Consider the following 144,179-nt stretch of genomic DNA (forward strand, 5'->3'; position numbering starts at 1 on the left):
ATAATATTGATTATGTTATTTAAATGTTGATGGACAAAGGAGAGAGGGTAAGTGAGTGTGTCAACCTGTGACACACACTTACTATCTCACTTTCCGAAAAATCACACTAACAGTCGCAAAAAATGTATTTCCGAAACATTTGTACTTCTTGTTATGTGGGAAACTGGCTGATGTTAGCTAGTTAATTAACCATGTTATCTGCCTTGGTAGCAAGCCTATAGTATTTATTTCACCAATGCTAGACATGCTAACTCTTCTAGATGTAGCAGGCGTTACCTTCGCAAGCATTTCTTGCATGTCGATACCCTCGTCCTCCAAGCCATGGCCTTTTTATCGGTACCTGAAACGTTCCATGGAGCCAACCTTCTCTTCTGCGATGGGGGAACAAGTTTTTGGGGTTCACCTCCTTCAGACATTATTATACAAGTTGCACAGAATGTGTTCACACCAACCGGAGGAGGAGGGGTCACGTTATTCCCAGGTTACTCTACACTGCGCAGGACCTGAGGGATTCCTGAACTTTCTTACCGCAGGAACGGTATGCCCGGAAGTATAGTCGGTTAGTAATTTATCGCCCATCACTTGGACTTGAATATAAAATGTGTGACAATGAACGTGTGTGTAGGCCTATAGTTGGGGGCTAGTAGAAGAGGGAGAGAGATGAAAAAGGTGAGAGCAGCACAAAGCAAAGCAAAAAGGTTTTCTTGACCGCTGCCTCTAGGCCTGCAGTGTTAATTCTCTTTCCTCAGCCGTTTTTAAAATGTTATAATGCTGCCTTTACGCGTGGCGATGGAGACAAACCTAAAACAACACACAGCAGTACTCGGCAAACAAATATAAAATATAGCCAAAGGGGAGGACTGTGCAGATAAACACACACCGCCACAAATTCTAGTGGGGCAGAAATTATCATTGAGAGGGATTATTTTTGTGTGACTCTATAATTACATTTTTCATTAAAATTTTGCAAAGTATGCCTTTAACGGACTGGTAATTGTCTAGAAAAAAAACAGGGCTCCTAAAGCGTTTACATTGTGCTTTGTTTTCTCACATTTCTTTTTAATAGACTAGTCGACTAGTCTTAATTAAAACTTCCGTTTAAACATTGGAAAATGAGTCGCTACGTGCCTCCCCAGTTTTGATACCTTGATTTTTTCAAACCATAGTGTACCATGAAACCAGAAAATGGCCATGACTAGGAGTGGAACATGTTAAAAGTATTTCAATATGTAGAAGGTACATATAATACAAATTCATTATTTAACTTTTTAAGAAGCTAACAGTCTTAACTTCTATAACTTCGATTACAAATTAAGCTTGTCTCACATTTGTCCATTGTACAATTAAAATGTAGGCTGAAGGTAGAAATGAATGCCTCATGACAAGATTCTCACATCTAGATTAACCCCTGCATCTAACTGGCAAACTAGATACACCTTTACTGTCTAATAAAATTGTCGGAGTTATATTAAGTATAACTGCCTTAACACAACATTGTGTTTACATTCCACCACTGTGCCACAGCATTCTCTGAACATGAAAAGACAACAATCCAGAGTTTGTTTCCTTGTCTTCATCATGTGAATCATGAACATTACGAGTATTGTGAGCAAAAGCAGATTTCTCAGTCAGCTGCTCTGCATGTAATCGGCTAATAAACACCGGTCTCACTCATGGTCTCACTGCCGGTGCACGCCAGAGCGACAGATGGGTGAATGTTTATGCGCCTACAATGGCGGAGCAGGTACAAATCCTTCATAATGTCTGTTTTGATGGTTTTTATCATGTTTTTATCACACTTGTGGATCTGAGATGATGCTAGATAACTCGCTGCTTGAAGACCGCAGTGCATTAATGTAATGTGGTGACGTAGGGACGAGCGAGGGGACCGCTAACTGCAGTAACTGACAGGAAGTTGGCTAAAAGAACAATTCCGCTTACAGCACCCTTAAGTCCCTATTCCACACCCTTCTTCGGAAACATCACTGATGATGTCAGAGAAGTTGTTTTTTTTTGGCTCTGAAGTTTTGGCTCCGTCCACCCCCTTTGTTTAAATAGTGGCACACAGCAAACAGGTGTCACATCTTTACCTGGGATCCTGTTAACAACATCAGAGGTGCCAGCAGTCCACCTGAGATAAAACTACTCTACAAGATCTTCTTTTCAAGGACCTGCACATCTTTTTGCATTTTAACCCAATTTTACCCATCACTAGAACTGAACACAAGATCTGCAGGTAGGCTAAACAATGTCCATGCAAGACATTAATATCTATTCATAAATTAATGCAGTGGAATAATAAATGGTGTTATGTTGTTCAAATGTTATATCTAACAGTTATCCATGGAATATATGTTTCTCTATTTGGTTAAGTATAGTCTGTTTTGTAATCAACTATTACATAAACTATGGTATAGTACAAGTAGTTATTTAATGAATTAATCCCTTACATAAATATCAAGAACAATTCATAATTATATGCATTTAATCCATATTATGAGCATTTTTGTAATTTTATGAACAGTATATATAATAAATAATTTTATATCTATATAAAAGTTATATAGATATAAGTCAAGAGCATTTACCATTTATATCCTAAATTATAATTTGAATTGTTCAACAGCATTCACAAAATAAGCACTTCAAGCTTAATTACACATATGTAAGGCATGTGCAATATTGGTAAATTAAAGGTAACATTACATTACAACTAGGGCTGTCAAGCGATTAAAAAAAATTATCTAATTAATTACAGGCTCTGTGATTAATTAATCTAAATTAATCGCATACTTATGACACTTTTATGCCTGTTTATAAACAACTGTAGACCTATAGGCTACCGTTCGTCTCTCTCTCTCTCTCTCGCCGTCTCTCGTAACTTCTGTCTCTTTCCCTCAGCCAGGCTTCTACATTAAATACATTTAGGAACTAGGCTACTAGCGCCGAAAAAAAAACACAAAAAAACAAGCAGGCTAAATGACGCGCGCGCGCACACACACACACACCCACAAAGGAGGAAAAAAGACAGGCATATGCTAGGAAGAGTGAGAGGGGGCTGGTGTCCGTTTAGAATAACATAAGACGTATTCCTACCTTCATGCTTATTTTCCCGGAGCAGCCCATAACACATCCATAGAGCCCTCTCTGCTTCTTTCTTTACTCTTTAATCCCGTGCGGGTCGTGTCCGCAAAATACAGGTGCAGCTCCACTATTGTCTCACCTCTTTTGCACCGGGTCAAAGGGCAATATAGAAGTGCGATTAATCTGCGTTAATTTTTTTAATCGCGTTAATTTTTCTGTGATTAATTAATCGAAATTAACGCGTTAATTTGACAGCCCTAATTACAAAACAACATTTTAAATCTGTATGGCAATGAATATTTAACAAATTATGTAAATTAATCACACTTTTGAAAAATTTGGTCTTGGTTTTCTAATGGTATAGCCTATGTTGGTCCGTCTCAGTTACATCTGTTAAATGTTCTTCTGCACAATACCCAAACAGAGTAACTTACCACAGGATGTTTGTAGAATGTTTGTGGATGCAGTTTGTTGAAAAACCTTCACATTAGGCTTATGGCTATTGAGTATTATGTTCAGCAAAACACTTTGCCTTGAAATATTTTTTCCTGAGCACACCTGTGACACTCTCTGTTACAACAAAACAAACTTTAAGTGAACTGTCCCACTGTATTAATTACATGAATAATGTTACTATCTAGGTATGGACAACAGACTGGTTCTCACCGTCGTTTTTGTGACGCTGTCCTTGATATCCCCCGGCTCCTATGCTCAAAACGCCCGCAACACCACAACATTAACCGCAGCACCAACTGCAACCACAGCACCAAATGCAACTGCAGCACCAACCGCAGCACCAACTGTAACAGCAGCACCAACTGCAACTGCAGCACCAAATGCAACTGCAGCACCAACCGCAGCACCAACTGCAACAGCAGCACCAACTGCAACTGCAGCACCAAATGCAACTGCAGCACCAACCGCAGCACCAACTGCAACAGCAGCACCAACTGCAACTGCAGCACCAAATGCAACTGCAGCACCAACCGCAGCACCAACTGCAGCGCCAACTGCAACCGCAGCACCAAATGCAACTGCAGCACCAACCGCAACCGCAGCACCAAATGCAACCGCAGCACCAACGGCAGTCGCAACTGCAGCTCCCGCCCTTGTGACCAACATCACAGTGGTAACTCTTCCGGTGAGTGATGGCAAAAAACTAACAAATAAGTTAATAAAATGAGCTCAGTGGGATACAATACAAAAGAATAGGAACAAGTCAAGTCACATTAATCGATGGTGTTGAACAAAGAGCACATTTCCCATCCACTTAATTGTGTATTATTTCCCCTACAGGCAGCCATTAATAACACAGGATGCGGGTCCCAGCAGCTCTGTGCGTCGGAGCCCTCTGAGTGCAATCCCTCTGTGGCAGGCTCATGTTTCTTCCTTTCTGCTAAGCAGCAGAGTGGTAACAACTTTGACTTTGGGCTCTCAGGAGAGTCAGACGGATACATCTCTGCCACCCTGTCAACTGACAACACACTGGTATGTCAGGTTCTGTCACTCACTCCTCAAGTACCACCGATTCTACCCCTGAGCCGATCACACTGTTTGTTGGAAGTCTACTGTGTAAACAAGTTATATTTACCGTTTATTTTCTTGCACCACAGGGAAGAAACGACCCAACATACGTGTGTGCAAACAACAATGGTGTTGTAAGATTCTTTAGTACTGTCCTCGGCGACAACGGCCAACTGACTATGGCAAATGTGAGTTTGTGTTTCCTCTGACTAGTGGTGGGTGTAGAGTGTGGCACTATACATAAACCTGTTTGAGCTCACTTTCCTCTGCAGTTGGGGATGCTCTTTTTGTTGGACTTCACCTCCCCAAAAATATGAACTGCAGCAACAACCTTTTTTTGTCTACACGTAACACATTAAATACTTGAAAGTCACTGAGCAGTAAATGGTCAAAACATTATACTTAATATGCATGGTCTTTTAATATCAGTTGGATGAATTCATTATTAACACTCATTGCCTTCCCTTTCTAGCTGAGTGTGAACTCTGTGAGAGGCAGAGTCAGTGGAAGAACAATCCAATGTACATTTGCTGCCACCATACCGACCGCAAATACCAGAACATCTCCTCTCACACTCTTAGTCGGCACTGGAGCTTTCAACAGCAGTAAGCTTATACATCAGTTACATATTAACACACCATTGTATGCATGTTCAACAGTCAACTAAGACCCACTGTCTTTTGCTTGCGCTCACAGCCAGCGGTGCCCTAGGAGCCCCTTCTGCCCAACTACGAAGCGACGTTGCAAACCTGGCAAATCCTATGACCAACGTCACCAATCAGATTGCCTCCAACACGACCACTGCTTCCCCTATGACCACTGCAAATGCAACCGCAGCACCAACCGCAACGGCGGCACCAACGGCAGTCGCAACTGCTGCTCCCCCCCTCGTGACCAACATCACAGTGGTAACTCTTCCGGTGAGTGATGGCAAAAAACTAACAAATAAATAAATACAATGAGCTTAGTGGGATACAATACAAAAGAATAGGAACAAGTCAAGTCACCTTAATCGATGGTGTTGAACAAAGAGCACATTTCCCATCCACTTAATTGTGTATTATTTCCCCTACAGGCAGCCATTAATAACACAGGATGCGGGTCCCAGCAGCTCTGTGCGGCGGAGCCCTCTGAGTGCAATCCCTCTGTGGCAGGCTCATGTTTCTTCCTTTCTGCTAAGCAGCAGAGTGGTAACAACTTTGACTTTGGGCTCTCAGGAGAGTCAGACGGATACATCTCTGCCACCCTGTCAACTGACAACACACTGGTATGTCAGGTTCTGTCACTCACTCCTCAAGTACCACAGATTCTACCCCTGAGCCGATCACACTGTTTGTTGGAAGTATACTGTGTAACCAAGTTATATATACCGTTTATTTTCTCGCACCACAGGGAGGAAACGACCCAACATACGTGTGTGCAAACAACAATGGTGTTGTAAGATTCTTTAGTACTTTCCTCGGCGACAACGGCCAACTGACTATGGCAAATGTGAGTTTGTGTTTCCTCTGACTAGTGGTGGGTGTAGAGTGTGGCACTATACATAAACCTGTTTGAGCTCACTTTCCCCTGCAGTTGGGGATGCTCTTTTTGTTGGACTTCCCCTCCCCAAAAATATGAACAGCAGCAAAAACCTTTTTTTGTCTACACGTAACACATTCAATACTGAAAAGTCACTGAGCAGTAAATGGTCAAAACATTATACTTAATATGCATGGTCTTTTAATATCAGTTGGATGAATTCATTATTAACACTCATTGCCTTCCCTTTCTAGCTGCCTGTGAACTCTGTGAGAGGCAGAGTCAGTGGAAGAACAATCCAATGTACCTTTGCTGCCACCATACCGACCGCAAATACCAGAGCAACACCTGTCACACTCTCAGTCGGCACTGGAACTTTCGACAGCAGTAAGCTTATATATCAGTTACATATTAACACACCATTGTATGCATGTTCAACAGTCAACTAAGACCCACTGTCTTTTGCTTGCGCTCACAGACACCGGTGCCCTAGGAGCCCCCACTGCCCAACTACGAAGCGACATTGAAGACCTGGCAAATCCTATGAGCAACGTCACCAATCTGATTACCTCCAACACCATTACACTCCAGCAATCACTGACACAAGGTAAGCAATGCATAAGAGAAACGGTTGTTTTCCTTGAGAGAGCAAAGTCATCCAAAACAATTGCTGGGAACTATATGTGTTTCTACAATGCCTATATTGCCTAACACTGTATTTTTGCTTCCCCATTATCCCCTAGTTCTGCTGATAACTATGGGTCTGCTGGGACTGGCTGCGCTTTAAGGAAACTGAAAACCTCCAGTGGTCAAGACATGAAATCCTTAACTTCCCTTGTCATGTACACCACTTGCTACTGAATATTTAACAGGAGATTTAACAGATTTACTATACACAGTCAATCACAGATTATTATATGCTTAATTTTGTATCAACTCACTGCAGGTGAAAGGTGGTCGCTGTTCCAAAGACGTCTGGCTGCTTTCACATCTGTTATGGGCTCTGAAACAAAAAGAACAATTATTTTTGAAGTTTTTCTTTTAATTTAATGTTGTGTGTAATCCATTTTGTTTGTTTTGTTAACATAGGACTGCTGGATTTCTGTCCTACGAGTTACTTATTTGCAAGAAAACACATTGACTCTTTGCCCCCTCAAACATCAAATCTAAATGTATCAGTACCTGGATTTCACTGGGTGACATCATGCCTTATACAAAGTTTGGGTTTGGGGTCTGGTTACCTTTTAAGCCCACTTCACTATTGTAAGACAAAAAGTCCATGGTAGCCAATGGCGTGGAGCCATCAAGTTAATAAACTGTAATACCTGTAAAACAATCCGTCAATATTGCATGGATATCAAAACCATTTTTCAAAAATCTGAGAAACTTATACATCACTTTTTGTTAACCATGATACTCTTTTGTTTACCATCAGAGTAGGTAGATGTGGCCCTGTATTTTACTTTGTGTGTGTGTGTGTGTGTGTGTGTGTGTGACTACACATTCATGTATGTGTTTTAGGTCTATTGTGGTACATCATATGTCACATGTCACTCATAACAATACCAGCAAATACCAGACATGTGTTTACATACATCATGTTGAAATTATTATTACGTTATTCTCTTTTGTGTGAATGTACATATTGTTAATGCTTCAACTATGTTTTTACAATGAAGCCTTCGTTGGCTGATATTTTCATGTGTATGTGCAAACTTACACATGCAAATGAGCCGTTGCTCATGAAGAATGCTATATATGATACCAAATATTGGTTAACAGATTTTGCACATTGCATTTGTAACAGCAGAGTTTATAACATGTTTATGAAATAAATATTTTATTCTAAATTATCTATGTTCCTGGCGTTAATGGGTTTTCCCTTATTATTGACAGACAGAAAACACTACACTGTTTCACAAACAAGCAGATCCAAAGATCAGAATCTGAACATTTAGCAAAGTTTAGGTGACAGAAATAGCAGATTTAGCTAATGCAAGAAATGTAATTACATAGAATAGTAGTATTAGTATCAAGTTGCAGCAATTTTTCTAAAATAGATCTATACAGACCAAACATGTATTCATGCGACACTTACAGCTATTTTTAAGATATTTTACTGATACCCAAATGACTATCCAACTGAAAACCAACATCTTCCGTGGGCTGCGCACAACGTAGACTTTTTTAATTATTTCTTCATTTTTTGCAGTCTTCCAAATTACACTCTTCATGGTCTGGTCAGCGAAACAAAGATGGTCGCCGGAAGTCAGCTATCATCTTGCTCATCTTTTATGGTAGGCTATCATGGATATTATGTTACTAAATATAAAGTGTATTAACTTTAATGTCAACCTTAATAAATATCGCAATATTTAACAACTTTTTCATCTAGTCCATTCTCTGCCATTTAACTAATATAACTTTGTCAGGGATACATTTAATCATTTGACAGTGCTGACTGAGTATAACCTACAAGTATGCTTTGTATTGTGCAAATATACAACTAACTTGTAAATAGCCTACAATTGTTTGGAGAGTAAATACATTGCCTAATTATGTAGGCTAAATAAAAGATGATCGTCATGGAAATTCAGTGGCAAGAGTTGTTTGCAACAATTTCCATCTGGGTGTACAATGTATGTTTTCATGTTCCAGAAAAAAAAATAAAAAAATAAATCAAGTACATTATTTGAATAGAAAACTCTGAGGAAAACTATGACCACTGTAAGGGTGTATTCACACATGGAAAGTCCGTTAGTTCACTTGCTTTGGTCCAGACCAAATAGAGTTTAGATTTTTTTTGTTTGGTGTGGTCCACTTTCATATTGCCCCTTTTGCAAGTGAACCAGCATTACGAAGCAAAACCACACGTGATCTGAGGTCATTCATTCATTGGACAGACATTCTGGGGGGAGAGAAGCAGGAAGAACGAAGTAACTGCGAAATATATCATTGATATACAGTCAAGTGCGAAAGTTTGTGAACCCCTTGAGCCTTTTGGAATTTTATTTATTTTAACCATTATTAATTCATTTTTATCAATACCAGTATTTTTTATATGAAATAACAGATGTTTGTTTATCAATTGAACATTTTTCTTTTCCAGAAATCAATTGTTAAAACAGATAAAACAAATTATTTGACGAATGTTGTATGTGCAAAAGTTTGTGAACCCTGAGCTGCATTGCTTAAATCGAGCAGGTTGACACAATCAGGTGGGCCAAATTGGTTGATGAAATAGACCAATGTAATGAGAGATCTTTAGGGAAGAAATTGGGTGGCACTAGATAAAACAGAGATAAAACCAGGTCAGTTTAGGCTCACCAAAGTGAACCCATACAGGTCAGACATGCTAAAAGGGAAACAAATCTCAGAGGATCTCAGGAATAGAGTTTTGATGTTGCACATTTGTCTGGGGACAGTTATAAATTCATAAAAAAAATTTGAGCTCAATCGGTCCACCGTGAGGCAAATCATCTACAAATGGAGAGCTTTAAGAGTGACTTAACATCTGCCTAGAAGTGGACTTCCTTCAAAAATATCCTCAAGCGCCACAAGAAAAGTGATTTTTCAGGTAAAAGCCAACCCAAACATTACATCTGGAGATTTGCAGACAATTTGAAACCACCATTATTCACTTGGGAGAAGGTTCTGTAGGTGGTAGGCAGAATTGCGTTTTTGCCCAAACATGGCGGTTTTGGTTATGACCAAACAGTTCAATTTTGGACTAATTTGTCCACAGAATAAGACTTCAGGTATCTCCAGGTGCTCTGTGGCAAAGTTGTGACAAACAGTTTTGTTCTTTTTTGAGAGCAGAGGCTTCTTCAGCAACCATCCCATGAAAGCCATGTTGACTGAGTTTTCTTCTTATTGTGGAACCATGCACATCTGTCCCAGATGCTGCACGAGAGGTCTGCAAATCACTAGATGTAATGTTTGGGTTGGCTTTTACCTGAAAAATCACTTATCTTGTGGCGCTTGTGGATATTTTTGAAGGAAGTCCACTTCTAGGCAGATGTTCAGTCACTCTTAAAGCTCTCCATTTGTAGATGATTTGCCTCACGGTGGACCGATGGAGCTCAAACTTTAAAAAAAATAATTTATAGCTGTCCCCAGACAAATGTGCAGCATCAAAACTCTATTCCTGAGATCCTCAGAGATTGGGTTCCCTTTTAGCATGTCTGACCTGTATGGGTTCACTTTGGTGAGCCTAAACTGACCTGGTGTTATCTCTGTTGTATCTAGTGCCACCCAATTTCTTCCCTAAAGATCTCTCACTACATTGGTCCATTTCATGACTCAATTTGGCCCATCTGATTGTGTTTACTTGCTCGATTTAAGCAATGCAGCTTAGGGTTCACAAACTTTTGATCATACAACATTTGTCAAATAATTTGTTTTATCTGTTTTAACAATTTATTTCTGGGAAAGAAAAATGTTGAATTGATAAACAAACACCTGCTATTTCATATAAAAAATACTGGTATTGATAAAAATGAATTATTAATGGTAAAAATAAATAAAATTCCAAAATGTTCAAGGGGTTCACAAACTTTCGCACTTGACTGTAATACGGGGTTAAAAATAATAAAAAGGCCTACATCTAGCCTAAAGAAGAAGAAAATCTAATTATTGTTGTTTCATATGGTTATAATATGTAGCCCTATGACAATGCCACGTTAAGTGGCTTGTAGCCTACGATGTGAAACATAATGTATAGCCTACTGTATTTTTGCTGTTGGACGCGCGGCTCGAGAGAAGAATAGGCTCAAGCTGACACTCAGCTGATTAAGCAGTGTATCAGCTGGGTGTAAGTTCGGCGCAGTTCAGTTCCAAACTGACACAGGGACAGTATTGACGGTCACGTTGGGAAGAAAAATAAAAACACACACTTCATGCAAAGCGCAGCGTGAACCTGTTGGCACTGTGCGGGAGACGCTCCCCTCTCCATCTGATCGCTGAACATATCAGCATGTGTACGCGTCATTATCAACTGTAATATTTTCGCTCGGGGCTCCCGGTCAAACCACAACTAATCTTCCTAACAACGGCGACAACAACACTTTCCCATAATGTGAAGCTGATGGCGATTAAAGAAAAAAAAGAAAAGAAAAGAAAGAAAAGGCGCAGTGCTTCCTGCAATTGGGTCGGATCGAGTCCGGCCAAATTCACACCACAAACGAACTGCAGCAGAGTTCGTTTTGAAGCGCATCGAGACCACCTCTTCAGCTGAGTCTCGGTCCGCTTGTTTGGTCCGCCCCCGAGTGCGATTGCTGTATTCACACCTGCCTGAAAGATGCGCACCGAAGGCAGAAGTGCACCTGAGTTCGTTTCAACCGAACTAAACACGGCATGTGTGAATACACCCTAAGTCTAATTTGTTGTTATATAATATGAGTGAAGGTGTTTTGTTTATAAGATTGTTATAATCTTGACACTGGCTTTGCCTCCAAAGCCATGCATGCAAGTCGGTACCTGAAACGTTCCATGGAGCCAACCTTCTCTTCTTCGATGGGGGAACAAGTTTTTGGGGTTCACCTCCTTCAGACATTATTACACAGGTTTCACAGAATGTGTTCACACCAACCGGAGGAGGAGGGGTCACGTTATTCCCAGGTTACTCTACACTGCGCAGGACCTGAGGGATTCCTGAACTTTCTCACACCGCAGGAACGGTATGACCGGAAATATAGTCGGTTAGTAATTTATCGCCCATCACTTGGACTTGAATATAAAATGTGTGACAATGAACGTGTGTGTAGGCCTATAGTTGTGGGCTAGTAGAAGAGGGAGAGGGATGGAAAAGGTGAGAACAGCACAAAGCAAAGCAAAGAGGTTTTCTTGACCGCTGCCTCTAGGCCTGCAGTGTTAATTCTCTTTTGTCAGTCGTTTTTAAAATGTTATAATGCTGCCTTTACACGCGGCAATAGAGACGAACCCAAAACAACACACACTGGGACACGTCAAAACCAGCAAATGTAAAATACAGCCAAAGGGGAGGACTGTGCAGATAAACACACCACCACAAATTCTAGTGGGGCAGAAGTGATCATTGAGAGGGATTATATTTGCGTGAAAAATGGCCATGACTAGGAGTGGAACATGTTAAAAGTATTTCAATATGTAGAAGTACAAATAATATCAATTAATTATTTAACTGGTTCAGAAGCTAAAAGTCTTAACTTCTATCACTTTACAAATTGAGCTTGTCTCACATTTGTCCATTGTACAATTAAAAAATGTAGACTTTTAATTGAAGGTAGAAATGAATGCCTCAGGACAAGATTCTCACATCTAGATTAACCCCTGCATCTAACTGGCAAACTAGATACATCTTTACTGTCTAATAAAATTGTCGGAGTTATATTAAGTATAACTGCCTTACCACAACATTGTGTTTACATTCCACCACTGTGCCACAGCATTCTCTGAACATGACAAGACAACAATCCAGAGTTTGTTTCCTTGTCTTCATCATGTGAATCATGAACATTACGAGCATTGCGAGCCCTCAAGGAAGTAATATTTATTTATTTATTTTATTTTATTTATTATTCTTTCGGACAATTCCACCAATACACAATTTTCTCTTTCATATCTTCATACATCTTACTTTTTGTTGTCCGAAGGGTGACGGAAGAAGCCAAAGGCTTATCAGGTCCCGCCCCGATTATAAATTTAGAAACTAAACTCTAGCACAGGCAAATGTGGTTAAATGTGCAGTGACATGGCACAATCCATCAATTGTTTCCATTACACACGCCCTTAAGTCCCTATTCCACACTCATCCTTGGAAACATCACTGATGTCAGAGAAGTTTCTTTTTTGGCTCTGAAGTTTTGGCTCCTTCCACCCCCTTAGTTTAAATAGTGGCACACAGCAAACAGGTGTCACATCTTTACCTGAGATCCTGTTAACAACATTAGAGGTGCCAGCAGTCCACCTGAGATAAAACTACTCTACAAGATCTTCTTTTCAAGGACCTGCACATCTTTTTGCATTTTAACCCAATTTTACCCATCACTAAAACTGAACACAAGATCTACAGGTAGGCTAAAACAATGTCCATGCAAGACAGTAATATCTATTCATAAATGAATGCAGTGGAATAATAAATGGTGTTATGTTGTTCAAATGTTATATCTAACAGTTATCCATGGAATATATCTTTCTCTATTTGGTTAAGTATAGTCTGTTTTGTAATCAACTATTACATAAACTATGGTATAGTACAAGTAGTTATTTAATGAATTAATCCCTTACATAAATCAAGAACAATTCATAATTATATTTGTATTTAATCTATATCGTGAGCATTTTTGTAATTTTATGCACAGTATATATAATAAATATACTTGTATATCTATATAAAAGTTATATAGATATAAGTCAAGACCATTTCCCATTCATATCCTAAATTATAATTTTAATTGTTCAACAGCATTCACAAAATAAGCACTTCAAGCTTAGTTACACATATGTAAGTCATGTGTAATTTTGGTAAATTAATAGTAACATTTGAATTAAAATATGTATGATAATGAACATTTTACATAATTATGTAAATTAATCACACTTTTCAAAAATGAGGTCTTGATTTTCAAATGGTATAGCCTGTTGGTCCGTCTCAGTTACATCTGTTGAATGTTCTCCCGCACAATACCCAAAGAGAGTAACTTACCACAGGATGTTTGTAGAATGTTTGTGGATGCAGAAAAACCTTCACATTGGGCTTATGGCTATTGAGTATTATGTTCAGCAAAACACTTTGCCTTGAAATAATTTTTCCTGAGCACACCTGTGACACTCTCTGCTACAACAATTCAAACTGTAAATTAACTGTCCCACTGTATTAATTACATGAATAATGTTACTATCTAGGTATGGACAACAGACTGGTTCTCACCGTCCTTTTTGTGACACTCTCCTGGATATCCTCGGGCACCTATGCTCAAACGACAGCACTGGTAACCACAGCAACAACGGCAGCACCGGTATCCACAGCAACACCCGCAGCAACAACCGCAGCACCGGTAACGGGAACAACAACCGCAGCACCGGTAACGGGAGCAACAACCGCAGCACCGGTAACGGGAGCAACAACCGCAGCACCAGTGACAACCGCAGCACCGGTAACAGGAGCAACAACCGCAGCACCGGTAACGGGAGCAACAACCGCAGCACCGGTAACAGGAGCAACAACCGCAGCACCGGTAACAGGAGCAACAACCGCAGCACCGGTAACAACCGCAGCACCGGTAACGGGAGCAACAACCGCAGCACCGGTAACAGGAGCAACAACCGCAGCACCGGTAACAACCGCAGCACCGGTAACGGGAGCAACAACCGCAGCACCGGTAACAGGAGCAACAACCGCAGCACCGGTAACAGGAGCAACAACCGCAGCACCGGTAACAGGAGAAACAACCGCAGCACCGGTAACAGGAGCAACAACCGCAGCACCGGTAACAACCGCAGCACCGGTAACCGGAGCAACAACCGCAGCACCGGTAACGGGAGCAACAACCGCAGCACCGGTAACGGGAGCAACAACCGCAGCACCGGTAACGGGAGCAACAACCACAGCACCGGTAACGGGAGCAACAACCGCAGCACCAGTAACGGGAGCAACAACCGCAGCACCAGTGACAACCGCAGCACCGGTAACAGGAGCAACAACCGCAGCACCGGTAACAGGAGCAACAACCGCAGCACCGGTAACGGGAGCAACAACCGCAGCACCGGTAACAGGAGCAACAACCGCAGCACCGGTAACGGGAGCAACAACCGCAGCACCGGTAACAGGAGCAACAACCGCAGCACCGGTAACAACCGCAGCACCGGTAACGGGAGCAACAACCGCAGCACCGGTAACAGGAGCAACAACCGCAGCACCGGTAACGGGAGCAACAACCGCAGCACCGGTAACGGGAGCAACAACCGCAGCACCGGTAACGGGAGCAACAACCGCAGCACCGGTAACGGGAGCGACAACCGCAGCACCGGTAACGGGAGCGACAACCGCAGCACCGGTAACGGGAGCGACAACCGCAGCACCGGTAACGGGAGCGACAACCGCAGCACCGGTAACAGGAGCAACAACCGCAGCACCGGTAACGGGAGCAACAACCGCAGCACCGGTAACGGGAGCAACAACCGCAGCACCGGTAACGGGAGCAACAACCGCAGCACCGGTAACGGGAGCAACAACCGCAGCACCGGTAACAACCGCAGCACCGGTAACCGGAGCAACAACCGCAGCACCGCTAACGGGAGCAACAACCGCAGCACCGGTAACAGGAGCAACAACCGCAGCACCGGTAACGGGAGCAACAACCGCAGCACCGGTAACGGGAGCAACAACCGCAGCACCGGTAACGGGAGCGACAACCGCAGCACCGGTAACGGGAGCGACAACCGCAGCACCGGTAACGGGAGCGACAACCGCAGCACCGGTAACGGGAGCGACAACCGCAGCACCGGTAACGGGAGCGACAACCGCAGCACCGGTAACAGGAGCGACAACCGCAGCACCGGTAACGGGAGCAACAACCGCAGCACCGGTAACGGGAGCAACAACCGCAGCACCGGTAACGGGAGCGACAACCGCAGCACCGGTAACAGGAGCGACAACCGCAGCACCGGTAACAGGAGCAACAACCGCAGCACCGGTAACAGGAGCAACAACCGCAGCACCGGTAACAACCGCAGCACCGGTAACGGGAGCAACAACCGCAGCACCGGTAACGGGAGCAACAACCGCAGCACCGGTAACAACCGCAGCACCGGTAACCGGAGCAACAACCGCAGCACCGGTAACGGGAGCAACAACCGCAGCACCGGTAACAGGAGCAACAACCGCAGCACCGGTAACGACAGCAGCAACCGCAGCAACAACGGCAGTCGCAACTGCTGCTCCCCCCCTCGTGACCAACATCACAGTGGTAACTCTTCCGGTGAGTGATGGCAAAAAAACTAAGAAATAAATAAATACAATGAGCTTAGTGGAATACAATACAATAGAATAGGAACAAGTCAAGTCACCTTAATCGATGGTGTTGAACAAAGAGCACATTTCCCATCCACTTAATTGTGTATTATTTCCCCTACAGGCAGCCATTGATAACACAGGATGCGGGTCCCAGCAGCTCTGTGCGTCGGAGCCCTCTGAGTGCAATCCCTCTTCGGGCTCATGTTTCTTCCTTTCTGCTAAGCAGCAGAGTGGTAACAACTTTGACTTTGGGCTCTCAGGAGAGTCAGACGGATACATCTCTGCCACCCTGTCAACTGACAGCACACTGGTATGTCAGGTTCTGTCACACACTCCTCAAGTACCACCGATTCTACCCCTGAGCCGATCACACTGTTTGTTGGAAGTATACTGTGTAACCAAGTTATATTTACCGTTTATTTTCTTGCACCACAGGGAGGAAACGACCCAACATACGTGTGTGCAAACAACAATGGTGTTGTAAGATTCTTTAGTACTTTCCTCGGCGACAACGGCCAGCTGACTATGGCAAATGTGAGTTTGTGTTTCCTCCGACTAGTGGTGGGTGTAGAGTGTGGCACTATACATAAGCCTGTTTGAGCTCACTTTCCTCTGCAGTTGGGGATGCTCTTTTTGTTCGACTTCCCCTCCCCAAAAATATGAACAGCAGTGTATTTTTTGTACAGTCATATGAAAAAGTTTGGGAACCCCTCTCAGCCGGCATTATAATTGACTCTGCTTTCACAAAAAAAATTTAAAAGTGGTATGTCTTTAATTTACCAGGAACAGCTAAGTACTGGGATGTTTTCCAAACAAAGATTTTTTGAAAAGCAGTATTTGGTTGTATGAAATAAAATAAAATGTGAAAAACTGGCTGTGCAAAAATATGGGTACCCTTGTGGTTTTGTTGATTTTAATGCCTGTAACAGCATGTAAAACTGATGAATTTAAACACAAAGTTGGTTGGATTATGTTGTTAAGCCTTGAACCTCATAAAAATGTCTGTTTAATCATGAGAAAATGTATTTTAGGTGCCTAAATGCAAGTTGCACTTCTCTTTGACTCTCTGCTGAAGTGAGACAGAATGGGATCATCAAAACAGCTCCCAAAAGATCTGAAAAACAAAGATTGTTCATTGTCATGGTTTAGGGGAAGGCTACAAGAAGCTTTCCCAAAGGTTTCAATTGTCAATTTCGACTGTAGGGAACGTTGTCAGGAAATGGAAGGACACAGGCACAGTGGCAGTTAAACCCAGGCATGGCAGACCAAGAAAAAAACAGGAGCGGCATAGGTGGAGGATTGTGAGAATGGTTGCACACAACCCACAGATCACCTCCAAAGACCTGCAAGAACATCTGGCTGCAGATTGTGTATATGTACATCGTTCAACAATTCAGCGCAATTTGCACCAAAACATCTGCTTTTTATAAAGACCAAATTTTTGTCTCATCAGTCCAAAGCATTTTCTTCCAATATGAATCTGGCTTGTCTAAATGAGCTTTTGCATACTCCATGCAACTGTATCTGTGGCGTGGGCGCAGAAAGGGCTTCCTTCTCATCACCTGGCCATACAGATGTTTTGGTGCAAATTGCACTGATTTGTTGAACCATGTACAGATACACAATCTGCAGCCAGATGTTCTTGCAGGTCTTTGGAGGTGATCTTTGGGTTGTGTGCAACCATTCTCACAATCCGCCGCATATGCCGCTCTTGTACTTTTCTTGGTCTGCTAGACCTGGGTTTAACTGCAACTGTGCCTGTGTCCTTCCATTCCCTGACAACGTTCCTTACAGTAGAAATTGACAATTGAAACCTTTGGGAAAGCTTCTTGTAGCCTTCCCCTAAACCATGATAATGAATAATCTTTGTTTTTAAGATCTTTTGGGAGCAGTTTTGATGATCCCATTCTGTCTCACTTCAGCAGAGAGTCAAAGAGAAGTGCAACTTGCATTTAGGCACCTAAAATACATTTTCTCATGATTAAACAGACATTTATATGAGGTTCAAGGCTTAACAACATAATCCAACCAACTTTGTGTTTAAATTCATCAGTTTTACATGCTGTTACAGGCATTAAAATCAACAAAACCACAAGGGTACCCATATTTTTGCACAGCCAATTTTTCACATTTTATTTTATTTCATACAACCAAATACTGCTTTTCAAAAAATCTTTGTTTGGAAAACATCCCAGTACTTAGCTGTTCCTGGTAAATTAAAGACATACCACTTTTATATTTTTTTTGTGAAAGCAGAGTCAATTATAATGCCGGCTGAGAGGGGTTCCCAAACTTTTTCATATGATTGTATACACGTTAAATACTTGAAAGTCACTGAGCAGTAAATGGTCAAAACATTATACTTAATATGCATGGTCTTTTAATATCAGTTGGATGAATTCATTATTAACACTCATCGTCTTCCCTTTCTAGCTGCCTGTGAACTCTGTGAGAGGCAGAGTCAGTGGAAGAACAATCCAATGTACCTTTGCTGCCACCATACCGACCGCAAGAACCAGAGCAACACCTGTCACACTCTCAGTCGGCACTGGAGCTTTCAACGGCAGTAAGCTAATACATCAGTTACATATTAACACACCATTGTATGCATGTTCAACAGTCAACTAAGACCCACTGTCTTTTGCTTGTGCTCACAGACACCGGTGCCCTAGGAGCCCCCACTGCCCAACTACGAAGCAACATTGAAGACCTGGCAAATCCTATGAGCAACGTCACCAATCTGATTACCTCCAACACCATTACACTCCAGCAATCACTGACACAAGGTAAGCAATGCATAAGAGAAAGGGTTGTTTTCCTTGAGAGAGCAAAGTCATCCAAAACAATTGCTGGGAACTATATGTGTTTCTACAATGCCTAACACTGTATTTTTGCTTCACCATTATCCCCTATAGTTCTGCTGATAACTATGGGTCTGCTGGGACTGGGTGCGCTTTAAGGAAACTGAAAACCTCCAGTGGTCAAGACATGAAATCCTTAACTTCCCTTGTCATGTACACCACTTGCTACTAAATATTTAACAGGAGATTTAACAGATTTACTATACACAGTCGATCACAGATTATCAGGATGATGCTTAATTTTGTATCAACTCACTGCAGGTGAAAGGTGGTCGCTGTTCCAAAGACGTCTGGCTGCTTTCACATCTGTTATGGGCTCTGAAACAAAAAGAACAATTATTTTTGAAGTTTTTCTTTTAATTTAATGTTGTGTGTAATCCATTTTGTTTGTTTTGTTAACATAGGACTGCTGGATTTCTGTCCTACGAGTTACTTATTTGCAAGAAAACACATTGACTCTTTGCCCCATCAAACATCAAATCTAAATGTATCAGTACCTGGATTTCACTGGGTGACATCATGCCTTATACAAAGTTTGGGTTTGGGGTCTGGTTACCTTTTAAGCCCACTTCACTATTGTAAGACAAAAAGCTCATGACTTTGTAAGTCCATGGTAGCCAATGGCGTGGAGCCATCAAGTTAATAAACTGCAAATGCCAGTAAAAAAATCTGTCAACATTGCATAGATATCAAAACCATTTTTCAAAAATCTGAGAAACTTATACATCACTTTTTGTTAACCATGATATACTCTTTTGTTTACCATCAGAGTAGGTAGATGTGGCCCTGTATTTTACTTTGTGTGTGTGTGTGTGTGACTACACATTCATGTATGTGTTTTAGGTCTATTGTGGTACATCATATGTTACATGTCACTCATAACAATTCTAGCAAATACCAGACATGTGTTTACATACATCATGTTATAATTATTATTACGTTATTCTCTTTTGTGTGAATGTACATATTGTTAATGCTTAAATTATGTTTTTACAATGATGCCTTCGTTGGCTGATATTTTCATGTGTATGTGCAAACTTACACATGCAAATGAGCCGTTGCTCATAAAGAATGCTATATATGATACCAAATATTGGTTAACAGATTTTGCACATTGCATTTGTAACAGCAGAGTTTATAACATGTTTATGAAATAAATATTGTATTCTAAATTATCTTTGTTCCTGGCGTTAATGGGTTTTCCCTTATTATTGACAGACAGAAAACACTACACTGTTTCACAAACAAGCAGATCCAAAGATCAGAATCTGAACATTTAGCAAAGTTTAGGTGACAGAAATAGCAGATTTAGCTAATGCAAGAAATGTAATTACATAGAATAGTAGTATTAGTATCAAGTTGCAGCAATTTTTCTAAAATAGATCTATACAGACCAAACATGTCTTCATGCGACACTTACAGCTATTTTTAAGATATTTTACTGATACCCAAATGACTATCCAACTGAAAACCAACATCTTCCGTGGGCTGCGCACAACGTAGACTTTTTAAATTATTTCTTTATTTTTTGCAGTCTTCCAAATTACACTCTTCATGGTCTGGTCAGCGAAACAAAGATGGTTGCCGGAAGTCAGCTATCATCTTGCTCATCTTTTATGGTAGGCTATCATGGATATTATGTTACTAAATATAAAGTGTATTAACTTTAATGTCAACCTTAATAAATATCGCAATATTTAACAACTTTTTCATCTAGTCCATTCTCTGCCATTTAACTAATATAACTTTGTCAGGGATACATTTAATCATTTGACAGTGCTGACTGAGTATAACCTACAAGTATGCTTTGTATTGTGCAAATATACAACTAACTTGTAAATAGCCTACAATTGTTTGGAGAGTAAATACATTGCCTAATTATGTAGGCTAAATAAAAGATGATCGTCATGGAAATTCAGTGGCAAGAGTTGTTTGCAACAATTTCCATCTGGGTGTACAATGTATGTTTTCATGTTCCAGAAAAAAAAAAAAAAAAAAAAATCAAGTACATTATTTGAATAGAAATGCTCCGAGGAAAACTATTGACCACTGTAAGTCTAATTTGTTGTTATATAATATGAGTGAAGGTGTTTTGTTTATAAGATTGTTATAATCTTGACACTGGCTTTGCCTCCAAAGCCATGCATGCAAGTCGGTACCTGAAACGTTCCATGGAGCCAACCTTCTCTTCTGCGATGGGGGAACAAGTTTTTGGGGTTCACCTCCTTCAGACATTATTACACAGGTTTCACAGAATGTGTTCACACCAACCGGAGGAGGAGGGGTTGCGTTATTCCCAGGTTACTCTACACTGCGCAGGACCTGAGGGATTCCTGAACTTTCTTACCGCAGGAACGGTATGACCGGAAATATAGTCGGTTAGTAATTTATCGCCCATCACTTGGACTTGAATATAAAATGTGTGAGAATGAACGTGTGTGTAGGCCTATAGTTGTGGGCTAGTAGAAGAGGGAGAGAGATGAAAAAGGTGAGAGCAGCACAAAGCAAAGAAAAAAGGTTTTCTTGACCGCTGCCTCTAGGCCTGCAGTGTTAATTCTCTTTTGTCAGTCGTTTTAAAAATGTTATAATGCTGCCTTTACACGCGGCAATAGAGACGAACCCAAAACAACACACACTGGGACACGTCAAAACCAGCAAATGTAAAATACAGCTAAAGGGGAGGACTGTGCAGATAAACACACCACCACAAATTCTTGTGGGGCAGAAGTGATCATTGAGAGGGATTATATTTGCGTGAAAAATGGCCATGACTAGTAGTGGAACATGTTAAAAGTATTTCAATATGTAGAAGTACAAATAATATCAATTAATTATTTAACTGGTTCAGAAGCTAAAAGTCTTAACTTCTATCACTTTACAAATTGAGCTTGTCTCACATTTGTCCATTGTACAATTAAAAAATGTAGACTTTTAATTGAAGGTAGAAATGAATGCCTCATGACAAGATTCTCACATCTAGATTAACCCCTGCATCTAATTGGCAAACTAGATACATCTTTACTGTCTAATAAAATTGTTGGAGTTATATTAAGTATAACTGCCTTAACACAACATTGTGTTTAAATTCCACCACTGTGCCACAGCATTCTCTGAACATGACAAGACAACAATCCAGAGTTTGTTTCCTTGTCTTCATCATGTGAATCATGCACATTACGAGCATTGTGAGCCCTCAAGGAAGTAATAAATTTAGAAACTAAACTCTAGCACAGGCAAATGTGGTTAAATGTGCAGTGACATGGCACAATCCATCAGTTGTTTCCATTACACACACCCTTAAGTCCCTATTCCACACCCATCTTTCGAAACATCACTGATGTCAGAGAAGTTTCTTTTTTGGCTCTGAAGTTTTGGCTCCGTCCACCCCCTTACTTTAAATAGTGGCACACAGCACACAGGTGTCACATCTTTACCTGGGATCCTGTTAACAACATTAGAGGTGCCAGCAGTCCACCTGAGATAAAACTACTCTACAAGATCTTCTTTTCAAGGACCTGCACATCTTTTTGCATTTTAACCCAATTTTACCCATCACTAGAACTGAACACAAGATCTACAGGTAGGCTAAACAATGTCCATGCAATACCTTAATATCTATTCATAAATGAATGCAGTGGAATAATAAATGGTGTTATGTTGTTCAAATGTTATATCTAACAGTTATCCATGGAATATATGTTTCTCTATTTGGTTAAGTATAGTCTGTTTTGTAATCAACTATTACATAAACTATGGTATAGTACAAGTAGTTATTTAATGAATTAATCCCTTACATAAATCAAGAACAATTCATAATTATATTGTATTTAATCTTTATCATGAGTATTTTTGTAATTTTATGCACAGTATATATAATAAATATACTTTTATATCTATATAAAAGTTATATAGATATAAGTCAAGACCATTTCCCATTCATATCCTAAATTATAATTTTAATTGTTCAACAGCATTCACAAAATAAGCACTTCAAGCTTAATTACACATATGTAAGGCATGTGCAATTTTGGTAAATTAATGGTAACATTTGAATTAAAATTTGTATGATAATGAAAATGTAACATAATTATGTAAATTAATCACACTTTTCAAAAATTTGGTCTTGGTTTTCTAATGGTATAGCTTATGTTGGTCCGTCTCAGTTACATCTGCTAAATGTTCTTCTGCACAATACCCAAAGAGAGTAACTTACCACAGGATGTTTGTAGAATGTGTGTGGATGCAGAAGAACCTTCACATTAGGCTTATGGCTATTGAGTATTATGTTCAGCAAAACACTTTGCCTTGAAATATTTTTCCTGAGCACACCTGTGACACTCTCTGCTACAACAAAACAAACTGTAAATGAACTGCCCCACTGTATTAATTACATGAATAATGTTACTATCTAGGTATGGACAACAGACTGGTTCTCACCGTCCTTTTTGTGACACTGTCCTGGATATCCTCGGGCACCTATGCTCAAACGACAGCACTGGTAACGGCAGTAACACCCGCAGCAACAACCGCAGCACCGGTAACGACAGCAACAACGGCAGCACCGGTAACCACAGCAACACCGGTAACAGGAGCAACAACCGCAGCAACAACCGCAGCACCGGTAACGACAGCAGCAACCGCAGCAACAACCGCAGCACCGGTAACGGGAGCAACAACCGCAGCAACAACCGCAGTCGCAACTGCTGCTCCCCCCCTCGTGACCAACATCACAGTGGTAACTCTTCCGGTGAGTGATGGCAAAAAAACGAAGAAATAAATAAATACAATGAGCTTAGTGGGATACAATACAAAAGAATAGGAACAAGTCAAGTCACATTAATCGATGGTGTTGAACAAAGAGCACATTTCCCATCCACTTAATTGTGTATTATTTCCCCTACAGGCAGCCATTAATAACACAGGATGCGGGTCCCAGCAGCTCTGTGCGTCGGAGCCCTCTGAGTGCAATCCCTCTGTGGCAGGCTCATGTTTCTTCCTTTCTGCTAAGCAGCAGAGTGGTAACAACTTTGACTTTGGGCTCTCAGGAGAGTCAGACGGATACATCTCTGCCACCCTGTCAACTGACAACACACTGGTATGTCAGGTTCTGTCACTCACTCCTCAAGTACCACAGATTCTACCCCTGAGCCGATCACACTGTTTGTTGGAAGTCTACTGTGTAAACAAGTTATATTTACCGTTTCTTTTCTTGCACCACAGGGAGGAAACGACCCAACATACGTGTGTGCAAACAACAATGGTGTTGTAAGATTCTTTAGTACTGTCCTCGGCGACAACGGCCAACTGACTATGGCAAATGTGAGTTTGTGTTTCCTCTGACTAGTGGTTGGTGTAGAGTGTGGCACTATACATAAGCCTGTTTGAGCTCACTTTCCTCTGCAGTTGGGGATGCTCTTTTTGTTCGACTTCCCCTCCCCAAAAATATGAACAGCAGTGTATTTTTTGTATACACGTTAAATACTTGAAAGTCACTGAGCAGTAAATGGTCAAAACATTATACTTAATATGCATGGTCTTTTAATATCAGTTGGATGAATTCATTATTAACACTCATTGCCTTCCCTTTCTAGCTGAGTGTGAACACTGTGAGAGGCAGAGTCAGTGGAAGAACAATCCAATGTACATTTGCTGCCACCATACCGACCGCAAGAACCAGAGCAACACCTGTCACACTCTCAGTCGGCACTGGAACTTTCAACAGCGGTAAGCTTATACATCAGTTACATATTAACACACCATTGTATGCATGTTCAACAGTCAACTAAGACCCACTGTCTTTTGCTTGCGCTCACAGCCAGCGGTGCCCTAGGAGCCCCCACTGCCCAACTACGAAGCAACATTGAAGACCTGGCAAATCCTATGAGCAACGTCACCAATCTGATTACCTCCAACACCATTACACTCCAGCAATCACTGACACAAGGTAAGCAATGCATAAGAGAAAGGGTTGTTTTCCTTGAGAGAGCAAAGTCATCCAAAACAATTGCTGGGAACTATATGTGTTTCTACAATGCCTAACACTGTATTTTTGCTTCCCCATTATCCCCTAGTTCTGCTGATAACTATGGGTCTGCTGGGACTGGCTGCGCTTTAAGGAAACTGAAAACCTGGTCAAGACATGAAATCCTTAACTTCCCTTGTCATGTACACCACTTGCTACTGAATATTTAACAGGAGATTTAACAGATTTACTAAACACAGTCAATCACAGATTATTATATGCTTAATTTTGTATCAACTCACTGCAGGTGAAAGGTGGTCGCTGTTCCAAAGACGTCTGGCTGCTTTCACATCTGTTATGGGCTCTGAAACAAAAAGAACAATTATTTTTGAAGTTTTTCTTTTAATTTAATGTTGTGTGTAATCCATTTTGTTTGTTTTGTTAACATAGGACTGCTGGATTTCTGTCCTACGAGTTACTTATTTGCAAGAAAACACATTGACTCTTTGCCCCCTCAAACATCAAATCTAAATGTATCAGTACCTGGATTTCACTGGGTGACATCATGCCTTATACAAAGTTTGGGTTTGGGGTCTGGTTACCTTTTAAGCCCACTTCACTATTGTAAGACAAAAAGTCCATGGTAGCCAATGGCGTGGAGCCATCAAGTTAATAAACTGTAATACCTGTAAAACAATCCGTCAATATTGCATGGATATCAAAACCATTTTTCAAAAATCTGAGAAACTTATACATCACTTTTTGTTAACCATGATACTCTTTTGTTTACCATCAGAGTAGGTAGATGTGGCCCTGTATTTTACTTTGTGTGTGTGTGTGTGTGTGTGACTACACATTCATGTATGTGTTTTAGGTCTATTGTGGTACATCATATGTCACATGTCACTCATAACAATACCAGCAAATACCAGACATGTGTTTACATACATCATGTTGAAATTATTATTACGTTATTCTCTTTTGTGTGAATGTACATATTGTTAATGCTTCAACTATGTTTTTACAATGAAGCCTTCGTTGGCTGATATTTTCATGTGTATGTGCAAACTTACACATGCAAATGAGTCGTTGCTCATAAAGAATGCTATATATGATACCAAATATTGGTTAACAGATTTTGCACATTGCATTTGTAACAGCAGAGTTTATTACATGTTTATGAAATAAATATTGTATTCTAAATTATCTATGTTCCTGGCGTTAATGGGTTTTCCCTTATTATTGACAGACAGAAAACACTACACTGTTTCACAAACAAGCAGATCCAAAGATCAGAATCTGAACATTTAGCAGAGTTTAGGTGACAGAAATAGCAGATTTAGCTAATGCAAGAAATGTAATTACATAGAATAGTATTAGTATCAAATTGCAGCTGATTTAAAATAGCTTCTCCTTTCCTCCATTTTCTTATAGTAGGCTACCCCCTAACTAGACCAATGTTAAATACATGTTATTGTTGTTTGATTGCTGGTGGCAAGTTAACAAATGCTTGTCTCTGAACAAATTTAAAAAGACATATCATAGCTTTAGCAGATATATAGCTAATGCTGCCTAATTAAAGAATATCACTGTTAAAAGCTACTCTAGACAACCTTGTTAACCTTTGTTGGTAATTTGACGATGAAAAGAAGCCTAGAGTAACACTGGGATGAATATTTAAAAAAAGAATATAAATTGTTTTCAAGTTACATATTTCAGCTAGCTTACTCTTATAGCTAGGCAAGGGGGTTACATTTAGCTAGCTTAATCGTTCGTGCCTGTCACGTGCACCTTCTCTTAATTGTCACACTGCAATTTTTCTAAAATAGATCCGTACAGACCAAACAAATTATGGAATGGCTTTTCCCATCTGGCAAAAAACTGTTCCTCTATAAAATGCTACAAAAGAAACTTAAAAGATCATTTAACTGTTGTTTTGTAATTGCTTTTTTTTTATTTATTTTTTTATTTTATTGTTTTTATTGTTGTCTATGTCCCCATGTTTTATTTTGATTTACATATGCTCTAGGAATTAATAAATTATGTGTATAAACCAATATTCCCTTCACGGACTTTCATACACACTCATACACTTACACACGCACATTTTCTGCTTTTATATTGATGTTATTATTATGTTGTTATTATATATAATTTGTTATTATTAGTTGTTTATCACTTTATGTAGTCATATGATTTTTTGTATGTTTATTTTGTGTTTCCTTATAACTTTGTGAAATTTTAACATTATTTAGGTGGAGGCTTCAAATAAGCCCATCGGGTTTTCTGCCTCTCCCTGCACTGTATGTTATTTGAATTCTTTGCCATTCTTTATGTATGTTTCTTTTTTAATTGTGCAAATAAATAAAACATAAAAAACATGTCTTCATGCGACACTTACCGCTGTTTTTAAGATATTTTCCTGATACCCAAATGACTATCCAACTGAAAACCAACATCTTCCGTGGGCTGCGCCCAACGTAAACTTTTTTAATTATATCTTTATTTTTTACCGTGTTCCAAATTACACTCTTCATGGTCTGTTCAGCGAAACAAAGATGGTCGCCGGATGTCAGCTATCATCTTAGTCATCTTTTATGGTAGGCTACCATGGATATGATGTTACTAAATATAAAGCGTATTAACTTTAAGAAGGCCACACTTAATAAATATCGCAATATTTAACAACTTTTTCATCTAGTCCATTCTCTGCCATTTAATTAATATAACTTTGTCAGGGATACATTTAATCATTTGACAGTGCTGACTGAGTAAGCTAACCTACAATTATGCTATGCATTGTATTGTGCAAAAATACAATACAATACACCAACAATACAAAACACAATGTTTGGAGAGTAAATAAATTGCCTAATTATGTAGGCTAAATAAAAGATTATCGTCATGGAAATTCAGTGGCAAGAGTTGTTTGCAACAATTTCCATCTGGGTGTACAATGTATGTTTTCATGCTCCAAAAAAAATCAAGTAGCCTACATGATTTGAATAGAAATGCTCTGATTAAAACTATGACCACTGTAAGTCTACTTTGTTGTTATATAATATGAGTCAAAAGTGTTTTTTTAAATAGGATTGTTATAATCTTGACACTGGCTTTGCCTCCAAAGCTATGCATGCAAGTGACGCGACAGAAACGAGTTCCAGACAGTTTAACCTAACATTGATCTCATCGCCCTCATGTTCCCCTTACGCTCCTTTGGTATTTGGGTGTGATCTACTGCTCCTTTAAAAATAAACTGAAGGATGTATTGCTGACCTAATTTCATAGGCCCCACTAAACATCATACAGATAATTAATAGCCCATAGTGAACTAGGCTAATGCCGCAACTTTTTATTTTATAAAAGGCTTCTGTTACAGTATTTGTTCGTTCGGTAAGTTTGCTAACCTGTTAATCTCAGTGCGTAGTACTGCCCTCAGATGAACCACACCTATTGGCAATTCTCACATACGATCACAAGATAGTATCAATAATATGCTATATAGAACTTTTCTCACAGCTACAGGTGCATAGGCCTAAAGTACAGCTCACAATTAATTCTGTTGCATTCATCATAATTATACATTTTACAATTCATTCCTATACGCTATCTATCTATGTATCTATCCATCTCTCTCTCTCTATATAATATATCTTTACATTTATCTATCAAAGATAGATATCAATTTTATTTTATCAAAGCAACCTGGCTGTGTCATGATCACCTCCATGCCACTCTGCATTGATGCAGTTCTTGTTTAATATTGCAATATTTTGATATACTAGATTTATGTTTATGTCTTAATGTTTTATAAATCTACAGTAGACTATAGGAAAGTTTCCCTTTTTTAATTAAATTACAGGGAAAAAAATAACCTTTAATAGATTGATTGCTGGATAAGATTTATTTCCACTCCAGTAACTCCTTTGCTACAAAGTCAGGTACTGACTTCTTGACAATCAAGGTTCACAGTTTATTAAATCCCTGGCAAATTAAGTTTCCAAATCAGCTTGTTTGGAAAATAATCTATCTAAAAAAAGATAAGGGCCAACAGAAACCTAACAACATTCTTTGTCCTCCTTTTACTCCTCCTCCCTCTGTGACCAAACTGTTGAGTTGAAGGAATGTGACGGTTGTGGGAAGAAGTCTTTGATGGCCTGATTCTCTGCTTTAGGTGTCACCACTGGTTCCTAGGCTAGCTTACACTATCTGGCTCGGATATTGCAGGTACTCTCTACTGACATTGACATTTTAGTTTATGCACTGATACAGAGCAGCAATGAGCAGGTATAGGTAGGCTACTGCTCAGTGTCTCACTAATGAGTTAGTTAAAAAAACAAAAAAGCCCAAAGCAGACTATTTTATTTCCCCAAAATGTCCTTGGGCACGGACATCATCTGTCATCATTTAGACTGGAAGAAGCTGGGTGTGGAGAATGCCTGAATCTTTGTCAAGATCAGGGAATGTCCAAGCTCCTGGAATAAACTGAGCAGACAGGTGCCCAAATTCCTAAGGATTTGAATTTTGCTCATTTAAAATGAAAATACACACATTTTGAAGTCAAATGTTGTGTGTCCTCATATTTGCATTGCTGCCACTGCGAGACTGCCATGCATGAATGCTGTCAAAACAACTCACACAAACAATTTTTCCAATGGCATGTAATACATTGTCAATGTTGTTTCATCCCAAACCAAGCGCTTTGAGCCGTCACCTCAATTATTTTCATCATTGCATTGACACACTGATTGATAAAAAGAATTGTGAATAGTTTATTTAGTTGCACCACTACATAACATCGTAAAGATAAGGCTTGATGTATCTTTACCAGGCTCATGGTTAACTCAATAAACAGCTTTTAAAATGTTTAAAAACTGTCCAAATACTTCAGCTTTTGAACCTGATACCTGTTGCTGTGTGGTCCTTCATGAATTTATGTCAACAATAGTGTCATATTTTGGATTTATTAACTCAATTCAAAATGACACATGATACAGACCTCACACACTTTAACACCTCAGTTAATTAATACACATTTTTATAAAATCATCACTAGTGACTATAAAAAAAACGTTGAATGTGCATTCCTCCGTTATATATTTAATGTAGTTGTAAACCAAACAAAGCAAAAAATCAACAAAATATTTAACCAATTTAGTTGTAGGAACCAATTCAGGAGTAGTGATGAGTATATACTTATTTAATTGTTCCCCTTCGCCACACACCATATAATAATTATTAATGTGGTATTGACTTTAATGTTTCAAGTTTTACAGAAACAAAGATGTATATGAAAAGCAAAGCCAGGGGACACGCCAACAAATTATCAGACACCTTGCTTTAGGTGTGGCACAATCCTGTGGTTTCAAAAGTGATTGACAGGTGCCTAGTACGAATAATGAGTGCGATTACAGCAGCTTTAGAGAGTGCATCATAAAAGTAGAGCAGCCTAGAGACACAGTTGGCACAGACACACCCGAAGGCCAGGGTTTTTACCTGGTTCTTCTTGTAGTTCTTGCAAGGTGTCTTTGTCAAGGTGTGTGCTAGGGTGAGAGTTTCACCCAACACTTGAACTCTACATTGTTGGGTGTCAGCCGATATATCCTAAATATTTTACACAAAAAAAGCTATCAACAGAAGAGAATATTGAGTAAATACTTTTGAAAAAAACAACCAACAGAAAACAATGTCACTGCATTTAAGGGACCACACTGTGTCATAAACCTCACCTAGATTTGTTTCACTCTCCTATAATCTAACAACTGACTAAAAATATCACACACACACACACACACACGCCCCTGAAAACCTCCAGTCAATGTGCCCCCCTTACCCATTACTCCTATCAACAATGAGTGTGAGTGCGCTCATCCCTCAATAAACACATACATGTATTTGTAGTGAGACTATCTATCTTATCAACCAGGGACTTGCAGGGACAGTTGGGGGAGCAAGGGTTCATTATTATTTTAATAGTAGCACATTTCTGACTTAGCCCAGCATACCTACCTACCAATGTATTTTGATTCCCTTACACTCACACAATTGTTTAACAGATCAACAGATCTCTACAAAATAATCAATTCACACAGAGACATTGTTCTTCTTTAGTATTCACTAAAGCAAACAGTTATTTCACAATTTGCACGTTTTCTATGCTACTAGTTTCTGGTAAGATACATTTACACTAATTGACTGCACCAAATATTGCACTTTTTTGTATTTCTGCACATGACATTAAATCATTTGAAATCTTTTGGTGGTATTGTTGAAACAAATAACACTTAAAAAACAACATCAACAACAAATTCTTCACACACAAATGAAAAAAGGCGGTTCTCTACATGAATAACCAAACCAACCTACCCTCAAAACTATAAAGTTGGCCTATGTTTGGTTGCAACATTTAGGCTTAGTTCATTCTGCTCTCATCACTGCAACAACACTGAAATAATTACAAAAAAAGTTATTATCTTATCTTTGAACTCAAATCTGTCCCTTCAATTATTTCCAACTTCTTTGTGCCTTGTGTCTTTCTTTGCATAAAGAACTTTTTAGGTCTATTTTTATTTTTTAGAAACAATACAGAAAGCAGGACCTTGGTGGTTACAGCAATAATTAAAACAGGATGATGCTGCTCGTCAGCTTCATTGTGGTATGACCCGGCTGGTTGGTCAATTGGCCAGGTTTGTGAAAAACTGGTCAGACCTGGCTGGTCGTGTCAACCTGAAGACTTACATCAAAGCCTTTAGAAGTTATAGTCCCCAAAGGGAAATTCTTTTTCACAAAAATGTACGTGATGGGGAGAGAAAATGTAAACCTGTTTGCTTTTCTACTGCTTTTTAAATGGCCGTAAGCGGAGCCGCGGCTCTGTGTAAACACCCAACTTTGAATAGATATTGACTAGTGGTGGGCCGATAACGGCGTTAACGTGCTGCGTTAACGCCAGACTCTTATCGGCGATAAAAAAAATATCGCCGTTAATCTCTTGTTCCTCTTATTTTAGCGCGGATATATACCTGGCCGAATTGCACTGTAGTGCACGAGTCAGAACGAGTCCGACTTCGCACCTGTGTAGCCTACCACATCAAACGTAACGTGCTGACATGGATGCAGCTAGGAAGCCGCCGGGTTTGCTTCAGGGAAAATGTATTTTTAAGAAGCTTCCCAATGGAAACCTCGACAAGACCAAGGTTGTTTGCACCTTGTGCAATGCGGAATTGGTTTACTGTAGGAGTTCTAACAGTCTGTGCTCTCGGAAGCGGCCGGGGCATGCATGTGTGCAATGGGAGAGCTTTGTGTGGAGAGAAAAAAAAGAGGCAAGGGAAATCGCCAAAGCCAATGCATAGCCTCGACTCATTAAAGGTTGAAAATCACTGAATTACACAACATGTAGGCTAGCCTATGGCTTAAGGCTATGGAAATCATTATGGAAACAATATTTTTTTTTATCAGTGATAGCTCAGCTGATCTCGTTGCTATAGAGACCACGTCCGTCCGCTTTGTTCGACAACTGACAGAGCTGCCAAGTCTCACCCTTTTGGCCGTGAGACACACTCATATCAACAAGCTCACACTCTCACACGCTAGCCTACAACTCAAATTTCTCACGCGGAGAAGGTAATCCCCAAAATAACGATTGTTTTGCGGGACTTTTATTTTGACAGTCTTATATTGAAAAGCTAACGGACATGAGTTCCGTGACATCCTCTTTCTGCACGCAAGTTAACTTGATGCATTAGGTGTGCACCTGCACAGGAGATGAGCCCCTGGTCTGATGCGCCACCTGGCTTGAGAAACACGTTCTCAAAGACTTACTTTGAGTCATTATTTAGGGAGCACACACATATTATGATTGAATTCAAATGAGCCATTTTAATCTAGATTAATCTAGATTAAAAAGATTAATCTAGATTAATTCCAAAATTAATCTAGATTAAAAAATTAATCTATGCCCACCTCTAATATTGACATAAATATCTAAAAACCTAAAAATAAAGTTTAGCTTAGTTAGGTTCTTGGCTTCCAAAGACCATGGGCCCCCCAAGTGGCTGGGCCCTAGAAAGCCTTCCCACTTTCTACCCCATATGAAGTGGAACATGTTAAAAGTATTTCAATATGTAGAAGGTACATATAATACAAATTAATTATTTAACTTGTTAAGAAGCTAAAAGTCTTAACCTCTATCACTTTCATTACAAATTAAGCTTGTCTCACAATTGTCCATTGTACAATTAAAAATGTAGGCTTTTAATTGAAGGTAGAAATGATTGCCTCATGACAAGATTCTCACATCTAGATTAACCCCTGCATCTAACTGTCACACTAGATACATCTTTACTGTCTAATAAAATTGTCGGAGTTATATTAAGTATAACTGCCTTAACACAACATTGTGTTTACATTCCACCACTGTGCCACAGCATTCTCTGAACATGAAAAGACAACAATCCAGAGTTTGTTTCCTTGTCTTCATCATGTGAATAATGCACATTTAGGCCTGTCGCGATAAGCAATAAATCAATTAATTGCGCGATAATTTAAAATGAGCGATAATTTTTTGCCGGATGCAATAAATTACATTTGCAGCTTGTTTGTTTTCCTCGTGTCTCTATATCAAAGAGACTGGACGTTTTCAATCCGGTGTATCGGCCCTCTCGCTTTGTGTGTGAGAAAGAGAGAGAGACAGACAGAGGAGAGAGAAGGGAGAGTCCGCGAGTGATTTGTCACATGATCAACTGCGCGGATAACGTCAGTTAGGCTACTTTCACCGCAGTGTCTCGCTGTAGTCACGTTGTTAAACATGTTGGCGACTTTGCCGCTATATTTGCCGAAGTGTCGCCATAGCGATAAGGTTGTTAAAGACCAGCGGCAAATCTAGCAACATTTCTTAACCACGCTCACGTGAGCAGAGTAGCAACGGCTGGTGTATCGTCCTCAGTGCTGACAGCCCTCACTCATACGGCCAGTCTATAGCTTCCCCCCGCCACCTGCAGCAGCAGACAGACAGCACCGTGCCGGTGACTTGTCATTTTCTGCTACCTATCAAATGTTGCTCGCTAGTGGTTCTGCGCATGCGCATTCCGAAAATAATAATCCTGCGTGAGCACCCATCAAATAGTGCTGCCTTTTTGGCTGATGGCGAGTATTTTCTTTAAAACATGTTTAAAAATGCGCCTTTTGACCTGTGAGCATGTACAAATGTGCATGTAGACACTGTGCTGCTGAATATAAAAATCAAATGATAGGCTAGGCTATGTGTTATCTTTACCGGACTCGGAGTGGAGAAAGTTTTCGCTGGTGGTGGGCAGTGATGCCGGTAACGCGTTACTAAGTAACGCGTTACCGGCATCGGACCTCTTTTTTCAGTAACGAGTAATCTAACGCGTTACTATCTCCAAACCAGTAATCAGATTAAAGTTACTCATCAAAGTCACTGTGCGTTACTTTTTCTGTCATTTTCCTTAGTGAAACATTTTACTTAACTGCACAAATGACTGCGATTGCGATTTAATGTAAGTAAATGTGCGCGCATGTGTCTAAAACGCTCCAACTGCTCCAACCGCTCCTCTCGTCTTTTTGGTAGCGCCCCTCGTCTCTGACATGCAGTGTGTCTGTGTGTGTGCAGCAGCATGACGGCCGAGTCTAAGCTGAACTGTGGCGCAAAACAAACGTTTTCCCCCCCATGAAATATAGCGTCTGCTATGGGGATATTTAGGATTCGGGTACGGTGACGTTGAGGAGATAGAAGTGTTTAAAACTTGGAAACTTATAGTCACGTGGCGACCGGTGGCCGCACACACCCAGTCTATCAACACATTGCAGAGAAAAGTCAAATGAATGCATGAGAGTGAAGGGCCAAGCACGTTAAGTTTAAAGACACTGCTACTGTCTTTGCACTTTGGAGGAATGCATTTATTTTCATGGGGGGAAAAACGTTTTTTTTTATTAAATTTGTTAAACTATAATTTGTATTATTTTGAAAACAGTATGCCTATAGGCTACTAGCCTACAAGCTTTATTTTATATATTTTCAATGATTCTTAATATGTGCATGTTTTAAATTGAGATATATGGGTTTCAAAACCTGTAAAGTAACGTTTAAAGTAACTTGTAATCTAACTTAGTTACTTTTAACATCAAGTAATCAGTAAAGTAACTAAGTTACTATTTTAAGGAGTAACTAGTAATCAGTAATCGGATTACTTTTTCAAAGTAACTGTGGCAACACTGGTGGTGGGGTAGGGGGGCTGTATGTAACCCAGGGTTACATAACACCTTTTAATTTAATCAGAATTTAATCAAAACCCATAGAATAGTTGTTACTTGTTAGAGGGAAATACATGGTTTGTGTATGTTGTCGCTTTAAATAGTGACACACAGTGATAGACATATAAGAGAAAAGTATTGCAAATAAGTGCATTTATTTTAAGATATCTGATTAATATGGTGTGATTTGTTTAATCACCTGTCAATTAAAAAGATCGCTTGGCAACTGTTCTGGCTCAGTAGCCAATAAGAAATTAGACCCGCCTCTTCTAACCGTCAGTAGACGGCAGCTACGGTGATTCTTCCTTTTCGGGACGAGCCACAGAAGAGAGAGACCGTTAGCGACTATTTTTAAACAGTTGGCTAAAGAAAAGAGATTCCCCCCCGTCACTAAAAGTCCCGAAAAGCCCGCACCGTGATATCGAAACCCTTGGCCGGGTTTTTTGTGTGGATCGGAACGTCTGTATCCTGCTCGCCCTCCCTGGAGTCCCGCAGTGGTGTGCAGACTGGCGAGCTACCCCATCAAAGCGATCCTTTTGGACCCAGAACAATAAGGCAACTTCTTTCTGCAGCATTGTAGTGACCAGAGACTTTGACTTATTTAGAATTGAAACTTTAGAATAGACTGATTGTATTTTTTACTGTGTTTTATTAGTGTAATTGAAATGTGTAATTGAGGGATGTTTTAATTAGTCAGAGTTTTTTGAAACAGTTTTTTTTACATTTTATTTTAAAGGGTTGACTCTTTTCCAGAGACTTTGCCTAAGAGCAAGGTGTTTTAAAAACTAAAAACTTCCTGGTTTCAGTGAGAGTATATAATAAATAAATAGCAACCTAAATATAGATAACACAAGTGGCCATAATATAATTAATAATAAGTAGATAATATAAATATAAACCTAAACATAGATATCTTGATAATAAATAAGAAAAGTGGCCATAAATAATAAAAACTAAATAGATAAAAAATTAATTAAAAGTAGTTAATACAGGAATAAATTAAAGTAAATGAAACCAGGAAAGGTGATATAAATTAAGGGTTTAAGAAAGGTATTTGTGATAATTTTATTTTTTTCCATCATTTTATTTTTAAATCATTTCATAATTGTTCAGGTAATAATTTTTCTACTTTTAAATAAAACCAAAAGGTAAGAGAGAAAAAAACAGCATTGAAAATAAGAAAAAGAAAAAACATTCTCTTACCTTTGAAATATATATCTATTGTTTCCGTGTGTCATTTCTTGTGCAGACAGTACCATATCTCTCCTTAACGAACCCTAGAATCTTCTGGTGATTAGCCCATATATTGATTTTTGATTGTATACTAGTAGTTGTGTTTATTAAAAGACACCAGGTACCGGTTACATGTACATGGGGAGATAATTGGTCTCACAAAGCCTACTGTAGCCTACCCCTGAAATCTTCAATAAACACGGCAAGAGCTGCCAGTTGACGTTTGTACACGCAAATAGTTGTATAGGTCCATATTCAATAGGCCACTGCATATCTACACTCAACAAAAATATAAACGCAACACTTTTGTTTTTGCTCCCATTTTTCATGAGATGGACTTAAATATCTAAAATTCATTCCAGATACACAATTGTACCATTTCTCTCAAACATTGTTCACAAATCTGTCTAAATGTGTGATAGTGAGCACTTCTGCTTTGCTGAGATAATCCATCCCACCTCACAGGTGTGCCACATCAAGATGCTGATCTGACATCATGATTAGTGCACAGGTGTGCCTTAGACTGTCCACAATAAAAGACCACTCAGAACCAGTCAGTATCTGGTGTGACCACCATTTGCCTCATGCAGTGCAACACATCTTCTTCGCATAGAGTTTATCAGATTGTCAATTGTGGCCTGTGGAATGTTGGTCCACTCCTCTTCAATGGCTGTGTGAAGTTGCTGGAGACGGCTTATGGTGGAGAAATGAACATTCAATGCACGAACAACAGATCTGGTTGACATTCCTGCTGTCAGCATGCCAATTGCACACTCCCTCAATGCTTGTGGCATCTGTGGCATTTTGCTGTGAGACAAAACTGCACATTTCAGGGTGGCCTTTTATTGTGGACAGTCTAAGGCACACCTGTGCACTAATCATGATGTCAGATCAGCATCTTGATGTGGCACACCTGTGAGGTGGGATGGATTATCTCAGTAAAGCAGAAGTGCTCACTATCACACATTTAGACAGATTTGTGAACAATGTTTGAGAGAAATGGTACAATTGTGTATCTGGAATTAATTTTAGATTCTTTAAATCCATCTCATTAAAAATGGGAGCAAAAACAAAAGTGTTGCGTTTATATTTTTGTTGAGTGTATAATAAAGTTAACCTTATAGTTATAGCAACAAAGAACATGTGTAAAGTGAGCTTGTATGTGAATAGGCCTAGTTAATTATAGTTAATTTAACTACCTGGTCAGCATTGCATTTTTTTTTTTTTTTTCCCTCTTTCAGAATAGCATATTATGCAAATTAGCTGAATATGTCATCTAAATACTATAGTTACTTTTGGGCCAATAACTTTTTTCCTTAGAGAGTCCGCAGAGATAGAGGAGGAAAAATCAGAGGAAGGGGTTGTGGTGAAAATTGGTTAAAAAAATACCTTTTCCTAAAGGAATGTCTGAAGGATTTCAAATGGTGATGCAGAATCAAAAACACAATGAACTGTATGATCTGTAAAATCTGTTGTCAGTGTGGTCCAAAACATGCTGGCAATACACTATCAGTAGGCCTAATATACTGTAGTTACAATTGGGAAAATGTGAATAGATGCATTCAAGGTCCATTTAATGTCCCCCTTAACATTTTGAGTTAGGGGCGCCAGTGCAACTAGTAAAACAAGTGTGTCTGGTGCCCTGGTATTGATCTTTGAAAGGGTGTACTTGCATTATTATGCCAGTATCATTATATTAGTTGAAAATGGTCTTAAAACGGCAATATTATCGCTTATTGCAATAATTTTTGAGGCAATTAATCGCCCAGCAAAAGCTGTTATCGTGACAGGCCTATGCACATTATGAGCATTGTGAGCCCTCAAGGAAGCAATACATTTAGGAACTAAACTCTAGCACAGAAAAATGTGGTTACATGTGCAGTGACATGGCACAATCCATGTGTTGTTTAAATTACACACGCCCTTTGGTCCCTATCCCACACCCATCTTCGGAAACATCACTGATGATGTCAGAGAAGTTTTCTTTTTGGCTCCTTAAACCCCCTTAGTTTAAATAGTGGCACACAGCAAACAGGTGTCACATCTTTACCTGGGATCCTGTTAACAACATCAGAGGTGCCAGCAGTCCACCTGAGATAAAACTACTCTACAAGATCTTCTTTTCAAGGACCTGCACATCTTTTTGCATTTTAACCCAATTTTACCCATCACTAGAACTGAACACAAGATCTACAGGTAGGCTAAAACAATGTCCATGCAATACCTTAATATCTATTCATGAATGAATGCAGTGGAATAATAAATGGTGTTATGTTGTTCAAATGTTATATGCTAACAGTTAACCATGGAATATATCTTTCTCTATTTGGTTAAGTATAGTCTGTTTTGTAATCAACTATTACATAAAATATGGTATGGTACAAGTAGTTTTTTAATTAATTAATCCCTTACATACATATCAAGAACACTCACACTCACACAATTGTTTAACAGATCAACAGATCTCTACAAAATAATCAGTTCACACAGAGACATTGTTCTTCTTTAGTATTCACTAAAGCAAACAGTTATTTCACAATTTGCACGTTTTCTATGCTACTAGTTTCTGGTAAGATACATTTACACTAATTGACTAATATTGCACTTTTTTGTATTTCTGCAGATGACATTAAATCATTTTAAATATTTTGGTGGTATTGTTGAAATAAATAACACTTAAAAAACAACAAATTCTTCCCACACAAATGAAAAAAGGCGGTTCTCTACATGAATAAACAAACCAACCTACCCTCAAAACTATAAAGTTGGCCTATGTTTGGTTGCAACATTTAGGCATAGTTCATTCTGCTCTCATCACTGCAGAAAAGCACTGAAATCATTACAAAAAAAAGTTCTTAATCTTTGAACTCAAATCTGTCCCTTCAATTATTTCCAACTTCTTTGTGCCTTGTGTCTTTCTTTGCATTAAGAACCTTTTTAGGTCTATTTTTATTTTGTATTTTTAGAAACAATACAGAAAGCAGGACCTTGGTGGTTACGGCAATAATTAAAACAGGATGATGCTGCTCGTCAGCTTCATTGTGGTATGACTCGTCTGGTTGGTCAATTGGCCAGGTTTGTGAAACCTGGCTGGTCGTGTCAACCTGAAGACTTATGTCAAAGCCTTTAGAAGTTATAGTCCCCAAAGGGAAATTCTTTTTCACAAAAATGTACGTTATGGGGAGAGATAATTTAAACCTGTTTGTAGACCATAGATAGTAAATAATAGTTGTAGACTCAGGAAAATTACAGAGTAACTATGGAATGTAGAAGAACTACAAAAGGTACCCAACCTGTTTTTTCATGGGGTCCAAATACTTTTCACAACGACACCCAGACACAAGTAGCAGGTAGGCCTACATGTGTTTTCCGTGAGCAGGAACGACTCAGGAAATATAATCCAAAACACCCAACTTTGAATAGATATTGACATAAATATCTAAAAATCTAAAAATAAAGTATAGCTTAGTTAGGTCCTTGGCTTCCAAAGACCATGGGCCCCCCAGGTGGCTGGGGCCTAGAATAAATAACACTTAAAAAACATCTGTTTGCATCTGATCGATATTATGAGCATTTTTGTAATTGTATGTACAGTATATATAGTAAATATATTTAGATATAAAAGTTATATAGATATAAGTCAAGAGCATTTACCATTTATATCCTAAATTATAATTTGAATTGTTCAACAGCATTCACAAAATAAGCACTTCAGGCTTAATTACAAATATGTAAGTCATGTGCAATATTGGTAAATTAATGGTAACATTACATTACAACACAACATTTAAAATTTGTATGGCAATGAATATTTAACATAATTATGTAAATTAATCACACTTTTTTTTTTTTTTTCTAAAGATATTTTTTGGGCATTTTTATGCTTTATTTGATAGTGCAGAGAGACAGAGGTGAAATGGGGCAGAGAGGGGAGCGACATGCCGGGAGGGGGACGCCCCACCAACTGAGCCAAAGGCGCCCCCCAATTAATCACACTTTTGAAAAATTTGGTCTTGGTTTTCTAATGGTATAGCCCAGGGCTATTCAATTAGTTTTGAATGAGGGCCGGTTGGTGGAAATGATCCAAAACGAGGGGCCAGAAAAAAATGCCTAAAATTGATGAGCATCACATCAATAGCTACATATACTGTAAAACACTACAACGACATAGGAGTGCATATATTGTCTTTATTTTATCAAATAGAGTTCACCAGCTTATCAAAAAAAAATCCCTATTTGATTAACATAGGTTGCCTGTTGCTTAAGTGTTTAACAATCTTATCAGTTCAGGAAAACACAATAGGTTAACTCTTCAAAAGTTTATCAAAATACACAGAAATAAATGTACTCTAAGTGCAACAGCTTATCAAAATACAGGTAGGCCTAGGTTTACTAAGAGTGCAACAGCTTATCAAAAAACATATAAATAAATGTAGGCTACTCTAAGTGCAACACCTTACAGTGGTTCCCCCCCAAAATGTGTTTGTCAAGGGCCGCGGCAAAATTTTTGGCTGTATTTTGCTCAAAGATGCCAATGCACAGTACAGAAATAAACAACTGCTTATTTGAATACAAAAAAACTACAGACACTGACTTTACAGTTGTGCAATTTTGTTTGCTATGTGAAGGTACAAATTTTGTGCAAACATGCAAAGTTCTACTGGTGCAATATTATGCAGACACACTAAATACAAATAATGGACCATACACTTACACTGCGGTACAATCGCGCCCGCAAAGCTGCATACACAGAGCAGCTGATAGAGAAAAGCTTGGAGACACATGTGCACATTTATTTACTGCAGATCGCGGCCTTTCGTGCAGTTATGACCATGCAAAAGCACACATCACACGAGCTAGTACATTGATTGTGCACCACTAAAAAAAAATAAAAAAAAAAAAAATTTTTTTTTTTTTTTTGGTTCGGTCGGTAGTCAAGGCGGGGGCCAGTAAATATTCCTTCGCGGGCCGCACCTGGCCCGCGGGCCGCCTATTGAATAGCCCTGGTATAGCCTATGTTGGTCCGTCTCAGTTACATCTGTTAAATGTTCTTCTGCACAATACCCGAACAGAGTAACTTACCACAGGATGTTTGTAGAATGTTTGTGGATGCAGTTTGTTGAAGAACCTTGATATTAAGCTTATGGCTATTGAGTATTATGTTCAGCAAAACACTTTGCCTTGAAATAATTTTTCCTGAGCACACCTGTGACACTCTCTGCTACAACAAAACAAACTGTAAATGAACTGCCCTACTGTATTAATTACATGAATAATGTTACTATCTAGGTATGGACAACAGACTGGTTCTCACCGTCCTTTTTGTGACACTGTCCTGGATATCCTCGGGCACCTATGCTCAAACGACAGCACTGGTAACGGCAGCACCGGTAACGGGAGCAGCAACCGCAGCACCGGTAACGGGAGCAGCAACCGCAGCACCGGTAACGGCAGCACCTGTAACGGCAGAACCTGTAACGGCAGCACCGGTAACGGCAGCAGCAACCGCAGCACCTGTAACGGCAGCACCGGTAACGGCAGCAGCAACCGCAGCACCGGTAACGGCAGCACCTGTAACGGCAGCACCGGTAACGGCAGCAGCAACCGCAGCACCGGTAACGGCAGCACCTGTAACGGCAGCACCGGTAACGGCAGCACCTGTAACGGCAGCACCGGTAACGGCAGCACCGGTAACGGCAGCACCAGTAACGGCAACAGCAACCGCAGCACCGGTAACGGCAGCACCTGTAACGGCAGCAGCAACCGCAGCACCGGTAACGGCAGCACCGGTAACGGCAGCACCTGTAACGGCAGCACCGGTAACGGCAACAGCAACCGCAGCACCGGTAACGGCAGCACCTGTAACGGCAGCAGCAACCGCAGCACCGGTAACGGCAGCACCTGTAACGGCAGCACCGGTAACGGCAGCACCTGTAACGGCAGCACCGGTAACGGCAGCACCTGTAACGGCAGCACCGGTAACGGCAGCACCGGTAACGGCAGCACCGGTAACAGGAGCAGCAACCGCAGCACCGGTAACGGGAGCAGCAACCGCAGCAACAGTCGCAACTGCTGCTCCCGCCCTTGTCACCAACATCACAGTGGTAACTCTTCCGGTGAGTGATGGCAAAAAACTAACAAATAAGTTAATAAAATGAGCTTAGTGGGATACAATACAAAAGAATAGGAACAAGCAGTGTTTCCCCTACCATTATACAGGCCTGGCGGGCCCGCCAGGCCAACGGGACCCCCCGCCAGGCCAACAGCTGCCAAAAAAAAAAAAAAAAAGTAAAAAAAAAAAAAAAAAAAAAATATATATTAATCTTTTTTTTTTTTTTTTTTTTTGTCTGCGCTACGCCGTGCGATGCACGTGTGCATTCGGAGCGCACATGTCAAACAGGGAAACTGACGAGAAAGAACCTTCCTTTATAGGTCCATGGCATAGGCTACACTGGAGATATTTAGGACTCAGTAACAGGGAGCTGAACAGGAAAAAGTGATGAGCAAAACTTAGAAAGTTAAAGTCGCTACGTCGCCATGGCAACCAATCTGTATCAACAGCTGAGACAGCGCAGCAAGTTATCTTGAACAGGTAGCCCTACAAGCTTTATTTTTTGGTATTTTCAATGCTACTTTATTTTTATGTTTTAAATTGAGAACTAGGCTACATGAAATATAATGGGTCAGAATACAAAATGTTGCTTATTTTGCACACATTTTGATTGATAGGCTAATCATGATGTGTAGCCTAGGTTAATTCATTTATTTTAAATTAATATTTGATAAATTAAAGAAAATGTTTCATGATCCAGATTATTCCAGAAATTAATACTAGACAGGATATACCTGTCTATATTAGGTCTTCGTGTTTATTGTATTTTATTTTCATATCTATGTGTTTTTCTTCAATAGTTTATATGGCTTGTGTCTCCAAATTATTCCATAAAATTGTTTTAGGCAGGACATATGACAGCTGTTTACAGAGCAAAAAAAATAAAATCAGATTTAGCTTCTCAAAGTGCACCAGTTTGATGCATTTAACTTTAAAAAGGTAAAGGTTTTCTTCCGCAGGGGCATGCCCCAAGACCCCACTAGAAGGTCCATTCTCCCCCAGCAGTCTCAAAAAATCCTGAGGGAAACACAAAATGTACAAACGTACCGAATGTGAAGGCATAACCCTATGCCCTGATTTGTAGCGGGCTGTCAAAAGAGGCTCATCCATAATACAGTTAGTTTTGGTCAATTTCTACTACAAATTTGGTACGCACGCCGCGCGCATACTCTTTATCAGCTTTTACCACCGGGCCTAAAAACAATTCTAGGGGAAACACTGGGAACAAGTCAAGTCACCTTAATCGATGGTGTTGAACAAAGAGCACATTTCCCATCCACTTAATTGTGTATTATTTCCCCTACAGGCAGCCATTAATAACACAGGATGCGGGTCCCAGCAGCTCTGTGCGTCGGAGCCCTCTGAGTGCAATCCCTCTTCGGGCTCATGTTTCTTCCTTTCTGCTAAGCAGCAGAGTGGTAACAACTTTGACTTTGGGCTCTCAGGAGAGTCAGACGGATACATCTCTGCCACCCTGTCAACTGACAGCACACTGGTATGTCAGGTTCTGTCACTCACTCCTCAAGTACCACAGATTCTACCCCTGAGCCGATCACACTGTTTGTTGGAAGTCTACTGTGTAACCAAGTTATATTTACCGTTTATTTTCTTGCACCACAGGGAGGAAACGACTCAACATACGTGTGTGCAAACAACAATGGTGTTGTAAACTTCTTTAGTACTGTCCTCAACAACGGTGTGCTGACTGTAACAGATGTGAGTTTGTGTTTCCTCTGACTAGTGGTGGGTGTAGAGTGTGGCACTATACATAAGCCTGTTTGAGCTCACTTTCCCCTGCAGTTGGGGATGCTCTTTTTGTTGGACTTCCCCTCCCCAAAAATATGAACAGCAGCAAAAACCTTTTTTTGTCTACACGTAACACATTCAATACTTGAAAGTCACTGAGCAGTAAATGGTCAAAACGTTATACTTAATATGCATGGTCTTTTAATATCAGTTGGATGAATTAATTATTAACACTCATTGCCTTCCCTTTCTAGCTGCCTGTGAACTCTGTGAGAGGCAGAGTCAGTGGAAGAACAATCCAATGTACATTTGCTGCCACCATACCGACCGCAAGAACCAGAGCAACACCTGTCACACTCTCAGTCGGCACTGGAGCTTTCAACAGCAGTAAGATTATACATCAGTTACATATTAACACACCATTAACTAGGGGTGTAAATCGCTGCTTTCATCACGATACGATATTAAATCGATTCATTAGACAACGATATGATATTTGCCGATATCTAAAATCTTCTGCGATACGATTTCGATTCGATTCGATTCAGGGGCCTGCGATCGATATGAGACGATATTATATGCCCATTTAACACAAGATGGCCTATCTCGTTATCTAACAATACATGTTGATAATAGAATAGCCTTCTTAATTATTTGTATAATTTTAATCCATTGTATGCATTCTGAACACTAAAGATCTTGAAATTAACAGGATAAACAACAAATTTAAGATGCTACCTCGGCTATTTCCCTCTTTTTGATGACATTTTATTTAATGTCAAGGGGACTTCCTTACAAAATACCTCTATCTATGTAAAATACAGCTAAAAAATATTAGCTTGAATTATTTGATTGAAAGATTAATATCTTTCATAAGCTTAATATCATTCATAAGATTAATATCTTTCATAAGATTAATATATTTCAATCTCTTACTATTATTCATATCTTAAGGTGTAGTGGCAGTAAACAATGCTTGGAGTGACATTTGAGTAGTTTTGGGCCGTGTAGGGTTTCAGGGCACAGGACTGAATTGGTGGATTCCTCGCTAGCTTAGCTCATTAGCCTAATAGAGCTACCCTCTTTGGCTTGTAAATTCACCCCGGGGAGAGGGTGACCGCCCCGGGGAGCGCAGGAGCTTCTCACCGCTGAGAGAGCCGAGCCGCGCATTCTTGGAACTTTACACTGCGAGCTGGGCAGCGCTGTGCTGGACAGCCCGCGGGGATAACAGCCGAATGCCCCGCTAGCTCAGCTGCTAACCCCGCGAGCCTGTCGAGCGGCGCGCTGCCCCGGTAAGCGCCGGCTCGACTGCTCTGTCAGCGGGGATATATGATCCTCTGCCCATGGTGCAAACACCGACAGGTCTGTTACCGATGGTCTCAGTGTCCGAAATGAACTTTGATAATCATAACAAGCGTGAAAAGCCTGCTGCGGTCGGGCGGAAATGGTGTCACAAACATCCGGGCAAGGACATTGTCAAAATAAAAGCATATACAACATCGATTTGTATCGATGTTTGGACGTTGTATCGATTCAGTTGGATCGTTCGCAAATCAATCGATGGATCGATCTACATCGATGGATCGTTACACCCCTAATATTAACACACCATTGTATGCATGTTCAACAGTCAACTAAGACCCACTGTCTTTTGCTTGCGCTCACAGCCACCGGTGCCCTAGGAGCCCCCTCTGCCCAACTACGAAGCGACGTTGCAGACCTGGCAAATCCTATGACCAACGTCACCAATCTGATTGCCTCCAACACGACCACTGCTTCCCCTATGACCACTGCCAACGCCATTACACTGCAGCAATCACTGACACAAGGTAAGCAATGCATAAGAGAAACGGTTGTTTTTCTTGAGAGAGCAAAGTCATCCAAAACAATTGCTGGGAACTACGTATATGTGTTTCTACAATGCCTAACACTGTAGTTTTGCTTCACCATTATCCCCTAGTTCTGCTGATAACTATGGGTCTGCTCGGACTGGCTGCGCTTTAAGGAAACTAAAAACCTCCAGTGGTCAAGACAAGAAAACCGTAACTTCCCTTGTCATGTACACCACTTTCTACTGAATATTTAACAGGATATTTAATATTTTAAGATTTACTATACACAGTCGATCACAGATTATCAGGATGATGATTAATTTTGTATCAACTCACTGCAGGTGAAAGGTGGTCGCTGTTCCAAAGACGTCTGGCTGCTTTCACATCTGTTATGGGCTCTGAAACAAAAGAACAATTATTTTTGAAGTTTTTTTTTTATTTAATGTTGTGTGTAATCCATTTTGTTTGTTTTGTTAACATAGAACTGCTAGATTTCTGTCCTACGAGTTACTTATTTAAAAGAAAACCCATTGACTCTCTACCCCAGATTATCTCTGAATGGCTAGACTGGAGTACACATGAGAAGCATTACAATTAGATAGAATTAAGAGTCATCAAACATCAAATCTAAATGTATCAGTACCTGGATTTCACTGGGTGACATCATGCCTTATACAAAGTGTGGTCTGGTTACCTTTTAAGCCCACTTCACTATTGTAAGACAAAAAGTCCATGGTAGCCAAACCATGAACCAAATGAAAACCATTTTAAAAAAATCTGAGAAACTTATATATCACTTTTTGTTAACCATGATATACTCTTTTGTTTACCATCAGAGTAGGTAGATGTGGCCCTGTACTTTACTTAGTGCGTGTGTGACTGCACATTCATGTATGTGTTTTAGGTCTATTGTGGTACATCATATGTCACATGTCACTCATAACAATTCTAGCAAATACCAGACATGTGTTTACATACATGTTATAATTATTATTACGTTATTCTCTTTTGTGTGAATGTACATATTGTTAATGCTTCAACTATGTTTTTACAATGAAGCCTTCGTTGGCTGATATTTTCATGTGTATGTGCAAACTTACACATGCAAATGAGTCGTTGCTCATAAAGAATGCTATATATGATACCAAATATTGGTTAACAGATTTTGCACATTGCATTTGTAACAGCAGAGTTTATTACATGTTTTTGAAATAAATATTGTATTCTAAATTATCTATGTTCCTGGCGTTAATGGGTTTTCCCTTATTATTGACAGACAGAAAACACTACACTGTTTCACAAACAAGCATATCCAAAGATCAGAATCTGAACATTTAGCAAAGTTTAGGTGACAGAAATAGCAGATTTAGCTAATGCAAGAAATGTAATTACATAGAATAGTAGTATTGGTATCAAATTGCAGCTGATTTAAAATAGCTTCTCCGTTCCTCCATTTTCTTATAGTAGGCTACCCCCTAACTAGACCAATGTTAAATACATGTTATTGTTGTTTGATTGCTGGTGGCAAGTTAACAAATGCTTGTCTCTGAACAAATTTAAAAAGACATATCATAGCTTTAGCAGATATATAGCTAATGCTGCCTAATTAAAGAATATCACTGTTAAAAGCTACTCTAGACAACCTTGTTAACCTTTGTTGGTAATTTGACGATGAAAAGAAGCCTAGAGTAACACTGGGATGAATATTAAAAAATATATAAATTGTTTTCAAGTTACATATTTCAGCTAGCTTACTTTTATAGCTAGGCTAGGGGGTTACATAACATTTAGCTAGCTTAATTTTAACGATCGCCCAGTTCGTGCCTGTCGCGTGCACCTTCTCTTAATTGTCACACTGCAATTTTTCTAAAATAGATCCATACAGACCAAACATGTCTTCATGCGACACTTACCGCTGTTTTTAAGATATTTTCCTGATACCCAAATGACTATCCAACTGAAAACCAACATCTTCCGTGGGCTGCGCACAACGTAGACTTTTTTAATTATTTATTTATTTTTTACCGTGTTCCAAATTTTACTCTTCATGGTCAGTGGGTCAGTGGCATGGTCAGTGGTCAGCGAAACAAAGATGGTCGCCGGAAGTCAGCTATCATCTTAGTCATCTTTTATGGTAGGCTACCATGGATATGATGTTACTAGGCCTAAATATAAAGTGTAAGTATTAACTTTAAGAAGGTCACACTTAATACATATCGCAATATTTAACAACCTTTTTATCTAGTCCATTCTCTGCCATTTAACTAATATAACTTTGTCAGGGATACATTTAATCATTTGACAGTGCTGACTGAGTAACCCACAAATATACATTGTATTGTGCAAAAATACAATAGGCCTACAATGCACCAACAATACAGAAACAAAGATGTACATGCCAACAAATTATCAGACACCTTGCTTTAGGTGTGGCACAATCCTGTGATTTCAAAAGTGATTGACAGGTGCCTAGTACGAATAATGAGTGCGATTACAGCAGCTTTAGAGAGTGCATCATAAAAGTAGAGCAGCCTAGAGACACAGTTGGCACAGACACACCCGAAGGCCGGGGTTTTTACCTGGTTCTTCTTGTAGTTCTTGCAAGGTGTCTTTGTCAAGGTGTGTGCTAGGGTGAGAGTTTCACCCAACACTTGAACTCTACATTGTTGGGTGTCAGCCGATATATCCTAAATATTTTACAGTCAGCAGAAGGGAATATTGAAACAAACAAACAAAAAACAATGTCACTGCATTTTAGAGACATCACTGTGTCATTACCCTCACCTAGATTGGTTTCACTCTTCTATAATCAAACTGACTGAAAAATATCACACACACATAAACACATACAAACACACACGCGCACACACACACACACACACACACACACGCACAAACAAACACACTAAGAAATGTTGCCACCACGGTCACACAAACTGTTCTGTTCTTCTTGAAACTGAGATTCAACCAAAATGTTGTAATATGTATTTTTATTCATATCATATAATTAACACGATTAACTAATAACTTGAGGATAGTTCTCCCATGTTCCCTTTTCCTTCCCTCCATTTCCATCATTGCACTAGCACACAATAAACACAGGGAGGCGCTGCTGATCTTCTGTAGTAGACATTCAAAACTGACTACGTTCCTTCACTCGCTCATGAAAGCGGCCTGAATACAAACTATAGCAGTTAAATATAGCAGTGTTATAGCAACCAGTTTGGCAACCATCATGGGGCAATAAAGCAATAAAAAAAGATCAACGTTAGAAATAGTGAGTAATGGTGACTAAAGCCAAAAAAAATGTGGCTTGATGTTTATACATTAGGAAAAAGTAAGTCTCCACCACCATGATATAAACATGTCACTGCAGGTCCACTTGACGGCATCAACACATGGCTTACGTGGGCAACAGTGTAATACACAGTCGGTTATTTTGTATCTGAAGTGACTTCTGTTTTTTTAAACTAGAGCCATTATGCAACGCTTAATAACAAATCATTTCATCTTAAATTGAACTGGATGCTGCAAGATCAGACACATTGAATCCAGGAAACTTGTAATGGTATTTTCCGGTCCCAATTCAGATTATTATTTATTAAAGAGACATACTTACGCTATAGTCTGTATATGGAGTTCATGTACTATTCTAACAGAACAAAGCCAGTTGACATACAATACTGATAGAAGGCTTTACAAGTACTCCAATTGCTGCACTGGTATACATTATGTGCTACGTATAAATAAATAAAATCAATATGCAGCACGTTTAAGGAAATTAAGTTTTCACGCTATGTTGTTCAGTGTAAAAAGATTGTTTCACAATTTAGCTTTGAAAAACTAACCAAAGATTTGACCCATGATGTTCTGTTTCTTTGTGATGGGGGAAGGTCTCTCTGGCAAGTAAAAACAGAGGTTTCATTTCTCATGTGACTCTGGGGGAGCTGTCTAAAGTCTGAGATAATAGCACTGATGACATCATCAGTATCTTAGTAGTTTGTCTTAGGAGACAATGCTTATTTTATATAGTTTTTCATTATGAGAAAGTGTGTGTTAAAGACTGAGGCATGGATTCAAGATTCAAGATGGTTTATTTGTCACATGCTCAGTAGATATCATTTAAGTTATTTCAAAACACCAGTTTGTAAACGCTGCCATACTGAGAAATACAGGGAGAGTTTTTGGAGCTGATAGGCTTAATCAACTCCATGTAAATTAATTTGGCGCTGGCTTGAATGTTACCGACATTCAAATATAAATAGCTTATATTGTATATATACTGTATATAAATAGCCCAACTTGCTTTTCTTTGAATTAAGCTATATTACAAATAGATGTAATTATCACTCAGTAAGAATAAAGAACATGCAATTTCACGAATTGCCAAACAATAAAACATCACAGAGTTTTTAATTTTGTTTGCAATTACGCTTGGGTGGGGTAATAGCTTTTCATTGTGTATTCATTTAAGTTACTTTGGGGAGGGGGGGGGGGGGGGGGGTGGGGGGTGGTGGAAAGTTTGAGTGCAGAGGGGGACTGTAGTGCTCTTGTTAGGTGAGAGGAGGAGAGGGAGGGAGTGTGTGTGACTGCCGGGCAGACGGAGGAAAAAAGGGGAGGGGGAAAAAAAGCAATGCAGCTTGGACATTCCCAGGCAGGGAAATCTAACGGGGAGTGAGCAAGGGAAGAGAGAGGAGGACTTGTTTTTACGCGCTGAGAGCAGCTCACACACAGAAAGACCTGAGGAAGAGAAAATCACACAAAGGAGGTCAAAGGAGGCTGTTTGATAAAAAAAAACTAATTGGACAAAGTTTTTTCTTTCTTCTCTTTTTTCTTTTTTTTGCGGAGAATGCAGAGAGGAAGCAAATGCAGGAAAGGAGCTGAGGACTATGTAGGAATTCCTGACTGAAGTCATGGTAAGTCCCCACTTATAAAAATAAAAAATTCTAATAAGGAAGTCACTGCTAAGGCAAAACATTTGCAAAGTGCTTGTGTCATACATCCTATTATAATGCTGATATCACAGGGTCTTCTGTCATTGACTTATGGCAACATGACATTTCTGTTTTTTCTACTTTAAATTTTCTTAAGTGTATATTTTTAAGATTGGCATCAACTTCATTCAGATGCTGTACCCCCAGCCATCCATGTATGCTTTAAAAATTCAAAACATTCGCCTTTTTTTTTATAGATATATGTACTTTACTTGAATCATTACCATGAAGGCATGGGAAGAAATGTATAACTGTAAATGATACTGACATGATTTCAGTTGTGTGACGTTGGTCATTTCTATGTGATTAACTTGCAGAGGGAGTCCCAAAGCAAAAGACTTGTGTGTTGCATCCCTAAGGATTGTGTTTACCATCCCCACCCACTCATGGTTTGATCAGTGGCATACAGAGGCAGTGAGAGATGAGTCAGGCAAGACACATGTACACACACACACAGACAGACAGACACACACACACACACACACAGACACACACACACACACACACACACACACACACACACACACACACACACACACACACACACACACACACACACAATAAGACGATTAATTAAAAGTATGAAAGACATAAATGAACAAAGACAGACTTAGATCATATTCCCGCCTCTGTGTGTCGGGCAGGGTGGAGCCGTTTGGCAGAGAGAGGGAGAGAAAAAGGCAAAGCCAGAGTTGGGGAAGAGCGGAATAAAAAGAGGAGGGTAGGGTTACTTTTTTTAATGTTTGGGAGACTTGGACGGCAGTGGCAGTGGTTTCGGTGATGCCGCATTTTCCACATTGGACCATGGAGAAAAGGGAGAGAGAGAGAAGAGGGAAGAAAAAAGAGAGAGAAAGGAAGAACAAGGGATGGCACAGACTCTCAGCAAAGGAAGAACATGTGCAGTAGCCTACAGTTTTTTAGACAGGGTTTTTTCTTTTTTTGCTGGGAGTTTTTCCTCATGCGTGCTTAGGGTCTGTGGGCAGAGGGTGTCATATTGGTGTATGGACTGTGACACCCACTGGAATAATTGATATTTGTGATATTAGGCTATGTAAATAAACGATATAAATAAATAAAATACAGTTTCACCTTCCTCAATAACCAGCTGGGAAAGTTTAGGGAGGAAGTCAGCAACAGTACATTATGAGTATGAGTCACGGCAAAGTCAGAAGTGTATGGAAACTTTTTATTTTACGCCGGGCTCAAAAGAGTGGATTTAACACTTTTAACAGAGCCGTGTTAGCTGTATGATTTACGTGCCTAAAACGGTTGACAGATGTGGAATGAATGCGTTGCTTACATACTTGCTCCGGGACAAACATGGCCGCTAACACATGCACATAGGTGCTAAAAATGCATCATCAAACAGTTATGCACACAGCGTCCTGCAGTGCAGTGACACACGTACACACAACACACACACACTCACACACACACACACACACACACACACACACACACACACTGTAGCCTATCCATTAGCCAAGAATATGTGGCAGAGGTTATTTCCATTTGCCCCCCCGGCTGGTGAGCTATGATTTCGAAAACACTGGTGGGATGTACGGGTCCTCGAGTCTGGGCCAGGGAGCAGACCGATCTTATAAAAGTCTGGCGAACGCTATAGCAAAAAACGATATTCTGTGTTTGCTTTAAGCTGCTTGGAGTACCAGGCGGGTGGAGATAACAGGCGCTAGAACAATCCAGACGGGGTCAGCGGTGTTGTCAAATCACAGGAATCTTTCTTTCACTCAGTTTCCTGTGATTGTCAAGACTCTTTGACATATACATTGCCTGCATGTCCGAGAATGGCTACTTGTCAACGCAGCAATTTGCCGCTTATGGAAGTTTCACGGAGCATGTTTTGTTGGGCATCCAAGCACTTTTTTTTGTTTTGTTTTGGATTGTCATCATGGCATACGTCTAGCTTTGCCCTAGAAAAACACAACATCATCATGAAAACATTAAATATAGAGTTAAAGCTGTTCTAATCAATATTTTTTAATGGACTGTGCAAATTGATAGGTGTCGTACAAAGAATGATCACCTGACTCAGTAGTTCCCCCTCATAAACAAAGTCATGTTTAGTCTTTACACAGCTTTGTACAGTGTTTAAGTAATGAAGTATGACTGTTGTGTTAAAACTCAATTGCAGCTAAGCGTACCTTTAATATTCTCAGCCACACACTGTAGCGTTTCAAATAGTCTAAAACTATTCGTACCAATGTTACTGGCAAGGCAAGCTGCTGACCTACTGTAGGTCACCTTAGATTATCCAGGAAGATTTAGGAGAGGAAATCTGTCTCTGGCCTCTCTTCATTCTTCCTCCTCATCCTCCTTTTCTCTTTGTCTGCCCACCTCTTTCATATATTCGGTTTCCCTCTCCCTCTGTCAGCATCGTTTGCATTTTCTCCCCAAATCATGTTGGACTTTAATTTTTTTTTTTAAATTTTTTTTTATTTTGATGATTTTTTGTTGTTGGACTTTAATTGACATGGACATCACAATGTGAAAATCACTTTTTGCCAAAGTCAGTGGATATCTCCTCACGATCTGCTACCTGTCCTCACTGTGTGTGCGCTGAAAGAAAACCCAGTGTTAATACACAGCATAGGCTCTGTAAACTGGTATGTTAACAGAGTTTCACTGATTTGGACCAACAGTGATTTTGACAACACACATCCTCCAGAATCGCTGATTCCACCTTTAAACAGGCAGTAATAACAAGAGGAAAGGTCTGAAGACAATTAAATAATGTAATAGTAAATTGATAAAAGAGCAGCAATATCAAGAGTCAAATATTTACATGAACTATAAAGCAAAGGCAGCATGATCATGGATCAGACAATAAACCTTCTTCTATCTTCTAGCACCCCTACCTTCTCTATTTATCTCTCTCTCCCTCTCTCTTTATCTCTCTCTCTCTGTCTCTCTCTGTGTGCTTGTGTGTAGCCGACCATAAGGCTCTACATCTGCTTTCTATCATGGTTGCTGCTGCTCTTGTTTCCCATCGATCTTTCCCACTGGTCAGCCTCTGCCTCTGCCTCTCTCTCTTTCTCTCTCTCTCTCTCTCTCTCTTTCCTCTTTTTCCTTTTTCTGTCTGAACCCTTCGCTCTCTGGACGGCTGTCTGTTTTGCTCAATGTCTCTATGTCTCTTTTACAATCTGTTTCTCAATTCACTCACACTTCAATAAACTGGACACGGCGTGAAAGACATGAAGACATCAAGTGATTTGCATCTTCCAAAACCCCTTGAGGTCCCACTTTCTTTTCTTTATCCAAAGTCTTCTCAAATGTATTACCTTTGACTCTATCTTTTAAATTTTTTCTATCTATCTCTGTTTTTCCACATGCGTCTGTTTGGGAGACTACTGCTGCCCCTTCCGTTTTAGTCAGCGCACAGCAGAGAAAGACAGGAAGTCTGACGCAAGAATGACATACAATGATTCCGTACTTTGTGTCCGTATTTGACGCAAACAAGAGGATGCACACTCATGCACACTGTACTCCATGTCCCTCGACACTCCACTGTGTTGCTTTTCCGGTGACTGAATGACCACAGACTGTAAATAACAGCGGCAAACAAGATGGCACCCAAGTTTTTTTAATATTTGTAGAAATATCTGTGCTGGGAACGAACCATGCATCTCCCAAATGTTTCATGACCTTAAAAAAAATCTGGTGTTAATACACAGCCGAGACTCTGTAAACAGGGATGTAAACAAAGGGGACCCGGTGCTTTCACTTCTGTCTACTTTTTCCCCAGAAAGATGGGTTTTCAAAGACATCCACCAACTTGAGTAATGTGTCACTTAAGAACAAGTCTAGTAACTTGTTTAACTAATCAGAATTTCCGTGCACTTCTCTGCTGAAGGCTATTTTTAGCATGGCTGTGTTTTTATTGTCTAGGTCCTCCTAATTGAGATCTGCTCCTCGTCATCTTTTCTAGTTTGGATTTATTTTGCAATGATGAGTGAAGAGCTAGTTTTTTTCCGAAGGGCATTGGAGATTGTTCCAGTATCATTTGCTGGAAAAATCTGCAGTTCATATAAAAATTGAATGGCACATTTGCTTGAGGTATCTGATTTAGGAGTAACTGAATTGGCTGCTCAAAGAGGAGGGACTCGGTTAAGCATTGTCTTGAAGTCTGAAAGGAAATTGAATTTACAAATTTCATCAGGACTGCTTTGTTTCTTTTGCACGCACGGGTCTGTGATTGAAAAGACGAGTCCAATTTACATTTTAGATGCACTCTCTCTGTAAGCTATACGGTATGTAGTGTAAATCAGCTCGAGCCCTTTTACATAGACGATGGCTTTTTAGCCGAAGCATGATCCCAATTTAACTGGAAGATAACAAAAAAAACATGTATTTCTTCACAATCCGCTACATGTCTGTACTGTGTGTGCACTGAAAAATAATCTAGTGTTAATACGCAGCCATGTTTACATGCCCTTTCTTTACATAACCTAACCCGATTACAACAAGACTGTGTATTGACGGTAGATTTTTACAGTGCATACACAGTACTGACAGGTAGCACATCGGGAGGAGATATTCACCGATTATGACAAAAAGTGATTTGACAACAAGTGTTCACTGACTACACCTTTAACTAATGAAGCTATGAGTGTTACATTGAATTCTGTTATTTTGGCACAAGCCACATATTTGATCCCAATGGGCTTTATTGAGCCAGTTGGGCTCAAGTTGCACAGTTTCCCTCATTCAACTTGTGCCTGCTAGACAGTTTTGAAAGCACAGAAGTGTTGCACACAGTAACATGTACATTTGCCTTTCCCTCGGCCTGACACGTTAAGAGTCAAAATTGAAAGGACATCGGCTTGCTCTGATTTAGTATTGTGTTGTATCAACTCAAGTCTTGTGGGATGCTGTAGAAGGGTTTGATTCTAAGAGGAAGTTCCTGCTGTCTTTGCCCTGCTATCCCCCCATCCCCCCCCCCCCCACTGTGCTTTTACTAGACTCAATATGTTCTGTCACTGAGCCAGAAGGCTGCTTTTACAACCCACTACACCTTTTACAACATGCTCTTTGACGGACTGTTGTTTACCGTGGTCCTCACATTAAGACACGTCCTTCTGCTTACAAGATGTAGCCATAGTTCTAGACGGTATATGTACTTTACGGTCGACATTAGTGCATGTGTGAAAGTGAAAAAGTCCACAATGTTGTATGTCATGATGACACAGCTAAATACGGTAGCTTGTGGCTAGTGATTCAATCAGGTGCTGGTCTTAAAATTCTTGCTAAAGTTGTGAAAATAATATATTTATAACATAGGCCGACATCTTCCAATGCAGTGATACAACGTGTGTGCATAGTGCGGAGGAGTGTACCATTGTTACATATGGCCATGGCCGTGTCTGAACTGCCATACTAGCGTCCTACATCCTACATACTCATGCATACTCTCTACTCAAAGATCGATTGTGTATGCGAGCTGCGTCTAAACGTTCTCAGTTGAAGTATACTCAAGCAATGAAGAATTTCTTCTTCTTCTTCTTATAAGATTCAGGCAGTTTAGACACTGTTAAGCTTATAACCGCCCTCTACAGGTTAGATATTGAACTAGATTTTTACAGTCCTGTGTTCATCATCTGTGTTTTAGACCTCTTGTTTTATAATAATGATGTTTTGAGGCGGAGGATCCCTCCGACGCTCTCTGTCCGGCTCATCAGCACTCAGCTGTCTGTGAGTTGAGCTGGACGAACCGCGGTGTGTGGAACAGCGATCTGTTCTAATCTCTCTCCACTATCAGACTCACAACACTCATTTCACTTAGTGACTCTAATGTTGTTAGGTATTCATCTTCATCTCTTATCTATTGTAAGAGTTTATGAATGACTGCACGTACAGTTGTCAGATCGCGGAACCCCAAACAATGTTGTTGCCTAGCAACTTGCTCGAAAATATTTCATTTTCCTGGGCGGGTAGAATTGACCCAGTGCATTATGGGGCGGTTGAGTAGGAAAAGTTTTTTTTTTTTTTTTTTTTTTTTTTTTTTTTTTGGTTGAGTAGGAAAAGTATACAATCGATTCATACCCAAAATCTTCCCGGAAGTTAGTACTCATCCGGGAATTTCTCACATACCCAAACTCGCATACCCAACCGTCACATACTCAAATTGAAGTCAAAATGAGTATGAGTAGGACGTTAGTATGGCAGTTCAGACACGGCCCATGTGTTTTGTTGGTGTGGGTGTGCCTTTCTCTTGCCACTGATTGAGTGAGCCCAGGTGTGCTGAGCCACTCAATCAAACACAGGTGAGGTCAATTAGCTCTGCTCCTAGGGGCAGTATATAAGCAGGAGAACTTGTGGCTTCTTGTTCTCCCTTTGTGCCATTTTGCAGCAGACAATGCTTTAGGTGGTTAGTGTGGTGTGCCGGTGTCATTCTCCTTTTCATCCTTTAAATGAGGGTAGGGTGGTGGTTTTGTTTAAAATGTATTTCAATTTGTCATTCAATTCTTGATTTGTTAATACATTGGGTTAAGTATTTAAACAACTTTCTCCCATTCTTCCTTCAATCCACATAACATCAAGTGTTACTCCCTGGTCCACATCAGGACATTAACAAGCATTGCCGCGTTCTTGTTTCATTGTAATGAGTCTTAAAAAGGTTTATAACTCGGAAACTTGTGCGAAAAGCCAACCATCTGGCAAAACTTACGGAAAACTTGTTTTAAGATGCAATAGGAATGATTTGGACGCTGACCCCTTGTGTCCTTTCGAGAAAAACATTCTAAGTGTGGTTTTAGGGGAAAAAAGGGAAGAAAAGCTCTCTTAGAGGTTTTGTTTACTAAAATGCCATCAGGGACAGACCAAGATGACCTTAGAGCTGCAATACACAACATGTTGTCAGTTGTTGCTGAATTTGAATTTGCCACTCTGCTGTTGGTACCATTAGTCCTGGATTCAAAGTTAAAATTTTGGCTTTGCTAGCCAAGAGAAGGGATGGGAAACAGAACCTACCGTGACTTAACGTGACTATTTTTTTCATAGTGTTCTACTTTGTTTTAAGTCCCCCAGTGGCCATTTTTTTGTATTCTGTTCTATCCTACAACTACTTTCTTCTGTTGCTAAATTTCCATCTTGTTTTTGTTAGTTACCCTGTGTCTCTAGACGGCGAATAAGCTCTGACATTTGTTTCAACCACAGTTTTTGAAAGGGATTTGGTGAGTTTGTGTTGTCACGACAGGAGTTGCGTAAGTTGTTAGTCACAGATAAACTAAAGTTTGTCCCAAAAACTGTCTGTTATGTTTTTAATACTCATTCTATCCCACTCTGTGGCTAACCCCAATCCCCCCCCCCAGTGTACACAAAAGCCCTCCCCAATAATTCTCAAATACTGTTTGAACCCAGGTCTCCTTCCATAAATCCCCACACCACCACCAGCTCATTCCCTACTGCCCCCCCCCCTCTCTCTCTATAGCCGCTACTTTCTTTTTCCGTACACTCTGTTCTCCCGTTCTTGGTTTTTCTCCCATGGCTATTCTATCCATCCCAACGGTTGCCGCACAATATCCCCGCCTGTTGAAGAGAATCCCCCATTTAATCGTTGTCAGATGACGTCCAGGGAATCGGATGGAGGTGAAACAAAGAAAGTTGGGTTAAAAAAAGACAGAGAGAAGCAGATGGGAAGTTTGGGAGGAAATGTGAAGGGAGAGAGAGAGTGAGAGAAAAAGAGAAGTTGGAAATCGGAGAGAAAAAAGTTGAAGGTTGCCTTGCCAACGGCCCGTGTAGAAAAATAAACACTGTATATGTGTTGGGTGCTCTGTCACCCTCCACCTCGCAGGCCTGGCCCGTGTGCATGCAGCTGTGTGTGTGTGTGTGTGCATGCAGCTGTGTGTGTGCGCGCGTATTAGGGAGTTCACAGATTGCTGTGGGATTTTTTTCTTCTTTTTTTCTGGGGGTTCTTACATTAACTGGGCTTTTGGAGGAAATGTTTGACAGTCCCCAGACCATGCAACAGGAAGTTGAAAGTAGAATATGTGTGTATTTGTCTGTGTGTATGTGGGTGTCGAGACAACCCGGCTGTCGAACACAAACGCAGACATTAGAGTTGGTTCATTGTCCGGTTATGGGTTAACCCTTTCTTACTGTCTTTGTCTGTCTGTCTCTCTCTCTCTCTCTCTCTCTCAGGGTTCGGAGGCAATGGAGGACTGTGTGCAGGGGGCGCTCTCATCACTTTATCCTCCTTTTGAGAGCACTGCACCACCCCTCCTCTCCCAGGTAGATCTTATAAACAAGCACACACACACACACACACACACACACACACACACACACACACCTTTTTCTTCAGTCCAAATATTCACAGCAATAAACAAGGCAATATAAATAATTCTGACTTAATGTAGGAAAGGCGATGTTATGTGCAGATATGATGGTTTTCCCCAGATATAAACTGCTGCTAGAAGCCAACACAAACACAATCTATCTGGTTAATTAAGGCCAAACCCTCTTCCTCCAACCAGTAGCTTGATATGAGAAACCCTGCACTATATCTTCTTTTAAGTCATGACATTTAGTTTTTACAAAATGCGTTGTCAGCTGGGCAAAAATAGTATTTTAAGTGCATTTTGGGTACTTTTCGTATGCTTTAACATATCCAATTTAGCAAAGCTTTTGGGCCATTGTCCGTTAGCATTGATAGGAATTTGGCCATTGATATGTTGACAGTTGCCTAGCAGCTTCTGATCAAATGTCTTTGTTGCTATGCAAAATGTTTCTTGGTAAAATAACAATGGACAAGATGAAGCAGCCTTCTTGTTTTCATTTCTGATGACATGCTGTCTGGGTTAAGAACAATTCTTCCACTCTTGAGGAAATTAAAGCCTTTCAAAATCCATTGGATACACTCTAAAATTCAGAGAGTTCTATCTGAAGCTAAGGCTGCTCTGAGCACACGAGGAACAGACTTCTGAAGATGAAAGCTTTTTCCCCTGATAGCAATTACATACAAAGTCTTGGGCATTTCATGATTGTGCATCTTATCATCTCAAGCACTCTATAAAACTGCATTCTTTCAGTGTTTTTTTTCCCCTTTTTTCCCATTTGTCCAGGTCTTTTCAGTCCTGGAGTCGACCTACCAACACGACAGTCTTCGCTACCTCCTGGATTACTTTGTTCCTGCCAAGCACCTTCTGCACAAACTTCAGCAGCACGCCTGCGTGAGTTCCAACAAGCGTGGATGAGAACACACACAGAGAGCTGTTTATTCAGAAGCAGAATTGGCTGTCAAATGCATATAATACAGTATGAGAAATTCATCCATTGAAAGCGTTTTGATTTTGTATGTGTATTTGCAGAAGTCTTTGGGGCAACCAGTCCAAGTCAAGTTTTAGAGCTCCTCCTGAAGTTCTAGTCAATTGAGACAGGTTTCAAATCTTAGTCTCAGTGTTGTTTTTAAGGCTCTTTTAGCCAAGTCACAAGTCTTCATTTAGGCATCATAGGAATGCGAACATTACTATCTGAATGTGCTGGCAAAAACATGTCTTCAATAATATTGCTCACAATTTTCTAATCAAATCTTTAGGCAATCAAATATGACGTAGGCCAAGGCTTGTAGCAGTCAAATCCATGTCGATCTCAAGTCCCAAGTGCCCAGTCTTCAGTGCCAAGAGAAGTTCAAGGCATTTATAATTTGACACATGTGTGACCCTAAACCAGGTACCGACAACACTGCGGAGGGTCCAGTCTGCTCGAAAAACTCTAGCTGACCGGTGAAATAAGTGAAAGTGGCTCGCTGAAACTTGATATTTGACAGCAGCTGTGACCCCGAAAGATAAAAAAAAAGTGGTGGTTTCCTGCCTTGGAAGCTCCACTGAATCAAAATGAACACATACAAATACAGGGAAGTGAAGCAACAGTGAAAGAGTTTGCGATGTAATTTGACTACCACATACACAAAGCAAATGCATGGACATAGTATAAAGAAGGGTGCACTAGGTCAGCCTGTGCAACCATGTTACTTCCACTTTGTGTCCTCACTTCACTCTCTTGCACTTTCTGCCTCGCGCAGACCAAAGTAAGACAAACAACTGAGATGCAACGTGTACTTAGGTCTTAGCTCTGAGGTTTATACCCAACAGCATTCCTTTAATTTTACTTTCCAACACACACACACACACACACACACACACACACACACACACACACACACATAAAGATAAACAACCCACAATGTTTAGGACGAGCTGGGAGGCTAAAACCTGTCTCATATTTCCCTTTAGAGTTTTCCTAGACTTGCACGCACACACACACGCACAGTGAGCAAACTATGTTTTCATTGTCGCTGAGTGGAGTTGCCTGGGACGGGAGTTAGACTGTGAGTCATGACAATAATGCCTTCCATATGTGAGTGTGTTACTGCCACGGGAGAAGGAGAGAGTGAGAGAGCAACAGAAGCGGTGGGAGTCGAAAGGAGAGAATGAACATGGCTTTCATTCACCACGCCTGCACTTGCGCGTGTGTGTGGGTGTTTGCGTGTGTGTTGGGTTGAAAAAAAAGAGAAGATGCTGGAGGTTGTGTATACTATAGTAGACTGATTGAGGAATTTTCTTGAGAAATGGTAGGTGCTGAAGAGGGGGGGGGGAGGGGCAAACACTAGCGTACATTGAAGGAGAAGTAGGCGGAGGGAGGGGGGGGGCAGAGGACACAGAGAGTTACAGAATGTGGACCGACTCAAAACAGACAAACTTTCTACGAGAGGAAAAGTCACACATGCGTTTTTATGCTTGTAGCGACACTGCTAACACTGTTGCATTCCCCTGAATTCTGCTCTACAGAAAGAAAGCAAAAAGAGTAGGAACAGGAGTGAGGCTTAAAGGGAAGGGTTGAAGGGAGGTAGAGTAAGGAATATAATTTAATCATGTCACATGAGTCTGGGAGGGAGCAGCCCCGTGTCAGTCAATTAGACATGACTGGGAACAGCAGAGTGAAGTTCTGGATGAGTTTATATATCCTCAGACTGCAAGAAAATGGAAATAATAAGACAAAGGGTGGACTTAGGTGTTATTTCTAAATACATCAGTTTGTTGGTAATGTTGAGGATCAAAGTAGGGGCCTTCCCTCACATTTACACATTCTAGATAAATGCTTTGTTGTAGAATCTCCTATATTTAGACACATGTTGTTTAGTGAGCTCAATTTAGATGGATTTCCTCTGTGCTACTGGATGTGTTTTCCACTCACGGAACAGTGGACTGCTTTAACAGTGGCTGGTTGTTGTAAAGAGTTGGTAATCTACTTTATATGTGTCTGTCTGACTCACACTGGCTCTGTGCAGCTATCCAGAGTCTACTCAGTCCCTGTGTCATGCCGGCTAAGCAGTTTTACACTTCAAATAAAAACACAGCGTGAGTCACACGTCACACGTCCCATTGAGCTATAGTGAATACTGTTGACTGGTGTTCTATCATTTCTAGAAATTCCACTCACTGAATAACTAAGCCAAGAACAACCATGCACGCAGTCAGCCTCCAATTGGCTCACAGGGGCTGTGGTTTGTGAATGTGAGTGCAAAATTGTGCGTGAGTATTAAATTAGCCAGCTTTTGGCAAGAGGGGGCTCTAAAGGCCAGTGACTACAGTACACAACCTAAATGTCCAAAGAAAAGACTTGGCACACAAGATGTAATTTCATGCAAATGAAGGTTTAATGTTTTATTTCTACATTCAACAAACTCTCTGCCTCTCCCTTTATCTTCCTCTTGTCATCACAGTCTCAGTACCTGGGCTGCTTGTTCCTCCACTCCGGCTGGCCCCTGTGTCTGGGTGAGAAGGTGGTGGTGCAGCTATCCACCCTGGACTGGAGGATCCTGCGCAGCAATGACTTCTACCTGCAGGTGGTGCCCTTCTCTACGCGCTGCCCCCGGCTGGCCCTGAAGTGTCTGGCCCCCGGGGGACGCACCGTTCAGGAAATCTTGGTACCCGAGTCACAGCACCCCCTCGTTTTCAGCACCGAGTGGCTGCACAGCATCAACAAAGAGCGGGGCCACAAGAGAGAAGGTAAAGCAAGGGATGCCCTATACTTCCGTTGGGGTTTCGGTTTTCTTTCAAAATGAAAAAGCGTGTGTTGATAACTAGCTAAGCCAAATTTGACTGAAAATGAATACTTAAAGGTCACACATTATGCTCATTTTCAGGGGAGAGAAATCTGACTTTCAGAAAGGTGGAGGTGGAGAAAAAGAGAGAGGGTTGTTTTTTCTCATACTTTGGGTATCTCCAGTCACTCCTGGGTCCTATATTAATGTTTAAAAACCATGAATGAGTCACTTTGAAGCATTGTCAGAAAGTAATGACTGAGACAAAGACTATACAGGAGACGGGAAGTGAAACAAATGTGTGGTCTGAAGAGGCAAGTTTATGGCAACGGGCTAGCATGTGGAAGGGCAACAGAAGAAGTTAGAGACATATGGGTCTCAGCAGGTGGTGGGTGGTGGGAGGAACCAAACAACAACAGGGCCAAAGAAGGGCAGCGGAAGTTTCAGCATTTGATTCCTATGTAGCTTATGTTCATGTCCTCTCTTTGGAAGTGTACCTAATGTTTAATCTCAATAAACACATGAACTTGACATAAACTTAGTCATATCTCATCTCAACAGTCGGAGGAGGACTTGACACCTGCCTGGTCAGCACATGTGACGGTGTGGCTCGACTTCCGTGGAAGGAGGTCGTCTACCCCAAATTCATCCACGACCCTTCTGAGGAGCTGGGCCTGATGACCAACGAGGACGGCTCCATATCCAAGCGCCTGCCCAGTGAGGGGGGCAGCAGCCTCGGGGGCTGGGGTGGCTCATCCTCTGGAGAACTGGACTCCTGGTCCTGGGATGAGGAAGAAGATGAATGTTTACCACCGGATGGCTTGAACTCTGTACCCCCACTTCCCCGGAGAAGGCGCAGCGAAGACGGGCTCGGGCGGACAGGGAGGCCCCCGCAGTTTGACGGGGACTATGTGGAGCTGTTGGAGCCCAGATTGGGTCCCGATGGAGGGGTCGACACAAGGCAGAGGTACCTGGAGATGCATGGAATATGTAAGACCAAGACTTTGCCTCTTTGCAGGAGAAGTAAAGCTATTAAACTCCGGAAGGGGAAAGCTTGGGGATATGGGGGATACGGAAGACTGGAAGGGTCAGGAAGCTTTCGAGCTCTCCTTGGTGCTAAAAGGGATTTAATAACCCCAAGAGGTGACATTGTACCACCTCGGCCTCCACCGGGAGTCCCTGAACCTGGCAGAGGGAGGCGGTCTTACTCCTCATCTGTCCAGGACTCTGATGATGGAGAGAAAACAAGCAGAGACTCTGAGGGCCACCAGCTTTTCTTTGACGGGCCGTCCAAAGAGAGGAGGCCCGGCGTGGGCAAGGAGAGAGATAGCAACAGCCTCCCACATCCGTGCAGAGACTCGGAGAGTGGCGACAGTTTGGTCACAAATGACATCCATGACTTGACAAACCACAAAGTTGTTGAGGGCCACTCGGATCACGGATCTCATTCAGACTCAGTTTTTGAGGATACGGATAAACCTCTAGGTGGAGACAGTGATGCAACCACCCCAACATCAGATGCACAAGAAGGACCATTTACTGGAGCCTTAGAAAGTGGAGAGATTACCAACAGTGGATCGAAAGTTAAGAGTCTATGTAACCCGAAGGTGACAGAAGAACGAGATGAAGGAAAGACGGAGGACAGAGTGTGTCCAAGAGGAAAGGAAGTTAAAACCGCCGGATTCAGAGCGCCAAGGTATTTCATTACTTATTGGACACTGCACCCCTTTTCCTTTTCACACTCCCACATGAAAGTACAGATCAGTAACACTGGGATGCAAACTGTTTGCTCAAGGTGAACACGTTTAGGCCAGAAACCAATGGTACAAAAGACACTTTTACAACCTATTCTAAAGGACATTATGTCAAAAACAATGTCATTTCTTAATTGACACAAATTATTGACTTGTTGTTTAACCTCATTAGTACCTTCCTGTGCTTTGTCTCTAGGAGGAAAAGGAAGGGAAAGGGGGCCAAAGGGAGGGCTAGGTCTGGTGGTCGTGCACAGTCGAAGGGATCAAAACAGCAGGGTAAAACTGCTCAACCAAGTCCCACCAGCGACTCTGCTTTGACAACGCTGCCAATCACAGAGGAGAGCCAATCGGAACAAAGAGAGCCGGCAGACAAACCTGATGGAGTCCCACCTTTAACCAATGGGGGGGCAGACGAGACACGGAAGAACAGTGCAGGTCTGAGGACAATCACATTTTAATACTTAGTTCCTAATAGTCCTAAAACACTTCGTAGAATATTTTCTATAACTTCTTTTTCATCTCTCAACAGATAAAGAAGCCGAATCTTTACCTGTCTGCAACGGCCAATCAGGCACATCATTATTCAACCACTTGAACGAGGACGCAGGGCCAGGAGAGACATGTCCTGACAAAGTAAATGGTGCTGCATCTAAAGACCCTCCCTTGCTGAGGGAACTGGACACAGAGCTCCTCCAGTCAGGGAAGCTAAAGTTGACAGGCAAGTTTCTTTCAGGCCTACTATATGTTTGTTATGCTAGTTAGCTAGCTTGTTAGCAGTCAGTCGAAAACATTTTAAATGGGGTTTGGTACACAAAGTTGACCTAAAAGAAATGTAGCAGACACATCATATTCTCAGCCTGTTAGAACTTTCTCTTGGCTGTCCCACTCAATGCTTAACCTGATGCTTGCCAAACACAGGTACAGTTGACAGGTTGGGACGTGCACTGGTCGTCACAGAGACAGATGCCTCAGAGGAAGGTTTCTGTGAGGAGGAGATGGCCCGGGTGCTGGCCTGCTACCACAGAATCACTCGGTATGTATTAATTAATTTATTGATCTCATAGGGAATTAATTTATTGATCTCACAGGGACAGAGTATGTTTATTAGCATAAGTGAAATAACATCTGTCAACATGCCAGAGTTAGCAAAAATGCCTATGTTCATCCGCGGTGACTGGGCAGGTAAGAAAAACAGAAACATTACAGGTGATAATATACAAATAGAAAAGTCGAAAAAACACATTGTAAAACATGCCAGTCAATTTGTATATTGTGACATGGCTCATTTAGAAACCTTTTCAGCATAGTCTTGTTCAAAGTCCCATTTCAGTTGAGTTGACTTTGCACTCGGCCAAAAACAACTAAAGGTGAGGCTGAGAAAACACAGCATGTCCAAGTAAGCCCCGAACATCATAACAACCTGATTCGAAGTCAGTTTAACGTCTTTGAGCTTGACAGTTTACCTGGTACAATCAACACCTGTCTCTTACTCGCAGGAAGTTTGAACATAAAATTCCACATGTTTGGGAAGAAATTATATGAAATGTAATATTCCTGAAATATGGTGTTGAACTCCCTTTTTTTCCTAACCACTGCTCTTGTTTTAACCCTACCTTCACCTCTCTACATCCATCTTCATTAGGCCTGAAGCCATAGAAAAAGGTCTCACGGTGTTAATGGACAGCAGACGCTCTCTGCCCTCCGCTATGTGCCTCTCTGCACTTAAATCGTTCCAGGTGAGACGTGAGAAAAATAGGGTTGTGACTTAGCCAAGGGTGCTTAATGTTTGTTTGAGTGCTCTCAATTTGCCTTGCGGACATGATGAATGAAAAAGCTCAACCGTGTGTGTGTGTGTGTGTGTGTGTGTGTGTGTGTGTGTGTGTGTGTGTGTGTGTGTGTGTGTGTGTGTGTGTGTGTGTGTGTGTGTGTGTGTGTGTGTGTGTGTGTGTGTGTGTGTGTGTGTGTGTGTGTGTGTGTGTGTGTGTGTGTGTGTGTGTGTGTGTTCCAGGTGTTGGTTCCTGGCGGTCTTGGCTCTGTTCTGGTTTTGGTGGAAGAGCAGCAGCAGGAATCCCTTTCTCATAATTTGGAAGGAGCCGAGGTGACTCATATGAATCACATGTTTGCAGCTCACGATCCAGCAGACACACAAAGCAAAGCGTTGTTCATTTCCCTTCTCGTGCAGATAGTTTTATTTTATGTGCAATTCTAAAAAACCCAGGTAGAACACCCACATTGGAGCTTATAAAACATTTCGCAATTACAATGGTAAAGTGCATGGGATAACATAAGCAAAACGAAAATTCCTAAACCTCTGTTGTCCATTATGATAACCAGAAAAGTGCTCATACTGTATATGAAATTCAAAATCTTCTCAAGGAGAATGAACATTTCATAGATCACATTTTGTGTCGGGTCCTTGCAAAAATACGATGCATTTCAGTTGCTCTTTGCTCAAAAGTGCACGTCCACATATCGATTGATTGTAAATTAAGCTAAATTCACTCATAGAGTTTGCTAAAAACACCCATTTTACCGGTAATTCAGCTCACTGCCTCACATTGATCAGCAGTTTTTATTTATTTTTTTTAAATTCTTCAAGCACGCATGAGAATTTTTTTCCTCGCCATGTGGTTTGTATTTCAACCTGGCAGAGTTAAAATGTTGCATGTTGAGGGGGAAATCCCGCCCCCGAAGGACGTTAACACTGATAGAAAAAACAGCTGTCGGAGCCGGATTCATCTCCCGTTTTCTTATGTGGTAGTTTTCCTGCTGGTAAATTAACAAATGGATATTATGCAAGTGTAGTAGGAGAACATATTTTTGCGGTCTAAACAAAAATGAGTGTCTCTCTAAATCAAGACAGAATAATCTGTTGCGACAAAATATAATCATTTTACCGTAGTTAAATCTATATTAAATTGAGACGTTTGCTAACACTGCAGCTCTCAGATAACAGTTTCTATGCTCCAATCCTACAGCATGATCTCCTCGTATCTTATGTTTCTCTGCCTTATGTTCCAAATGTTCCCCTTTCTTATTCTTTCCAGTTCCACACGGTGCGAGGTACGGCCGTCCTTCAGCAATACGTAGACAAGCAGCAGCTTCCCAAAGAAATGGACGGAGACTTCACCCACTGTCACTCAGACTGGCTGGTCTTCAGACTAGTGAGAATCATATTACTTTTCTCATTATTATTTTTTTTTCCTGAATTCCTGCATACCCCATAGTTTTTTTTGTCCTATTTTCCATGGTAGATCCAATCAGCCGAAGGCAGCCAGATTGAGGAAATTAAACCGGAAATGATCACTTGAGGCATTTAAAGATTGACTGATAACGTATGCTTATGCAAAATGTGTAGGAATTCCGGCCATGGCCTCAAAGAATACTTGCAGACTTAGTCTTATATACACAAAGATAGAAACACAGAAAGGCACACATGGTCCTGATCCGGCCAAACGGATACTGTAGTTTCTGACTTCTGGTCACTCCTTACTGCTGACTTTTTATTCAATGTTTTCTTTGTCAGTAGCCTCAAACATGGAGTGAATGGAGTGGGAAAAAAACGGTGTAGAGAGTACGAATGGACAGTTAAGAGGAGGTTGGCTGGTGGTCGATTCCTGATGAACTTGGTGTGAAGGATAAATCAAGGGAAGACGCTCTGTCTAGCAAGAATCTTCAGGGCTCTCAATGGCTTTTTTCAACCCAGACAGTTCATGTAACTTAATCCAAACAGACAAAAACATCTTCCTGTCCTCTGCACTTTCTTTGACCTCTCTTGAGGACTTTGAAAAAATGGGAGGGGAGGGGAGGGGGGGGGGAATTCCATGCATGTCCATACACTAACCTGTGTCTGCTTTACTTTACCGTTTGTGTTCCGAGTTAATTTGATGGAATAAGTTTCTAAGTCACATAATTTTCCCCCCTTTCAGAGCCTGGAGAGTCTGACGGAGCGTTGTGAGAGTGCCCTCTCGCTCCTAGGAGAAGCACTGCAGTCAATGGACACTGAGCCAATGCCAGACAACATCAAGGTAAGGAATGCTTAACATGATTTTTGTGTCAGTGTATCTGGAATTTGCTGAAAAGAAAATTGTTCAGTGCCTGACATGCAGAAGCAAAGCAAATTTCACTGAGAGTATTTTGCAATTGATTTAATACATTTCCTACAAATAGGGTTCACAAAAACATTAATAATCACACCGTTCCGTCTTCAGGCTGTTCCTCTGAGCATAGACAAACACAGGCAGCTGATGATGAGCGTCCTGGCCGACCAACGGCTAACTGAGCTACAGCAGAGAGGCGGGGCCTGGCTCGCAGGACTGACCAATAGCGCTTCAGGACTGGCACAGAAGTCACCAGACTGCAGGTACCATTGCAGTTCACTTTTTGTTGCTATATTTCATTATTTTAGCTTCTTGCTTTTCTACCTTCCCATGTAGGATTGGTTTCTCTAAAAACCTACATTTCACAACACTGACAATTACTACGGTGAGTGAACACATCTTAAAAGGAGGAATTGGTCAATATTTCAAAAGGAAGTAAATAGAATGACTATGTATTAAGACACACTTTAAGGTCTGCACTGGTTATTTACAGCAGGGTGTACTATATATGTCTGCAATACTTGGATTATTCTTGTCATAATGCTAATGAGATTGCATACTGCTATATACTGTACATTGCAGGCCTATTGAAGTAGGAATATTTTAAATATCAAGGCGCCACAACAAACTCAACAATTGTAATTGGGGCAAATAATACTCGCACATGTAAATATTACACGAGCGGCTTGGTCCCGAGGGGCAGAAACAGGGGAACTGTATGTGCCTTTTTACCTCCCAGTTCCTGAGTTTGAGTGAAAGATCTTTTTAATTGTTGTCAAGATGAGTGATGGAGTTAAAAATACTCCTGACTGTTGTTTGTTTTCAGCCTAAAAATATGAAAAACAGCTCAGGGGGAGAAGGAATGTGAATCTAACATCAAATGGGGAACGGCGCAATGCAGCTTGTTTGTTAGCGCTTAAAGATGATGTAAAGACTGTTTGCATTTGTAGCTGTTCTCCTTATCCAGTAATGACATTTTTGGATCAGTCTGTACAATAATGAGTCCAAATACAAGTAAAATCTGATCGGATTTCCTTTTTTTCGCCCTTAAGCTGGTCTGCAAGGCTTTTTGATTGTCATACAGCATTGCTACCAGTCAAAAGTTCTCCCTTCATTAGATTTTTTTTTTTTTTAAGATTATTTTTTGGCATTTTCAAGCTTTATTAGACAGTACAGAGTTGAAATGGGGAGACAGAGAGAGAGGGGGGATGACCTGCAGTAAAGGTCCACGGGTCGGATTCGAACCCGCGACCAACTGCAACGAAGGCCGGAGCCAATATGGTACGCGCTCTATCCACTATGCCACCGGAGCGCCCCCTTCATTAGAATTTGAATAGAAAAAGAACTATTTTTAATTAAAATAACTCTCTTGCTCCTGTTCATTGGCGATTGTCTGGTCATTTCTTCAGGGCTGCTCTAGCTGCGACGTCTAAACTCTATGACAGCGTGGATGACGCCCTCCACCGGCTCGTTCAGATGTCCAACCAGAGAGGACGAGACCTGGAAGCTCTGGGGAGACTGGCGGGGCTGGTGGACAAACTGGAAAAGGTGAGTGATGGTGGAAGAAGAGTGTAGTTGTATTCACTATTAGGCATGATACTCTATAGGGCTGCACAATATATCGAAAATGTATCGTTATTGCAAAAACACTATTTGAAGTCAACATATCGCAAAGACTGCTTGAACTACAATAAATGTTAGCCTATTCCATGTGCCCTGCATTTATAGCCTACTTTGCAAGTCAATATATTTGGCCAATCAGATGAAGCCTATAAAACGTATTGTAAAGTGGGGTATGGAGATGTTTTGCTTAAGATAAATAATAAACAGTTAATCCATGTTGTTTGAATGGAAATAATGCATTTAATTTCTTCATACATTTTTGTCAGTGTCTGCATAGGCGTACTGTCTGGGGTCTATGTTGGTACTTAACTCAGAAAAGATAGACATTAACACGGTATATTTAAAGTTTCCTGATATCGTGCAGCCCTAGTATAAACTAGCCATTGCAGATTAATAGAGAAAAGATTCTGTAACTGCTTGCCTAGTTTCTCACCTCAAACATAATGAAGCCAGGTGCTGTTTATTATTTTTATTGGCTGCCATTTTCACCCCCAATCAAACAGAGTTTAAAACAACTTTTCACAGTCCAGTTTTGCACTGTATGTAAAACATTTTCCCTGCTTTGGCTCTATCCGTCCTCTTCACTCCTCTCCACGGCTCCCAACAGAGATTGGATGGAAACTCCCTAACATGCTGGTGTTTACTGATTGCCATGTCAACTGCTTTTTCCCACCCTACTCCCATGATGTCTTACTCACAAAAACACACCACAACAAAACAGATAATACAGTGTCCACTACAATGCTGGATCTTCTTCTCACACCACCCTCCTCTGCCTCTGTCTCATCAACCCCACAGTGCGATAAGGAGATTGAGCAAGTCCAGTCCCAGCTGGAAGGCTACAAGGACCCTCCTTTGTCCCTCAGCAGACTCTCACTCAAACAGCAGAAGTTCAAGACATTCAAAGAAACGGCCAATGTGAGTGTACGATACCCGTTTAAAATCAACACATGTGCCTAATTTCCATGTAACAATATAACAATATACTCTATTGTTAATGAACTTCGCTCATGATGACAACATGATTCTTAAGACTCAAGCACCTTTATGCGGAACTAAAATAATCCATACTTTGGCGCCATCCGGTGGTAGCATCAAGAAAGACACCTAGACACATTTAACCAGAAAAGGATCTTTGGCCTGTGAGAAATTTGTGTTTGTGAAAGGCCACAAAAACTGTAAATATAAAGCAAACAATATATTTTTAGGTTTTTGTTTGTATTTGTGTGTGGGTTCTTAGGCTAGCTTTTTCAGTTAACATTTTTTTTCAGATGCCTTATGTGAAGTTTCTTTTCTCAGTATATACAGTAGATGCGCTCCCATGTCATCCACTTAAACAATATGAATGTCTTCCCATCTCAACCATTATAAATCCCATTAGCCCCGGAAGACCCCTGAGCTATACATCCCCACTCTGAATGACTAACTGACAGACTTAAAGATTTGAAATGTGGACAGATGTGTTTTTGATGGCACTTTGCCGTTAATGGTATATTTGTCTTATTCTTGTGGATATAGACTAATGTAGAGGTCGTGTCTGTCAGCATGTCCCCAGCAGAGGCACTAACCATTATTCTAGTCATGATTTTCAGAGTGTCACTTGTAGTTAACACTTAAGGGGTTTATTTTTTCCCATAGCATATACTTCACATTTGATCCCATTCAATCCCATAGGATCTACACAGTGAGACTCTGTCGGTGCTCAGTGGTCTGGAGAACTGGTGTGAGCTGGACTGGGTCGGCCTGAGGAAGGTCCAGATCCAAATCCCTCCAGTCAGGGAGAAGCTGAGAGACATGTCCCACTGTCTGTCTGACTGCTGGACCACATTAGACAACACACAGAGGCTGCTGTCCACACTGACAGAGGTAATGGAATGCAATCTAAATGCAATGTTAAAAAAATATATATATATATCAAAATAGACATTAACCTTGTTTAAGGCAAGGAGAGATGTATTGTACTGGGTTTTAGCAAATTGCTATTTTCCAGCTGTAGTCCCTGAGAAGGCAAGAAGAATACAATATATTAGTACAAAAATAGACAAGAAACAAAGATATATAGAATAAAACATTACAAATATTACAAAAAGCACTACATTGCATATATTTTTGTTTTTTAATAAACACCTACCCCACTTGCGCTCCAAGATTTTGTGCAGGTTTGCTGTTAACAACCAATGTTTTGTCAGATGGGAGAGAGTTTGAAAATCATTATTGGTTATCAGCTCTGTTGGGGAGAGTGACACATTGTTTTATGCACTCTCCTTATCGTTGACCTGGTTGTTCGTGTTGGTAATTCTGAGCCAAGTCTCTCAAAGTTACTTAGGGGACGAGAGGAAACCCATCTGTTACTCACACAGGAAGTTATAAAGTCACATTGACAGCTTTAAATCTTCCTAAGGTCAAACACCACTCATCTTCTCTTTCCTTTCTGCAGGCCACCCAGTGGTGCGACGCCGTCTTCTCCACTTCCTCCTCCACCTCCTCCTCCTCTTCCTCCGCCTGCCCTCTCTCCTCCCTCCCTCCCATCCCCCCATCCCGTTTCCAAGACGCCCGTTCCCTAGCAATAGAGCTGGGAGGGGGGGCTCTCTTGGACCTGTGGACCCATACTGTGGAGCGCTACCAGCGGACCGTAGCGCAGGTCAAACCACGGTTCCTCCAGCCAGACAGGGGACAGAACCAGGGCCAGGGGGGAAAGCCCAAGACGCCCTCGGCCAGCAGCCTGTGGGACCTGATGGGCCCAGAGGGAGAGGGGGACTGGGGGCTGGGGGCCGGAGGAGGGGAGGGAGGGCTGCAGTCCTGGGGCTCCCTGGCATCGCTGTTCAGACCGCAGACATGCAGCACGTTGAGGATAGGAGACGAGAAAGGGAATAAGAAGGAGGGAACAGCGGGAGGGAGCGGAGGAGTGGCAGGTGGAGCAGGAGGAGGGAAGTTCCTGCAGAATCTGCTCAATCCAGCAAAGAAGATTGTGAGTTTGTCCTCCATTTTTGTTTTTGTTTTTAAAGATATTTTTGTGTGTTTTTTTTCAGTGAAAAATTGTAAGTGGATATTAAGGATCTAGATTTAGACCTCCGTGGGACTATTACAATTCTCAAAGGGGATTTACACTATTTAGCCCTTTTCTGGACATTGGTTTACAGGCCAACTTATCTTCTTATAGGCAGAACAACATAATCCTTTCTCATGGGACTGGTAGACGTCCAAGACCGTGAGACGAAATTTGTCAACCATTCAGGATTTTGCCATACTTTATATGGAGTGTGCCATCCCTAAAATATTTGTGGATGTATAAGGTCATTGCGGGCAATGCTGCACTTCAGTACATTTTACATGTTTAGACCATCAGCGAAAACAACGCTATTTCTATATAATGCCTTTGCTTGAGTCCAATTTACCAAACATCCTGTGTTTCCCGAATGGTACTGAATCAAAGTTTACTTTGCTTCACACTCGTCATATTACCATAATTAATCTGACATAGTCACATATAAAACCCCTTACCTCACAGTGATGCATCCTGCCATCTCTCTTTCACTCGCTTCCTAAACAAGTGCAAATGCAAAAAACTACCGCTTTTGTCCAAACAGGGCACTTAAATCAACATAAACTTAAAGCTCAATGTAGCTACTTTTACTTATACCTTTCTATTGCTATTGGTATGTTTATAACCATGTCCTTTGCCTTACAGCCCACTGACGCCCCGCTACCTCCCAAGCCACCCAGGAAGCGTCACCCAAGCTTTGACCTCCAGGCTCTGCTGGCGCCCCGCAGAGGCACGGCCACCCCCAAAGCGGACTCTCCTGTGGGGGGACCGAGTCGCAACTCCCCCATGTCCTGGCTTGGGAGACGGGCTGTAGCCGACCCAGTTATCACTACGAGCATGGCCGCGGCTATCCCAGGATGGGGCAGTGGAGGAGGAGGAGGGGGAAGTGGGGTGCTCATTCGAGGGGTGGAAGTCAGCAGCAAGGAGGTGGTGGACCACACCGGGCTGACACGGCAACACGTCTTACTGGGGAGGACGGAGAGGGAGACGGGGACGGACCGGGCCGGTTCAACTGCTCAGAGGTGCGTTTGTGTAATTTTTTTTTAACAGAAAGTCCCTCTTGTATGTTTTTTTCTGTCTGGGAAAATAAGTGCCCAGAGTTGCCCGAGATCTCCAAATCGAGACCAACATTATAAATTTGATTATGGAGAGGCCAGGCTGAGATGAAAAGGGAGAAGTGATTCATCCTCTTTTGAGATAATTTTAAGTACAACTGAAGCCTCTGTCAGACTTCAAAATGATTTTTATCAGTGAACGAGGCAATCTCACATCATTTTATCAGTACTCACTGTTTGATCTCTGTCCATTGCTTACTGCTCTCTTCTCTCCTACTTGCTCTTTCTCCTCTTTCTCCCATGTTTGTTCCTCTCCAGCAAATGTTCTCATCCATCACCTCATCTAGTTGGACCATAATACCTGTGTTTTAGAAGTCTAGTCGTATTATTTTTATTTTAATATTCATTATGATATTGTGATTTGATTACTATTCCTTGGTTTTATTATAAGTGTTTGAAGTACTCGAAATAGTTTTTTTTTAAACCTTTTAGTATTTAATTAACTGTCTCTCAAAATGGGGACTTAAAGATTTTAAATGCAAGTGCAAAAATATTATTCATATAATGTACAGTATGTGTGAATGTGCATTGTGGCAAGTGTGTTTTGTAATGCAGTTAAGTTGGAGCCCAAGAAAAATGTCCCATTACTGGACAACAAAGTATATCGTATCTTATCCTATCTCCCGCTCTCCTTCTTTGTCCCTCCTGCAGTAAGCTGTACCTGCTCTGGTGCAGGATGCTGAGTTCAGAGAGGCAGTATGTGGCCGTCTTAAAGGGTGTAGAGGAGACGTACCTCCCTTTACTGGAGCTCTCAGACACCCCGGCCTCCATCAGGGGCAAAGCAGACGCCCTGTTCCCTAACTGGGCCAGCCTCAACACCTTCCACTCCCAGAGCCTGCTCCCCGCCATGGAGGGTGCTCTGCTGCAGAGCCTGCTGCAGCAGGACTGCTTCAGTAAATACGTAAGTTCCAGGAATGTTGGACTGGACGGTGGGCGGTTAAAGGGAAAAAATAACTTGTTTTTACAACCTGGGCCTCATTCATGTTGTATTAACCATTTAGTAGTTTTGGCTCCTGTGACCACAGAGTATTTTAAGTACCCAGCCTTTCTCACTTCAGAACGCTCAAATAAGCAGTTTCTACTTACAAACCTGTAGTCACAGGTTCCTTAAGGTGAGATACTGCAGGTGAATAGAGTAAAGATTTTATCTTTTAGATATTTAGAAACTTTGCCAGGTGATTACTAACAATAAAACAATAATGTTTTGTATTGCATTTTTTTCAGAAATGTTTTGTAATGTCTAACTGATTATGTACAGAGTGGATTTAAGAGATGCAAATGTGTATTATTTTCACTATTTGTATTCCCTATTTTGTATTCTCTATAAAAACCTGTGCTCAAAATGCTATTTTCAAAAGACTGATCATGTATTAGGACTGGAAATTCCACAATGAAATAGTGATAACTTTGTAAAGGGCCTCATTGTACTTTATTGAAGGCATCATTCATGTAGGAATCTAATCGTCTGACATTTTTAGGTCAAGTCGGAAAAGATTTCCTTTTACATTCACTTCTGGGCAAGAAAAGAGGTTTTGCTTGGAAAAACGCCAAGATAAAAATGTGTCCAAACCTTTAAAGAATCTCAAGGATTCACGTTAACATGGCAGGCCATATCGTGCTTATAAAAAGTAATGCATCACTATGTGCTAGGTAGTGTCAGACATTTTGCTTGAAAAACATTACAGATCATGTATTTAAGATTGACCAGAATTGAACCGAGTGTAAGTCAGAAACGATATACACTGTAGAAGTTGACCAGTTGTTTCTTTAACCCATTAAGACTTAAGTCTGTCCATAAGAAGAATAAACCTAAACAGTTTTCCAACAACCTCCCTAAACCTAAGGAAAAACTACACAGAATGTCAATGTTTACTAAATTCCTTATTTCTCAGCATCTATATCAGATGGAGACATGCAATGAAAACCATTTGTAAGATTAGACTATTAGCTTAACTATAAAGCATTAACTCTCAACAAAACAAGAAAGAAAAATAATGAAAACTGCCTTCCACACCTGTATTTCAGCAATCACGTTGCATTTAAATGGTTTAAATGGGTTAACAGGGGGCGCCCTTAGCTCAGTTGGTAGGGCGTCCCCCCCCGGGCCAGGCCCAGCAGCAGGCCGAGTTCGATTCCCGTCCGCGGTCGTTCTCTGCATATCACTCCCCTCTCTGCCCCATTTCACCTCTGTCTCTCTGCACTGTCAATAAAGCATAAAAATGCCCCAAAAATATCTTTTAAAAAAAAACTAATGTATTGTGGGATTGATGGTATAATATTTGTCTTTACAACACATCAACTTCCCCCACGTTAACTGACTTCTTGTTATTTTTCTCCCACACAGCGGGAGCAGTTTCTACAGTATTCCCACTACATCAGAACTAAACCAGAACTGGACTCTCCGCTGGTCACACAGGCTGCAGACTTCTTCAAGGTAAGACCAAACATATTTCTGCTGCTCGGATATCTTAAAATATCAAGTCGAGATTTCAGTTGAGTAGTTTTACCAGTATTTGTCCTACATTGCCTTTCCTAATGTCAAATCATGTCAGTAAACATACATTCAATTAAAGAAAAGCGCCCCACTTTCTGCACCGATGATCACACATTGGTGAATCCATGCACACAATAAGTGTGTCAGGGTCATAGATGTCTTAGTCGGTTATTTTCCTTTAAGAAAAATCAGTTAAATCACAATGTGAGAACATGGTTACGGGTAATTCTCAAGCACATCACCAACACAAACCAATTAAAGTTGTTTGATTCAACAGTGGCTGCAATTAAAAAAAAGCGAGCTGTATACAGTAAAGCTAATTACGTGTTTAATGTAGACCAGGAAAGCCAATTAAAGGCGGATTACTTGGAAAGTAATTTGAGCTCACGAGCTACAATTAACTTAAACTAATACACAGACAGCATCGGCATGTGGGATTGCGAAGAGTGCCCTATAAGGAGAGATCACAGTTCTTCTTAAGATCTCTGGGGCTACATTCAAGTCGTGAAGGATTTGATAAAATAAGCAGTTCTATGGAATCGCCACCAGGAGGCAGTGTGAGTACATGTGACAATCTCTAGCATGTTTAAAACAGGCTTAGAACACTGTATCATGGCTAAGGGGAGGGTTTATGGTTATGTGATGGTGATGGTGGTTAAACTGGTGTTCAAGGCTTAATGACGATCGTTTTAGTTGGATGGCTGTGATGATTGTTATGGCAGGAGCAGCACATGTGTGCTACGTCCTTGCTCATGTGGTTTCCTGCATCAATGGGGAACCCAGAAGGACAGTTTGATTTCTTGAAAGGAAGAAACAGATTGAAAAAGTCCTTGTGTTGGCACTGCATTTGTGTTGTTTTGACCGGAGAATCCTAAAGCCTGATTTATACTTGTGCGGCTTTGCGCCTCTGCGTTCTCTGCGGACACCGAACGTTTTCATGAACCGTTGGTAGTAGTTTCGCCCGTGTCGCAGATTGCACACTGCACTTTTGATGTTATCGGCGAAATCCGTTGCTAAACAAATGAAAACTGGAAGATTTTGAGTTTGATGACAATGAGGAAGAGCTACTGTGCTGTTGAAAACCCTCCTTTTTGCTTTGATGCCCAACCAAACCTCTGCGGCGTCTGCGGCATCTGGCGCGTAGTCACAATTTTCAGTTGGTACGCGGCGGGGTCTGAGGCCACCGCACAGGCTCTCTGCGGCTCCGCGGAGGCTCTGCGCACGTAAATCAGGCTTAAGAGCTCTTCACCAAAAATGGATTTGAAAAGAACATGCAAACATGGATGTTCACCATTTTTTCATCACCAAATTCATCCAAAACGTGGTTGGACACCACCTTAAAAAAGTAGTTTTTGTTATTTAATAAGCCAAAATCTAATTAAATATTTCTCTCTCTCGTGTGTTTTTATTTCATCTATTTAATTCAAAAATGAAAAGTGACACAATGTCAAAAACATATATTTGACATAATAAAATAATTTACTATTGAATACGTACTTAAAAAAATTATTCAGTTTGTGCAAAGTATTCCTGTAAATAAATCCAGATCATGACCATAGATTCGCACTCTCTCTTGCTCTCTCTCTCTCCCCCTCTCTCTCCCCCTCTCTCTCTCTCTCTGTCTCTCTGCCTGTCTCTCTGTCCCTCTGTCTCCCTCTCCCACACACAGTCCAAGCTGCCCCTGGCCTCCCCCATGTCCCCCCTGTCTTTCCCTCAGTGCCTGCAGGCCCCCTGTGTGAGGCTGGAGCAGTACTGTGAGGCCCTGGAGGAGCTGGGAGGGATAAACCCCGCCTCCGACTCCGCCCTCTCCATCCTCAGACACGCCCAGCGCCATGGCGACGACCTCAGGGCCAGTGACCTCATCGTCGGATGTCCGGTGAGAATGCCTGTCCCACAAATAGTGACTCTGCAACTGTGACTCAAGTTATGGTCCTGCTTAGTTTTCTTAGTAAAGGAAATAAAATTAAAACGTCATTTTTGAAGAGCAGGTGAAGATGGAATAGTTTAATCGCCTGTGTATCTTTTCTCAAGAGTTCCTTATTCACAGTTTAGAAGAAAAAGGGAATTTTTAAAGCATTTCTTGAATAGAAAAAAGAGGACCAATGCTATACGTGAACCACGTTTTAAATAGACTTCAGAGAGAATCCTTTGGTGCGCGTAAACAGAAGCTCATTTGCATGTCTTTCAAATAGTTTTCTAAAACTGGAAGATGTTATGAGGTGTGCTTCATCACACGAAGACCAGGTTTACTGTGAACAACAATGAACAAGTTCTAAGGTCTAAACAACTATAGGTGTTTGTCGCTATGCTCCTTAGTACGCTGTTGTTGTTGTTTCAATGCAAATCGGAACTTTTAACAAATCAAACAGTCTTTAATCTTTGCTCTGAACACAAAGAGAGATGTAGCATATAGAAATAAAAGGAAAGGTGAGAGAAAAGATGGTGTTTTCTCAAACGGACCACTTGGAAACCACTTTATATATGAAAACTAGCTTTAACTTGAACCAAAAAGGTCAGAAAACACCACATCCACTTGGCTCACATTGTTCTTCTCTGACACAGTGGTGTCATTCAGAGCTAGTCATGACAAATGTTTAACTCCCACGCACTCACAAAAATACACACACACACACACACATTTCGGCAGCGCACAACACTCCCATTGAGCTACTTCAAATTGCGCTTTAGTAGCTCTCCAAGTAAAAGTGCAGGAGTGTGCGATTTGTGTGTGCATAGGCGGGTGGGTGTGCAATCCATGTGGGCGTCCACAATGTGTGGTGAAGCATCATTCATATCATGACCCGCACATCTCTATGTGTTTAAAAATAAAAAGTTCTGTGCTCGCAAATGAACTATCCTTTGATTTTTATTTGATTTTATCAGCAGAGCAGGAAGACGTTTCTTTCTGTTTTTTTTTGCGTGTGAATCTGTAAGGAGAATTATGTAACATTTGCCTTTTGTCAGTACGGTAGGAGTTGCAACAACATCAAAAAGTCCCCCTAACCCTCAGTAATTGACATGAACAATGAAGTCCCCATTTTGACAAAAGACATGAGTCATTTTTGGCCAATTACAGCAACGATCCAACAGAAAGAAAAGCATCCTTGTGAAGTGGGAATTCATTATTAATATGTCACCATCCAAGGCGCTCTAGTAATAATAACACTGCTGCTTTGTCCTTGATTGCTTTGAGTTGAGAAACCACAGCGTTTCAGGCTTTGTAGCCTTTGAAATGTGGAGTAAGGAGTTGTGATTTTGCTCCGAATCAGAAAAATTAAGTCCAAACGTATCATGTCATACATGCGTCTGTGACCTCATGAAGGCTTGTATATGCATTTGTGTTGTGGTCCAGTAAAGGAATGTCCCTTTTCGTTATATATTAAGATATTTTTCCAAAGTGAAACTGGATTTGAAACAAGTGGTTTATATCCACCCACTGGCAACGAAGAGATGATTTTAAAAAGTCAAGGCTTAATGGGCTTTTAAGATAGAAAATTAAGATGGTATCTATTGTAGATAAAGGCCCTGAGCTTGCTCCTCGGGCCAAGATATATACGAGTACTGAAGTGTGTGTGTGTGACTGACTGTGTGTGTGTTTTCAGATGCCTGTGGCAGAGCGGGGTGAGCTGGTGCGGCAGGGCGAGCTGACGGTGTGCGGGGGAGCGCGGAGGAAGCGTGCGGGCGTGAGGAACATTTTCCTTTACCAGCACGTTCTCATCTTCACCAAACAGAAGAGCCCCAGCCCGGGACGCACTGTCTACAGCTGCAAACACAGCATCAAGGTACACACACACACACACACACACACACACACACACACACACACACACACACACACACACACACACACACACACACACACACACACACACACACACTGTCTTTTTGTATTGTGTATCTAATTAAGATTAAATTAAGACAAACTGGATCTACTTACATTCTCAGTCAGCGATTCTGGAGAATGTTTGATCTCCTCATGATCCGCTGTCAGTACTGTGTGTGCGTTGCAAAAACAAACCAGTGTTAATACACAGCCTAGGCTCTGTAAACAGGCATGTTGATAACAACGTGCAGGGCCACCTTTTGTTTACATACCAGACACAGTACGTTCAGGTAGCAGATCGTGAGGAAATATTCACTGATTTTGACAAAGTGATTTCAAAAACAAGAATTCTCCAGAAGAAATGACTCCACCTTTAACACCAAAATGTAAAAAATGTTTTAGTTTTTTTCCCATCAACTTACTCCACTTTAACATGTACTTTTCGGCTTCACTCAACATTTCAGTTCTATTTCTTTTAGTGTGTCTTTGTCCAACATTTCCATGCATTCCTCCCTGCAGACGGGCGAGATGGGTCTGACTCAGAGCGTGGGGGAGGAGGGCGTGAAGTTTGAGGTGTGGGTGCGTCAGGCTCCGAGGACCAGAGACTGCATCACGCTGCAGGCCAAGGACAAGGAGAGCAGGGTGGCCTGGACCCACGACCTCGCACAACTGCTGTGGACACACGCCATCAACAACACAGGTACACGGTCTGACCTTTGACCTCACAAGCCTCAAAACAAGACTCCCTTATAAGGACATTTCTGGTCAAACTTAATATCTGGTCTTTGCTTCATATTTACCTTTTTGATTTAAACAATGTCTTAGAAGCCTTTTGAGTAGAGTACGCCATGTAAGTTGTTTATTTAGTTTTGTCTTTTGTTTGTGTTTGTGACCTTTAAAAATAAAAATCTAAAAATAAAGTATTTAAAAAAAAACATAAATACTGCATATATGAAGCAGTCTTTTTGTGGCTCCAATGGAAGCTGTGTTAACTCTGATAAACTGCCTAAAGTGCTGTTACTCATCTCTGCTTGAGGCTAGCAGCCCGAGGCTATACATCCGCCACTATTAGCATAACGCAGCAGGCTGCAACTGTCGCCGTTTGAGTTGCATTGTGGGTAATGTAGGTGCCCAGATTTTTGGCAAGGAAGAAGAATGCACAGAATAAAGAAAAGTGAAGATATCTGCTGCATTTTCGCTGTAATAACTTGAATTCTTAAAGGGTTGTCAAATCAATTGCAGCAAAAATCATTAATAAGTGACCTGGCTCCTAAGATTTTCTATATTTTTGTTGCATTGACTTGAGTCAATCGAAACATACACTAGCTGTGAAGCAGAAAGAAACCAAGAATAAGTAGCCAGTCCGCTGCAGAGTTAAAGGGTCACTTTCCAATGTTTTAAATCCAAAATTAGAACAATATTATGTGGTCAGAAGTCTGAAATGATGGCCCAAAACGCTTTTATTTTGGTTAGTGGTTCAAGTCGTGGATGCTTTTTAAAATTTAAATGTTATTTAATAATTGTTTGACAGAAGAAATCCAGGGGGAATTGAAAAAAAAAAGTCAGATGACGTACTTACGATTTTCCTTTCCTCTTGCTGGGTTAAAGAGAAACCTGATTCCTCTCCATGTAACTTCATCTGAATGGCCAATGCCTTGCCTATGAATAGAAGAATGCATTAAGAAATGCCAGTTCCAAGTTCAGTCTGCTGTTTGATTGTCATTCATTTGTTTGGGGGAGTTGGGTCAAATTGCAATAACACGCTGGATAACATGCTAACACTGCAGCAGCTGGTATGAAGAAAAGGGACTGACATATTTAAGGCACTTGCTCAGACTCCATTGTTCCCGTGAACCTGCACAATAAACAAAGAGTATCGTCCCAGATTGACCGAGTTCTTCCCTTACACTGATCTTATTCCCTTAAAGCTATCGTGCGTAACTTTTTCACTTCTTTTGCCAGAATTGTGTCTGAAGGAGTCGCTGTGTATGGGAGTTTCCAGTAAACTGCTGCTGGACGCGACAGGAACGCCAGGCTCAGAGCTGGACTCCATTTACAGCATCAACGACAGAGGTATACAGCAGGCTCCAAAGAGAATATATCTGTTACACTAACACTATAGTGTGTGTGTGTGTGTGTGTGTGTGTGTGTGTGTGTGTGTGTGTGTTGCTACTACTGGATGCACCGTGCTCACAGGGGAATTGCACGGTCTAAACTGTGTATCAGGTTAAACCTTTGGCTTCAATTGGTTTTATGTGACCGGATTGGATTACTGGAATGTTCACATTTGGCTCTCTGAGCTGAACGTGATTCGGCCCTGAGATTTACAGACGGGGAACAAAAGCAGGTCCTGGGTGTATCTCACAATGTGACAAGGTAATAACGCGGTACATGTTTTTTTTTTTTTTTTTCAATCTCGCGCCCCCGAGCTATTCTGACTTTTTGATATTTTGTCACAAACACACACACTGAGAAACATTGACGAGCTGTCTGCCTGAAAAAATGTGCACTTTGACTGTAGGGAAAATACATTTGACTTCTGCTATGATCAAATCCAATCTCAACCTCCAGACTTGTGGCTTCCATCATAACAATATCACCGTGTATTGTTATCATTCTATGCATTCCTAATTAGTCAGACTCCACACAGCTAGACAAATATTGAGGTATGTTCTGGTTTGCTACACTAAACAAAATCATGTTAAACCTCTATTCAATGTTCAAGCAGCAAAAATTGATTTAGAAAAATCTGCCAATTCTATTAAAATTCATGACAAAACAACCCCAAAAATGCTAATATCTCTCTCTCAGTATAAGGCTACTGTCACAGGCAAGTGAGAAAGGACAGTGTGCCATATAATCACATCACAACATCAGAGAATAGTGCTGTTTCCCTCCCAAAAATAAAAACAGACATTTTGAAAATATGATTCCTCAGATTCCAGGCCGAACCATCATCTCAGTCTCCAAAGGCCGCCGTAGCCCTGGAGCCAAAGTTGATTTCCCCATTCAGGGCTCGGTGTAATGCACACAGCGCTCACCAGGGGGCTCATTGAGTGAAGCAGCTCAGGGGTTCAATGCATGAATTGTCCTCCGGGACAGAGCACAGTGTTAGAAATTCATTGAACAGGATGAGAAGCAGAAGAAGAAGAAGGGAAAAAAATGCCTTCTCTCTCTCTCTCTCTCTCTCTCTCTCTCTCTCTCTCTCTCTGACTCCTCTCTCTTTCTTTGTCTCTCCCAAAACCCTGTCGCTCCCCATTTTTCATTCCAAGAGAGGAATTCACGATGCGATTTTATTTCTTTTCATCATTATATACAAACGCACAATGCTAACAAACCATGCACATGCAAATCATATCTGAATGCAGTATGTTATTGTCTATTATTAGTGTTGTTATTATTAGAACTGCAGCTACCTGGAACAAAAAAAGAGAGCAATATATATATACAGTATATGCATATATTACAACTCTTTTTATTAGGGGTTTAAAGGTTAAACATATAGCTGAAAAAAGGCATAGAGGTGAAAATATAATTTTGATACAAACATATAGAAACATTCTTCGACGAATAATAATACTCAAGAGGGTGAGTTGTTGTCATACATGTCTGGTATCACAGTGCGCCATATACATTTTTCAAATACATAAACTTAATGGATTGACTGTATTTTGATGCTATTCAATCCTATAACCACCTTTCTCGTCTATCATTTTCATTTATTCTTTATTCATACTCAAGATATCATTGACGGACGATCCTCATTTACAATGATGTTGAGTCAAACAGGTGCAAAGCAAAAAACAACACATACACAATATACAGTGTGAATACACCAATGGAAGACTGTGGGAAACATTTAGACAGCAACGTAGAATGGCTGCAATTAAGATGAAATGGGCTAAAGTACAATATAGCCTTATTCAGACAGTTACAGGTGGAGTTTGGCAGATTTAAGATGCTGTGTCTAAATGTGTTAAAGGATATGAAGGTATTTCTTTTCATTTATTGCTGTAAATTGGTCCAGGAGTCAGGGGCACTGAAGCTAAAAGTATACTCTCTCTCTCCCTCTCTCCTTTTCTCTCCCTCCCTCTCTCTCTCTCTCTCCCCCTCCCTCTCTCTCTCTCCCCCTCTCTCTCTCACCCCCACTCTCTCCCTCCCTCTCGCTCTCTCTAACCCCCCTCTTTCTCTCTCTCTCTCTCCCCCCTCTCTCTCTCTCTCCCTCTCTCTCTCACCCCCACTCTCTCCCTCCCTCTCCCTCTCTCTAACCCCCCTCTTTCTCTCTCTCTCTCCCTCCCTCCCCCTCTCTCTCCCTCTCTCTCTCTCTCTCTCAGTGCACAGTAGCTGCTCTGACTCCTCCTCCGTGGGCAGTCAGAAGGAGGGGGGCTCCCCGGCGTCTGGACGGGACCCCAGGAGAAGCTCTGGATCAACCAGTCACTCACAGGTGAGCTCACACAGCGTAACCCGCGGTAACACACGGGCCAATGATTCCAAAGTGGGTGGAAAAGCGTAAACAAAAAAAAAAGAAAGTTGTACAAATGACTCAACACTTCACGTGTGTTTAAATATAGATTATGAAATGTTAGGAATGTGAAAGTGATGAGAGAAGCCTTATTTTCTCTCCCTCCTTCTTTCCCACTGAAACCACAGGGCTGATTTTCCCCTTACAGTTACAGAAGGTTTTCCAAGAATCCATGTTTAAGAAACTCAGGGACTTAAAGGTGGAGTCAGTGATTCTGAAGAATGTTTGTTATCCAGTGTTAATACAAAACCTATAGGCTCTGTTAACAGGCATGTTGCTATAGCTACGGTGGGCCCCCCCCATTGTTTGCATTCCAGTTTACGGACCCTAGGCTGTGTATTGACACCAGATTTTTCTGAACACATTGTGAGGAGATATTCACAGATTTTGATTAAAAAAAAAATATTTTAACAACAAGCATTCTCCAGAATTGCTGACTCCACCTTTAACCAACTTTAACTGGTTATTACTAGTATCCGCTCAGTCATATTGTTATGTAGGATATGTACAGTGTTGATAATTGGCATCAGTGCCAGTGCTCTGATTTGACACTAACCTCAGCAAAGCGTGGAGTGTTTAGTGATGGTACTAGCCTCCATTGTAGGGGAATGTAGATTTGGAGCGTACAGGTGAGTTGTGTAGTGGAGTAAAGAGCTGCATGCAGTGGCTCTCAGGCAAACAGCGTAGCAGCCTGAGCGAGGGAGGATTAAGTACACAGCCATGATTAAAAAGACGCGTGTTGAATATGCTATGTTGCAGTGAGAGAAGTAAGATACGTTTGAACACAGGCAGAGAGTAAACAAAACTTAACTTGGGACTATTTTTGTCCTTAAAAATAACTGTCACTTGTTGCCATGATCCGGGCAGGGCAGGATTCACGATGGAAATAGGTTATTTTACATTTTCGTGATTTTGATCCTGCGTCCTGCCCCAGTTTTGTCCATAATACACGTCTGTGTTTCAGTTCGGTTTGAATCAGCGAGCTTTTGTTGTGCTATAATGAGTGAAAATTGCCATCTAATTGGGGCCAAGAAAATACACCTAGCAAATCTCAACCTGTGCGAGTATTTTCTCAAGAATTGTCTTGCCTCTAAACGATAGCGGACACAGTGTTAAGGTGACGAGGGAGAAAAGTAATGCAGCTTACAGATGGTGCAACCATATGGACAAGGTTCTAAACCCCAGATGTCTTAGATTTCATTCTATAATATTAACCTTAAGTCGCCTGATCTTCAAGAATGGCTCTTCTGGTGGGTGTATTCATAAGCATATTTGCGTTCCGGAATGTTTCTAGCGATATCAATTTTTTTTAAATATTTTTTCATGTATTATTTATTCTACTTGAAAAAAGGAGTGTTTAGTTATGTGTGCACGATGGAAAACTTAAGCATAAATGTTCCCTGCCACTGTGTAAAAAGTGAAGACTGCAGAGTGAATATGCATTTTCTTGGTTGGAATGAAACAGCAATACCTGCATACCATCTCCATGGTTTAAATGAATTTCCTCTGTGTACACACACACACACACACACACACACACACACACACACACACACACACACACACACACACACACACACACACACACATCCGTAGACAAACACACGCACTCTCTCTCACAATCTCCTTATCTAGCAAACAGAAAAATGACAGATTGGCAAACAGACTGTGCCGGGAACAGATTGACAGACAGACGGACACACGCAGCCCAAACAGATAGGGCAAACACACAGACAGCGATATGCACATATTCAACAACAGAGGGGAGGATCAACCCCCGCGCACACGCATTGGCACGCTAGCACACTTTAGCACAGAATCAAAAATGTGACTATTGTTTTTTTTTTCTCAGAACCAGTCTCCCTCTACGGCTGTGTAACTGTCATCTCAATAAGAGTAAGTTACTCTCTTTATAGTATGCATTTCTTTCTATCTTTGAATTGTTGCTCTCCTCACAAGTGAAATAAATCACAATTGTTTACCTAAAGGTGGCTTATGATTTTGAAAATGTATCAAAAATTCAAATAAATAAATACATTGATTTATTCATGTCCCTCTTCCTTCTTATCTTCCAATAACTTTTTCACAATCAGAAACTGGACCTTGGACTACTTTATTTTGACGGTTCAATCATCTCTATTCCACTTCTGGGCGGGACAAACTGGACTTTGAGGAGCAAGACAACAAAAAAAAAGAGAGAGACCCCCTTCAACTCTATTCAAACTTCTACTGGAAAAAACTGTCTCTCTCCCATTCCCTTATAACCAAGTTAAACTGCCAGCAAATGGGTCTGCAGCGCTTTCTCTCCTCTGTTTTAAAAACTTCTGATATGAACTGACACTGAAGGAAAAGCTGCCTCCAAAATGAATGAGAACGGATCAAAACTGCCCCAGAGTTGAAACCATGACAAGCACACCAGCAGGGCTCCTGTGCGCTCCGCCATTTTGGATCTGCCAGTCTCAGTTGCTGGCAGAGTCATTGACACCAAAGGCACTTCAGGCACACAGTGCGGCCATTGTCTGCCCCGCGGCTCCCCACTAGGCCAAAGCACTTGGTCTGAACCACTGACTGCCGGGGCTGGCTGACTGTACGCATCACATGCTCCAGCATCTGATAATAAACAGGAAGTCATCCACAGAGGGCGTAAATCCACCGTAGGATTGCCGATTTAGAATGTATTATGTACTTTGTCATTTTCATATCGCTGAATGGAGTACTGTATAGGCTTGCTTTTCTTTTCTTTTTTCTCTCTCTCTCCCTCCCTCTCTCTCTCTCTCTCTCCCTCTCTCTCTCTCTCTCTCTCCTGCCTGTGTACAAATGTATGGCACAGGCTAGGTGTGATTGGATCTATGTAAATGAGGCAGGGGTGGTGTGAGCACACACACACACACACACACACACACACACACACACACACACACTGTCCCTCAACACATGCAGTCATTCTTATTGTTACAAGACAGTGGAGTCCTATTCACATACTCTCACACACACATTGACTGAGGCCATTTTAGAGCCTGGTACAGTGGCTTAATCAACGTCAGGCAAGGTTACATCTGGACACTTACAGTAAGCATTGCCTTGACGACCAAACGGAAAACGTCTTGCAGTCATCATATGTGACTGCTATACACTCAGTTACAGTGTTAGTTTAGGCTAAAGTTGTCGCGGCCAACAGATTTGAAGGGCCAAATGGTATTTAGTCTTGTTTAAAGTATAACTTATATGACAGCAAAATGAGCTCCTATGTGCCTTACATGTTCTCCAGTGTACTGATAAGCAATGACAATGAATTTAATTCTATACTTTTTTAATACAAGATGCCATTATTCTATATGCCAAAGGTATAAAACATTGGGTGTCTGTGCAATGTTTGATTTGTGTACAAAGAGGTTTTTGTTTGTATTTTAGTCTCTGAGCTTTCTGGATTTCTTCATAAAATGGAGAAAAGGTGGATTGGGGCCGGCATACAGTCAGTAAAATCAATGGCCATCCGTTCACCAGTTTTGATCCGTATATTAAAACAATACCACGCGCTAAAGGTACAATATGAAACCGTCAGGTAGCGGGGAGCGGCGGAAGGTTAAGCTCCCGTCTTGCACACAAGCCGTTATCAGATTAAGCACGTTTCATATCTGCATTCAAATTCAGAAAGATTGCAAATGGCTATTGAGCTGTTTTCCAAATCAATATGTAATTTGTTGGGCTGGGAGAAGCCTGGTATACACACCTCATAGCCTTTAGGTGTTTGCTACATTGCGTTATATTGGAAGCAATGTAATGAACACCATCTTTCATTCTTACTGCGCTATAGATTGTCATATGCAGAGCACCTCACTATAACAGATGCCATGGTAAAGGCAGTATTACCGGATATATTTTGAGAAACTTTATTCTTTTGCTTCTTTTGCTTGGAGACACTGATGTTTACATATTTTTTCGAAAAAGGAATGTGGAATGCATGTTACGCTTACTTGATAATTGTACTTTGACTGTTTTTACTTTTGTGTTGAATTAAAACTGGATGCAAGTTCCAAAGCTCTCAGAAGGGATTGTAAAAGGCAGGAGGAGGAGGTGCAGTCAGGTTTACTAGGTTGAGCTTGAACCCTGACGCAGGTTCTGACCTCCAAATGAGGCCGCTCACCTCTGAGCCTCAAAAGTCTCTGTAATGAGCGGGGTCTCTTCCCCGAGAGCCAGCTGCGCTGCTGCTTCCACCGGTGGGGCCTCACACTCAACACACACACACACACACACACACACACACACACAAAAAGCCCAATGATTAGATAACTACAGTGCAGTGCCATATCAAATAGTTCCAGGGATCAAATTCTCTAAAGGGAGGGAGGGCAGTTTGAGAGCATGAGAGTGTGTGTGTGTGTGTGTGTGTGTGTGTGTGTGTGTGTGTGCGTGTGTACTCGTACAACTATTTTTGTGAGAACCGATTTGAGTTTTAGACCTTGGGAGTGAGGACATTTTGACCGCTTCTCACTTCGGGACAGGCCTTTATAGGAACTGTTTAAGGGTTTAGAGAAGTATAGGTTTAAGGTTCATGTATGAATTAGGTTTACGTTATGGTTAGAGTAAGGGTTGGGGAAGGGGAAGGGCATTTAGTTTTGAGGGTTAGGGTTAGGAGGGTATGGGGCTGTATGGAATGCATTATGTCAATGAATGTCCTCGCAAGTATAGGCGTACAAAAGTTTGTGTGTGTGTGTGTCCATCTGTGCATGTGAGGGACATAGAGAGAGTGGAATGAGAGATAAAGGGTGGGTAAAGGGATGGGGGGGGGGGGCAGGAGACAGTAGGTGGGAATGATGGGAAATGAGCGAGGGCGAAAGGGGCAGACAGACAGAGAGGCACAGTCAAGGGGAGAGAGCCAGAAAAGTGAGGGGGGCTTATAGACACAAAGTAGAGTTAGAACTTTTTTTTCTTTCTTTCTCGAAACGGAGAGAACTATAAGAGTGAGGGAGAGAGAGAGAGAGGCCGAGAGAGCTGAAGGAGAGAGCGGGGTAAAAAGGGGGGATGTTGACAAAGCAGCGAGACTGTGGCGAACAAAGAGAACGTGAAGAGAATGAGTCGGGGGAAACATCAAAGGGATTTTTCAGGCCCGGTTACCGGGACAACAGACATTTGCATGCGATTAGCTTTTTACATCATATTAAGAAGGGTTAGGGTGAGGGAGGGGATGGGGAGAGGGAGGGGGCGAGGGAGGGAGGCAGGGAACTATAGATCATACACACACACACACACACACACACACTGTATGAGATAGTGAGAGGGGAGAGAGAGAGAAAGAAAGAAAAAAAAGGAGAGAAAAAAGAGGGACGTTGGTCATCTCACGCGGATAAACTGACTTATAGGCAGCCAGCCAAGCGTTTCTTTTGTAAATGAGAGTGCATGTTGGGGGGAGATACAGTAATATGCCGGCGCAGACATTTTGGCAAAAGGGAGGTCAAAGAAGGCAGTGTGTGTATGTATATATTTAATAATTTATTTAATTTTTTTTGCTGCTTTGAATACCAGTTTGACACCGATGATATGAAGCACCTAAGAAGAACCTGCCACCAAAGACAACTCCTTAAACAAACCCCTTAAAACTCATATCAGCTTTTTGATGGCAGAAATCAAAGATCTGTATATATGTTTCTTTCACTTTTTTGACCGGAAAAGTATTTTTTAGCATCAGAATATGCAGTTTAAGCCAGACATACATACTTATAAAACAGAAATGTAAAATGATCAATCAAGCATTGCATATGTGATGCAAAATTGATAAAATACCATCGTAATGAATGCAGGTTGCCGTCCAAAAAAAAAAACCGAAAAGGCATGCTTCCAAATTCATCTGATGAACTTGAGAATTAAGTGTTTCCTTATGGGTTGAAAAAAAATTAAAAATGCATTGCCACATAGCCGAGGAAGGTTGACATTTTGGACATAAGTGGTTTTTCACAGGCCGGCTACAATATGCCATAGAGAAACAAACCCTATACGTGTGTGCTTGTGGGCATTTATATATATTTACATACACTGTCTAGACTACTTATGTGTAAATAACACATGAGGATCCATATACAACGTGAACAGCTTGGTATTTGCACACATGCAGTGCATACATCAGCCTGTCAGACACACACACACACACACACACACACACACACACACCAAAGAAAGAAAAGAAACACACCTCACACAACCCTCCACGCAATCGTAAAAAGCCATTAAACATGTTTCTATGGGCACACACCCTCCGGCATTTTACACATGTAATATTATCCCGCCATATCTCTCCTCCTCCTTCCTTTTTCCTTCTCTCTCTTTCCTGTCTCTCCATCAATCCACGTCGCCCTCCCTCCTTCATCCCTTTCTCTCCTTTCTCCCTTTCTATCCATCCATCCATCTTCCTCCCTCCCTCACTCCATCCTAATCTCCACCTCTCCCTCCTTATATGTCCTCCACCCCTTTCTCTCTCTCTCTCTCTCTCTCTCTCCTCTCTCTCTCTGTGAGTGTGTGATGCTTCAGTGCCCTCTGTATTGTGGCTGCATTGTGCCAGTAGGCGTCGCCGCGACAGCCGTTGTCACGGCAGCATTGTGATGGGGGTGAGGGTGATGGTGTGTCTGTAAGGGTGTGTGTGTGTGTGTGTGTGTGTGTGTGTGTGTGTGTGTGTGTGTGTGTGTGTGTGTGTGTGTGTGTGTGTGTGTGTGCGTGTGTGAGGGGGGTGTATTACAGTATCAATACCCTGACACTGCGACAAAAAGGACAGCAGCCGTAGCCACATATCACTCCACCTCTGCACTCCTCCTCCCTCTCTCCATCCCTCTCTCCATCCCTCCCTCCATCCCTCCCTCCATCCGACACCCCAAATCAATTCCTCCTCCCCTGCTCTCAATTGATCCCCCACCATATCTCCCTGAATATGTACATATTGATCCTCTCCTCCTCCTCCCAAGCCCTCACTCCTTTTCTACCTCTCCTTCCCTTGTTTAGAAATCTATCAGATTTCACCCCCCACTCCACTGCTCTCACTCCATCTCTCTCTCTCTCACACACACACACACACACACACACACACACACACACACACACACACACACACACACTTTCCTCATCTTTCATTTCATCTCCCCAATTCTTTCCCCTCTCTCTCTCTCTCTCTCTGCTCCCCCCGCTCACTCCATCACACCTCCCTCTCCTTCTCCCTCCCCCCACGGCTGTTTTCTTTTTTTGTTGTTTTGTTTTCTGTGTGTGTGTGTGTGTGTGCCCTGTGCGTGCGTGCGTCTGTCTCACTCACTCTCTGAATATTAATTGCTGCATTTCTGCTGCGGCGGAGAAAACAATCAAAGCGTCAGGGGCGGGTGATGATGCCATTGTGGCAGCAGCAAACACGTACACATATGTAACCGTGAGCGTACACACACAAACACAAACAGACACAAGCACACACACACACACACACACACACACACACACACACACACAAGGCCGAAACACAAGGGGGGGCAGCGTACATATATGCACTTGTATACACGTTTATATGCCGATGACATGCCAAATGTGCTAAAACAGGCACACAAACAACACACACACACGTGCACTCACACACACACAGAAAACACACACACACACTCACACACTCGTCTGCACACACATTGATTTACTGTGTACACACACACTGAGACAGGCATGCACCGCACATATGCCACAGACTTAGTCAGTCACTCTCAGATACACAATGGCAGGCTTACAATGGCTGATCCAGGAGATATGTTCTGCGTCAGCAAAGACATTTGAATTTTGCCAGCCAAACGTTTACCTTTCGCACAGAGAAACACCATCGCGTTTTAAATGCTAAAACAGAGGCCCTTTTAGATGTCCTTTCTAATTCAACCAAGGCAAGGGTTACTCCCTAAACACTGTATTGGATTGAGGCCAAGGTGGCTGAAAAAAAAATCAAATCAAATCAATTTTAAAAAGTGAGTGAGTGAAGGAGAATGAATGTAAAAGGTGAGGATTTATGTGATTGTAACTGCACGCGGGCTGTTGAGCTGCCTGCCTTGCCTTGTAGTTGTTGTTGTACAATATGTTTCCATATCTCTCTCTCTTTGATAACAGTTGTGAAGTGTTGTAGAGGAGGGAGCGTGGGCCTCTCCACTCCATGTGCATCCAGGCCCACGCACACTGTTGATTTGACTCTGAATTATTTTTTACTTGTATTTTTATTTTTGTTGTTGTCGTCGTCGTTTGCCCTTGCACGGTAGAGAAGGCTCGCTCATGCAAAGCCACTTAGAAGTCAGAGGAGGGGGAAGTGGGGGGGTGGGGGGATAAGTAGAAATCTGCGTCGAATTCGGCCCTCGAGGTTTAATGGAAATATTTGAGACAAACATGGAGCCAACCTACTGGAATAACTTTTTTTTTTATATAAGATAAGAGGATGCAAGTTAATACGGCTATATGTATATATACTGTGTGTGTGTGTGTGTGTGTGTGTGTGTGTGTGTGTGTGTGTGTGTGTGTGTGTGTGTGTGTGTGTGTGTGTGTGTGTACGTGTGTGTGTGTGTGTGTGTGTGTGTGTGTGTGTGTGTGTGTGTGTGTGGGCAACAACAAAAGTTTGTGGACCCTGACACCTGTGCTGGAAACAGACATTTGGCCTCCCCCAAACATTAATGAAGTTACCAACAACAAGGGCTATTTCATACCACCACAGGGCTTCAAATGTACACTGAAAAACACAGGTTTTACTGGTTAAAGAAAGGTGCTGAATATCAGTGGCAGATTGGACCGTTCAGTAAAGTTTAAAGCTGCACGATTGAGTCATTTTCTTCAGTTTTTAAAGGACACATCTGTTTAAAAAACTTTACTCATCTGTTACTTCACTCTGGTGTCTGACCTTCACTGTGCAGAATGATGTATATGTGCAACGTTTGACACCAGAAGACTGAATTTTTCTCATATTAAAGGTACAGTGTGTAATTTTGGGACCATCTACATTAGTGCATATTCTAAATTTGCAACGCTGACTTGTTAACCCCTCCCATTTCGAGATTTTACAGAAGCTATGGCGGCCTTCAAGAATAAGAAGCTAGTTCCTAAAGATGGCATCAACCACCACTGCCTCAAGTCTTTCCACAATATCAAGTGATGAGGTGAAGATGTATTTAGTTATATATTCTACAGTACTTCTTCTTCTTGGTCTTCCAACGGGTGCATTTCCCCAGGACGCCCACAATATATTAAAACGTGAAGGCTGTCATGGTTGTCCATTCTGTGCTACTGTTGAGACATGACGCGCACCCCACTCCAATGTATATTGGAGTGGGGTGATAAAACACTTATCAAAGCATACTACTTTTGAAAATTAGATTCCATTTCTACCAAGTCTATTCTAAGCCAATTCCCTTTACACAGTGCATCTAAAACATCTGTATTCAAGACATGAACCGGATTTTTGTGACATCACAACTGCTTTGAAGGCCAGTGCATGGTCCAGTGTGCCATATCTGCATATTCATAGAAGCAGGTTTCTGTTTATGATTAGGAGAATATGAGCGGATGCAGTTAGTTCCTTTTATGTGGAAATACCAAATCAGACCCAAATTGTTATTCACTTAAATGCCTTTAAAAAAAAAACCCATGCCTGGAGGGGATGTTTAATGCACATTAACTGTTTGGTTCAGACTCAACACTCTTGTCAGCAGTTTTTAGGAAAAGCAAATCTCTGATAAACTCTGCTGTACAGTATGCAACCTGCCAAGCACCCAATGGTAGACAGAGAGAGAGAGAGAGAGAGAGAGAGAGAGAGAGAGAGAGAGACAGAGAGAGAGAGAGAGAGAAGTAAAGAAGTAAAGAAGAGAGTGAATATTGGAGTAGTATTAGTATTCCTCAGGTGGTCAGAAACATGATTTAGGAATGACGGGGTTAATCGGCGTATGGTGGATGTGTGAGTATAGAGATAAAGTATCAGCAATAATATTTCAAACTGTAGTTGTGTCACTATAAAGATTTTCTCAATTTTTTTGAACAGGTCGAAGCATTAAACAGACAGCAGTTCTATGGTTGGGTTGAAGGATACGGACGTGCACCTGTTACAACTAAACCATTGTCCAGTGAAAAAGAGGGCACAGCCATGTGTAAAAGTTTATCATAAGATCAGGTTGTACAATCTAAATATTCAAGTACATTCACTGTTGACGCTTTCGTCCTACTTGCTATAACTGCTTTTCCTGAGTCCAATTTTGAGTATGTATAGTTTTCCAAACTGATGCTGTCATTTCTAGTGTCCCGTGGGACTCCCAGTGTTCCCCGGACCTTATGTTGGGAAACCCTCCATCCAAAAATATGTGCACTTTGTATCTCCCCACCCCTGGAAGTGGCCATGTGCTTCCGGGGTGGCTCACCACAACATTTAGGCCACCTCTCTCTCTCTCTCTCTCTCTCTCTCTCTCTCTCTCTCTCTCTCTCTCTCTCCTTCTCCCAGTCCCAGTCCCCTGTCATCACTTTTCACACACTTCAATTGGTGTGAAACTTTTTTTCTTTCTTTCTTTTCTCCATCCCTCTTCTTCTTCCCATTCTTCTCCTATACTTCCACCCCAAAAAAAGAAGGGAAAAAAATGTCCTTCCAAAGTGTCAGGCAGCTAGCCTATACCCGCCACCCCAGATGCCATATTTAGGATACAAATGTGAAGAGATGACAGCCGTTGTAAAATGGTGCCCGTGCTGAGATTATAATTAACATTTCCAACCTACATCACTCTCCCTCCCCTCCCACTTCTCACCCACTCCTGTACAATAAATGGGAAAAAATGCAAGAAGAAGAAAAGGAGAGAGAAAAAAGGGGGGAGAAGGAGAAGAAAAGGGAGATGGAGGAGAGAGAGAGACCAAACGGAGGGAGGGAGGAGGGAGGGGGAAACGGCGTATGCTTGTATACAACCCTGATTTCCATTTTTTTCCCAACTCGTAATGTATTTAATTCTAGTGAAACGTAATCATGACGTGTCGTGTCATTAATCTCCTCGCCGCCTCTCCCGTAAGTACACTGAGTCTTTACTTTCAACATATATCCAGATATCTCCTATTTATCTACACACATTTTATTAGCCACCACTCTGTTTACATATACACTTTTATGCATGGTGGCGTGGAAACACCGGTGACCAAACATTTCTAAAATTTGTTGAATTTTATTTTATTGCGACTCTTTTTTCCTTCTTGTTCTTGCCACGAGCAACACACGGGATAATGGCCAATATAGTTGTTAGTTGGGTCTTTTTTTATTTCTCTAGCTATTTGCAGTTTGGATGTGTGTAGCCAATGTGTGTGTGTGCGTGCACGCGTGTGGTTGCATGCGAGTGATCGGCGTGAAGCATGTAGCCTATGTCTGCATGTATGTTCTCTATCTCTGTATGTATGTAACCGCGCGCTCCGGACCACTTTACGTGTGTGTCATGTATGTGAGCCGGTGTATGTGCGCGCGTGGCCGACATGCATGTAGCCTCCGAGCCCTCCTATAGCCCGTGACATGACAAAAAAGAATCGAAATAATTTCAAGCTAAAATGTTTAAATGAACGCAGAGGACAGAACGCTCGGTGTAACCTCTCAATAATAAGTGGATGGGCTCAGTCAAGTCGAGATGAAACGCCACTTTAAAATGGTTGCAAGTGCACAAAAAGTCAATCGGAGTGGGTTAAAATGTGTATTCTCTTTTTATACGCTTAACTTTAACCAAGTTCTGATCGCTTGGACTTATTCATATCCGCGCTATTGGAAACCCGTTTTGAAACCGTTCAACGTTATGAGCTCCTCTTTCATTCTTGATGCATTTTTAAGCTCTCTGAAAAACGACGTTTGCCCCCCAAAAAAGTAGATTTTGCGTTCATAAAAGAGGCACAAGTTCTCGGTGCGTAACGGGAGGATTTCGATAAGCTCGCGGACAGATTTGTCCAGGCGTAAAAGTGGATTCTTTGCACGTTGATTTACAAAGCGTTAATTTGTGGGCAGATGCGATTAGCTTGACTAATTCTTTTGTTGGACTCACATTAGGGGCATTGTGTAGTGCATTGTTTTCCTGATAAGCAATGCTTATTACTTTCATCCGGGATTGTGCGTAAAAAAAGCATCCACGGGCTCCCATAGTGTCTTTTAAACGTTCTACTTTTCCACTACAGTGTTTACTACAGCCCGTTTTCGCTGTCCTAAGATCACCTCCAGTGTCTATAAGCTTCGAAAAAGTAGCATAGCAAGTGTGGCATGCAACGTTGTAGCCGTATGTGTGTGTGTAGCCAAAATGTGTTCCGTATGGAGAAGTTGCCGGGTTTTGCATCGCTGGCTTCAAAAATGTGTCTTTTTGGGACACGATGTCGCTTTTTGAAGGGGGGCAGACTGCTGTCGGGTTGGGGAGATTGGCAGCGAATTCAAGATGAAATCCATGATGGCACTTTCTTTTTTCTTCTTTCCTCCTCCCGTCCTCTCGCTCACTCACTCGTCTTTTTCCCCTCCCTTAATCTTTTGTATAGAAAATTTAAGAACAAAATGGAGCAGGGGAGAGAGCGATAGATAGGCTGACATGACACACACACGCCACCTCCGACTTCCCCCCCAAAAAACTACGTCCTAAATGTTTATGATTTTTAATCGCATTTTTGAGGGGGGATCGCGATTGACACCCTCTACGTGCAGGGTTAATCTCATTTTTGTGTGTGTGGGTAGGGCTGTTTATTAGTGCATTGTTTGTTGATGGTTATTTATTTCATTAATGTGCCTTCTAATTGAGATGGCCGCGAGAGAGGAGAAGGGGAAAAGAGCGACTGAAAATGGTTGCACGTTATTGACGCACATCACAGCCTGGGCGAGGAGGAAATTCCTCATGAGATAAGGCGCAGACGTGTCATCTGGGTTGACCGAAGACACTCCTGCTGTCGCCCTTTTTCTATATCCAATGGAGAATGTTTAGGGGATCGTGAAATGCCCTATTTTTTTTTTGTATCCGCCCAAAATGTCACACTTTTTGAGAGAGCAGTGTGTGTGCATAGTGGAAGTAGGTTGACATTGCTGGCTTGTCCTATAAACAGGGACGGCTGTGTGTGTGTGTGGAGGGTCCTCAAACTGTAGTTCACTTCATCTTTTTATTTGGACATATTTGGACTTTTTCACACATTGTTTTAATCAAATAAAACTGGACCAAAGATTATCTTTGCAAACTCTCCAGTTAAAAGCAGTTCTAATTTCTGAATGAAATTAAGGGTAAATCCTAAAAACAGTTTATTGTTGAACTGGGTATTTTTCTATAGATTTTGGCCCACTGTATTGACATTCTTTTTTCAATGTAACTTTTAACTTTATCCAAGACCAGCTTTTTGCCCAAAACTGATAGGACAACCATAATATTTAACATGAAACTATTCACCTTTCTCTTGGTTAAGTACCCCCTCCCACACACACACACACACACACACACACACTACAGGTTGCCCCCTTTTTGATATAAGACGACGCCAAATTTACTCATCAGTAACTGTACTATACTAATGGATACGAAACACCGGCCCCATGCTAAAAGGGGTCTAATGGTCTTTCGCTTCATTCAAACCCTCTCTCTCTCTCTTTCTCTCAAGTAGTATCCACCTCCTCCTCCTCCTCCTCCCCATCTTTGTACACGCTGTACTGTACTTGAGGGGGGCACACACACACACACAAACACACGCGCACACACACACAACCCATCCAGGTGGCTCTTGGGGAAGAGGTTTGTATATGTGAACGAGAAAGAAAGAAAGAGACGTGGAGAGAGAGAGAGAGAGAGAGTAAAAGGGAGAGGAGTGTAGCACCAATCAAGGCTTCTGATTGATATAATTGGGTCATTAGTGCGCTGCGGGAGAGGCACCTGCTTGCCCTCGGTTAGGGAGACTCTACTGCATTGTGACATTTTGAGACTGTGGAGAGTTCTGCTGGCTGCTCGGGATTAGCGTGTATTTAGAGCATTAGGGTGTTACTTAAATAGCACGTCACTTGTGCCACTTGTAACGAGTTGGCAGGGCCATTTCCAAGTAAAAAATTGTTTTCCAGGAGTGGACAGGTGGATGGTTCGCTTAAGCCCATATCTCACAATTCCTGCGCGTGTGTTTTGACCAGCTCAAAATTCAAACCGTCGATTTTCTCGTGACAAAGTAGGGCGAAGTGGGTAAGGGGTCCGCTGTGGTTTGAAGCAAGAGGTCAAGGAGAAAGATTGAGCTGCTCTGGTCAATCGGCAGGAAATGGCTGAGCAGAAAGGAGCCTAAAGGTTAGTCAGAGAGGCTGTAGGTGTTAAGGCCTCAGTACGCTCCAACCTTCTCCTTCTACACTGTTCCTATGTCAGAATTATGGGGTGGGTTGAGGGGGCTGCATCCGACAACTTCTATGACTTCCCGAAATCGACATTCTGACAAGCCCACCCACCCACTCCAGGCCTGTCGAGGTTTAGAAAGTGAGGCAGTTTTAAAAAGTTCCCTTAAGCTCTCTTTTCTCACACTTCACACAACTATTTTTGGCACTGGAGACACTAAAAAAACAGCTTCTGGGAAAGTATGTCCGAATATCCCGATTTTAAACGACCACTGCGTCTCAACTCCCTCTCGAAGTGTGGGCTCTTCACACCGCCGTCAATCTGTCGCTCCAACTTGGTCAGACATCATTAAGAAGTTCTTTTTGATACCATACCATGACCTTTAGGGTCAAATCCCCAGACAAGGAAAACAAAAGTTTGTCTCCAACCTCGAATTCTGTCAAGGTGCCCTTGTCAAAGGTGCCCCTCCCCCCCTTGAATTTCGCCAAGAAGTGTTGATTTAAGTATCGACACTCCCATACACTTTATATATATAAATAGTTTAATCTACAGCGCATTTAGCACTGAGAAAGAGAACACATGCTCTGCAAATTTCCCCAGGGTGCCTCAAGAATCAACCCGTGTTAACAGATTCTATTTTTCTCTGGAGGTGATCTCATGTCTGAAATATGCCACACGCATAATTCCACAAGGAGGTCACAGTTTAGGGTCAGTGTCCCTGGGGCTTGTGGGTAGTTGTCTACGTCTTGCTTAAGGGCACTTCAATGGAGTGGTGGTGTAGAGGGTGCTAATTGCTGACGAAAGGGTTTGAATAGTTTCGATCAAGCTTGGAGGAGATGATTTGAGTGACGGTTTTCGGGACGCATCTGGACTTTAGATAAGAAACCTCAAAACATCACTACGGTGTTTTTTTTTTCACCTGTGGGATGCTCAATTGTCCCCTTCATTTTCTTTCATCGACTGCAGGTGATCTCCAACGTGCACAGATAATCCTTTTAGAAAAAACAACAGATCCAGGGATTTGCTTAAGACGTTTACATGCTGCCTACAAATTTCTTCTTTTCTTAAGGCCTCCTCAGTCTTGTAATGCTGAATGAGACAAGTCAGTCAGCGCCTCCTCCACACTCATTGCTTTCGACACAGAAGCGGTGCCGTGGTGCGTGTGGCAGTTTTTGCCAGGGAAGGCCTGTATGACTCGGAGCGGGAGTCTCGTCGCTCTTGGCCGAGATGCTGTGATGTTTCCAACTCCACAACTGCTGGGGAAGCATCAGCTCGCGATCTCCGCTGGAGGAGGAATTCATTGAGAAACAGCAGGCGCAACAGCTTAAGTGGAGACGGAAAGCGGAGGGAGAGGTAGAGGATAAAACATTAAGTGGTAAGGCTAGACAGGATGATATGGGGGAAAGCAGTAGTGTAGAGATACAGGAGTAGACCAGGAAAAAGTGTGCAGGTAAAATGTCTTATCTGACACTTTTTCACTTTGGTTTTTCTAACGGCCTCCCCAGATCTAGAAAAAGGATGAAAGAGTTGAGGACAGATTGAGAGTTAGTAGGGCTCAATGTAGCATTTTCAACCAACCTTTGTATCAAGAACTTCAGCCTCATGTCAATCTATTGGCATTTGAAGGACATTTTTCCCCAACTGCACCACGAGTGCCTGGAGACCTAAGTCCTTTGATAGCAATATATCTTCCCTTCCCAGGCCGAAATGATACAGAAAAGTTTGCGTTTTGGATTCCGCCCCGGTCACATCTTTACAGTCTGGGGTTAATGTAAGGACAGTGGTAGACTTTGCCCCATTATCACTGCTAGAGTTTAGGATGTGGGGAGGGGAGAGAGAGAGAGAGAGAGAGAGAGAGAGAGAGAGAGAGAGAGAGAGAGAGCCAGACAAAGTTGGAACCGAAGCGGGGGGTTCAGGGAAAGGTGAAGTTAAGGAAATGAATACCGTCTGTGGGGAAGTTCGCCACGTGACCACGCGATAAAAACCACAGGGCCAAATTATACTGTACCGCACAGAGAGCGGACTCCCCTCTCTCCCCTCTACCCCCTCCCCTCAATAGCTCATCCTCCCTTTCATACACATTTTTTGTGGTCAGTCTCTTGTACGCCCACTTATCCCCAAAAGGACACCTCACCTCGCGCACACCACATCACATGAGAGTTCAAGCAATACAGTCGGGAAGAAAGATACACTTGTAAGGGTTCGCTGAAGCGTGCACACAAAGACACACACAGCCTCCGGATACACATTTTACTTCATGCCCTGAGGCCCAGGGCCTTGAGACCTTGGAGAGGCCTATTTTTAGGTCCACGGAGGAGGACATGTGCAACAAACACGCACAAATACAGTAGAGGCAATATGTTGAACACCCTTTTCACTCCTCAGCGTTCCGATTGGCCAGGGGTTCCCAACCTGGGGTCACAGGCTTCCCAAAGATCATTTAAAGGGTTGCTTAGGGAGCTTTGTAAGAAGAAAGACATTTTGTATCTGGTTCTTAAACTATGAAAACTATTAAAATGAAACAATTTGAGAAGGAAAACATCACACTGTGAAAAGCTCCATTATGCATCTGTGACAAGTGTTGGCAAGTAGTGATTTCTTGGCTATGACGGCCAACAAGCTAAAAAGGTTGGAAGGCAGAGCAACGGGCAATCAACCCAGTACAAGAACCTCTTTATATATTGCCTACCATACACATCTACACTCCTATCATTGATGTTAAGTCGAGCAGATGTACTACCTCCAGCCCACACACACACACACACACACACACACACACACACATACAAACTGTTAAAACGCTAAGTGAAAGGTTCACACCCTCAAATTTACAATTATGGTGTGTAGTGCCCTGGCTTGTACCGACCTGCACTAACTGCCTTCACAATATAAGTGTACCACTCTGTGGATATTTACACAATGACATCAAGCCCCCCCAAAAATAAACTTGTCTGAACATATTGTGCTCCTACTCCCTTGGCAACTATTTATCAAGGATGTGATGTATGACTCAGCAAGCCCCCCTTCCTCTACACACACCTTATGACAATTGCAGCCAGGAGTAGTTAGCAGGACTTAAGGGATGGAGATATTTTTACTTCATTTTTTCCCAGTGAGGAAAAAAAAGAAAGCTTGCATATTGACCGCATGTCGTAAAAACGAAATTTTCAGTGAAGGTAATTCCGTACTTTAAATCAGTTATATCAGTCCTACGCAAAGTTACACCGCAATTACTGTAACGATGATCATCATGGCTCACGCTTAACACAACAATTAACTTTTTCGCTCGACGAAAAGAACCGTGAAAAATCCGACTTAATACTTTTTCCTGTTTTTGTTTTCATCCATCTCACGTCAACTGTATGATTTAGGTGGATCAAAAAAACACATTTCTCCTTCCCTTGCAAAACTGCTGCACGCACCATTTCTTCCAACAGCATTCACATCCTTTAAAAGTGACAGTTAACATCTTTGGGATACCTGCACAAGCCGGTTGTGTGGGATTTCTCAGTTGCATGCAAAAGTACCTCGATTTGCAGATTTGGGAGGATGAAATGCAATTGTTGATTATGCGGACAAACAAACGTGTCTTAGGCTGTGTCTGGGGGTCGTTTAGGTGGCTGGTTTCTCCGCTGCTTTTTCTTGGTTCGTTTACACCTGCGTTTTGTGCCTCTGCGCCACCTGATTCCAATCTGATTTCTGTCCGTCAGTCGCCCCAACCCCCAATCCCTGCATCCTTTGGCTGCACCTTATCTCCTTCTCTCCATCTATCCAAATTGTCTTTATTGGCATGACAGGGCCGCTGGTTTGCCACAGCCTCTGTCACGGTGTAACAATGCATTGTGATAGTGATATTCATATGATAATGCCACCAGACTGCTGCAGATACATTTACTTTTCACTCCTTTCTGTATCGCTCTCTCTGCCTGGATTTATATGTCTGTGTGTTGACTTTTCAAATGATTTTTAAATCTGTTGTTGTCTCTTTATGTTATGCCCGAGCCTGCCACTCCACTAGTCAGATCTCTCTCTCTGTTCCAGCTTGTCTGTCTCTTTACTCTATATTTCTTCACCCTTTCCCCCATGCTGGCGATCATATTAAATAATTTACATTCACATGGCTTCTGACAATGTGTTTTTTTTGTAATACTGCCCAGTTTGTAACTGCAATGTATGTTTCCCTCTCGTCTTTCTCTTTCTTTCTTTCTTTCTCTCTGTCTGTCTGCCTCCTTTCTCATTTTTTGCTCTTCGCCATGTTGGCAGGGCCCAATCTACCAGCTGATATCAGCATTCCCTGGCACTCTGCCAACTGGCAACACTGCAGGAGAGAAAGAAAGAGAGAGAGAGGGAGAGAATGAAAGAAAATTAGTGAATAATAGACGGAGGGAGGGAGGGAGCGAGAGAATGAGAGGGGGATGGGAGGAGTATGAATCAGGGAGAGAAAGAGAAACAGAAGGGGAAAGGAAGACAGGGAGAGAGAGAACAATAATGGTGGATTAAGAAAGGACTCTGTGTGAGCGTGTGTGTCTGTGGTTGTGTGTCTGTGTGTGCGTGCGTGTACGAGTGTGTGTTTGTGTGATTGATATGGTGTGATATCCCTGTGAGTCATAGCTGAGCTAAAATGTCAACTGGCTACATGAGAATCTCTTTGTCATCCAGTCTCAGTGACACACACACACACACACACACACACACACACACACACACACACACACACACACACACACACACACACACACACACACACACACACACGCACACACACACACACACACACAGATACAGAAATCCAGATCATATAAACACATATGTGACCATACCGCCGCATGAACACAAATATGGGAGCCACACCTGCAAACACAGATGTTCCATTGTTTTGCCACAATGATTGATGACCTTTTGTTTTGTTGTGGGCGCCTCTGCTGCTTCTCAACTCCACCAAATGATGGACGAAAAAACAGCCGATGTGCATAAATCCAGTCTAACAGATGCAAACTGCTGTGCACTCAAAATATTTGGGTGTGCGAGTGTGCTTGCCAAACTGCTTGTGTGTTCAATATGCTGTATATCACTCACTTTACATTTTAGCTGACTGTGTTATCTGAGTTGACGTTGGCAGTGGAGTCAACACAGTGCAATAAGCTTACATTTGTAAATTTCTTTAAAAATGTAGCCATGACTAAGCAATGTATGGGTCAAAGCCACCACACCCAGGCAGTAGATTTAACAAGTATTGCTGAGTACAAGTGCATGCATACTGTTTGTGAGCGCGTGCGCATGTGTATACAGTCCTGATTTAAGCAAAAAGCTGCTACTGTATGAGTGTACAGGAAGGGTGTGTGGGGAAGTCAAAACATCGCGCGCCCATCCTGTTTGGGACAGTCCATGTCCTGTGGTGGTGCCCTTAACTCCTAAACACACACTGACACACACACAGACAGATACAACATTGCACGTTCACAAGCTGGCTAATCATCCCATATGTGCTAAAAGTATGCTGGCGTGCATTGTGAGCACATGCGGGAGGCAGAACAGGTGCACACCTGTTACACATTTAAGCGCATGCATACACCTACGCACACTGAAGAATAAATTGAGATCAAATAAAAGACTAGCTTTGGACTAATCATTTACATGCTTCACAACACATTCAAAACAGTGCTGTTATGAGTATGCATCTGATTTTCAGATATTAGCATTTACGATGGAATACATTCAAAAGATTCTCAGTGAAGATGGCTTTTATCCACTGCTGCCTGCAGTTCATCGCTCAATATTTCAAAAGCATTTACGCCTACGTTGAGAATGATGTTGCCAATTTATCCTTACTTAGATAATAGCTCCAATAATGTGCTTTTAAAAAACAGAAACTTGCAACAACCTAATTTCAAATGCAATAATTGGTTACTTCTTTTAATTGCACTTACATATGATATATATCATATGATTTTCATCAGTGTTTTTTTTTTGCCCTCAGAAAATTAAAGGAGGAGGCTGCCGCAGAAGTGTCTCCCCCATCAGCCAAGACAATAAAGAATGGCATAACATCACACACACTGCTGGTAATTCTCTATTTTTCTCAAACCCACTCACAGATTCACATGAGTTCACACATACACACAGTATGTGTTAACCTGTAAGGAAAACCAATACCATTTGATTTTTTCTTAATGTTTTCCAGATCTAGTCAAGGTCAAGTTACAGTTGCAGAAAAGTGCCACTCATTATCTGCCTCTCTTGTTGTGTGTCTGTCTTGTGTGTCTTGTGCCCATAGAGGATGGATTCTCCACCAGAGTGTGTGTTGTCTCTTTCTTGTGATCAGCCCCAGTCCCCCCCGACACTGCCGTCCCTGGACCACAGCCCCCAGGCCTCCTCGCCTCACACCTTGCTCTCTCTACCTGATAGCCCTCTTGTCCTGCCCATTCAAAGCCCTGAACCTTCTCCTCAGAGCTTGGACACCACGCCCTATTTCCCCCTCTCTCCTTTCCCCTTCCACGAGGACAATAACAACAATCACCACGATGTTGAGGATGAAGATGACGAGGAAGGGCTTGATGAAGATCCTCCATCCCCAACCCTGGCCGTGGCTCTGTTCCCAGGGGGAGGGGGACAAGAAGCTGGACGCAGCCCTGGTCTGGACTCCTCTCCACCGGCCACACCATCAGTACTTGGGTTTGGAGCACTGGAGCTCGCCCTCTCATCGGGTCAGGGTGGAAACTGCAACGACGAGCTAGACCTCCAGCTGTTCCAGAAGGACACTGTCACCAGGACGATATCTGGAAGTGGAGGGGCCTCGTCAGGGCCTGCGCTCAGGTTTCCGTGTCACGTATGTGGGAAGAGATTTAGATTCCAAAGCATTTTGTCTCTTCATGCCCGAGCTCACAGTCTAGACAAAGACCGCCGAACTTCATCCGTATACCGGACTGGACTCCCATCAGCACCCCTAAAGCAGCACCTCAAAATCAGACAGAACCACAAAGACTTAATCCAGAATCACAGAAGTCACCCAAACCAGCGTATACTGCCAGGGACTCTCATTCAGCATCTCACAGAAGACGATGATGTTGACGGTGAGGTCAAAGGTCTAGATGATAGCCTACACATGGACCAAAACCCAAACTTTTTACTGGATGACAGCACACCATTGACCCCCCCACTTACAGAGGACCCAGTTTCTGGAACCTCTCCCTTTATGTCTGCCATTGTCGAGGGTGCGTCTACTCCCATAGCGCCTACGTTTCGCTGCCATGCCTGCAAAGGAAAATTCCGCACAGCTTCGGAGTTGGCGCGCCACGTTCGCATTCTCCACAACCCGTACAAATGCACTCTTTGTCCTTTCTCTGCTAGCCAAGAAGAGAGCCTGGCATCTCACTTGCAGGAGTGCCACCCGTCCCCTGAGGTACCTGCTCTGCCTCTGGCTTTCAATTCCAGGCAGGTCATAGCCACCCCTGATACTCCTGTGCCCACCCCGACCCATACCCCAGCCCCAACTCCAAGTACCCCACAGACGACATCAGCCGTTACCGCTGCTGTGTCCCCTGCACTGCCAGCATTTCGCTGTGAGGTTTGTGGACAGCGGTTTACCCAGTCTTGGTTCCTGAAGGGACACATGCGAAAGCACAAGGACTCCTTGGACCATAAGTGCCAGGTATGTGGTCGTGGCTTTAAGGAGCCTTGGTTCCTCAAAAACCACATGAAAGTACATCTCAATAAGCTTGGGCTAAAGGCCGGACTGGGAACCCTTGGGGGACCAGGAGCTGCTGAGCTCCAAGCCAAAGGCTCTGCTAGTAATCAGTCTCTTAACGCCCTATACTCAAGTCTACTCCTGGCCCAGCAAGGAGGTGGCAGAGGCGGACAAGGAAGATCAGCGAGGGGTACTGGTGCCAGAATGGGGATGGGCTCCAGCAAGTCAGCCATCCTGGGCTACCTGGGGTTGCCCAGTGACGGCAGTGGGTCCAGCTGTATGGAGAGACTTCAAGCAGTGGCTCAGGTTGCAGAGATGGGAAACGGCGGTGGTGGTGGCATTGGTGGGTCAGGAGGTGGGGGAGCATCTAGAGGAGGGGGCACAGGTGAAACTACACTGTCAGTCTCAGAGGGAGGGGACCAGGCAACATGGTGGCAGCTGGTGGCTCGTAGCCTGGCAGTAGCTCAGCAGCAACAGCAGCAGCAGCAACAGCAGCAGCAGCAGCAGCAGCAGCAGAGGCCCCACCAGCGAGGCCAGCAGCAGGGCCAGCGAGGCCCAGGTCGGAGCTCTGTGATAACGGAGGCCGACCAAGTCAGAGCCTACCTTGGAGGCCTGGATCCCAGAGAAGATTCTGGAGGGGCAGGAGGGCCATGGGAATGCCCCGACTGTGGGAAGCTATTCCGCAGCCTGCAGCAGGTGGTGGTTCATGCTCGTGTTCACACTCAGAGGCCCCAGAAAGGAGCTGAAGAGGAGGGGAGCGGTAGTCGTAGAGGAGCGGGGCTAGGGAGAGGAGGTAGTGGTGAAGTGAGGCAGGATTCTCAGCTGCACAGTGGTGGATCCCAACCAACGGGAGACATGAGACAGGAATCAAAACTGCACAGTGGCGGATCCCAACAAGCTACAGGGTTTCACTCTGTCATCTCAAACTTCAAAGGTACAATCAGATTTTCTTTTCTCCGTTTTATCGTTTTGGTAGTGTTTGTTTTCTCACTCGCATGTAATGATGCCATTATCACAAGAGTATGTTATTTTCCTACTGGTTTGCTGCAAATAGAGACTCTCAGGGGGCCCTTTAAAGCAGCTGTCATGTTTACATTTTTTCCACTTTTTTATCCACTTGCAGGAGAAAATGGCTTGACAGCAGTTTCCTCCATTCCTTCAGTTCCCAGCAGGGAGCGAGTGCGTGGTAGAGGGATAAAAGACTGCCCCTACTGTGGTAAAGCCTTCCGCTCTTCACACCATCTCAAAGTGCACCTGAGAGTTCACACAGGTGAGAACTGCTGTGAGTTTAACAAATCACATTTACTTTTTTACCCTTTATAAATCCCTGGAAAGGTTTTTATTGAGCATCCTCGCTTTAGCAGCACTTTTTTTTTACATTCACCCAAGAGAGCTGGCCAGCGCTAATCATAGCTTTTTACTGCGGGCAACTGAGCAGCTCCACTGGAGCAACTCCTGTTTAAGTGCCTTGCTGTTGGGTAAAGTAACAGTAGTTTTTGAGGAAAACCAAGCCACTCCAGGGATTAAAACTGGTAAAATCTCAGTAAAAATCAAACTTCTCTCACCAATCTTAAAACACATCCCCAAGAAAGATACAAAAACAACAACAAAAAATTCTCACCCGGTAATTAAATAGTACTCGTTTTTTTGTCTAATCTGATTTGCCTTAGTCTAAATTGTGCAAAATTAACCATAATGATTCTAATGTAAACACCATGAAGTTTATGCTCACAGATTTCTCCATTATCACATTTTGCCTTTGTCTTGTAAATTCTTCAAGCTCCTCTGAGGAAAAAAATAAAAGACGAATTTCTGGTAAAAGTGAGAAGACTGGGAATTGGGAACTCTCACAGCACTCACTCCATATGATTCATTTTCACAAGACTTCATCAGCATGAGTCGTTACAATTTCTTTTTATACTTTGCTTGATGTATTTGATCACAATTAAGACCCTTCTTCAATTTTTTAAGATGCCACCCATCTCCAGCAACTGGTAACTGGAGCAAGTCTTTCCAGCGAGAGAGTGCCCACAATGCATTCAATGGAATCTATTTAGTATTGCCATTATGAATACTCATCTGCAGCTGACAGGACCTATCACATCACTGCTATATTATTCATGATAGCGCACAGCTCTGTCCTCATGCACTATTGCTTCTCTATGCCATCAAGTGATTACCACATGGTCAGTAATTTAAGTGAAGGCATCAAATTATGATAATACTCTCTTGATATTACCGTCCTCTCGAGATTATGCCCCTCGAGACTTTTATTAATTTTATTGTTTTGCTTCCGCAATAAAGTAAAATAGTTCTTACTTTTGCAGGGACATCTGTATTTATCAATAGAGACATGAGTTCTTCTGTTCATTTCTTTGTTTATGTGAATTAAATCATTTACACTTCTCATATGTAATACATTTCCTGCTGTTGATGTGCCTCCAGCATGACGCCCCCTCCTCTTCATCTCGCCTAGCAGTGTCATTTTAATCAGTGAGGGAATACTGCCATCTCCCTTTAAAATGTGTAACTACATCTCCCACTGACCACTTATTAAAGGACCATAGAAGTGTATGTAACCAATATTTAATAAATGCTGTGACGTTTCATTAATATCAAGTTCATGTGATTTGTAGTTGCAAAGTCAGTTCTCTTCAATATTCTCCTAGGTTTTGTTGCACTGTTAAAGGTGGAGTCAGCGATTCTGGAGAATGCTCGTCTTTAAATTCACTTTATTAAAATCCGTGAATATCTCCTCACGATCCGCAACCTGCCCATACTTTGTGTGCGCTGAAAAACTAATCAAGTGTTTATACACAGCCTAGGTTCTGTGAACAGGCATGCTGCTAGCTAAGTTTTGCCCCTATGTTTACATAACCTTGTTTTACATACCTGTTTACAGAGCCTAGGCTGTGTATTAACACCAGATATCTTTTTCAGCAAACACACAGTAGTCTAGGGGCAGGTAATGACTCCACCTTTACGTGATGGTTATTGAAACCCTGTTTCCTTTTATACACAACTAATTGGATTTCCCCAAACTTATTTAGTCAATCTTTTCTTCTCTCCAGGCGAGCGACCCTACAAATGTCCCCACTGTGACTACGCGGGCACCCAGTCGGGCTCGCTGAAGTACCACCTCCAGCGGCACCACAGAGAGCAACGCAATGCTTTGGCAGCCGCTTCCAATTCTTTCTCCACCGGTCTCACCTCCACTAGCAACAGTCTGACCTCTGGAACATCTGGGCTGGCCAAGCAACGCAGATCCCAGCCGAACCACGGCCCGCTCAACCGAGGCCAAACCGACACCGTGACCTCACAGACCAGTCAGCAGTCCTGGCTCCTTGGACTTCCAGACCAGCGGGACAATCGGAAGACAATGGCGGCTCTCAGGGATGTCGACTTGGAGACCCAGTATAGGTATCTGTCTGGGGTGATGGGGGCCCTTTACCAAGGTGGAATGGAAGGGGGCTGGATCAGGGAGTCTCCCCCACCGAAAGCCCCTAAAGTGTCCCGTCGTAAGCCCCTTACTACTAGTCGAATGGTTCAACCATCCAATGACAAGGAAGGGCCTTCACCGCCAACTCAACAGGGTGGGTTTGAACCTCTGGATCTGTCCCGTCGCCCGTCACCTGGCCTTGGAGGGATGGAGGAGGATGGAAGCATGAATGTAGTGGAAGGTGGGGGTGTCAGTCCTGGGGATAGCGGAGGGGATCGTTCTTCAGGGGTCAAACTGAGCCAGTGTTTGTTCTGCCCTTTCCGTACCGCCTCAGCAGAGTTGATGGCCATGCATCTCCAGGTCAACCACACCAGTAAGTCCAGGCGCAAGAGAGGCCCTTCCACTACCTTGGACGATGACGGAGCCTCAAAGGCCACCAAGCCCCGGACGGATCACTCTGAGCTTGACTCTATGACAATATGGAGGCATGTGAGCGAAGCTGAACCCCAGGCCTCCCTAGGGGAGTGGTCCTTAACTCAGGCCAAGACACTGAACGGGCTTCATGAAGATACACCCGAAGGCCTGGACCACATCCTCAACCACCCAGACTTTAACGTGGCCTCTGTATCTAACGATGTAACAGACGGTCTGGCCTTCAAGGAAAGGATGGAGGAAGATGAGGCAGAGCCAGAAGAGGAATTAGAATTGGAAGACAATTTGGAGAATAGCAGTCTGGAGGATTCTGAGGACCAGGATCTGAGGATGTCCCTGGCTCTTTCCCCTGCCCTGAGCTCAAACCACATGGTGGGAGAGGAGGAAAGAGTCTTCACAGATTAAAAGTATTTTTGAGGACACCGTTTCAATTGGAGGGTTGGTTTCGATGTTGTCAACTACATTGTTCATAGAATTGAAGAAGGGCAGGTAGCTCTGGAGGAAGCAAAGGGGTTTAAGGTCAAACTAATATTTGCCCCATACCTTCATTTCTGGACAGAGGATTCTTGACTCGTGAGATTTTCCAGAGGACGGATGGGAAAATCACCGCTTTTATGTTCCCTGATTCATCTACTTCAGTTCTGACAGTGTGGTGACCCACAAATCAAACTTCCTGTATAAAAGAGCACATATGCATCTTTTCAGGATTTGGTATCCACTTTTATGTTTCAATCTTCACTCCAAGATGGATGATTTCTAAGATGACCTCTTTAATAAATGACATGAGAAGATTTATAAGATCTAGGGCCAATTCTACATCATTCCACAGGCATTTATTTCACACTATTAATGGACTGTATATCCACAGACTCCTATATTGACTAAGTTGAAGCCAGCTGTGAAAAGATGCTCTCCTGACTGACCACAGAGCAGTTTGAAACCCCAAACTTCAGCTTCCTCCTCAGCCCACAGAGACACGGAGGAAAGTTTAGTCTTGAAAGGTTTCGAGCTGTGAACCTCAGTAAAGCTATTTGGTATTATTTTAAGGCATGAGGTAAACTGTTGCAAGCCACGTGCTTTCCCTCAACTATATATCACTGCCTTGTTTGTCTGAAAAGTGTTTCTAGACGATTGTCCTGAAGATAAACGGAAAGAAAAGTTTGTAAGATTTTTTTTTCTTTTTCAGTTAGTGCCTGCTCATGTGTGTTGTCGATTGAGTCTCTGATGTTTATTTACATCGAGCCTCTTATAGGTCATTGATTTTATCTGAATATACAGTTTAAAACAATTTAAGTACAGTATATTTGTTAAAAGTGGTTCTAGGGTGTTGTGAATAGTTAAGTTGTAAAAGAAATGCCACATCTTAGCACGGTGTCGTCCTTGACACAGACGGCAGACGTTTGTGGATCAGCTTGAAAAGAAGACAGAAGAAAAAAGAAGAAAAAAAGCAGTTGATATAAATAATGTATAATGTGATGGAAGAGGCCGAAGGCTAAGCGATATAAAAGGGGTCACAGTTCCAAAACTCAGTGTTTACAATGGTGCCGAATGCAGGTTGGGTTTCGGGAGCAAGGTAGATGCGTGGAAAAGAACAAAACACAGAGCGGGAGTCTGTTTTGAGGGCTGTAGGGACGTCGCTCGAGCCCCTAAACACAATCAACTGACACACCTTTTTAAAAGAGACTTAGAAACTGTGTCGACAAAAGGAACAATTTAATTTTTGTTTTCCTCCATAGAAGAGAAGATACAAGGTCGAGGACTATAAAGAAAGCAGTATCCCTGCCAAACAGGACTAAAGTCCAGGAAACAAACTCTAGTCTTGGGGTAACGGGGACTTTTAGACGAGTAGATTCCCTCTCTTCTTCTTTTTTTATAAGAAAAGAAAAGAAAAGACAATGGTAGAGGAGTAATTATTAAAACACTAACAAATGCATAGACATCCCAGTAGAATATGTGTAGCTTTTGTAAAGACAAGAAGAAGAAAAAAAGAAGCAGACTTTTGTTTATTTTCATTTCAAGATGCTTACAGAAAAAGGCTTATCAATATAGGTAATATTGATTATAATGTTTGTGAGCTAAGACTAGTTGGAATGTCTATTCAGAGCACTGTGCAAGGTTTGAGTTCCCAAAGTAGTTGTTTTTCATTTTGAATTTATTGATAGACCAAACGTTTTTTCAATGGAAGTTGTCACTTTCTGTTGTCGTTTCCAATGTGTAAAGTGTGTGGTTTCAATAGGTTCACCCCATCGATAAGCGAAATCGGTCAATCAGTTGATCAGTGTATCAAATGTCCCAACCATTGAACTGGTTGTTAAAGAAAGTTCATATTCAAAGTGCATAATTTTCTTTGTGTAAACGTCAAGCTATCTAGTGCTATAAATGATGAAGGTCTTGTGTTTTGAAAGTTTATCTAGAAAAAATACAAAAAATAATGTGAGAGTAATTTCCCCTTACACTGGTTAACAATCACTATTTATCCATGGAGACTTTTTGATGGGGTATTCTATGATTGCGACCACACCTTAATGTGCATTAATGTGTTTAAGTTCTTGTTTTTTAGAGCACCTTATGAGTTTTGTAGTGAACGTCCCTTAGTGGTGTCTCCTTTACAACTACTGTCAATGCCATCGTGCCTTCTGTTTCAAGCACTTCCTGGTGTATTTTGTAAAAACTCACCAAAAGCACTTAGCCTATATCTACACTCTCCGTTTCTTCCTCTCTTTCTCCTTCCTCCCCTTTTCCCCCTTCTCCTCCTTCACCCCATTCTACTGATCCTTTTCTCTTAACCTTCTGGGGGAAGCGGTTTCATACCAGATTTCTCTCCTATCGTTCAGGCCCGTTCGGCCTGAAACAAAGTCCCTAGGTCTTATTACAATCTAGCATGGCTATGCTCTTGACTGAATGGACTACCTAACCTTTAGACAAGTCAAACTCATCCTAGATAGTAGGGTTAGACAACTTTCGGCCTTAATACTAACCCTTCGTAAACCAAAGCCCTGAGTCAAAGTCTAATAAATATTAGATTTAATCTCATAAAAAGGTGCCAAAATATGTCCGAGGTGACACTAAATCATGTATCGACTTGAAAAAAAAAATAATAATTCACTTGTCCAACCTCTATTCTCCCTCTTTCTCTCTCTCTCTCTCTCTCTCTCTCTCTAATGCTTGCTATCTCTCCATGCCCCTCTCCTGTCATATCTCTATAGCACCACTGGAAGGTGACGTGTACTATCTGGTATTGAGGCCTTTATTAGATTTTTATTTCCCTTTGTGTGGTGATGTTCAATGCCGTTGAGATGGAAAAATGCTCTTCTTATAATGATAATTATTATTGTTTTGGCATTATGGTTAAAAAAAAAACAACAGACAAAAGAAAAAAAAATACAAGAGACATGTGTTGTTGAATGTTGTACAGATAGCACTAGATATGTTGTGTTTTTTAAAGAGAGCACAAACCCCAGCGATGGTCCCTTCCACTCCTCCCTCCGGCAGACGGGAATAAAACAGCCTGCCGATCAATCTGAAAGTCTTAAGACAAAAATGTCCTCGGTGATGACAGAATTTCAAAATAAACCCTCTAGCGTTGGTTCTACGGAGAAGGGCAGCCTTTAACTCTAACTCCATTCCCCACAATTTCTCGCACAGTCAAAAACTTGAAGGTATGGTTTGACATTAGAAAAAAACGTCATTGTTTTATATTACTTGATCACAGTTCGAAAAACATATCGGTGCCCTTCTAATGTAAGGAGTTTGAAAGTATGATTATAGCCTATTTTAGCTCAAGAATGTATCATGAAAACTGGTGAAATACGCCTTTACATGTCTCCGAAGATGGACACTTCACATCTATTTAAACCATTTGCTGCATACAAATGTGCTTATAGAGTTGATAGTTTCATTTTAGAAGTGAGACTACATTTGAAAGCTAATTTAAAACAACTCGGCATTAAAGGTGTATGTATGTGGCTCTCTTGAGGGTTTTCAAACTCATGTGAAATTTGCACCTTATCTCCCGATTCTGAATCAGATTGTCTCACCAAAAGGGTGACACTTTAATTTAGTGTCAACGCTAACACATACACTATCTATAGGTGTGATTGTCTTGAAGGTGTTGTTTACTATGTAATGACAAATCTTTTTTTTTTTTTTTTTTTGCGAGGTGAGGGGGCCATGCTGGGTTTGGGCTCTTGTGTAGTTTACTGCCATTGCAGTGAGGGAAAACTGATCTAACATAGTAGTGACTAATATGACTTTGTGGACAGATACAGAAAAAAAATAATAAAAAAATAAAACGCATTAGAAATAAATAAACACAAACAAAAAGAACCTGGTCTCTCTGTTTCATGTCTTTCTACACCAGATGCCGTTTCAAGTTGGAAATACTCAAACTTCTCTTGGATATGTTTATGTCAAGAGAAGTTTAGGGTGCTTTCATACCATCCAGTCTGTATCAAACTTGCTTGCCCATATTTCAGAAAAGGGAGCCCTCTGGTGGCTTTAAGTAGAATTGCAGGAAGAAGAAAACCACCTCCAACCTGCTCTGCGTTCCAAATCACATACATACAGCACGCTACAATTTGAAATACCTATACTTGTATATTTAATCATAAAATTGCGCCTTGAACTTGACTTATATGTATGTATGTCCATTGCATCCCTGGTTGTTTACACTCAGAGGCTCAGTCGATGTGATGTTACTTTCGCTGCGGTTTGTGGGTCAGAATCGGCCAAAAACTTTACTTTTCGGCATACTGCATTTGACATCAGGTAGGCTATTGGTACATCCTAACTCTTTTTCTACCACACTAAATAGCAGGGATTTGTGGAAATTAAAACTCAGCCTTGATCTCAGGTTCCCCACTGAGGTTATAGAAAAAGTTCTTAAGTTGTAAGCAATGGTGAGTAAATCGACTTGAGCATCACCGTAATGAGGAGAGATTAGAGTTGAAGTGACCCTTGAGAATAACTTTTTACGTGTACTGCATAAAATGGTAGGAATTCAGGAATTTAAGTCTATTTATCTTCATTTCATTAGTATACTACAGCATTGGTTCCCAACCATTGGATCAATTGTGGCCTATTTTAAGAAGCATTGTAAATGTCTCAGTGGTTTGCAAAATGTCTTCCATATGTGACCAAAGAGTTATTATCTTTGCTATGGGTTTATTCAAAGGTTGAGCTCTGAAGATGTGACATCATACAGAAATTCACAAAGAACATTAAAGTAAAGATTTAAAGAGCCTCATTCCCCCGGGGTTGGGAGACACTGCTCTACATTATGTAACAGTGTGGGGACTGATTCTGAGAGTTCATGGTTTATTGAAGCTGTGAACTGGTCAACCTTTAAAAGGAAGGTTATTGCCCTCGCTGGAAACATGTGAATTATAAATATGAAATAACTAGATGATAGGCCTATGATGTCACCACTTCTGATATCTCTATCATGTTTCCCTGTTCCATGATGAATTGGCAAATGGTACGGATCACAGTGTCGTTTAATGCCTTTTGTCTTTTTCAGTGGCTATTTGCAGCGTTAACAGAAGTACAGAGACCGTTTATAGGGGGGCCTCCTGACCTATTGGGTCTCTAGGGCCTGTGTTGGTCATCCGTCCCCGTCCCTCAGCTCTTTTACAGCTGCAACAGAAATGCTGTAAACTGTAAAGACCACTGCAGTTGTGTGTGTGAGTATCTTCAGACATTAACTAACTCATTACTTCCTAATTATCTGTATCTAGAGAGAGCTTACAGCAGCCTAGAGATCCCTAAACCAGAAGCAGCTGGGTAGTTTAGCATCTGATGATATGTGACACAACAGCGCCCTCCAGTGGAGACTGGAGACACTCGGAACAGGCTAGAAATGACCAACTCCTAACTCTGGATTATGACTATTATTGACCCCAATAATTATAATATAATTACATTAATTAGGCAACAGCACTATTGATTGTACAAATTAAAACTATCGTTTGATTTTGTGTAGCCCACATAAAGGAATGCAGTCCCAATCCCAACATGAGTAAAGGCAGCAAAAAAGCTGATGTAGAAACCTGCATGTTACCGAGTTTCCTTTCAAAATAAAACTAAGAGCACTATGGATTTTGAAATGACAAAAATAATAGAACTTAATATGTGTAATTAACATTGAATATAGATATAATTAAAATGTTATTATCATTAGATATTGGTTTATCTTCTTTATATTGTTTATTTTTGCCTTTGGGCTAGGATATTATTTATTTATTTTGAAAGTAATAAGGGAAGTACAATTTTTTTTGGCTGGCTTAATACAAGTGTGATGTGGGAAAAATGTAACGACTTTGCTGTAATGGAAAAACATCAGTTCTATTGCAGACGGTTAAGAATAGCAAAGGTGGAAAATCCAGTTAAACAGAAAGTGCGACCTGGACACCTTTTCATTTGTGCCTCGTGCTTCAGGAAGCTCGTGCACTAAACAGACAGCATACAAGTCCACTTATGATCATTATCCAATGAGAAATAAATTAATATATAGGCTATAAAACATCAATTAACATTGTTCGACGAAAGGCACAGTTAAATGCTCCAGGCTTAGTCTTCTTATTATGTTCCTATTAGCCTACATCCCTGTACTAGGGCAATAGTCTGCTCCCTGGTGACTGGTTGAGACTGAGTGGGCGAGACAGATAAAGAGAGAGAGAGAGAGAGAGAGAGAGAGAGAGAGAGAGAGAGAGAGAGAGAGAGAGAGAGAGAGAGAGAGAGAGAGAGAGAGAGAGAGAGACCCTGTTGCCCATAAACCCGCACCGTTACAAGCGCTGGAGCTTTTTCCGTCCATCGTCTTTGACTGAGCATCACTTCACTTTACCCGCTCGCTTGACTCGTTTCCTCGGAGCATCCACAGGCCACGAAGAAGAAGAAGAAGAAGAAGACTACCGGTTTATCTTCAACCAGCTTTGGTCCAACACTTCCTCACTCACACACACACACTCTTGATTCGGTTGGGCTCCGGTTCTGACGGCGGCTCACCTCCACACGGACACAAGAGAAAAAGAGAGAGAAGAAGAACCAAGTCCACTTCTGCGGCAGAACTCCCCACGCGCACGTTTTCCAAGATGAGCGAGGTGAGTACGCGCGTGCGACTGTAGTACTTGAATTAACGCATGAATCATGATTTTTGTTGAGTCTTCGAACAATTACTCACAGGCTACAAGTTATATAGTAAATTTTTTATTTTTTTATTCTGTCAATCATATTCAAATCAGCGTCACGCACCTGTGTGGAATTTAACCGTATCAAATTCCCTTCCGGTGAGCACGCGCAGGCAATTGAACCCCGCGCGGACTTAATTATTTCTCTTGCCACAACCTCACCCCACCACTATTCACTCACTCCCTTCACACAAACCCACCCAGCCATAAAAAAAACCCCAGCAGCAAGCAAGGGGTGGTTAAGAATTAGTACAAAATGTTTTAGCGCAGTGCTTGCTATCTCTCCACTCTTTGCTTTCCTTGGCTTTGGTCCCAAGTGTGACAGAAGAAGCACTGCACCCAGAGGCAAGCAGCGGCAGCAGCAGTAGCAGCACTGACACCAGCTCACATCGCCAGTGGGCACTATGAACATCTGGTGGTGGAGAATGAGGGTTTCCCCCCCAAAGTAAGGTCCGGGGACTAACGAAAGGGCCCAGTAGGGGGTTCCACAAGATCCACCTAATTGTGTTTTTTGAAACTATATTGAATTCAAACCCTCTAGATACAAATTTGTAATTTACTCATCTTTGATAAGGGAGAAAGATGAACCACCGCAGCAGGATACCTTTTTGTAATGCCACAGGCGAACTGTAACATTTTAGAGACACACACCTACCTGTCCTCCCCTGCAGAGGAGGGTAGCTAAAAGAAAGGTCACGTTACATAAATTATTCAGCATATAAAGTACTTTTATTTCCTGCAGAGCCACTGCATTGATCCCCCCTGAAACTGGCTCCATATGCTTTCTTTGTTTTGCCCTTGCATAATAAAGTAACCTCTTGTTATGATGGATGTGTGGGGCTCTGGGCGGCTGCCTTGGGGAGGGGGTGAGGGTGGGGGGGCATGGGGAGTGTGGTCGCGTATGACTGAAGAAGACTAGCAATGTTTTTGGACACAAGTGTTCCTTGATAATGTTAATATGTAGTTGCAGAACAGTGAAAACATTATTTTTTTGTCATTGTTCAATATTTGCTTGAACTGCATTTTAGCATTACATTCAACTGAGCAGTTGTTAAATCTGAGATGTTTCACGATACATTACAATGGAGACCAGAGCTAGTTACGTATACAGATTGTCTTTTTTTCCAGACAATGTCGGAATAGTCAGACTGTAATTGTGTTAAACAACAGCCTTAATCCGCTTTGCATGACGACCCATGTAGTTCAGTAGTCTGTCATTGTATTATTACTACTGGGATGAACTTCCAATCCCTAGGGTTTAACCTGAGAGTTGACCCACATATAGGCTACCAGAGAGAGGACTCACGATGCGTTCCTATTGCAACAGTAGCTGCAGTAGGATGATAATCTGGGAAGATAAAAACAGAGCTTTGTGTTATGTAACCTAGGCCTACTAACTCATGCTGTATAGTGGGTCATGTCAGTGATCGATCTCTATCCCACGTCGATAAAAATAACGTTCACGGAGGCTCCCCACGGATGGATTATTTTCACTGCTCTGTCACACAAATGGAGCATTGCACCGAAGGGACCCTTAATTCCGTTCATACCCCCCGTTTTTTATTATTTTTTATGGCGCTCTCACTGCTCAGCCCCCGGCGCAGATGGGAAGTGTCAGTTACTGTGGTAGTGTGTGGCAGTCAGATGATGCCAGTGCCGCACATGGCAGATCTGAACAGTGTAAACAACACGGGGCGAATGTAAGGCCATGTGCTGGTCACTTCTGCACCTCCGATGATGACAAGAAATCACAACATTTCGGACGGCCGCTCTAGTGAACTGTAGCCTGGAGCTGAGGGCCGTGACAGTTTGACGTGCCACTAATTGCCTTCAGTTTGCCTGCGCTGCCATTTACTGATTGGTTCCTGTTTGGGAATGTCAAATCTAAAGCTCTTAAAAAATCTAAAAAGTCTTAAAAAAATCTTACAAATCCTTTTGTGTTAGTTTCCCAGTTGTGATCTACATCTGTAAATGTAATAACTCTGAATTTGACCCGAAAGGATCAGTCGACAAATCCATTATCAAAATAGCTGCCGAGTCATTTTCTATCAATCGACCACTGATAATCAATGAATTGTTTAAGCAATTGTTTTATAAAAAGTTTATTATTTTTAAAGATTTAATTTTTTTGATAAAGGTTAGGGTTAGGTAATAGTTTGATAATAGATAAATCATTTGGGTCTGTTAGAAACAACTAGGTACTTGAAGACATGAACTCAGGCTCCAGGAAGCTGTAACAGGCCCTATTCAGAATTCTCTCACATTTTGTATACAACACATTTGCTATTTACAAGTTATTTGAGATTGATAATACATCATCATTGTAACTTCCTCTCAAAATGGCCCAGAGATCAAGTTTTAAGTCAGTCGATTGCTAAATTCTACTGATTTATCATCATCTTTCAGGTAGTTTTTATACCTTACAAGGAAGAACAAGAATTTCAAAGAGCAAGAACCAAGTCATTTCTCCTGAAGTGCTAAATATTTCATACAGCATCTGAATGCAGCGCGGCGTACTGTAAAGCAGCTGACCTGGGGAGATGTAACTGGGCTGGCTACACACATTGGTCCTTCTCTTCCCCGGGCCCTTAATCTCCAATGGCCTCCCGTGCCATCTCCCTTCCATCGCACGCCAGTTGGACAGATACAAGTTGAACTCTGTGACCTCGTGCATTAGATTTGCAGCCGCTTCACAATCCCAATGGATGAAGGCACTAAGTGGAGTGTAAAAAGCATGTCTTGTTTTTGTTTTTCCATTTTAAATCCACCATTCTCCAACAACATTACAAATGCACAACAACATATGGCTCTTTTCCTTTAAATGGTTCCTGCTCTTTTCCGTTCTGCTCTGCTCTTCTTGGGTATAGGGTACTTTTCTGGATGTACTTTTCTGTAGGGTACTTTGCTGCATGTTGTTCTCCATAACAAGATGGTACCCCCTTGTCATAGCGACATTAACGGCAAACATTAGCGACGTATGCGACGCCACATTTTGTTATAGCTCGGCTCGGCTATTTGTGGGGCAGGATAGGGTGCGGCCCACTGATGACACTCAACAGAATCGGTACAAAAAAAAGATGGTGCAAGGTACCAAAAAGTAAGGTTCAGATGTTGGCGGCTGAGTGCCTGCATTTAGTGCCTCCAAAACTGAATAAGAACATTTAGCCTGAACAGAATAGCATGAAAATTATATCATGAATTTGGCTTATTTTAGTGGAAACTAACTATTTTCGATGATACCTACATTTTTTGAACGGCGGAATAGGTACCAAAAACAAAGGTACCAGGTACTTTTACATAGTGGGAAAACCAAACAAGGCGAGTAGAGCCGGTACCATGTATTGGAAAAGCCCCAATACACACACATATGTAGTTACAGAGACACAAATGTCCACTGTGAGTTTACACATAGAGCTAACAGGATGTGATTAATTCACATTAACTCGTGAATATCGGTCTAGCCAAAGTGTTCAACTATAAATTATGACATTCAATAGCGTATTTATTATGGCACCAGATAACCGCACTGTAGATCATCTAGATATGCACTTCCTCCTGTTAGAATTTTGCAGAGGAAGACAGGGGTGTGTGTCATAACTCTAGGGTGAGTTCAGCCAATCAGCTGCTCACACACACACACACACACACACACACACACACACACACACACACACACACACACACACTCACAGGCTCATTGAAGCCACAGTGATGAGCTATCGCACTGCTCCTTCCCCACTGCTTTGACAGACTGTCTCCTCCAGCTGAAAATCATGTCACCCACTGCCTCATTTCCTCCTCTTTCCTTTTCTTTTCACTGCTTCACTTCACACACACTCACACACACACACACACACACACACACACACACACACACACACACACACACACACACACACACACACACACACACACACACACACACACACACACACACACTATCACTCTTTGCTCCCCTCCTCCCCCCCCTTCACTCTAAAAGGCTTGACTGTATTCTCCTTAGCAACAGCGAGAGAGGACTCAGGCGGGGTGTTCACACTTGCATGCGCACATCCGGGAGCTAACATCTGCACAGCGTGAAACGTAGATCAAGTCAAAAAAGAGAGAAGAGGGTCAACACTTTTAATTTGTAGGAATAGGCAGGGAATTAAATGAGTTTCGGGGCCATCACGTAATCCGTGGAGCGGCCTCTTTGACAGCTGTTGGATTTGCATTTTATATCCCTGCTCCCTTCCAAAAGGGGGTCGGCATTAGTGGGGGAACTAAGAAGTTGGAGTCATTTTTTCAATACTTAAGAATACAAAAAAAAGTAAAGGCCAGTAATCCAAAAGTGCCTTCACTTACAGCAGACACACAAACATTCACATGTGCGCACACACAAAGTAAGAGAGAAAGGTAGCTTTCTCATTATGCTGGTAATTATCACTTAGCAGGCTTACCCCGCACCAAAAGGCACCCTATTCCTCGCAAGCTGGCAGGGGATAATTACCGGGGTCTGATGTGGCTCCGAGGCCAATCGGAAGCTAGTGAAGTAAGACCGAGAAAGCGCCAATCCTTGTTTCTCCTTTGTCAATCTGTCTCTATCCATCTGTCAGTCCCTCTCTCCTCTGAATCTTTCCTTCTCCCCCTCCAACTGGAGAGGCTGTACTCTACACTCCAGCATCTGGCATGTCTGCAAACCACTGGCTCTCCCCCTCCTCCTTCATGGAGGTATAATCCTTTTATTTCTGTCTATAAATACATTTCTGCTGAGCTTTTAGAGGCTTTCTGCCTCTTTTCTTCCCTTTCCCCTCCTCTGACAGCGAGTGCGGCGCTAAGCCCTGTGTGTGTGTGTCTTAAGAAACGTTCTCTATGAGTGTGAGTGTGTGTGTGTGTGTGTGTGTGTGTTCTCAAAGAACACGCCGCTTGAGACTTGAGCAGAGAGGAACTACAAGCTGAGATGGGGGACCAAAGAAAGGAGGTGTTTTTCTATTAAGGGAAACCTAAGTATGGGGCTGCGAATCCCTGGGTTGTTGCACCTGCGTTTTAGCCACTGCGTTTTTGTCTTTCGCGTTGTCACTAACCAACCCCCCACCCACACACACACACTCTTCTTTCGTACTGCCGCTTCCATTTCCCGAAGGGTTGAAGCTGCGAGTGTTTATTCTGTATCAAACGCTGATATGTGAATAAGTGAATGTTTGATGACGGGGGTGCGTGCTTTGAATATTAATCGCGAAATTACTTTGAAGATGTCAAAGCTGCCACTGAATTCTGCCCTCTTATCAGCGACGCTTATTGCTCCTAATATGCTTGTTCGCGTTTAGCTTCTTTTATTATTTAAAAAAAATCAGGAACATGAATCCATTCTCTGTAAAGTTGGATTTCGCTTGTCTTTTGATAAAGTGGTGAATCATTTTGAAATTTCCTCCAGCTCCACCTTGAGGTTGACATGTTGTGCTGTTGAGTGCAATTTCTCAAGAAGTGCAGAAATGCAGTGTATGAATTGTGGTTTGATGACCATGTTCCCCTTGGGTTTAACTGTAATTGTGTTCTTCTGGTGCCACAATGAGTTCAGAACATCAATTTACCCAAGACTTTGATTCATGACCAAATATCGTCAAAAGAAATAACATCCATCCAGGGGTGGATTACTGCACGGGCACACCGGGCACAGGCCCAGGGGCCCAAGGGCTCAAGGGGGCCCTTAGCCAGAGATACTGATAGTAACTTTTCATGTCGCATAGTCAAAGTCAAGTCACTCATGTCAATAATAGGGTCCAGAAAGGAATAGCCTAAATATAAGTATACTCATCACAATTTAACAAGATAGAAATCATCATGGGCCCCTCAACTAGTAGGGGAGAAATACAAAAGCAAGTTAAAAACAATAGCATTAGTAGCTCTGTCTAAGGGGCTCCATGAGGGGCCTTGAAGGCCCCCTCACACATACAGAAATAAGCTTTATGTGTGAATTCTAAATTGTTCATAAAAAGTAGCTATCCACCCTTTATCTATTGAAATGCACACATCATGGAACATGGGTCTGACCAATCTGTTTAAGAAAAATATGAATAATGTTCCTTCTGCATCTCAGGATTTGATATAGCCTCTAAAATTTCCTCTCAAAGTGCACCAGATTGATGCATTTTACTTTAAAAATTTAAAAAAAAAATCTGGGGGGGGGGGCATGCCCCCGGACCCCCCAACATGGTACAGGGTCCCTCCAACAGTATCCCAAAAACCTGTGGGAAACACTGACTTCCTTAATATGTTTTGCCATTAATTGTATCTATCTGTGCGAAAAAGTCAGTGTACCGGACTGGATAGGGAGGAGTGGGGGGGCCCTTTAAGAGTTTGTGCCCAGGGGCCCATTGTCTCATAATCCGTCTATGCATCCATCTCAGCCTCAGCTGTTCTTCTTGATAAGTGATACTTTGCTAATGTTGTTGAGCATCATTTAAAACATGCCAGTTTTGGTTGATAAAAAAAAGTTGATCAAAATTATAATTTTTAAAATTATATTGTAGTGCAGTTAAGAGCCTCCATGTTGCATCGCCATCTGATACAGTAGCACAAAACAGACAAACTTAACGGCCTTACGCGTTTTTATATATAGTGCGTGTCCGCCTGAAATGCACCTGTTGGAAAACGAAGAAGAAGCAGTATAGAATGAATAACTAAACACATCTTCACCTCATCACTTGATATTGTGGAAATACTTGAGGCAGTGGTGGATGATGGCCATCTTCTGTAAATTCTCCCAAACGGGAAGGGTACACATGGGGTGTTGCTATCCATGACTTTCACCACTAGATGACTCTAAAAAAAACTCCTATATTACACACTGTAACTTTTTTAAAAGTAAAACATATTAGAACATACCGTAGGTTGTATAGCTGTATTGCACTCTCTCTATGCTCTGCCATTGAAACTTATTCTATACCATGTCCTCTCACGCACAATAACAGCCTTTTATCCCAATCTTCCCCCTAGGAATCCCAACTATTTCTGACTCTCTCGCTCTCGCACCACACACCCACTGACTTATATAAAGCCATTAACGGGCATTGTGCTATTTTTAGTGGGCAGGTACAGTGTGTTTCAGCGTGAGGAGATTGCTATGTGCTCGAGAGAAGCGGAGCTGTGGAATTTAACAGATGGACGGATGATGGGCTACGTTTTTTTTTTTTTGCAAAATGTGTTCGCAGATTCCACAGAAAACACATGTGAGGACATTATGTGACGGATAGATGCACCTAAAGGATTTGATCTTTTTCCTTTTTGCATTGTTTCGAGGATTAAATCCGTATATTACAGCCTGCGATATTTATGATCAAGTTCACTTTATATGTGGACTTTGAGGGACAGATTAAATGTACAGTATCCTTTATTATTCCACATAGGTCAAGCTCTTACGTCTGAGGTCCACCCAGCCTTGAAGCCAAAAGCACATTAACATACACAATACATCCATGATAAGAACATAATCTTGTGGACCGTGTGTCCATTAAAGCGCTGTTCTGTTTTATAGGCCGGATCTTTACAGCTCGATTTACAGCCCTTCTTCTCATTAAATTGCATCGTGTAATATTGGAATATTTTGTAGCATCTAGTGATGAGATTCCAGATTGCAACGCTCCCTTGTTAACCCCTCCCTTTCGAATAATTACAGAAGCTACAGTGGCCTTCAAGGACAAGAAGCTAGTTAGGTCTGTCCATTCTGTGCTACTGTAGAAACATGGTGGTGCAATGTGTAGATATAAAAGGCTCATCCTAGGGTAATAATAAATAAAAAAACTTTTATTTTCAATCGATGTATACATTAATTTAAACATACTTAGACGTAGTTTGAATGAACCTGACCACTGGCCAGAGAGCTTAACAGCTTGGTCCACTTAATGTACCATAAGAGCCGCTTTGGGCAGATGTTTCGGCTTGTACAGTAGCACCCACACACACACATCTGGCTGGCCCGGCCAAACACAGAGAGCACCAGCCAAGTGTCCTTAGAGGAAGGATGGAGAGAGGGAATGTACAGCGTTGATGAGATGGAAACAAATGACTGGGTGGGTGTAAAATTGAAGGCTCGAGTGCAGAAGAGGAGAGGAGAAGACAGATGAGCATGAGTGCACCCAGGCTAAAAACATTGGCACTTGTGGAAAATGTAAGGCTGAAAAACCCCCTCACCCTCTGTGATGGCACATGTTATGTAAGAGAATAGGGAAAAAAGAGGACATGCATGGATAGTTGTAGACAAAAGAAGGGGACATTGAGTGTTGTAGATTAATACAAAAAGCCAGCTCTGTATATATTGTGGAAATGATAAGGCGGATAACCCCCACCCCCCTAAATGGCATTATGTTATGTAAGAGAATATGGGATAAAAAGGCCAGGGATAGTTGTAGACCAAAAAATAAATAAAAAAAGAAGCCAGCTAGATCCTGCATCAGTTTTTCATTGAGGCCTCCCACGAGTGTACTTCCTCCCTTTGGACCGGCCACTAACAAACCCTTTACGTCACTGTATTTCCACACTGCAAACTCCCCCTGCGCTTGTTAGCACCTCCGTTGTACTCATCTATCTTTTAGACTAAAGTTTCCCCCAAGACAACATTTTAATATTATCATTATGTAAAGACTAGAAATATTTTATGTGTTGTCATGCAGACTATCTCATACTCTCTTTATTGTGCCGTTGATGTTGCATGAGGGTCTAGCCGGAGTCTTATGCTCACAACTGAGGCATTTCTCTTAGCAATTACAAACTTCATAATGGCCAAACCAAAGTGATATTGCACCAATTATTCAAGTGGCTGGCTTAAATAGACTTAAAGTCTTAGTGGAATTACATTTTGCCTCACTTTTTGTGTTAGGAAATGTAAACTGTAATGATAGTGTAGCTATTTAGCATATTTACCCACTTTTCTTAAGAGGATAGAAGCCATTATTGTAGATACTCATGGTCGCTCTTCTGACTAGACTAGAGCATGTCATTACTGTATAGACTGTGTACGTTCATACAACAGCATTGTTACCCCTTTGAAAACGGTGCAGTGTGTAATATCGTAATATTTAGTGGCATCTATTGATGAAAGTTCTAGAGTGCAAACACTCCCTTGGTAACCCGTCCCTTTCAAATAATAACAGAAGTTACGGTGGCTTTCAAGGACAAGAAGCCAGTTACTAAAGATGGCATCATCCACCACTGCCTCAAGTCTTTCCACAGTATCGAGTGATGAGGTGAAGATGTGTTTAGATATTTATTTGTTCATGTGCGTTTCAAGCGGACAACCACTATATACAGTATAAAAAACGTGAATGACCGTTAAGTTTGTCTTCTGTGCTACTGTATGTAGAAACATGGCGGCGTACCCTGCTCCCATGTAGACATCATTTTATTTTCAAGCGATTTTACACTAATTCAACAGACATGAAGTTGTGATGAATATGAATGTTTTAAACAGGGTTTGAATATTATTTTTTTGACATTGTATATAACAAACTATGTATCGGCTAATCAGAAAAATAATCAACAAATTGAACATCTTAAAGTAGATAAACAGGCAGAGAATCTTGTCCTCCCCAAAAAATAAAAAAACTCCACATATATAAATTTGGATGGTTCAATGTACAGTAACAGTGGGGCAGTGCTTTGGATTTTAACCATCTCTGACAATTTCAGGCATCTCTGTATAGGACCTTATATAACTAATCTAATATTTATTGCGCTTTATTCCACGAGGTCTTGGCTTGAGCGCAGGGGAAGAAGGGATGAAAAGGGTAAACGTGAGGAACGGCTAAAGGAAAAAGATATTGTGACAGAAGTGTGAGCAAAACCACTTGGAGAGGTGTGTAGCCCACAGGGAAAACCTGGTTGTAAATTAAGTAGTGCATCGCATAGTGTGAGAGCTAGAAAGAGTAAAGTGGACGGGGGGATCGTGGCATGTGTTTCTATGCTTCTGTATATGTGTGTACATTACTGTAAGGGTATGTGTGTGTGCATTCCATCTGGAGTCCATTTACGCCATGCCGAGTATTTTCTGAATAGACCACTGTACGTTCCAATCTTCCTCACTGAGCCGGCCTGCAAGCTTTTTTCTTTTCTTTTTATCACCCCCCCTTGCTACAATGCGTGTCTCTTTCTCTCTATCTAGCCTCTCTATCTAGCCTCTATCTCTACCTTCCATATGTGTCTTTCTCTCTCTCTCTATCACCTTCGGCGGCTCCCCAGGGTGGCCTGTTAAATGCTGCAATCTGTCTCTGTCTCCCATCCTTACCCTCCTCCCTCCCTCCCTCCATCTCTCTCTCTTTCTCTCCCTTTCTCCGAGGCTGTCCACTCATGAATCATGGTGTTAACTATACTACATGTAAGACAGGGATTCCCTGGCTGAAAGCAGAGGGTGTATTGCTGGGGGATAGGATCTAATGGGGGGTTTAAAGCCAGCTATTTTCATTTGAGATAAAAGGTAGTTAGCAATTCTGGGGAATGACATTTTTTTTGTCAAAATCTTTGAATATCTCCTCACGGTCCGCTACCTGTACGTACACTGCACGCTAAAACAAATCTGGTGTTAATACATTACCTAGGCTCTGTAAACAGACATGTAGGGTATGGAAACAAACGGGGCCCGCCTAAGCTAGCGACATGCCCGTTTAAAGAGCCTAGGCTGTGTATTAACACTATTTTTACACAGTACAGACAGGTAGTGGATTGTGAGGAGATATTCACTGATTATGACAAAAAAGTGATTTATACAATGAGAATACTACAGAATGGATTACTCCACCTTTGAGCCAGCTATAGTACTTTGTGATTTTGAGGGATGGAGTGGGATTGAGTATAGAATGGACAGATGACACGAGGATTATTACATGAGGATATCAGGGTTGGAGGTCAAACGTTTTTAACCCATTTCAGAAAGCTGATAATAATGATGTCTGGCACCATTAGAGGCGGGGACAAAAAGTCCTGAATTGGAAACCAATATCGCTCCTCTGTACTGCACATTAATACAGTTACTTTTCTCACAGGAAGCCGCTCGGCACAGCAACATTAATCTTGTGTCGATCACAGAGCGGCTTCACTGGAGCAAAAGGGGGCTAAGTGCCCCTTCAAAACTAATGGTGGAGGGAGAGGGGAGGCGAGAGAGTGATTCTGAAGCGCTATTTTTATGCAGAATTGTTCCCAGTTTGAGACATAGATTGACGACCGTCCCATGCGTTCAAACACCGCTTTGTTAAGTTTCTCTGTAAAGAAAAGGGATTTTAAAAGGACGGCCACCAACTGAAAGGACACGTTTTTACACTCCGAAATTGCAGTTGCAAAACTAAATAATTAGTGGTTGAATATATCTTTTTAGAATAGTGTCCATCAGTGCAAAAGTAACATGCCCCTGAGCCATCTTCTTAAGAGTTCACGGTCAGATCACAGTTCGCTGGACGGTTAAACTTGTGTCTTTTCCTCGACACTTTTGCCTTTAGATGTCTCTCGCTCTTTCCGTTTTTCGTCATTTCTTTGAAGGTGCACTATGTAACTTTGGGTGTGTCAAAGAGGTACATTTTCATAAATAAACAGACTTTCCTCACAGGACAGGAATTGGATCCCTGGAACACTGTTTAAAGTTAGAAAGCTACCCCAAAAGTTACTGTGTCACTGTTGTTTACAGCAGCAGGGCATACACACCGTTTTGTTTTTCATACACACTCAGGTAGTCTTACGTTTGGTTCCAGGTGCCTCAAAATAATTTTGTTTAAAGTAATGATGATAGAACTAACCAATACTAAGATGCATGTACATGTAGATTACATATGTTTGTAAACTAACTGTGGGCTCTAATCTGTAATCAAACTCCCCTCCCCTAAAACTGCATACTGCACCTTTAACATCTCTTAACTTCCTAAGTTGAAGTCTAGGCAATTCTTAATCGTCCCTATCTTTAAAGCATCTCGACCCATCTCTTTGTGGCATATCCTGATCTTTTTCAGTCACTCCATCACTTATTAACCAATCCACTGCAACAAAATGTGCCCCTGCTTACTCACTTTATTCAACATTCATTAACATGTAAGAATCAGACTATTACTGAGTCACTCCAGACATTGCCAAAACTGACTATCAGTCCAGCACTACCATTGTCTCCAGGGAGGAATGAATGGCCTACTAAACAATACATGTAATGGGGTTCTCCAGTCTCCAATACGTAGCCTACAGATATATCCAGTATTTAAACATTTTAAACACACTAAAAGAAAAAGACTTGAGGAGATGATGATAAACATTTACTTTGGCAGCCCTGACAGGTGCATCATGTTAAGCTTTAACTATGTTGAGCTTTAAGCCCCATAATTAGGCTTTGAATTGGAATTTATTTCAATGTGTGAAAGATGTGAAAGAGATAATTGTGTATTGTGTGGAATTGTCCGAAAGAATAATAATAAATAAAAATTATTTCCCAGTTTCTCCTCAAATTAGCTCGATTGTCACCGTGTGTCATCTACTGCCAACAACTAGACATTGACAAAAAAAACAAAGGAGACATATGAGGCACGAGAGAACTGGTTTGATCACTTTCATTTAATTAAAAAAAGTTGAGATTTTTCCCTTTTTAGATTTAGTGTAGAGAGGAGATCCTTTCAAGTCTGTTTTTAATGCCTTCTTGACTGAAAGCGGCTGCTCTTCTCACTGGGTGATGTGTGCTAATGCTGAGCATACAGCCTCCCCCTTTGCCTCTGCAGTGTTTCAGCCTCTTGCTGCAGACACGCTGGCTCATATCTCTGCAGTCTCTCTCTCTTTCTCTCTCGCTCTCTCTCCAACCACACCATTTCTCATCCGTTCCCTTCTTTTTATTTATCCCCTCTTTCCACTATCACCTATTTTTTTCTGCCGTTCCTTCGTTCGAACATTTTCTGGTCTCCAGTCTGTTGCCTTGATGGATTCAGCATGACTGCAGTGGTGCAGTGAATTTTTTTTATTTATTTCTTTAGGCTACCTTGCTCTCTCTCCAATAGGGCTGAGTAATTGGAAGGGGCAGTTTTTCTGACTATAGCAGTTTACATTTTTTCATGTAAAATCTTACCTCACAAGGTCAGCAGCTATGAAGTGTAGTTGAGCGCTCTAGTATGAGGCACATTTTCTTTAGCTGGTAACTACTGAAGCTGTCAACAGTGTGGGCCAACTCTGTGGTGCAGAATGGGAGAAAAAAGCAGCTAACAAAACTTTAAGCCTTTTACAACAAGTATTATGCTGCACCCTAAGTTTTACTTTATGGGTGACTGCCTTCACTTAATCATACTCAACACAACAGCATAGACTTTATAAGTGGCTGTGTGTGCTGGCTCTTATCACACATACTGGGGAGACAAATTTTCGGGGCTATTTTACAGAAAGACATACACAAGATATGTTGGGGCCCCCCCCTTTGTTTACATTACCCAGTGTTTATACCAGTTTACCATTTTTTCCAGCACACACACACACACTGACAGGTAGCGGATCGTAAAAAAAATTAGTTATTTTGACAACAAGCGTTTTTAAGGATCTCTGACTGCCTTTAACCAGACACCACACACACAAAGGCATATTTGGATGTTTGGCCGTGCAAAGAATTAGCGTTAATTAGCCACAGCTGTGCTCATTGGATAAACCTGGACAATTAAATTTAGCTGCAGTGGTGTCAGGGAGGGTCTTGCATTGCGCATGCTAACTCACTTAGGTCTTACTTTACTGGGACACTCACAACAGAGCCTTTGTTAACGTTATTAGTGACATATCTGTACTTATAATGAGTTAAGACACAAAATGCCGTACATGAGTTGCTCGCACACATCCGCTCTTTATATGTATTTGTTTAGCTTCAGGTTCGTTCTGTAACACTCTGTCTCTGCCCTTTGCCCCCTTGCCTGTCATTTTAATTCCTCTCTCCTTCCCTCGTCCCCACTCCATCCCTCCCTCCCGAAGCCCCTTTCCCCCTACCAGACACATACTGTATACACTCGCAGTCACTGAACATTAGTTTTCTTCTCCCCTGTCTGGGTATGAACGGGGGCCTCCGGATTGGCTGTTGACCCCAATGGCTTTCTTTTTGCACGTGTGCACTAACACATAAATCACACACATCATGCTCGCAGACTGTACGACCGCTGAGAGAAGCTCCCACGCAAAATCAGCATATCAGCACACACACACACACGCTCATGCATGCTACTAGACATAGGTACACACGCACACGCGCAAATGCACACACACACATGCACATACACAGACAATTGCTGTGTTATTGGCAGGGTTGGAGTGACAGACAGGCCTCTCTTTCAACTCATTCACGCTCTGTTGGATATAGTGTTATGCATGGGCCATTTGCTACATGGATCATAAAGTGCAATAAGGACAGAGTTAAGCAGGGATAGATGCATGCACACACACACACTCCACACACACACACACACACACACACACACTTAACCTCATGCACGGACGAATATGTATGCAAGCACACACACACACACACACACACACACACACACACACACACACACACACACACACACACTTGGACATGCGCAGACTTTTTTCCCCCTCCATCTGACACGACATTGCATAATCACAGAATCTGTCTACATCTCTCTATCCCCCTCTCCTTCCATGTCCCGCGCTCTGTCACTTCTCTTCACTTGCTCTCCCTCCTGTGTCCCGACTCACACGCAAGTAGTAACACTAATAGTGTGGCAGCAGAAAGGCCAGTACAGCTTAAAGCAAGGAAGAAGAAAGTTAAAAAAAATCTAAAAATGAATGAGGGATGAAAGCCCAGGAAGAGAAGCTGTTAGAAGTATGACAGCTAATGGAGGACTGCGTTAAAAATAGCATTTTTGACAGGCGAGCGAAAATGATGAAGTTTAAAAAAAGGGGAAGCTTAGAGGAGAGTGTAAACTTGGTTCACATCTTCTGATCCAAAATTAGTAACAGGAAGTCCTTCCTTTTTGCAACTCATGATACAAGAAGAACAAAGCGAAAAAACTTATAGATAGTAAGAGTTGGGGACAAGAACCTAAAAATGACACAAACTTGTGTTTTTCTAGTTGACCTTATTTCCAAGAAAATGAATATGGATATAAGATATTGTTTGGTTTTGCAAGCCGTAATCATTGAGTTGTTTTTACGGGGACTTGGGGGCAGTAGAACAAACTTTAAACACAACCAAACATATTAGCATCTTATACAAAACGTACTGCTTACACATCCAGCAGACACATAGCAACATTAGCATTATTTTGGATGATTGTTTCTTTTCACTTGACAAATACAAGTCAAATATTTACTCTTGTTTTAGCTCTGTCCTTGTCTCCATCAACTCCTGAGTGAAATACCTGGCTCTTTAGCCGTACGATGTCCGCTATAGCTTGACGCTAATATGTTTTGTTCAGTAATAAAGCTTTTTTGTTTTGTTTTTGCCGAATCAAGGTTCTGGGAACAAGGTTGTTGAGACAATAGCAGTTAACTTTCGCAAGTGGGTGAATTTGAAAGGAATTGAAACGGTGAAACAATGTCAACTGAGAATAGGATTTACCCAAATATCATGATAACTAGCGAAGAAGAATAGAGTGATCCCGAGGAGGGAGTGAGACTGGGCTGAATGGCTGAAGAAACTAATTGGATTTTAGTGAGACAAAAAGAGGCCGAGAGATGAAAGATGCTAAAATTAGATCAGTTGTCATATGGAGATGGCAGGAGACATTAGCCATATTTCGCCCATGCCTTTTCTCAGTTTGTCCTCTCTGATGGTGAACTTGGCATATGACGGACAAAATGAAGGAGAAACCTGGCTTACGCTCATCCAGCTTACCTCGCCGTAGTGAATATGTTGTGTGAACGGTTCCAACAAGACACCACACAGTCATCAGCGTATCATGTAGTCCTGCCAAGAAGCTTTTCTGAGCAAAATACAAAACAGTCGGGGCAACACTGGGTTTGCGGATTAAATCTGTCCTTGATTCTGTTACGGAATTCTGCCAGGAGTGTGTGGGAGCTGCAACAATTATTAATACAATCATGAACCTTGAACAATTCAGTACCAAAGTAAAAACGTTATGCTTTATATAGAAGTGTGTGTTTATGTACATCTGTATGTATTTGTCATACATGTATTTCCAAACAATTCCTTTCAATTGTAGACCAATATGTATCGTATATAAATGCACAGTACATGTTGCTCAAAGTGTTGTTCTCTCTTCTCTACAGCTCGCATCCACTAACTCTGCTAACAGCAGCCAGACGACTGCAGCTGACAACAAAGGTACGTTTTCGACTTTCTGTACCCTCCATAATTATGCCAAAGGTGCTGCAAACGTCGGCAAACAATGTGAACATGATCTTGCATTATCCATCCACTTGGCATCTTTTCAGACAACCCTTGACAGCTTTGTAAAGGCAGCAACATTTTTTTTTAGCAGACATCAACAACTTTCCTCTGAGAACATTTCCATTGAGGTTCTTATAGTCTTCCGGCTTACTCGTAATCAATAATTTTCTCTCAAACTTGCATTAACCCTGCAGTTTAGTCATTGGAATTGGAAAAGAAGAAAAGCTTTTAAGGGAGCCTAGTCATTTCTGATACTCGGATACTAGGAAGTATTTCAAAATATATTTTTTATAACTGGCATCATCATCACTTTTATTAAATAATGTAAAATGAAGTGAGACTGTACTGGTGTATTATATTAAACACTAGCTGGGCATTTGTTTCCAGTCATTCTTTAGATATGAACGTCTTAAACATCACTAAATCTTCTGATGTAGTCGCCAAGTGCTAGAAGTGTTCGAGAGGCATGTTTGAAATTCTCTCCATCAACCTTTCGTTTTTTTCTGTCTTTTTCTTCCCCTCTTTGAGCGTCCACCAAACAAGAAAACCTTGACATTCTGTTTTAAAAGAGGTCACTCGGGTCAGACCACTAATTTTCCATGAGCTAAGCAAACCGAGACAAGGCCGTCTTTTTTTGGCAGGAATCACCAGTGTGTCAGCCAGGAAAAGTTGGCCTTGGCTTAACTTTTGTGCAACGTTGCTCATCAATAACAGATTTCAGCCGTGTGAACATTTACCATCTATCAATGCACCACTTTATCATATCATATCCATCATAAAAGCTGACTTGACCTCTGCACAATGTTCTGACTGCACAAACATAACTCACCTCATCCATGTCAAAGCATTTTAATTTGTGCTGTTTTATGTTGTAATTTGTGTTGTGATTGGATGCCACAGTGTAATCATCTTGCTGCAAACTGAAATCTACCCTAGGGTATTAATAAAGTTACCTTACCACCAGTGGGAGGAGTTTGCTTGTCATGTGTATGCATGGTTTCTTTTTACCCTTTCACTATATATCTATTTTACTTGCTTTGGGAGTTGTTGTTTTCATCTTAGCTTTTTTGTGTGGAATATTTAATTAAGTAACATCAAAACGTTACAGAACCTATGCTGTGTATGATTCAGATTTAGCACACACACAGTATGTACAGGTAGATTGTGAGGAGATATTCACTGATTCTGACAACAAGCGTTGTAAAAATAGCTGACTCCTGAAGTCTTTCCATTTGTGTCTCTTTAATCCACATTGTTATGTTTCTTTTCATTATCATCTGTACCTTTCATCCTGTGTCCTATCTTCTCTCGGTTGCATGAATATGTTTCTGTTCTAGCCCTAAGGCAAGGTTCACCTGCTGTAACAGCGATGGTGCATACAGCTAACAGCTATGAAGAGAATGTACAGTAGAAATGTAGATAGATTCAGGCTAATCATAGTGCTCAGATTCAAACTCTTGCTTCTGAGACACATACAGATTCTGCAGACTAAGGTATCTCAACTACTGTTATATTAATTGAAATCCTGGTTCAGACACAAGCCTTTGTTGGTTGATTGTACCCAAATCTTTTTAATAGTTATGTGTGGAAGTATGTTGCTGTTATGGAAGTACCCTTTTTTGAGGAGAAGTTAAGACTTACGTAACTGTATTCTTAAATGCAAATAATTTGATACACCATACTAAGCTACCTCATGTGTACATATTAATGGCTGCTTAATAGCCAATCACCTATTGTTATCCTAGTTTTGGTTTGTACAACAGTATGAATGCTGGCCTTATGATTGACCAACCAAACTGTGCCAGGGTTTGAGTTAAATGGACTAAACATTGCACTGGTAAAAGTGCCCTTCGAAAGGGAATACTTTTTTAGTTGAGCAGTTCCTTATAACTGAAATATAATAGGGAAATCGTTGGTTTCTGAATAGCCACACACGTTCCTCTGCCTTTAATAAAAACAAGATCGTAAGAGATCATTCTGCATGACAGTGCTCATCTACAAGTTTGGCTGCTTGCTCATCCACACCACCCTTTGCAGTCGTCAGGACAGATTAGACGGACATGCAGTGTGATTTTTAAAGCACCATCAAACTTTAATGTGTCACTGTCAGTAAAGTACAGTTATAGTCTACAGCTTTTATCACCTTGTTTTCCTTTGTTCTCATTTTTCATTCCCAAATGTGTTGGAAAGACTTGAGCTGTTCCACACTGCTCAAGCTTCCTCTTGTACAATAACAGCCACTCTATGTGACGCTCTTAGCCTCAGTTTTTACTTTTTCCATCGCCTGGAACAGTCCTTTGTTTGGTCAAGAAGAAAAATTCATTGCAATGCTGCTTGTAAACTGAAGTATTGATATGTTGATCCTCTTCCACACTGGTGTGTATTAACCTTCCACCCTTTACCCTCACATCCCCCCCTCTAGAGAAGGCATCGGCAGCCAAGCCTCAGGAGCCAGAGGAGGAAGTGGACATCGACCTGGAGGCACCGGAGACGGAGAAGGCAGCGCTCGCCATCCAGAACCAGTTCAGACGTTTCAAGAAGAACAAGAAGTAGAGTGACTGATTGTAAAAGAAAATAATGAAATGAGAAAAAATGAAAAAAGAAAAAAAAAACTTTCCGCAGAAATACAGTAAATGATTGAGATGAATGGTTTTAAGGGGGGGGGGGGGAGGGTTACGGAGCAGGGCTTTGAACTGTTCAGGATTAATTGTCATATTATGCAAAGTGTCATGAAACGCCTTTTTGCATGAGAGATCGACTGATATCAAGGATGAGGAAGCTTCAATGGGGGGGGGGGGGGCAAGAAAGATTAGAGAGAAAGAAAAGTTGGAGATTTGGAATTTATTATCTAGCATGACGAAAAATACTGTAACCTCCCGTCACCAAATGAACCTTTGCAAACGTCCCCACACCATCAGCCGTGTCTGTGTCACCCAATGCTCCCAACCAACCATTCAACACCCCCTATCCCGTGTCCTCGCCAATCCCCAAACACAAGCAACACGCCTGGCACGCGAGCAGACCTGAAAGTGCTGCTTAAAATACAGATACACACTTCTCTCTGCTGACTGACAGAACAAGCACACTATCTTCAACGTCGACGAAACGGGAACGCACAAATAGAAGTGAAGCACACACACTCTCTGGTTTCCAGTATACTTTCTTTCCGACTCCCTCGCCATCAAAAGCTTTCTCTCATTCATTCTCTTTCTCTCTGTCTGTCTGTCTCTCTCTCTCAATCTGTACTGATGAAAATAACACCCAGTAACTGTCTCAGGTGTAAAATCACCTCTGTATGGCCTCCCGCGTGGGCCAGTTATTGGATCGGCCTGTGCCCGTCTAATCTCGCAGGTGACGGAGGCGGTGGTCATGGAAACTGGCTGGCTACTAACTCCCAATGTCGAAAGGCAATTTGCTGCAGGCAAGATCAATACGTAATGGAAAGTAGACACAAGCCGCATGTGAGCCATTAACACCTCTCACAAATTACGGACAGTTATTGACGCGTTAGTGGTCATCAAGTGTTCATGTGTTCACAGTGTATGCATCTTTTAAGGAGGCTCTCAGTGATACCTTATGCTGTTTAATATCAATGGGCTCTGGCCGTGAAAATTCATTCAAGCAATTACGTATTGAATAAAACAACTGTTCGAGTGGCTGAGATGGCGCAGTGTTATTAGACCTGAATAGGTTTTAGTGGAGGCTGCGGTGCTGCAACCCCTGCCTCTCTCAGCAATAGTCCAAGACGGAATCATTTCTCACTGTTTCCATTCGAATAAACTCACAACAGCAGGGGTCTGGCACAGGAGGAGAAGTCTGGCGATGTAAGATAATATTTTCTTTCACACTTGTTGGTTGTGAATAGACCCTTCCCTGTGCCAGGTAAACCTTGCTGGACTTGTATTGCCAGTGTTGACTGCTCACTAAGCCTCCACTCTTTAGTTACTGTTGCTACGCCTGTGCCACGTCAAATCCTTAAATTGCTTTTACGACAATGACTCTCTGGTGTCAGCCAATTTGCTGGAGCTTAATCTTATTTCTAGACGTTTACCGTTTTAGCGGGTGAAATTACAACTGTCACCGGATATGTTTTTAAGCTGTAGCTAGCTAGCTAATTAAGCGAAGGTAAGCTCCAAACTTTAGTCCTGGCTGAACCTTTGTTGTTTTAGCTGCGGGAGTGTTTTAAACGTGCACTTGGGTGCGTCATACATGATATCCAATCCTACTGTTGAAAGTTTTATGAGAAGAATGTATTGAAGAATGTATTTTGTTCCAACATAAACTCATTTGGCCTCCTATCTTGTTCAAAACTTACCGTAACGCTACGTCATGACATATGAGATTTGAGCTATTACCGAAACATGAGCCAAGTTTATCCATCCACTGAGCAAGTGTAAAAGCTAATAGGTGGAAAGATTTACTGTAAACTCTTTTATTAATAATAGAGTAAATGCATTGTTCTTTCCAAATGAGTAAGACATGTTCAATACGGAAGAAAAACAAGTTCCACGTGAGAAGAGGCTCTTAACATAGCAGAGTAAATAGAGACAGAGTACAGTGTGCATTGTTATCATGCCACAGATTATGGCCTTAGCACCTTTCTACTATCTTTACCCTACCGAGAATAGGTTTTGAACTCTAGCGGGTCTGAAACCAGGCCCCGTAGCCACTCATGTAGGATGACGTGAGCTTGTCCACACATCTTGCCTCCTATTTCTTCTTCTCCCCTTAAGTTCACATTTACAACATTTTTACACGCCGTCTGTCCGCGGGCCGAGAGCTCTCAGCCACGCTCGGTGTCGGGTTACCCGGTGCCCCAGAAGGCAACCGGAGCCTCCGCACCCTTAAATAAACACTTGATAATGATTGGGAGCAGATGCCAGCCTGCGAACCTGAGCCCCGTCACCTTTAGAACGAGACAGGCAAGAAAAGAAAAGAGATACATGGCAGCTGTCGGGCAGGGACGGAAAGAATGACACTGGATGAGAGAAAGAAAATGTACACGAAAAAAAAAAACTAAAGCTATTCCTGTTATTCAGATTCACAAAGCACACTGTACGACTGAATGATTCCTACAATATAGGCCTACAAGACATATTTTGGGACAACACACACACACAAACACACATAAACCCCTGCTTCGTCCATATCCCCGCCCCTCTCCCCCCAACGTCGATGTATGTAGCACACTGAACTGCTTATAAAAAGGCCAGACTTACTATCCAATCGCTTTATTAATAAACTCACTAATTACTCAAATTATTATTGGAATGTATGTAACCTCTTTTCTATTTAGAGGCTAGAGACAAAGAGAAAAAAGAAAAGGCGCAACCAGCACAAGCCACCCGTCATCGCGCACTTCTTTTGTTTGAGTTTTGTTGATGACATCCACTGGGTTTGAAACCCCCTTTTATCCCCAAACTAACTGTATTTGACATGGTTAATCCAATATTAACCTGACATACAATTAGAAATAAGGATTTAAGGTGGCTTTGGCATTGGTAAGCAAACTGCTCACTGGACACCACTAAGATTCGACCACTCTTATATGCTGTACTTGGGTCCTTTTTCTATCCAGCTGTTCAACATCACTCACACTGTACACTTAAAGTAGGCAGTGTTTGTTGAATGTTGTACGCCTGTCCTAAAAATAGTTTACCTTCTGAATTTGGATTATAGTTCCCTCGCTAGCTTGTCTACTTGTAACCCGGGGGCCAATGGAAACAAGCACATTACAAAACCTGCCTCGGAAAACAGGGGAAACTCTGTAGAGCAAGTATTGTGATACAATCAATGCAAAAAAAAAACGAAAACAAAAAAAGCAACAATGATGAGACAATCAGATGATCAAAAATCCAATTTCAGAATCTCCTCAAAATAAATGACTTTACAATTTCTCTGTTTCAGATGGTACAAGATGATGTCATACATCTGTGCACCAAACAGGATTTAACTACATTCAACAGTGGTTTGGTCAGAATGTGGCACACTAGCATCAATGATTTCAGAAAGCAGTCGAAGAGAAGATCACATTTAGACAAAGTCAATCTTCAAACCTATGACTTGACGTTATTTGAAAATATGTTTTCTGAAAAAGCCTTAGCATTTACCAATAACGTGTAAAATCTTCCATAATACAAAGAGGGAATATTTCAAAATTGTCATCATAGGACTTGAACATGAGCCAGCTCCATGTAGCTGAAAGCAGAGTCCCTGTCTGGAGGCTGTAAATAGCTACCTGTCATTCTAATGAAGCTTAATGTTGCTTGGCAACAGACACAACTCGTGAAAAGTAACGCCAAGCCGGTCATTTCAATGTGAAATGCGACTTGTGATAAGCCTTGTGGGATTTGAAGGCGGTGAGATCATTGGGTCCGGTTGGATAAATAATGTGACCCTCTACATTTGAACAAAGGTCACAGGTTTTTGCTCCTCTCATGAGTCACTGTCTGCAGCCGGGCTCCTCAAGGCACTCGACAACATCTTATTGTTCCCCTTTTTCTTCTAGTTGCTAAGGCATAGTGTGAGTCAAATGCTTTTACTCTAAATGTCACCTCTGCCCACTTCACAGGAGCGGTGTTAAAGGCATTTCAGTCAAATTCAGCATGGAATACATTTAAAAAAAGTTTGATAAAGCCATCAAAGTCTCAGTTCCCTATTGTCATTCATAAGTATGCATGTAGTAAAATAAAAAAAAATCTCCCTATTCTGCCCATGTATGACTTCTTACTACTATCAGGCAGCAGGGATATCCATTTTTATTTTCCTTTGCAATATCACAACAGCCAAAAACCTTTACCAATCCTTCCCCTGTGCTTCTCCTAAGCAGCATATTAACTGTTAAAAAGCCATTTTGCGTGGACGCTCTTTGCTAACATAGCTACGGTTATTATGAGATGACGGCCGCTGCAGCTACTTCGGCATGTTGTTCGAGATGTTTCAGGTCAGATCTGTCCAGGCATCATATCACATAGAGTTTTAGCCCCCTGTGGTAGTAAAACTGCACCACATTATATAGCATATAAGGACACTGGTCTCTCTTTCATTTCTGTATTTCTTTGTCAACGCTGTGTGCTTTTAGCTACGCTTTGTTTGCCTGACCTCATTTCACGTTCCCCACCCCCGAAGGCAACCGACCCAGGGCTTCTGTGAATGAGAAGATATAGGATACTCTTATTTCCTCTGTTTAAATCGTGAATAGAGTAAAACAATATGTCTATGTCCAGGATTGGCTTAAGTGAAGTCCCCTACATCCTCCTTAAAATCCTCTTGACGTCACGGCAGACGAGAGCTTGGCAAACAGCGGCGAAGGTTTTTTTTTTTTTTTGTACATACCATTTATACACTTCAGTGTCTGTAAAGTGTCTTCCCCCCTAATTCATGCTTGCTAACTTAATATTCTTCCCCCCCTCCCCCCTCTGCTTGTATACGTTTAAAATCTACATCCACTTCTTATTATGCTTGACGAGACTATAATGTACTTGATAGTGAACAGTAAATTGCTGCGGTACGCCAACAGCGGAGGAGATTTGGGCACAGCTTTACGGCCTATAGAAAAGACATCAAAGCCATACTTCTAGAGAACAAGAACATGTATATTTAGATAATCTTTTTTTTTTCTTTCTCGTGCATCCCCTTTTTCTGTCACGTTGTTTTGTAGTGGTGTGAAAGCAACAGTCGAACAAATCAGACGAAGAAGAAGAAGAAAAAAAATCCAGTGTGTCCCTCTCTCTGTCAAACGACCATGCTCCCAAAAAGAAAGCATGTGAAGTAGTATGATTTTTTTTTTAGTTTGTGTTTTAAGATGATTGTACGTTCACGGTGTGTGGCGGGCTTCGACCCCCTTGACACAGCTACGCCCCAATCACTGACCACTGTCCTTTCAGGGAGGCATCTGCCAATCAGGAAGCTCTACAGGGCCCCATCCCACAAAACTCCACCCACTCTTCTTATAGCCTCGTCGCTTCTTCTACCATGATGATTGATTGCTTTATTTATTTATTGCCGGTTTTTATTAATTAATTAAGTTTCTATAATTCATGTGGATACTTGCGTTGTTATCGTTGTTGTTGTTGTGAACTACTTCTCCTCCTCCTAACCCGACTTGTTTTGTTGTGTTTCTGACGTGAAGGCATGTGAAATCCATATTTGTATGTTTTTAGGCTATAAATTCCCCCCTCGGTGTATTTTTTGACATTTCAATCTATGATGATGTGTTGGACATTCAGAGAAAATGGTGGCTATAAAGGTGAGAATGCACAAGAACACTCCCTGTACTGTGTTTTTCTGCACTAAATAAAATTTGCTGCATATTGCTTTGAAATCTATACTGTTTCCTGTTGATTTTGTCATTGACTTGCATTTAACACCAAAACACTGAAGCTCTTCGTCACCCTTCGTCCACGTAAACTTCACCTCGGCTGACATTGTACTTTTAATTAACACGCGCATATGTCCCATGTCTGTAGGCGGGTTAAATAAGTTCAAACTAGTCTGAATGTAGAGCTCCCAAAGTAATTTCAATTGTCTGAACAGTGTCCTTTTGACCTGGGCCCTTCGGGGGATCGTAGTATTGCTATGAGGGCCCCCCCACAGGAGCTGGTTTTAATCTCCTGTCCCTCCTCTGGGTACTGTTCCAGTTCAGACAGGCTTACAGATGACAGAACATGGCTCCTTCAAAACACTGCTGGAACGTAGGAATTTCGGCGCACTCAATTATACCCAGGGTAAACAGAACGCTTTGTCTTTGCTTATCTGCTTGACACACATGAATGAAAGTACATGAGTCACACCGAAAGGGTCGGAGAGGTCTTGCATGCATCAATGGTCCCACCTAGGAATAGATTAGTGTACACTGGAGTTAAATAAGGACAGTTAAAAAAATAAATAAATTAAACATCTCAGGATAAATGAATAAAATAAATAGGAGCTGCTTAGTTGTGTTTTGGTGCAAGAGCATATCATTGGGGGGTGGGGAAGGGGGGGGTACAGATCCTCTTATGGCTTTCTGCAAAACACTGCTAACAGTTCAAATGCAAAAACAATCTTTGTATACTGTATTTCCCAAACATTTCAATCTGGACCTTTTGACAGAAAAATCAGCAGCCCGGAAAAACAAGAGT

The 144,179-nt window shown here is 41.7% G+C and overlaps 4 protein-coding genes across 5 annotated transcripts; all 4 read left to right on the forward strand.

Moving 5' to 3' along the window:
• The first annotated feature begins 2,096 nt into the window (after positions 1 to 2,096).
• LOC307269103 (uncharacterized protein) lies at positions 2,097 to 7,979 on the forward strand. Its single transcript, XM_080051940.1, has 11 exons — positions 2,097 to 2,236; positions 3,726 to 4,225; positions 4,381 to 4,572; positions 4,698 to 4,796; positions 5,081 to 5,213; positions 5,305 to 5,528; positions 5,684 to 5,875; positions 6,001 to 6,099; positions 6,384 to 6,516; positions 6,608 to 6,736; positions 6,873 to 7,979. Exons 2-11 carry the CDS (start codon positions 3,728 to 3,730, stop codon positions 6,914 to 6,916), a joined length of 1,743 nt encoding a protein of 580 aa, XP_079908066.1. The 5' UTR covers positions 2,097 to 2,236; positions 3,726 to 3,727; the 3' UTR covers positions 6,917 to 7,979.
• Positions 7,980 to 22,404: 14,425 nt separating this feature from the next.
• Positions 22,405 to 46,325, forward strand: LOC307269110 (uncharacterized protein). Of its 2 annotated transcripts, none has more exons than XM_080051948.1 (7): positions 22,405 to 22,564; positions 23,397 to 23,731; positions 23,888 to 24,079; positions 24,205 to 24,303; positions 44,561 to 44,693; positions 45,974 to 46,135; positions 46,267 to 46,325. In XM_080051948.1, the coding sequence occupies exons 2-7, from the start codon at positions 23,399 to 23,401 to the stop codon at positions 46,308 to 46,310; spliced, it is 963 nt and encodes a 320-aa protein (XP_079908074.1). In that variant the 5' UTR covers positions 22,405 to 22,564; positions 23,397 to 23,398; the 3' UTR covers positions 46,311 to 46,325. The 2 variants fall into 2 exon arrangements, with proteins under 2 accessions (XP_079908074.1, XP_079908075.1); XM_080051949.1 differs by lacking the exons at positions 44,561 to 44,693; positions 45,974 to 46,135; positions 46,267 to 46,325 and adding exons at positions 24,576 to 24,708; positions 24,800 to 24,928; positions 25,056 to 26,152 and having other exon boundaries at positions 22,408 to 22,564.
• Positions 46,326 to 50,822: 4,497 nt separating this feature from the next.
• On the forward strand, positions 50,823 to 89,699 carry arhgef40 (Rho guanine nucleotide exchange factor (GEF) 40). The gene is made up of 27 exons (XM_080051926.1): positions 50,823 to 51,054; positions 59,290 to 59,379; positions 60,213 to 60,320; positions 62,873 to 63,158; positions 63,755 to 64,889; positions 65,144 to 65,382; positions 65,477 to 65,665; positions 65,866 to 65,980; positions 66,590 to 66,683; positions 66,956 to 67,045; positions 67,995 to 68,111; positions 68,877 to 68,975; positions 69,159 to 69,310; positions 70,457 to 70,595; positions 71,469 to 71,588; positions 72,345 to 72,536; positions 73,108 to 73,638; positions 74,359 to 74,735; positions 75,480 to 75,729; positions 77,173 to 77,262; positions 78,992 to 79,198; positions 80,925 to 81,104; positions 81,665 to 81,845; positions 83,108 to 83,218; positions 85,480 to 85,589; positions 87,520 to 87,563; positions 87,761 to 89,699. Exons 1-26 carry the CDS (start codon positions 51,052 to 51,054, stop codon positions 87,544 to 87,546), a joined length of 5,232 nt encoding a protein of 1,743 aa, XP_079908052.1. The 5' UTR covers positions 50,823 to 51,051; the 3' UTR covers positions 87,547 to 87,563; positions 87,761 to 89,699.
• Positions 89,700 to 96,633: 6,934 nt separating this feature from the next.
• znf219 (zinc finger protein 219) lies at positions 96,634 to 115,735 on the forward strand. The gene is made up of 5 exons (XM_080051934.1): positions 96,634 to 96,690; positions 105,960 to 106,044; positions 106,257 to 108,600; positions 108,790 to 108,936; positions 110,738 to 115,735. Exons 3-5 carry the CDS (start codon positions 106,260 to 106,262, stop codon positions 111,940 to 111,942), a joined length of 3,693 nt encoding a protein of 1,230 aa, XP_079908060.1. The 5' UTR covers positions 96,634 to 96,690; positions 105,960 to 106,044; positions 106,257 to 106,259; the 3' UTR covers positions 111,943 to 115,735.
• Positions 115,736 to 144,179: the final 28,444 nt, after the last annotated feature.

This window comes from Ammodytes marinus (genome assembly GCF_949987685.1).
Source record: "Ammodytes marinus genome assembly, chromosome: 23".
Lineage (NCBI taxonomy): Eukaryota > Metazoa > Chordata > Actinopteri > Uranoscopiformes > Ammodytidae > Ammodytes > Ammodytes marinus.

Excerpts from the sequence above, each read along its gene's own strand:
- LOC307269103 (XM_080051940.1), top strand. The coding sequence starts at position 3,728 with ATGGACAACAGACTGGTTCTCACCGTCGTTTTTGTGACGCTGTCCTTG. Across the intron at positions 6,100-6,383 it reads GCCAACTGACTATGGCAAAT|CTGCCTGTGAACTCTGTGAG; the intron begins GTGAGTTTGTGT and ends TTCCCTTTCTAG. Across the intron at positions 6,517-6,607 it reads CACTGGAACTTTCGACAGCA|ACACCGGTGCCCTAGGAGCC; the intron begins GTAAGCTTATAT and ends TTGCGCTCACAG.
- LOC307269110 (XM_080051948.1), top strand. The coding sequence starts at position 23,399 with ATGGACAACAGACTGGTTCTCACCGTCCTTTTTGTGACACTGTCCTGG. Across the intron at positions 24,080-24,204 it reads TGTCAACTGACAACACACTG|GGAGGAAACGACCCAACATA; the intron begins GTATGTCAGGTT and ends CTTGCACCACAG. Across the intron at positions 46,136-46,266 it reads GCAGCAATCACTGACACAAG|TTCTGCTGATAACTATGGGT; the intron begins GTAAGCAATGCA and ends ATTATCCCCTAG.
- znf219 (XM_080051934.1), top strand. The coding sequence starts at position 106,260 with ATGGATTCTCCACCAGAGTGTGTGTTGTCTCTTTCTTGTGATCAGCCC. Across the intron at positions 108,601-108,789 it reads TGTCATCTCAAACTTCAAAG|GAGAAAATGGCTTGACAGCA; the intron begins GTACAATCAGAT and ends ATCCACTTGCAG. Across the intron at positions 108,937-110,737 it reads GCACCTGAGAGTTCACACAG|GCGAGCGACCCTACAAATGT; the intron begins GTGAGAACTGCT and ends TCTTCTCTCCAG.
- arhgef40 (XM_080051926.1), top strand. Across the intron at positions 65,981-66,589 it reads TGCTACCACAGAATCACTCG|GCCTGAAGCCATAGAAAAAG; the intron begins GTATGTATTAAT and ends CATCTTCATTAG. Across the intron at positions 71,589-72,344 it reads CATTCAAAGAAACGGCCAAT|GATCTACACAGTGAGACTCT; the intron begins GTGAGTGTACGA and ends TCAATCCCATAG.